General features: G+C 29.2%; 10 protein-coding genes across 15 annotated transcripts; all 10 read left to right on the top strand.

Annotated features, from left to right (window-relative positions):
* Positions 1 to 15,809: 15,809 nt before the first annotated feature.
* On the top strand, positions 15,810 to 74,744 carry LOC123297345. The gene is made up of 7 exons (XM_044878975.1): positions 15,810 to 16,367; positions 26,312 to 26,530; positions 28,237 to 30,722; positions 31,842 to 31,985; positions 71,414 to 71,644; positions 72,026 to 72,485; positions 72,723 to 74,744. The coding sequence occupies exons 1-7, from the start codon at positions 16,121 to 16,123 to the stop codon at positions 73,418 to 73,420; spliced, it is 4,485 nt and encodes a 1,494-aa protein (XP_044734910.1). The 5' UTR covers positions 15,810 to 16,120; the 3' UTR covers positions 73,421 to 74,744.
* A 4,684-nt stretch (positions 74,745 to 79,428) lies between these two features.
* Positions 79,429 to 81,893, top strand: LOC123294942. The gene is made up of 4 exons (XM_044876141.1): positions 79,429 to 79,615; positions 80,210 to 80,414; positions 80,724 to 80,837; positions 81,670 to 81,893. Exons 1-4 carry the CDS (start codon positions 79,478 to 79,480, stop codon positions 81,891 to 81,893), a joined length of 681 nt encoding a protein of 226 aa, XP_044732076.1. The 5' UTR covers positions 79,429 to 79,477.
* Positions 81,894 to 83,910: 2,017 nt separating this feature from the next.
* LOC123297413 lies at positions 83,911 to 88,829 on the top strand. 3 transcript variants are annotated; one of them, XM_044879081.1, is made up of 4 exons: positions 83,911 to 84,098; positions 84,175 to 84,379; positions 87,346 to 87,459; positions 88,570 to 88,829. In XM_044879081.1, the coding sequence occupies exons 1-4, from the start codon at positions 83,961 to 83,963 to the stop codon at positions 88,806 to 88,808; spliced, it is 696 nt and encodes a 231-aa protein (XP_044735016.1). In that variant the 5' UTR covers positions 83,911 to 83,960; the 3' UTR covers positions 88,809 to 88,829. The 3 variants fall into 3 exon arrangements, with proteins under 3 accessions (XP_044735016.1, XP_044735000.1, XP_044735008.1); XM_044879065.1 differs by lacking the exon at positions 84,175 to 84,379 and adding an exon at positions 86,951 to 87,155; XM_044879073.1 differs by lacking the exons at positions 83,911 to 84,098; positions 84,175 to 84,379 and adding exons at positions 86,699 to 86,874; positions 86,951 to 87,155.
* A 3,968-nt stretch (positions 88,830 to 92,797) lies between these two features.
* On the top strand, positions 92,798 to 95,350 carry LOC123297473. The gene is made up of 4 exons (XM_044879146.1): positions 92,798 to 92,939; positions 93,620 to 93,833; positions 94,916 to 95,029; positions 95,107 to 95,350. Exons 1-4 carry the CDS (start codon positions 92,802 to 92,804, stop codon positions 95,247 to 95,249), a joined length of 609 nt encoding a protein of 202 aa, XP_044735081.1. The 5' UTR covers positions 92,798 to 92,801; the 3' UTR covers positions 95,250 to 95,350.
* A 1,173-nt stretch (positions 95,351 to 96,523) lies between these two features.
* On the top strand, positions 96,524 to 97,742 carry LOC123297448. 2 transcript variants are annotated; one of them, XM_044879115.1, is made up of 4 exons: positions 96,524 to 96,677; positions 97,073 to 97,292; positions 97,382 to 97,495; positions 97,573 to 97,742. In XM_044879115.1, exons 1-4 carry the CDS (start codon positions 96,540 to 96,542, stop codon positions 97,713 to 97,715), a joined length of 615 nt encoding a protein of 204 aa, XP_044735050.1. In that variant the 5' UTR covers positions 96,524 to 96,539; the 3' UTR covers positions 97,716 to 97,742. The 2 variants fall into 2 exon arrangements, with proteins under 2 accessions (XP_044735050.1, XP_044735058.1); XM_044879123.1 differs by lacking the exon at positions 97,382 to 97,495.
* A 777-nt stretch (positions 97,743 to 98,519) lies between these two features.
* LOC123297482 lies at positions 98,520 to 99,691 on the top strand. Its single transcript, XM_044879158.1, has 4 exons — positions 98,520 to 98,712; positions 98,831 to 99,041; positions 99,260 to 99,373; positions 99,445 to 99,691. Exons 1-4 carry the CDS (start codon positions 98,578 to 98,580, stop codon positions 99,585 to 99,587), a joined length of 603 nt encoding a protein of 200 aa, XP_044735093.1. The 5' UTR covers positions 98,520 to 98,577; the 3' UTR covers positions 99,588 to 99,691.
* A 1,783-nt stretch (positions 99,692 to 101,474) lies between these two features.
* Positions 101,475 to 105,983, top strand: LOC123297433. Of its 2 annotated transcripts, none has more exons than XM_044879095.1 (4): positions 101,475 to 101,646; positions 101,859 to 102,093; positions 105,190 to 105,303; positions 105,740 to 105,983. In XM_044879095.1, the coding sequence occupies exons 1-4, from the start codon at positions 101,491 to 101,493 to the stop codon at positions 105,898 to 105,900; spliced, it is 666 nt and encodes a 221-aa protein (XP_044735030.1). In that variant the 5' UTR covers positions 101,475 to 101,490; the 3' UTR covers positions 105,901 to 105,983. The 2 variants fall into 2 exon arrangements, with proteins under 2 accessions (XP_044735030.1, XP_044735038.1); XM_044879103.1 differs by lacking the exons at positions 105,190 to 105,303; positions 105,740 to 105,983 and adding exons at positions 102,188 to 102,301; positions 102,698 to 102,860.
* A 425-nt stretch (positions 105,984 to 106,408) lies between these two features.
* Positions 106,409 to 108,219, top strand: LOC123297463. The gene is made up of 4 exons (XM_044879135.1): positions 106,409 to 106,574; positions 106,947 to 107,163; positions 107,268 to 107,381; positions 107,893 to 108,219. The coding sequence occupies exons 1-4, from the start codon at positions 106,437 to 106,439 to the stop codon at positions 108,030 to 108,032; spliced, it is 609 nt and encodes a 202-aa protein (XP_044735070.1). The 5' UTR covers positions 106,409 to 106,436; the 3' UTR covers positions 108,033 to 108,219.
* Positions 108,220 to 109,245: 1,026 nt separating this feature from the next.
* Positions 109,246 to 110,391, top strand: LOC123297493. Its single transcript, XM_044879170.1, has 4 exons — positions 109,246 to 109,324; positions 109,592 to 109,805; positions 109,961 to 110,074; positions 110,150 to 110,391. Exons 1-4 carry the CDS (start codon positions 109,295 to 109,297, stop codon positions 110,290 to 110,292), a joined length of 501 nt encoding a protein of 166 aa, XP_044735105.1. The 5' UTR covers positions 109,246 to 109,294; the 3' UTR covers positions 110,293 to 110,391.
* Positions 110,392 to 112,418: 2,027 nt separating this feature from the next.
* On the top strand, positions 112,419 to 113,439 carry LOC123297507 (transmembrane protein 234 homolog). 2 transcript variants are annotated; one of them, XM_044879203.1, is made up of 6 exons: positions 112,419 to 112,535; positions 112,604 to 112,715; positions 112,749 to 112,802; positions 112,869 to 113,011; positions 113,072 to 113,231; positions 113,295 to 113,439. In XM_044879203.1, exons 3-6 carry the CDS (start codon positions 112,787 to 112,789, stop codon positions 113,390 to 113,392), a joined length of 417 nt encoding a protein of 138 aa, XP_044735138.1. In that variant the 5' UTR covers positions 112,419 to 112,535; positions 112,604 to 112,715; positions 112,749 to 112,786; the 3' UTR covers positions 113,393 to 113,439. The 2 variants fall into 2 exon arrangements, with proteins under 2 accessions (XP_044735138.1, XP_044735129.1); XM_044879194.1 differs by having other exon boundaries at positions 112,604 to 112,802.
* The last annotated feature ends 30,740 nt before the right edge of the window (positions 113,440 to 144,179 follow it).

Here is a 144,179-nt window from a genome sequence, read left to right on the forward strand (position 1 = left end):
ATTAAAAGTAGTGTACTCAAAAATGACAGATTTTCGTACACACTTTCATCTCCTATTTTACCCCTTTATGGATACAATTTTGGAAAATCCTTATCGGATGTTTCCGTCATACAAAGAAAACACCGTCCAAGTTTCAGATCTCTATGATCAGTCAGTCATTCACGACAAAGTATTTTATATGTATAGATATAAATAAAAATCCAATTTTAGAAATTGATTTCCATTTGTTTCTCGTAATCATCTATCTGATCCTATTATGAAATTCGAAAGTATGCTATGACAGAAAAATTTGGTGGAAGCGCTGTTTAATTATCTTTTTATAACCCTAAAAGTATTGTAGGTATAATTGTATCGAACATTTCTTAGCTCCATTTTTTATGCACCCCAAATTGCGATATTTATAGTCTAAGTCAAGTCAATTGAACACAATTTAGTCATAATTGGTCAGTACTTATGAAAGGTACGGTACCTCTTTTTGATTCTAAATATTGCATTCCACAAACGGTGAAAATATTTCTTTTTTTTTTATTAAATACAGTACTTTTATAAATCTTATATTTCAATTTCTATGAAAATTCATTTCACGAGTAAACTGCCTTAAACGGACGTTCATTCACTAACATGTTTTGCTATGTGCGTTCATACGAAATCAGTTTATAAATTGTAAACAACTTTAAATTATCAGAAAAAAAATTTTTTTTTGTTGAAATTCTGTTAAAAGTTAAAATAATTATTAACAGATAAAAGTTTCAAGTATAGTAATCGATATTATTTTTGAGAAATATCGATTTACACTTTCTATTTATTCCCATGTTAAATCTTTCTTTTTGTCACTTTTTATACTTAAAATTCAACGAAATTGATTCGATAACAGTATTTTTTTTTGTCTATTAACAAGTAGTCCTGATTATCCGGGTTTGAACAACATTTTTCTATGTAATTTAATTTATAACATTTTATAAATTTAAATAAAAATTAAATTAATTTTAATTTTTATTTAAAAAAATATTAATATTTTTGGTAGACAATAATTACATACAACAAAATATGATTAAGTCGTTTAATTTTGATTTATTTATATTTCATATATTTTTTTTGTTAATATGAAATATAACATTTTAATTAAATCGAATTTAAATAATAATAATCTTTTGTTATTCATACATAATAAGTATTTTTTTTTCTTTAATAAAAAAATAAAAAATAAATTTTTTTAGAAGAGGAGGTAGTTCATTGAAAAAATTCCACATATTACATAGGTATCTGATAGATATATTATTTATTATTTAATTATCTATATACTTACTTCTTTATTTAAGGATGTACAAGCGTCAGGGCTTTGGTTTTGATAAAAGGCTTGATTATTCCTTTATATGAAGTTGCACTAAGTCGAAATTTTATAAATATTATTGGAGATTTCCCCATTATTTAATTAAATAAATGACTTCAGAAGTAGGCATATTTAACATTGGTCTTATGGGAAAACGATAGATGGATGATACGTTTTCATAGATTTCTCCAAAACTGGTCTGTGGAAATTAAAAAAAAAACTGTTTAAATTAAAGTTAAAACCTTAGAAAAATAAGGAAAATAAAAAAAAACCGTTGTGCTCGACTAATTAAGGGTGTATGACCATAACCGTGGGGGACATAAATTAAAAAATTATACATTTTCAACTTTGATGGTGAATTATGTTATAACTTGACAATATAAGACAAAAAGTAAGAATTACATTTATCGATAACTGGAGTAATTTTTCAAAATATCGAAAATTGAAAATTTTGTTTAATTATTTAGATTTCGTTATTTCGAAAACCAAGGAAGGTATCAACAAATTTTATACCTATTTCCCGTCTACATTCATGAAGTTATAACAAAATTAATCATCAAAGTTTAAAATAAGATACAAATAATTTCAACCATATGCATAAGTCTAAACTTGCCTTGGCGCTTATACTACCTTAATTTGCTTTATTCAAATTATTTATAATACTCATTAAATGACAATGAAGTTATTCAATAATAGAAATAGAAATAGTGATTATTACTAACTGCTATTATTAATATAAAAAATAAACATAATACTTGGGTGATACTTAAGATGATTCGATAACCTTCGAATATTTATTGCGATTTATTTTACATCATGTTCATTTTTATGAAAAATGAGTTTATATACTCCATTTATCTTAGGGTTTCACCTTAGAATCTAACGGAATAAGCTGAATTTATGCACAAACCTATATTTTGATAGTACAAATGTTGCCCCAAAAGTCACATTTGTTCTCGTATGCGCGTCCTTAGATATTCAAGGTCAAAGGTAGCTAAAATCAGTTTTTTTGATAATATCACCTTTAATAAAAGTTGTAGAGAGTAAAATTTTCTACAAATTTTGTCTGAAACTATTTTTTGTTCGTTGAACCGTTTTTGAAATAGAAGGCGCAGAAGATGGAGCGCTCAGCTTGACATACTTCAGTGCTGGGTCCATATTTATAAATATAAGGTATTAAATAGTATTTAATGAATAATTAAGTAAAAGAACCGTGTAAAAGACAGGATCAATCGTGAATCCCAGTCTATTATGCGATTTTTGTTACTTAATTAGTCATTAAATACTACTTAAATTACATATAGTTGAGCACTTCACCTTCTCTGCGCTCTATTTCAAAACCGTTCAACGATTAAAAAAAGGTTTCAGACGCAATTTGTAGAAAATTTTATCCCCTACAAGTTTTACTTAAATATAAAGGAAACGAGATATTCTCAAAAAAACTGATTTTCGCGACCTTTGACCTTGAATATCTAAGGACACGCAAACCATATATTAAAAATTCTCGAATAATTCGAAATTCGTGCGACATATTGAAGGAATTCCTATTGTACAACTGATATCGTATATACGGCTTATAAATCTTGTTTCGGTAGGTTTAAAGTAAAATTTTAGATAGAAATCAATCGTAAAATATACTTCTATGCTATTTAGTCAATAAAAGTTTTATAGTTTATATTCCAATATAATTTATCTCATATGTATAATCGAATAACCTTAAGCACTTATAATATACCTCAAACAATGAATGTAGTATAATATACTTGCATGTGTGATTACTTTATACGTTCGTGTTACCTACCATACCATAAGAATACTATTTGAAGTCTATTTCAAGGTTATTTATATTAAAAGTTTAAATATTATTTATTGTTCTATAACTTTTATTATAAACATTTATAATATTATTAAACGGTTTTTCATTTGAAATGATAGAAAAGACTCCGCAATATTAGATAGGAAATTGGCTTCCTGTGAAACTTTTTCTAACCCACCGTAAAATGTTCTTTGAACCATTCTGATCAAAAGCTCTCACGGCCACAAAACTTTTTAACTAGTAGTTTTCGAGTTACGGGTGATCAAAGCTACATATATATTATATTTATAGTATCTATATGACTAGGAAAATCTAACTATCAGAACTAACTAGAAAATAATTTCTATAAGTTAACAAAAAAAATAGAGTAAAAAAGCGTGTTACCACGCTGTTTTTTTGACCTTATAGAAGTTATTTTCTACTTTTTAGTTCTTCTAGCTATCTAAAAAAGCGTGTTTCTAAACTGTTATTTATTAATTTTATGGAATGTTATCTGCACTTCCACCATAATTATAAAAATTTTTAATATTATAAAATCGTTAATTTTGAATATACCGATCAGAATAATCGAACAAACCTATTAAATTATTGAATCTTCATCTGTCCTTGATAAGTGTGTGAAGTTTAATTTCAATTGGACATTTTGTAGTGAATAAAAAACACGTTCAAAGATTCCATTACACTGATACATAGATACATAGAAACATACCTAGCTAATTATAGCGTGTTAAAATATTCTAGAAACCCATTTGACATTTAGATGACTTTCATCCTTTTTTTTATACTTATTTTTAAATATTTTCTCCAGTGAAAACTTTGGGATGCCAAGCAAATATGTCTAAAATCTCTTGGGTATAAATACTTTTCGAGTTTTGTGGCTATGAACATACGTAAACTTATAAGACATGCAAAGGATATAAGAAACTATTATAAATTATAAAAAAGCAACAACACACAATGCTTTCAAGCAGTCTCACATCGAATTATAGACCATTGTACTAATTGCTTCTTAACTTCAGTTATCGGTCGCGAATCGGTGTTTTCATGTATGTGGTATTCATGTCTCATCTGAGGTGACGATTGAAACCAGAGTCAACGCGGTTAAAGAAGTTTTTACTCAAAAAAGTTCAATAACTTGCATGCAACATTGCATGTAACGTTACATAATGATTTTAGAATTATATCGTGCTGCCTAATGAAGCTACGGATTACATCTGACGGGTAACATATATCATAGAAAACCTATAAAATACTTGTATTTATTTTAAGCTTCTATCATTTTAAATGAAAAAATTGTTATTTATGAAAATAATAATAATAAAAATAATTATTAATAAATAAATAAAATGAACAAAATGATCTTTTTAGATATATCTATCAAAGCTGTCATCTGATTAAAAAATTTAATTTAATGTCACCAATATCTTTTTAATAATCACATTATATATTACACGAATTAAAAGGTTTTATTCCGGTCTGTTGGAATTAAAAAGTCGATTTGTTGATATGTATTGTACAATGTAGCCGGAATTATGTGAATATTTGAAAACAGAGATACAAATGTTTAAAAATTTTAAATTCTTTAAAAAAAAATTAGTTGCTTAACTTGCCCAAATGTCATGGCTTTAACTTTTGAAAAATGTATATTGTAATGAAATTTTATAGAAATATTTTTATTTTATGATGATTTTCTTGTAAGGAAAAAAGAGTTTAAAACGAATTCAATCAATAGTTCATTATCTAGACTAGCTTTTAATTTAAAACTTAATCGAAAAAATGCTGAGGATCCGATATACATAGACTCTTGCTTGGTAGCCTCGCCCGTTTTATTTCTCTTATCAAGAAATAAACGGCATCAAGATTCCATTTTGGGTAGCAAACGCAAAAAAAATCGATCGTTAACCCGTCAGCACTCGCGTCAACCGTTAGTTAAGTATTCTTTAACTTTTTAAATTATAACCTCTACATAATTTGCTATCAATTAAATTACTTATTTTTTAATGCACTATCTAATTAAAAATAGTTTGATTACGTGATGATTGAATGAAGTTTACAAGTGAAAATATTGAAGCAGTGAAATAACCTAAATAATTAAATTTATTTTAACAAATTTCGCCATATTTCTAACACAAGGTTTTTAATTTATTGAGTACGACTTTATTATTAAACTAACGTACACGAACAGGGCTGAAAATTTCTGAAGTTGATATTTTTTTGCTTATATCTTGACTCTGGTGATGAGAGGACTTCTCACAATTTCTGAAGAATTTGAAAAAAAATATATTTAAAAAAAAAACGTAGAAAGGTTAAAAAAATCTTAAAAATTCATATTTCGAAAATGGAAAAACTTAATGGAAATACTACGAAAAGATAAAAAAAAGTTTCTGAATGAGAATTATCGAGCTATAAAAAGTTTTTTGAGAGATTCAGATTAGAGTTCCGATACATTTTTCGAGCCAACTAATCTGTCTATGGTATAGTTTCACATTAAATTTTTTTTAAAATAAAATTTATAATTATATATGTTGGATTTGTCTTAAGTGGTTTGTCCATCCTTCTATATCTATCTGACAGATTATAAATATTTCTCTTTTGCTATGAATATAATATTTATCTTTTATGCGTTTTAAGATTACTAGAAGTACGAGAACTAGAAGTGATTAAGAAATTATGATGGCAATATTTACAAAATGGTAGTTAAAATAGTGATGAAATATTTTATATAAAATAATTTTCTTTTTATTATTCATAAAACACTTTTTAATGATTGGATACTTATAAATAAAAGAGCCTAGCTATTATTATTTACTAACGATTTGATAGAAAGTTTCTAGTTTTCAAAATCGAAAAATGCAATTTCTCAGTTCTATGTAAATTTGTAGAATCTAATAAATTTATTCCTGCTATAAATGTATACTCTAGCTAATATTTCTAGAGGTACTTGCAATTTTAATATTCTTATGCACAAAATTGAGAATGCTCAGGTAAAGTTGAGGGCTGAAACTCACTTAGGGAATTTAAATGTGGGTCAATCCTGGTGTCGAATTGATTATCTATTAAAATGTGAAACTTGACTTGATACCAAGACAAAATTTGAAAGTGAAATTGAAATTGATTAAAAAACGAATAAGTTATAAGCAATCAAAGATTGCATCTCAAAGGTTGTACGTTTAAAAGCGAGACTTTTAAACGTTAATCTTGCATACTAGTAAAGATTTTTAAAAGCCACATTCACTTTCTTATTCGTGAAGTGAGAATTCTGCATTGGATGTGATGAAGAATTTTTCATTTATCATTTTGAAAGCCTTATCTGTGTTGTAAGAATTTCAAGCGCCGGTTGTCAAGTATTGACATTGACTCATCCGATGTTCTATTGTCTCTTTTTCCTTATCACATCCAGTTCTTATTGGGAAAATCATTTTGCCCTGTGGCCACCTTTACCTTAAAATAGGATTGCGGTATTCTGCTTAAACTGCGTTTCAGCAAGAAACCATAGTAAAGTACAACAATACTGTTCAAAGGTATGAATATACTGTCTAATAACTACCCATTCGTTAAATTTTTTCTTCCTTTCATAGATCAATGCTATTTTTAAAAATTAAAGCCTTCTTATGCCATATTGATTGATTGACGCCAAAAGTGATTTTTCTAATACAAAGTAGGGTTGTTTAATGACTCAAATGTATCTTTTACGCCAATGATCTTGATTCGATCGTATCTCTGCTTGTTTTTTTTGTAATTTGTGTGTCTACTTTCATGTTTCTCTTTACATATCTGTGGCTAGAACCTTAGATTTTGCGTTGTAAAAGACAATGTCGTAGCAAAATCAGGAAAGTACTCTTGACAAATCATCAACATTCTCGATTTGGTACACCTTTGATGCTTTGCTTTTAATAGTGGTCAGCCTATCCGCGTAAGTAATGGCATCCCTAGGTAAAATAAAGTTATTAGTCGGACTTTTAAAGGTCATATCTGCAGCTTTGTATTTATATCTGATCTTTATATGCAAGTATATATAGTTAACTAATGACCCTGAACAAATTGTAAATACTCACATGTGATTGCCATTGGCTATATATCGTGGGTATCAGCCGATGCAGGATGCCTACTTATTTTTGCATCCTTTATTTTTTTTGTTTTAATTTTATTTACATTTTTATAATAAAGGTAGATAAATGGAAATTTATCCGACAATTTATTATCATGAAAAATTCTCTTAATTAATGAACTACATAAATATTTTCATCGTTCTCATTGAGGGCACTTCAGGCAAAAAACTGTTTATTTCATTCAAAATTATGGGCCATTATTGTTGAATTTATTGGACGAATTCTACGGTATTTGATTGGGTAAAATAATTTTGCATATTCTTATAATCATTAAGATATTTCTAACGACATGCAACTAAAAATACTATTGAACGAAAAATTTCAAAGATATCGTTTTAAAACGACTTAAAGCTGTTAAGAAAAGTTATGACCATTGATCTGTTAGCTACAATAAATTTTCAAAGCTATCGATATTTAATATGTAATGAATAGATATGAATTCATATTATTTAGAAGGCATTTTTGAACATTTTAAGTTCGAGATTTTGCTATAGAAAATAACTTAACTTAATAACTTGCAAACAAAACTAGAATTTTGTAAATAAACAAATTAGGGATGCTTTAAGTTTAAATAGAATGTAATTGTCCGTTTAGTTTACGAAAAAATAATAAACAAAGAAAAGTTTTTGACGAATATTTGTCGAATTTTTCAAGCGGAAACGTTGTTTCACTGTTACCATGACATACAAAACTTTCCTTCAAAAATGGTTCTCATCAGAGAGTCGATTTTAAAGATTCTATTATTGGTTCTCTCGAGTGGTAAGTCACTATGTAACACAGACTTACTAAGATTTCCACCTTTTGCTCAGATTTTCTGTAGCTTAAAAATATAAATCGAACATTAACATATACTTTTTATAAATTCGCCCTTGTTTTTATAAATTTTTATTAAAATTTTTTTATTTTATTATGCTTTTATTTTTTATTTTTTATGGTTGTAATAATTAAGATTATTTTCTTATTTTTTTGTTTAATTTTCAGTCAACATGTATAGTCCTTTTTGTTTTGATAATTTGTGCAATTTGTGTAGTTTATTTTGATTTATGTCAAATAAAGATATATATATATATATATATATATATATATATATATATATATATATATATATATATATATATACTTTTTTTCGTCGCATCCGCAATTTATTAGTCGTACTCGTACCTTGAACCATTTCTTCACATCTTCATTTCTTTCACCGCTTAAGACAGTTCGACCATTATTGTCCAAAGTCCAAAGTGCAAAAAAAAACATTAAAAAAAAAAAACATGATATAATACTACTTGTAGAAGTAAAATCTACATAATTTGGAAAATCCCCCTCACACTTTTCCGGGTACGGAACCCTAAACTCGCATTTGAAACATATCTAAGAACACTGTCTATTAAATTACCTTTCAAGCAAAACAAAAAAAATCAAAATTGGTTCATCCATTTAGGCCCTACGATGCCACTGGTAGACAGACAGACAGACACACACATTGAGGTCAAACTTATAACACTCGTATTTTGTTGGTTCGGTGGTTAAAAAACAGTGTGTACAATACTAAGACATTGTATCTAAACCTATTCCAATTATACACACATAGCTGCATATTTATAATTGGTTTTTTGTGTTTATCTTTTTAATAAAACGAACAATAACCGTTTTCTTGCTACCAAAACAGTTTACGAGGTATGTAGAAAAGTATCTATTTTTTTTAATACTTGGTATAACTCCAGCATGGTAATTATGCACATTTTGTTTGTTAATATCACAGACGGTGAACAAATTTCAATTATTTTATCAGAATACTTTTTATTAATCTTATATTATTCAATTTTATTGATTTCCTAATAGTAGAGTGAAATTACGCCTTGTGTATGGATTAAAAGTTCGAGCAACGAAACTTTGGGGTTTTTCTTTTCACATCAAAATAAGTATTTTTTGAAATTTTTTACTTTCCCGGAGTGGTGCAACATGTTGAAAAAACAAAATGGCGTCAAAAATGAAATTTTTTTCAGAAATTTTATCATTTTTATTTTATATTCGCAAAAGGAGGCATCGGTGCATATCCAAATTTGGTAGGTTTGTAGTCCATGTTAAGAACTACTCCTCATAATTTTTTGGTGGGGTTTCGTCCCTTCCCCTCCCAGTTATATATATATGTATACATACATATGGTAAAACAGTTCATTTGACTATAACTTGAAAAATATTCGATTGATTTTAATGAAACTAATATCAATAGTAGGTTTTATTACTTACAACTTTCGGTTAAAATTTTAGCGAAATCCGTTAAATAGTTCGGCCAAAATTTCCAATTTAGGAAATTGTTTAAAATGGCTGCCATTTTATGCCATTTTGTCCTACGAGGTTAAATTTTTTTTTAAATTGTAGCATTTTTAATTATCTTTCGATTTTATAATAAGTGGCTTACCCGTAAAATGACTCCTTGATCCATATTTTTGCGAAAAACGGAAAATTTAGCACTTTCTGGAAATAATTGTTTGGGGGGTGTATGGACTGGCTTTGGGGGGTGTTTTTTGCTTTGGCATGAGAAAACTATTTTTAAAAGAGGTCTATATGGTTTAAAGCAAAATTTTTAAGTTTTAACCCCCGCGCTGTAAGGGGGAAGGGGTGTATGAAATAAATGTGTCTTAAAAGATTTTAAAAAGAGGTCAAAATAGCTTAAAATGCTAAAGTAACCCAAAATTTTAGATGCTTTTATTAATATAGCACTTTTTACAACATCCACCCCTTCCCCACCCGCTTTCATATTTTTTGCAAATTCAAAATTTTTATGACGTATAAAGAGGTTTTGGGGGTTGCTGATCTCGAACTTTTGGCCCAAATAAGTACACCCCCTAAAAATATTACAATTGTTTTTGATAATCTATTGCAAAATTCGAGATCAGCGACCCCAAAAACCCCTTTATGCGTCCTAAAAATTTTGAATTTGCAAAAAATATGAAAGCGGGTGGGGAAGGGGTGGATGTTGTAAAAAGTGCTATATTAATAAAAGCATCTAAAATTTTGGGTTACTTTAGCATTTTAAGCTATTTTGACCTCTTTTTAAAATCTTTTAAGACACATTTATTTCATACACCCCTTCCCCCTTACAGCGCGGGGGTTAAAACTTAAAAATTTTGCTTTAAACCATATAGACCTCTTTTAAAAATAGTTTTCTCATGCCAAAGCAAAAAACACCCCCCAAAGCCAGTCCATACACCCCCCAAACAATTATTTCCAGAAAGTGCTAAATTTTCCGTTTTTCGCAAAAATATGGATCAAGGAGTCATTTTACGGGTAAGCCACTTATTATAAAATCGAAAGATAATTAAAAATGCTACAATTTAAAAAAAAATTTAACCTCGTAGGACAAAATGGCATAAAATGGCAGCCATTTTAAACAATTTCCTAAATTGGAAATTTTGGCCGAACTATTTAACGGATTTCGCTAAAATTTTAACCGAAAGTTGTAAGTAATAAAACCTACTATTGATATTAGTTTCATTAAAATCAATCGAATATTTTTCAAGTTATAGTCAAATGAACTGTTTTACCATATGTATGTATACATATATATATAACTGGGAGGGGAAGGGACGAAACCCCACCAAAAAATTATGAGGAGTAGTTCTTAACATGGACTACAAACCTACCAAATTTGGATATGCACCGATGCCTCCTTTTGCGAATATAAAATAAAAATGATAAAATTTCTGAAAAAAATTTCATTTTTGACGCCATTTTGTTTTTTCAACATGTTGCACCACTCCGGGAAAGTAAAAAATTTCAAAAAATACTTATTTTGATGTGAAAAGAAAAACCCCAAAGTTTCGTTGCTCGAACTTTTAATCCATATAACAGCCTTTTTTTGCTTAGATTTACTCCAGTATAAGAAAAGTCATTTCACAAATGAACTATACCTTTTATAGGTTAATTGACTTATTTCGAATGATTGTATTATATTATTTTTTCATTCGAAAATAAAACAATGAAAGGTCATAGACATAGAATTTAAATTATCGGCATTTTTTTTTGCAATAAAAGAATGTAAATATAAATCATGAGAAAATTTTCATCATGTGTTTCTTCTCTGATATATTTAACCGGAACATTTTATACACTTATTACATATAAATAATTTAAATTCATAATTATTATCATTTTGTACTTTGTGTGTGCAGTGTGTATTAATTTAAAAATAATCATATGCAATTTTAAAATATATATTAATATTTAATATTAATAATATAATAATTAACAATAGATCGTATACAGTTTTATTATATTGTACAAAAGAATTTAACCTAGTTTAATAATTATTAATCATAATTATAATTATTATATGTATTATAGATAGATATGTATATTAATTTGAATATTATTTATATTGAAAGGCATTAGAAGTGAAATTACAAGTTTATCGGGGGGAAAATCTCCTAGAGTAAATTCTTTTTTCCCCTAAGAAACCCTTTTCTACATCATACGATTTGAATCTCTTGAGAAATGTAGGATTAAGTAGTTTTACCATATTGCGAGAGAAACGACGTTGATACGAAAAACCAAGGTCAGATCGAAGACTTAATAAGTGTTGAAGCAGATGTGTAACAGCAACATTGATAGAATGACTTTTCTTTCTGAATGATGGGTTGATCAATTGCTGATTTGACTATACGTGATGCGTTTAATTGACGCAAATTTTTCAAAAAACCAGATACATTTTTAAACCACACAGTTTAATTTAAGAAGTTCAATAGTTTAATTCTGATTTGAAATAACATATATTTAGCAAAAATATAAATACGAATCAATTAAATTGTACTATTAGGCTTGAAAACACACTTTAAAGTTCAAAAAGTTGGCCTTGGTTCGCAGAAGTTCTCAGAATATTCTTATTTATGCTTCTTCCAAAATTATTGTTTGATTTTAAAGTACCTAAAGTAGTACGAGGGCCGAGGCATATTTAAAAAAATCAGTCCTTTTATCCAAAACTGCCGTGGCGCTCATACATCCTTAAGTGCTGTTGACTTTTTAAATGAAAAATAAGCTTCTTTTCTACGCTAATTTCAACCAATATTTCATTTCCTATACCTTTCAGTGTATACATATTATATTTTACATAATTTATCATTATATTTATAATTCACTTGTAAGAAAATCGATTAATATTACACAATACTAATTATTGAAAGCCATAATTAGGTTATTATTTCTAATAATTGTATTAAATAAAACTCATCAAGATATATTCTCATAAAATCTTGACACATCTATAGTAAATTTTTTTTCGAGGTTTACATATATCAGTTGGCAACACTAACTTTTTTGATAACCCATTTCATAGCAGAAAGTTGCTTTGTGTTTAGTTGGATTTCCCTAAAAGTTCAATAATTGTATACATTTTAGATTAAAAAGTAGAAATCTTTTTTCTAATATAAATTAAATATCGAAAATTAAGTCTGACAAATTGGCAAAGAGTTATCTTAATCAATAAGAAAAAAAAAATTAACGAAAATTTTCTGATTTATTAGTTTTAGTAATGAACCCGTCAGTATTCGCATCAACCGGTCGGTAATCTTCAGTCGCGTTAAATATTCTTTAACTTTGTAGATCGTAACCTCTACATAATTTTATATAAATTAATTTTTTGATTTATTATTGAATGATGTTTGAGAGTGGAAACATTAAAACAGAGAAACAATCAAAATAATTAAATTCATTTTAACTAACTTCCCCATAATTCTATCACAAATTTTTTTAATTTACTGAGTACGACTTATTTTAAACTAGCTAACGTAAACAAATACGATGGGTATGGGTATGGAGGTAAGTGGACCATGCTCGAGCATCGGGCCACGAAGCAATGGTTCAGAGCACCTAGCCAAATAGACCCTTGTACTCTATCCCCGCTACGCTTTTCAGTGGCTATTATAACCAACTGATGTACTGAAACCCAGGATCTGCCTAGCGCTGAGTTTCCTAATTTCTTTTGGTTCGACTATGGTCGGACCAAACCATTTCCTTCGCTGCTGTATGAGCGCCGGGCAGTAACAGAGAAAGTGGATCGATGTTTCTTCTGAATTTTCTCCCTGTCACACGCGGGAGATTGTCTTTTTCCAATCTGATGTTGGAACTTGTTCAGGTTATCATGCCATGTGAGTAACTCTACGAATAGGATGAATAAATCTAAAATTTCTTATATTTGCTGATGATTATTCCAAACTTTGAATAATATCTCATGCATCTTCTGAGAGATGTCGAAACAAAAATTCAATCTTAATCACTTACGATTAAATCACTTTCATTTTGAAATCTTTAATTACTGTGTATTTATTTGTAAAAGCCTGAAGGTATAAAATAGAAGAAGAATTAAATTTCATTTGCGCAATTATACCTTGAAGATATTTAAAAAGAAGATCAATTTAAATTTTTATTTTGACAAATTATTTAAACAATTTCAAAGATGTTACACATATGTTTTTCTTTAAATTCTAATAATTATTTAAATAATTTGTATTATACTTTTTATTATTATTAATATTATTTGTTATGCAAATTTAGAGTGAAATTCCATAAACGCCTCTAAACTTTATATAAATATTATATTCATATTATACAATTTAATAATTTATAATTTCCTGATGTACGCCCCAGGTGATTATTTTTTTATAAATAAATAAATAATATTGTAATTCTTTTTGATTATGAATTCGACAAAAAAAAATAAACAACTCAACATTTTTATAATTGAATAATTATTTATAATATTGAATTACTAACTTGTGTATTGGATCTCTGTGTGGGTCTTTTTAATACTATTGCACACATGTAGGATACTTTGATGAAGTAATTAATTCATTTGTTATTGGAAAATAAAATAAATCATAGGATAATAATTAAATAAATAATAATAATAATTGTTGCGTTTTTTCTTGTAATTGGAAAAATATCGATTTTAAACCTTCATTTTTTTAGTTGAATGGATAATATTGCTCCAAAATTACACTACGAATAAAAGTAATTTGAAATTTTTTTCGTTGTTAAAAATAATGGTGTTAGTTTTCTCTGTATAAAAAAATGATCAGCTAGCGTAGCCAAATCAAAATGAATCTATCCTTCGAACTAGGAAGCATTACGGTGATGTTCTTATCTTACGAGGCAGTTTTATCACAAGGACTTACTGTGTTCTACCATCTTCCAACTCTGAAAGTAAGATCCTAGCAAGATCCTGTTCTTTACCCTGGGCAAGCATGAAAGTATAGGATTAGGTTACCTGTGAAGTTTATTTTAAAAACCGAGAAATATTTTTCGGTTTATTGTGTTGTTAAGCGCAGCTTAGACACACTGGCGATGGGATAGATGAGACTAATTTAGAATTCCCTAATTTTCACTGAAATTATTCTTTAATTGATAATTTGCTATGAAATCCTTTTGCTCAGCCCAGATCTAAGAATATTTCTATTCTAATTAAGTCATTATTTCCAACACTGACGAAGTATCTATCTCAATGGATAAGATTGAATTCTGAATGAGATTCCACTCAAATAAGCTCAGCTTATTTCTAAAAACCGCCTATCTTTTCCAAATAAGTTATTGGAGGTAACTAGACTATTTTATATAGGCTGAGCAGCTTAAAATGACCTAAGTAGTGGTGTCAGTGGTAACCAACTTTGGGTGCTTCTGTCTTTAACGCAAAAAGCTGCAAAACTTACATATATGTTAATTCAAGGAAAATGTTGTCCGCAGATTAAAATACCTTTTGCAACAGGGCCAAAAGTAGAGCTGAAAAGGCCTCGGGACAAAACTGTTGTGGGATTTATTCGTAATATTTTGCAAGCGCGTATTTAAAACATTTCGTTAACTAAAACCTCTCTTTCCTAGATTTTACGGTAGACTGTATCGTAAATTTACCTTCCCCCAATGAGCTACTCAAAAAGTTTTTTATCAACTTTAATTTAGAGAAAATTCGCTCAGCTTTCGCAGTAGTGACAGATCCAGATAACTGGATAACAATGACGACATTTGAATGATCATATATCCCTTGCCAGAGGGCTTTGTCCGGTTGCTCTACTGTAGTTCGGCCTTAACCTTCTATATTAGTAGAAGATGGTTAGCTTCTATGGAATCTAACTTTAGTACCTGCATAATTTATAAAATGGGATTTTATATCTGAAATCCTTTGAAATTACCTGCCAAGACTAGAAAACTTTATCCACATCAGAAAATTGACCTTTTCAAAATACAGAATGATAAGTATTTAATTATTACCATTTTACTTTCAAAGTTATAAAAAAATTTTTCTAAGAATTAGTATTTAAGCTTCTAAGTCATAGAAGCATAAATTTACAGCAAAAATACGATGGAAAAATAATCAGTCATACTTTTGAGTCAATAAAAATGTACCACATATAATTACCTTGAATATATAGAAATATATATATTTGGTGCTTAATAGCACCAAAAATAGCTATTTCCTTTTACTAACATCCAATTTGTAGACTTAAGACAAATCTTTATTTACAAAAAAAAAAAATTATGAATGAATATTTTCTGCAATATAGGAGGGAGACACTAAAAAAAGACAGAGAACAAAAACATTTATCCAAAAAAAAAAATACACACAAGAGAGTGGTGATGACGTATAAGTGGATTCAACAAAACATCAAACTATTTTCAAATACGGCATGATATGCCATTCTTAAAAGAAAAAACACAAGTAAAAAAAAAGACAGATAATAGATTCCAATAAACAAACACACAAAGGAAAAACCATATCTTCTGATGCATCATAAATTATATGACAAAATAGTGTGGGACTATGTGATAGTGTGTAGGCGGCATTATAATATTTTAATTCGTTAATGTTCGCATTTATTCGGAATGTCCATGGATGATATTGGAGGTGTTACGTCATCATCATCACCAACAACAACAACAACAAAAATAAGTACAGCAGAAACGAATGGAGCAGCAAAACCACAAGAAAATGATACAAATGAAGAACAATTTGATATAATTAGTCCGTCTGTGAACAACAACAACGATATTGCTACAAGTACTACTGCTACGACAATTGTGAAACCACGAACAGTATCCTTCAATCGAGATGTCCACGTTAAACGAATTGGTAAACGAAAAAATTTGGTTTTTTATTGAAAACTTTATATAACACTGGATTTAACCAAATTTTCCATATTTTTTTAATAACGAAAATTTATTTGTGTGTGTGTGTGTTTTACTAAATATAATAACGATTTTCATCAATTAACTTTAACTATTTTTCTTGACATTTAACAATAATTTATTAATTTATCATTTCATGTTTCTAAAAATTACTAAGCGATATATGTTAATATGGAACACTCAATGCGTGAGTAGAACCGTAACCCATTGAAGACAATCGTTATGGTTGGTGTTTTATTTTGTTATATAACCATTAAGAAGAAAAGTAAAGCTGAAAACTTCTTTTTTGTTTTTTCCCGAACCTTGTATCAAATTGTAGTCATTTCAAAAGGGCGAAATCTTTTTTTATTTGTTGTGCTAGTGGTGAAAAATAATTAATTGATAATAATATATTCATAGTACTTAGATATTTTCATTTCGAAAGGAAACTAAAACTTTATATGTTCAAACTTTCAATATATTCTAAGAAAATAAATGTCCCATAATAGGAAATCTTGTATTTGCTAGAAATTTTGTAAATATTTGTGGGGAATGTTCGAAATATAGTTGTTACGATTTATTGAAAGCATTGGTACAAAATTATCGATGTTCAAGTCAATTATTTTTGTTTCCAAAAGTTCCTTTTTCCTAAGCTTACGTACAAGTTTTTTGGTTAATTTCATCGGAAAAATCGTTGCTTATAGTACGATTAATATAATCAGGACCGAGATTACGATAGTTACCGCAAAACTTGAAGTTAGGTTTAGAAATTGTTAAACAGAAATTGTTAAGCAGTTCGTGTAAACTTTTTCGGAACTATTTCTTGCTTAAAACAAGCAACACCCGTTTCCAGGTCAAAAGGAAGTGACTTTTTATAAACTAAACAATAGGAAAGATATGTAATATCGAAATACTTAACACTGGCAATAACGATATCGAATTTTTAAAATGTTTCAAACCAACGCATTTCAAGCTGTTAATACATTAATAACTAAATCGGTAAATAGTTTCCGTTTTATTTTTTAGTTTCCATTGTTTTCTATTATTCTTCACAGCGCTTCCACCAAAAATATTTTTTGTTGCGCGTTTCGGTTTCCTAAATCTGAACAGAAAAATGATGAATGAAAAATGAACTTTTAAATTTAGCAAACAGATAATAGTAAAGTCATAGGCAACAAAAAATTGGCCAATCATAATGATTGGACGATCATAACAAAATTCTAAAAGGTTCCTTAGTTTTTCGCAAACACTTCAATTTCACAAGTTTTATTCCGATAAAATAATTAATTGGCTGCTTAAAACTCCTTTTTCACCTTATACGCTTCTCGTCCTCAATATTTTAGCCACAATATTTAGCCACTATCCAAAAAAAAAAATAATTATGTAAATTTAATTTACAGACATGTAAAATTAATTTTATAAAATGACACTACAAAAATATCCCTTTCACTCTTTAAACACTTATCGATCGCCCACATTTAATTTACAAATCTAAATTTGCATAATTTATTTGGATAAAATCAGTAAATTAAATTAAAATTTTTAGTATAGTGCACTAAATACTAACATGAACGACATATTTTTGACATATTGATAATTTCACTTTTTGTAGTGTCATTTAGTGCTTAAAAATAAATTATGTGATTTTAAAGCCAAGGAAATTTTTTAAATACTCTTAATTTGCCAGAAATTTGTGCGTGTTTGATGATAAAAACGATGAGTTAATTTTTTTTGTTAAACATATGTTACCGATTTCGAGAAAAAATCAGGTGTCTTTTATTACTTGCACGTGTACGGAAAAGTGTTGAATAAAACAAAGTGTGAATCATTTGTTTAAAAATGGATAATTTTATGCAATAATCGCATAAATATTTTGTGAACTTAAGAGATGACAGTAATCTTTGATGCCATTTTTAAATTACACAGATGTTTACAGTTATTTCAAATCTAGGTAAATGACTATTTTGGGCATTAAAAATGATATCATTTTTTTGAATATTTATTCAATTATAAATGTTTAAACAATTACTATAATTGGTATGATCTTGTCGCGGGTTATTATACTATTCCTAGAAATATTACTCAGGAAAAAATATGAAAAATGTGTCAAACTTTTTACGCGTGATGGACATAAAAAGTTAATTCCTGGAATAACACTTAACTTTTAAGTTGTAAAAATTGTAGTAAATTCTGCAACAAGTTTATAAAATTAAAACAAACCTTCGAAAAAACACACAAAAACATTTATAACCGATTCTCCGATAGTTTAAAATCAAATTGCTTCGAAAAGTAACGATCATATTCCTTTTTTTTAACTCAAATTCAACCTTGACGCCCTTTATACTATCGATAAAAGATGCAAAACTCAAACAAAACTCATTGATTGCGTCAGGAAATTTATATATTTTTGGGCAAGGCCGAATATTAAGGTATTTCAATACCGAAAAAATGAAAATTATTGTGTGAAGAGTTCATGCCGATTCTCTGAACGATTTAGGAGAAATTGTTCGGAGAATCGACTTGAAATTTATACAGAAGGCGTATTAAATAAGTACTCGTTAATTGACACACAAAATTTCAGTTTTTTGGTTACACTTTCGTTTTGGTATCGAAACACCTTAGAAGATTATATGTTTCAAATTCTGAGAGCTTTTTCGAATCGATTTTTAATTCAGGCTATATAACTTTCCCATTTGTGATTTATTAAGTACTTTCCGTATGAAAATAATCGGATTATACGAATGTCAGGGACCCATATTTCGGGCTAGAAACTGGTCTAATATAAATAAAGTGAAATCTTGTTCGGCCAGAGTAAAGTTTTTTTATATTTTTGGCTTTCTTGAAGAATTCAGTAATGAGTTTGACATAATATTTAATTATTCATATGTATCCTCCTAATCGTTTTGTAAAACCAGCTACTGTTATCACCGGAGGATATTCTTGTTCTAGTAACCTATCTAACCTGTGTAACAGGTGTCATCACTTGATTATACTTTCCAAGGTAAAAATCAATAGCCTTCGGACTCAAGAAGTGTTAATAATAGATTATTTAGCTGTGAATGTCAAGGATACGATACACTGTTTATCAAGGCTGTGCAAGGACAAACTATATGACTTTTATGACTATATAACGTTTGGATCTAGGAAATCATGTTTGACAAGAGGATTAAATTGATTATAAAATTATCCAATTTCAGTTTCCTATGGTTGAAATTCTGTACATAAGAATCGTTTTATTAACGCTCAACGCTTAAATTCTACACTTATTCCATAGAAATAAGAACTCTGTAACAATTGTGTATAGACTTTTACGGGAAGATTTTGGCCAATTTAATCGCACTAGTGACCAACCAATTCGCATTTCTCTGTAAATTCGTGCATCGTTCTGCAAAGTATTGTATCGTGCGTTCCATCAAGCATACGAAAATGGATTCATTTTTGTAGGGCGAAGTAATACCCGAAACTTGGGAAAGAGGCGGCCATTTTCCTGACATCATTTTTAATATTAAATGGTTATCCGAAAAATAAAAATTTATCTAACATAATATTACATCTTGTACTTTACTTTTCAAAAGCTAAAGTTACGAAACTCATTTTGAATCAGCCTATATTCTCTAAAGTAAGAAGCCTTTGGACTCTAACAGCGTGTACGATAAATTACTCTTGATATCTCAATGTCAAGTATACCCGTGAAAAATGATAAAAATTATAATTTTTTTGCTTTTTTTTTACATAATCGTAAGAATATGAATATTTAAACAAATTTTTTAAATAATATCTATTTTTAAACACTTAATCATGAAGGCTATTTTAAATATATTATTACATAATTGAAAAAAATACATATTTTTCTTGCGTATTTTGTTGACAATAATTTTAAACAAACAGTGACAGGGCCGGATTTAGTACGAAGTGAGTTCTAGATAAAGTTAAGCTTCAATAATTTTTTTCAAGAAGTCGATCCATTCGTTTTGACGTTGACTGGGCGTTCAGTCATGAATTAAACTATTCTTTTTTGTTTTTGGATTATTTCTAAGTTTACCCAATCGATTAAATCTTTAAACAATCAAAATTTAGTATATGTATATACTGGGTGGGCCATTTTAATATTACACCAAAATATCTAGTTTTTTACTTCGTCAATCAAAAAATAACTTCCTCATAAAAACCCTACCAATTTCTTTTTTAAACATTTTTTCGAAAAACGTTACTTTTCGAAAGAAATTCGACTTAAAAATATATCATTATTGCATTTAATCGAAAGAAAATCCGCTTAAAGTTTATCGGTAATCCATGGACACAGATGAATGTCCTCCATTGCCCTTAACAACTTTTGCAGGCATATTTTTCGTGGTTAGCTTGTTTTCCCTCGATTAAATGCAATAATGACATATTTTTAAGTCGTATTTCCTCCGAAAGCTAACGTTTTTCGAGAAAATGTATCAAAAATTGCAAGTTTTTTTAATGAGTATCAACTTTCCAGTTTAAAGTGTTATTCTATCTCTTACCGTTTAGAATCTAAATTGGCTTTTGAAGGAACCCGGAAGAACTAGGTCCAATCTGATGTCAGAACAACTTCTATTAAAGTTATTTTTTGATTGGTAAACTACAAAACAAGATATTTAGGTATATAGATTAAAATGACCCACCCAGTATATATGTGATGATTCATCAGAGATCGGATGATCATTATTACATATCTTACACGTGATTTTACGCTGTTGTCAAAAATGCAGTTAAGGTAGTTCCTCCGCGACCGTCCAGTCAAAAAGTTTTGGACTAATACTATCATTCAGTGCATTAACTGTGCTATGACTATTATACATATACCATATATTATTTTCACAAGACTGTAGTTCCTCACTACTGTTTCTAGTATACATATAAACACACACACTATGGCATATGCCTTTAACATTAGTCTTCATATCTTTTCCACAAAAATCATCGCTAAAACGAGTTATTTATTTAAGTTTTTTATCGAAACTATATGGTAAATAATTTTTATTTTTATTTATATATTTTCTAAATATAGTATTCTACATTATATTAGTTTTTCATAGAGATGGTGGACGTCATTCATTGGTAAATAAATATAATATTTGTAAATTTGTGTATTTTTATACACTTCTCCCATGTACACGTACAAATTGCGTCACTTTTAATTGCTAATGTCTCATGTATGGCATGGTAAATCATCTTCTAATTTTAACAGCAAGTGTATTATGAATTAAATATTTTATATTCTGAGTTTTGAGAAATTCTTGGAATATCACTTTCGTGTAGGTACTACCTTAATACAGCCCTGTTAACACTGCTACTATAATGTATCTTGACACACTTAAGATTAAAAGAATGCAGAAAAATTACATATATTTTCATCTTTTGTATTTTGTTCTGTTAGCTTTTTTTTAAACGCAAAAAAAAACCAAATGTCAATTTATTTGCATATTTATTAAATTTGTTCTTATTTAATTAAAAAACAATGCAATATTATTATTTTCTGTGGGAATTGATAAAAAAACAGTATACTTAAATTTCAATGTCTACAATAATATTCTTTTAAATATGCATAATTGGCAACTTTGTCTTTTGTGGGAAAATAAATTAAAGGTTAATCTATCCTATATTTTTCAAAAGAAATGCACTATGGATATCTTAGTTTAGGAATCTTAAAATATGTTCTTGAAAATACATGAATAAGTTGAAATAATAAGGAACTGATGCAGTAAATCAATGATGGGTAGTTTTTCGGCGTCTAAAATATCAGAAAAAATGTATTACAAATTAGATTTGTATAACATACTATTATGTTCGTCTATTTCTATTTAGTCCATGAAAGTAATTATACCATGTATATATGAAATATACATAGTATATTAAGTTTAGTCCCAAGTTTGTAACGCTTAAAAATAATGAAGCTAGGAAAAAAATTTTGTCATAGGTGTTCATAAAATCACCTAATTAGTCCATTTCCGGTTGTCCGTCCGTCTGTGGATACGATAACGCAAAAACGAGAAAAGATATCGAGCTGAAATTTTACAGCGTACTCAAGACGTAAAAAGTGAGGTCAAGTTCGTAAATGAGCATCATAGGTCAATTGGGTCTTGGGTCTGTCGGACCCATCTTGTAAACCGTTAGAGATAGAACAAAAGTTTAAATGTAAAAAATGTTCCTTATCAAAAATTAAACAACTTTTGTTTGAAACATTTTTTCGTAAACATCACTGTTTACCCGTGAGGGCGCCAATTAGGCGGAAATTTTATAATATGTACTATACTTGATTATCAGTTATGTATGTGTCACATGTATGTATGTGTAATGTGATAAAGAAATCAACACTGACTATGCATGGTATTTCAACAATTAACTCAGTCAATTGTTTGTTTTCACTTGTTTAGAATTAAAATTTATTTTCTTTCAAAAAATGTGCGATTCTCACGAAAAGGTACACAGTTGACTTTGGTAAAGTTGATGGTATTTGATATAGTTAACAGTTACAATTTACATTTGCTGTAGACCTAAACTCTGTGTGCTATGGTTAAGTTAAATAAGTTTTTATCGCTTAAAACTTGTAATTCTTTCGGCATAACTTTTGTGACAACCTGTATACGAAATTCAATTATTCATAGTTGCGATAAGAACTTCAATCGATTAATAGAATATACAAGTAAAAATTGGTTTGAAAAACTGATATAAGCTTTTAGAAATCATACGTTAAAATTGCTACTATAATTTCAGAAAATACTGAATATTTCGAAAACCGTGTAGGTAAAGTGAGGTAAGCCTTGATGAAGAACACCTTTATTTTGATCTTAGAACTTGACAATGAAATAATAAACAGGTTGTTCTATTTAAGAAAATACAATACATTATGCGTTTCTGGTCACCCTGTTTATAACGAAAATACTTTTAAAATGTACAGCCAATAACGTTCCATCTATTCCTGAACGAAAATTTTGTTGAAATCAAGCCGTTTGGCCATAATTTCGTGAACAACCTGTATATTTTTGTAATCCCTTTTTAATTATCTTTATTTTAATACCCTACACGATAGGTTTAGTTAATTTTTGATCATTTTCATTTTTTCAAACATCTATCTAAGAACCTTTAGGTTTTTAAGGTGAATATAACGATGCCTTAATCGTGGAAATCCATCAAGCCGTTTGGAAGATACGAGGTAATAAAGAAATACAAACACACGCGCGATACACGTAATCACGCCTTGGCAGTCGGGTAATAAATAGTGTTGAGTTGAAAAGGAGTAAGCACTTCATTCCTGGCGGGTTTCCTGCTTTCGTAATCTTTTTAGATGCATCATTTTTGTCATTCTTGTTAATTTTACCACTCCAAATAATAATCCATCATAAAAAACTCAATAAAACTCAAATAAACCTAATTTTTATATGCTAAATACACAATAAAATTATTAATACAATAATAATTAAACGTAGTACATACTAAAAAGACACACTGAATGATAATTGTAGGTAGATCTCTTCTACATTTATAGTGAGACATGTTTTGAATTCAGTTCTCTTTGCAAATCCAATATACAAATACATTGTGTCAGGTTTCTTTATAAGGTAAAGGTCGTTGGTACATTAGGCTGAAAGCCTCCACATTATTAAACTACATTTATACATATACATCTGTATAGACTGTATATTCAATATTTAACGCCCGCATATATTTTTACAGAAAAAAAAAATGTTTGTAACAATTTTTTTAATCTCTCAGTAGGAAATTTTTTGTATTTACCCTGAAAATTGAAAAAAACAAACATACATATCTTCGTACCTTAGACCATTAAGCACATGGCCTGAGCATCGGCTATCTTTTCGTACAGTGAAAGGTGTACCAACATCTGAGGTAATTGCTGCGATCAGCTAGGGACGTTTATCAAAAGAATATAGGGACATTTATTAAAAAAATATACATATTGAATTTTAAATTTTCATATCACAATATGTTTTACATAAAACATCGTGATTTCACTGAAATTTTTCGCTTTTTGACTTAAAAAAATACTTACAACATATCACTTTACATTTATTCTTACGAATCTATAATGACAAGTATGACAACAACACTTTGTTTTGACATTTCTGCACCGCCGCCATGATGGTTTTGACCCAGGCAATTACCTCAGATGTTAGCACACTGTAAATTGTTTTTACGCAAAGTTCATGTACTTAATGGTCTAAGTTTCGTACGAGTCTAAAATATTTTAAGACCCTTTGGAAATATGTGTGCCTCCAGTCCCACAAGTTTTAAAATATTGCTATTTCATGAAATTTTCTGCAAAATTAAAGCTTAGAAAGGGGCGGTTACGATAAAAAGAAGGGAAAAATTTGGTATTCCTTAATTTTATCAACCCTAGAAAATCAGGGAATGTGCATAAAGGGGATTTAAGAAAAAATGTAGCGGAAAAAATATACCCGGAAACAAATATAGACCGGAACAATACAAATTTCTGTAATAGAGCACAAAATTCAAACTTTTTCGAATGTTTAAAAGTATGATATTTTAAAAGTAGGTACCGGACGCAGGTATCTTGTGCATTTTGGGAGAAATCCAAAGATTGGAAACTCACGTTTCGAATTTGTAAGAAATAGAAATACTTATTTATCATAAGCAAAGTTATAGAAAATAATTTTATCTTTGATCGTACCATGTTTTTTGTCTGTTCAAATTTTATAGTTATATATTTTCAACTAACAAAATCGAAGTTCTTAAACGAAAAATTTTTCTGTTCAGAAATTTATTGGTCTGGCTTCTTAGTATCTTACATACCAATCTTTGCTTTTCTCTAGTTTTAATCATTTCTACAAAATGATTGAAAAGATTCACCTTCAGAGTCCATTTTTCATATGTGTTTAATATTTTTATTTTTAGTTTTTGAGATATTTCCTAATAATTTATATAAAATAAGCGAAAGTTAGGTGTTTAAATAAATTGATATCAATTAACAATTTGTTATGAATTATTTGAAAATTATTTAAATTTAAGTTAAAAATACACCGCGCATTATTTCATAATATTTTGATGTTTTTGAAATCATTTTAGTTTATTAGATATTTTTTTTCTCACGTAATTATGCAAATTAGCATATTATGTGTAAAAAATTTGAAAAAAAAAGTTTATGGACTTAAAATCAATGAATGAGTGTATCAGATCCAACACACACTGTTTTGAAAGTTTTCCTAAGTTGCGCCCTCAAGGGTTACAGTGATGTTTACGAAAAAATGTTTCAAACAAAAGTTGTTTATTTTTTATAAGATTTTTTAGATTTAAACTTTTGTTCTATCCTTAACGGTTTACAAGATGGGTCCTACGGACCCAAAACCCAATTGACCTATGTTGCTCACTTACGAAATTGACCTCACTTTTTACGTCCTGAGTACGCTGTAAAAATTTCAGATTGATATCTTTTTTCGTTTTTGAGATATCGAGTTGACAGATGGACATCCGAAAATGGACTAATTAGGAGATATTTTTGATCACCTATACCAAAATTTTTTGCGTAACATCAATATTTTTAAGCGTTACAAACTTGGGACTAAACTTAGTATTACATATATGCATGGTATGTATAATAATCAAGAACTGGTAGAGTTCACAAAACTTGACTTTAAAAAAAATTAAATTAAAAATTTAAAATTACGAAAGATCGTGAGATTATTCATAATCAAAATTCGTTTTTGTTTTTGTAAATATTTGGGTTATATTAATAATATCATGTGCTAATCAAATAATTTGTTTAATCATTGCGTGTTAAATAATTTTTGATACCTAAATCATCATCTTAATTAAAACTAGTTAAAACTCGCCCATAAATTCATTTCCACAAAATTTTTTGAAAGTTTTTATGCATTTTTAACAATTTGTGATCTTTTTGTATTCCAGAATTACGTGAATCACCAGACGTAGTACCAGCATTAACAGGCGTTGTTGGACCAAGCCTTGGACAATCAAATGAAAAAGAAAATACAAGTGGCACACGATTATTTGCATTGCCAGTACGTCGAGAGAAATTAGGCCATTTATCGCGTAAGCAGTTAGCAGAGGAGGCTGCTAAAGTATTAAAACAAGCCGACAGTGTACATTGTGTGTCAAATCGAACTGGTTAGTATATTTTGTAATCTTTTATTTATAGATTTATGTACAGGATGTTTTAAGTTCAAATTTGATTTTTGTAAAAACATTTACTTTCTAACTGTGCCTATTCGTCTCACAGCTGCCGTGAATAATCTTTCAATCTAAAAGGTTCTACTGGGTTCAGTAGATTATTCGCTGCCAGATGGGGAGTTTCTAATGATTTTTCATTTTCTATTATTGTTTACCTACTTTACAGGACACTTTAGGTAGGCGATAGCCACGCTGAACGCTTGAGCCTGACAGTATATCATGACTACTGCAGGAATTGTCACAATGAGGAGAAGGGAGAAACGATATCTCATCTTCTCTCTCATTGCTCAGCACTAACCATAAAGAGGTGGGCCACTTGAGCCACCCTTTCTTTGACGAATTTTCTATGGTCTAAGTGTACCCTACCCCAGGACAGTCACTCTACCCTAACCTATCCTTAGCTACTTTAAAAAAAAACCTAATCTCGACATAAGCAGTTCGCCAATTTTTGTTTTTGTATGAAGGGACGGTGAACTGAAATATATACGGCATATTAAAGCCACACATTTTTGATAAGAATTATGCTTATATTAACCTTGGGTTAAGGGAAACCACAAAAATTTGACTGCTATTTTTTCTTTTTCTTTTTCAACAGTAGTTTAATCAATTTGCAAATTATTTATGATTAATATCTGGAATCGGAAATGCAGCCGGAACTCTCCCGAATGTAAGAAAGTAATAATCGTGCCTTTGGTTGATCATAAAGCTGCCTGATATTCACTTATGAACCCGTCAAAACAACACTACATGAATTATTTGAAAACTTGTTCTCAATTATCGGCAGGCGTAGTGGCAAACAGTTCTTTTTAAGGGGAGGGGAGATTCTGGCCTCGAAAAGGAATGGATCCTTTGGAAAAAAAGGTATTTTGTCGAAGAAGATATATCGAAAGTATATTGTATTTAGTACAAATTTTCTGAAACATTTTGTAAAATGAAATTTGAATAGCGCAACATTTAAAATTATATTGCATACCCTCGTCATGTCTATATATGTAAATATTCTAGAAATCAATTGTGGATGAATCATATACATATGATACTTGCTGAAAGAGTAAAAAGTTTATATGTAGGTAAAACATCTTTCTGTTTTATTTTACGAACGTTATAATGTGTTTTTATTGAGTTTATTGAGTACAAAATAATAAATATTGAGACATTGTTACCCTTAATTGGATTGTAATGTCTGTATATATCGATGTAATGTAGTCTAATTTTAAACGGCAATCGATACATTAAAATAAAATCGATCGACTTTGGAATGTTTGTAGAAAAAATTTGCAAAAACTATGCCAAGCGGTTTGTTTCTTTGATAAAATTGTTTGAAAACTTTTCAATAGATTATTTCAATTTCAATGAGTATTTTATAATAGAGCCCTAAATATCATTGTAAAGTCTATTTTAACTCAGACACAATAACTTAAATTATCCCGTAGTGCCCGTATTCGGACAAGAGAATTGTTAGAGATTAATTCTGCGTGAACAAAGTCCTAAGAAGTTTTGTGTTTGTTTATACCGTGGAGATAGATCCTTATACCCTTCAGTTTCTTGAAGCCGCGAAAACAGTTGGTTTCTTGCTTAAAGACTCCTTATTACCACCAAAAATTCGATAGAAAATACTATCTTAAAATGTATAATTATTTCAGGATCATTCCCAGAAAAATTCTATTCATTACCATCACGTAAAAAGAATAATCGTTATTACCAAAACGAATCACCAAATTCATCGACCGAACGAAAATTAACAAGACGACGTCGTAGTGAAGAATTAGGTTCAACAACATCAATTATCTTACCAGAAGCACCAAAAAAACCACCGCGAACATTTTTAACGCGTTCAGTGAGTGACGTTAGTGCTAAAAATTCCAATAAAAATAATCAAAAAGATCAACCCGCGCGTCCTAAACGTTCAAAAAAGAATCCGCTAAAAAATTTATTTAAAAAAACTACTAAAGTAAAACGTAGCAAAAGTGATGTTTCGGATGATAAAAATAAAAAACAAACGAATATAAATCGTAGTCATAGTGATGTTTCAGATAAAAAGCCAGTGTTACGAAAACGATCCGGGTCTTTAACAGATGAAAATTTAATATTATCATCGAAAAAATCACAGTTATCACCGATTATAGAAGCATCACCAAACGTAGAGCATTCATCGCTAAGATCTCCAGATTATTTTAGTGTTAAACCGGTAACCTCTACACCTGTTAGTTCTAGTGATAAAGAAAATCAAAAACCCGCTTCAAATAATATTGAATTAATTAAACCACCAGAACGTAAAAAATGGAAAAAACAATCACCAGAAATCAAATTAAATGATCCTCCCAGTTGGCAAAAGGATCAACCTCAATCGATTGTGATAATTGATGTTGATAATGCTGAAACATTAACCTCACGAAAAAATCCATTACGAAAATCATTCGAAGATCGTTTAAAATCGATCACGAAACGGAATAAGAAAAAAGAGGATATTGATGAAGTTGATAATAAGAATTCAATACAAAAATTAAAAGAGAAATTCGAGGAAGAAATTCTAAAACAATCATCACCAGAGATGATTCATAGTAGTCAAAAACCAGTGGATCGTTTACCATTAACCCGTGGTCACACGGTTGACCACATGGTGAAACGTTTAAGTCATGAACAAACACGTTTTTCACCGCCACCAAAAACACCAAATGTTCTAATCACACCAAAAATTGGTATCAATCATAATAATAATTTACCATTTAGCTATACGAAACCAAGTGTCAGTCCAATTTCGGACACAGAAATCAATAACCGTCGTAATTCTTTAAGTCCAGAACGAGAGTACCAAAGTTCGTATCGATATGAAACACGTAGTCCTGTATACAGTCCCAAAAATGATAAAACACCAAATGGACAAATTATTTACGCCCAAGTGGTTTGTGGAACACCAGAATCTAAGCAAACAATACATCGAACATACGATCAGAAAACAAAATTATTCACACCAAATTCGGATTCAGACGAAGGTTTAGGTTATGAAGAATATGGAAAAAATCGTTTAGAATCTAAAAATAATTCTTTTAACGATGATTTACCAATATCGCCCAAATATAATCAAAATGGTGGATTCACAACCACGAAACGGGAATATACTTCCAATTTTATGGATACGACAATCTTACGTGGACGAGCGGATGGTATGGATACCGTAAAACGACGTGAAAGTTTAACCGAGCTATTGAACAATGACAATTCAAAAATAAATGAACGAAATGATTTAAGCTCACGTCGAGAACTCTTAGAATCCCGAATTAATTCCCGAAATAAGTTGTTTGAAACAAAATCGAAATATTTGAAAAATGGAAGTTCACCTCCGCTTACAAATGGTACGGGATATGTGGAGAAATTTACCAGTGAGTCATATTTAGACGAACATGGTGATAGAGTTACGAATGAGACTCATACAACGGAGAAAATTATTGGAAATAATCGTTTTACGGAAAATTATCAAAATAATAAAATCATAAAGGAATTCCATAAATCAAATCCTGAGTTAATCGCCCAAAAACGTTATGAGGATGTTTTAGAGCGAAGAAATCATCGAACTGTTGAGAATTCAAGTTATCATGATTCACTGAAACGCAATAAAGCTAATAAATATGATGTACAAGTTACGAAAGATAAATTTGTTGATGATTCTGGCATTGAAAATGATTTTCGTCGTGATTCTGAACGTCGAAATCATCATAATCAACGTCATCGTAACGATTCCGAAGATGAAGGTTTCCAAAGTTCTTTATTAATTGCGGTCGAAAAACAACATACAGAAGACAATCATCGAAAGTATATTACAAATGAATATCACCATCAAAATTATCATCATAAAACCACAATTACTCCTTATACAAATGGTCGAAAAGATTATGATGATTCGGACATCGGTCTACGTGATTTAGATGATTCAGATCGTGATATTCCTAAATATAAAACAGAAACTTTACAACGGAATCATAAAAAACAAACAGAATATGTCCCTAGAGAACGAAGTATTGATGATGGTTCACATTATGATCCCCGAATTGATAAGGATTTGGATAAAAATGGAAAGAAAATTGATACGAAACCACCAAAGGGTGAAAAGAAAATTAGCAGTTTAGATAAGGTAAGTTTTATATTTTAGTTTTTGGTATTTTGTTCGACAGCTTCGATTGATGAAATCATAGACGTTTTAAGACCAATGTTTTTGTAAGCTTTTAGACTAGATTTACTTGAATCTCAGGGGGCGTCGTCTAAAGAATATATATACAAATTACAAACGCAAAAGTAATAAGTGAGTTGGTAATCATAGCATAACATGGTTTTGCTATGTTTCCTAAACGAGCTAAATACAAATTACAAACGCAAAAGTAATGAGTGAGGCTTATTGCTATGTTCCCTAAACGAGCTAAGATAAGCAGGCTACTGTAAGAGCTCATTTAGACTATGCTTTTTAAAAATGATTTCCAGAAAAATTTCTTTTTTAAATCATAGAATCATTGACAGTCACTATTAACGCAATCAAAAACAATAAATCTATCCAATAAACTTTCATGCCCTTGGAAGTTTATTAAAATGACCCACTATTATTTAGATTAAAATGACCCACGCGGTAATTCTGAAAAAATTCGGCAGTTAACTTGCGTACTGATTATTTTATCAACTGGAATACTCATGGTCCACGATTTTACCTTCAATTACTTGAAAAGTTTCTTCCCTATTTTAAGCAGTAAGGGCTATGTTAAATTAGTGATGGATGCTTGAGTTTGATATAGCTCAATATTATTTGATTTTAAATTTATCTGTTTCCAACGAAATCAATAGGAGTTTTATATGATCATATAAAAACTGTAGAGCCTCCTCCATTTTTTTCGCGAAGTAGCACAAAATCGAGAAACGAACGAGAATGTGGAGGTGATACTGTGGTGTCTCGTCTGTCTTTGCCTCAGTTGTCCGACTTCGATGAAAAGGTGATTTATTGTACAGGTTAGTAAAGGCGAGTTTCATCTTCAGCTAACTTTCACTTCGGCTAGTAGTGAAGCACTAAGCTCTAAGTGCTTCACTTAGAGATAATGAAGGCTGGAAAGTTTTGTTTCGTGACAATATAAACTCCAACCTATTTCTCAAGTAGAATTTTAATTCCATGGTTGTAAAACGTCAATCATCATCAAGCTCTCCAATTTATTACATTTAACATTTCTATTAATTAATTTTTTTTTCCGTTTCGTAAATATTTCAACCATAGGTGAAGAATTTATTTTCAAGTAAAAAAACAAAAGAAAAACGTGCCGCCAAAGCTGTAAACGATCAATTAATGGTTGATGAGCAAGAGATGCGTGCACGTTATAGTGAATATAAAGGCAGTAAAGAAAACCTCGATAATAAACAGGTAAGAATTCAGGTTTATATTTATTAATAATGTATACTTATGCGTTGTGTGTGTTCATGTACATTTTTTTTTTACATTTTGATTAATAAGCATTCAGTTTCCGACAAGGTGATGATAAATTTATTTTTTATATTTCTGTTTCGTCTTTTTTTCAAATATTTATAAACTTCGTTAAAATAGTCCAAGATTCAGCGATGTGCTACAAGCCTAACGAGAAAGAAGTTTAAGATGTTTCTAAAGAAAACTGTTAATTTCAAATGTGAAACACGACGATTTATAGTCTTTATATATTTGTGATGTTTCAAACTAAAAACTTGGTATTGACAACGTATCTCAATCGAAGAATTGAAAAACTCGTGGTAAAAAATTTATTAAAGTCAAAGTTTCGATTCTATTACCTCTATAGTTTACAGCTACATTCTTACTTAAAGGCCTGGTATTTCTCTTTTCGTATCCGACCAATTTATCAAATGTCATTGAAAGACAGCGGGAGTAGACAAGATTCCAAAAGTAATTAGCTACCTTAAATCTGCAATAGGGAAAAGTTTGGATAAAAATTGGTTTAAGGATAACTGATAACGAATCGAACGGATTAGCCTACTATTATGGATATGAATGCTGGTAGTTTCGTATAGGTTTTTGAGTCGAATATTTTTATTTTATATTTCGATAAAACAAACGTTGAATTGACGCGATTTCCGATATTTCGAAGTTTTTGAAAGTTTTGCTTATTCATTGGTCAAGCTATCTTTAGATTCGTCTCCAATAAATATGTAAATATTTTCTTGTGACAAGTCTGAAATAATGAGTCATCTTGAGCAATAACGAAACCTGGATTGATTAGTTAAGGATAAGTGTGGGTAGGGCCGGATTTAAAAGTGTGGACATCCTAGGACGACAGAGAAGTAGGAGGCCCCTAATTATTTTTCAAACTAGATAAGCAATTTTCATTTTTTAATTGTTTCAACTATTGATTGTATGACAAACACAAAGCCAATGGAATGCTGAGTACGAATAATTTTGACAAGCTCTTGTGGAGGTCCCTCTTTTGTGGAGGCGCTGATAAAATCCACATAAAAGGGATTGACTAGTCTCGTATCAATCTTCTTAGAGTGATTTATAATTGATCAAAAACAGTAGAAGGATTTTTCGTAATCATATCTTAAATCATATGGCTGAATTCATTCAAGTCAATTGCCCTGTGGTATCTACTCATATTTTACTCATACAAACAGGCTTCGAAGGGAGATTATATCCTAGCTGTCGGAGTACCACCGATTTTAGACCCCTGACCCCAATTGTCTTGCACACGAACTACTGCATATGCCAATGTTATATTGACCTTTTTCAAGATAAATTTATAATTGAATGTACAAAACTTGTAGACCAACATCATAATAAGGTTTACATTGAAAACTTTACGGTATGAGATATAACAGCCCCCAAGCTAAATCTTTCGAGACAAACACTGTGGAATCTCGTACTAAAACTACTCTTTGTCACTAATAAATTTAAGGTGGTGTAAATATTAAAAACAATGACGTTCTTTTTAACATTATTAGTGTAAATAAAATATCTTTAATTATAATAATTATTATAAAAACTTACGTCATCGTATTTATTTATTTATTTATTGAAAAAGCAGCCCAACCTGCAATCATAAATTTTAATGTATAGAAATATAAATATGTACTAAAATAGAATATTGTTTCATAGACTCTATACAGGATGATCCAAGTTAAAACAGCAAGATTTCAACCAATGATAAATAACATTAAAAAAACGATAATTTCTTAATACATTTATTTTATATCCGAAAAAGCCTCTTTTTATAGATATAGGGCGTATAAGTTTTAGGAAAAGTGGCATTTTTGAAGTTTTACCGAATCGGGTCCTTGGAAAAATTGAAATTTTGGCATGCAGTATGAAAATCAAATCTTTCTTTATTTGTGCCTTATCGACATAAATTACGAAAGTCAGTTTTAGAGGTTTGGGCGTACCCTAACCCTATTTTAAAACAATATTTTACGCCACTGACTTCATTGAAAATGAAAGAATACCTGACGTTATAGTATTTGCAACGAAGTCAGTCGCTTTGCAAGAGATTTTTTCGAAACTTGGTTATGGAAGAGGTACATCGTCATTACTGGTTTTTGTAATTCATGAACATAGCTTTAAATCATTAAGGGTGTTGATACTGTTTTTTTCCTTTCTTTCCACAATTTCATCGCTTTATATCTAGAAAAGGAAACCTGATCAGCTATAGATGTATAAGTTCTGTTGTTATATCTTGGACCCCTCTGTAGATACTACTGCCTAGATAAATTCATTCTAAGAAATTTTTAAGTGTGTAGGTTTTTATTTTAATACTTTGAAAAAAAAAATGTTTATTAATAAAATAGACACGAAATTGACACGAAAATATTCCAAAAATTGGCGATTCAAAAGATTATCAGGTAAAAATTTAACGGTACCATTTTAGGTAATTATTCAAAGTAAAGATTTAATGTATAAAGTCAGCGTACACTTTTTAGGAACTATTTTTAAAAAGTCATAAATTTGTATAGGCGCAGTATTTTGGTCGCTAAAAAACATTGGGCTGAGAGATTGAGCTATGGACAGAGCCTAGTTTTTGAACTCTTTATGTTTCCACAAAGTTTTGGCTTTCCAAAAAATGAATGTTTCGTTATATCTACAAATGGTGATTTCAATGCTTGTAGACACCTAAGCTTTTTAAACTGCGTACAACTCTTTCTACCGATCCAACATATTCAATGCTTCACCAAAGTATTTTTTTCAGGCGTCTGGTGTTTTTCATTTATTGACTTCTTTCAATGAGTAGAAGTAAAAGAAACCAGTGCTTTAGTTTGTTAACAAAGCAAAAGAATTCAGTTTTTTTTTTCAATTCTAAATAATTAAGATTAACTCCACAAATTATTTGTCTTTACAGTTTTACAATTTACGCCATTGTACCATAGAAAACATAAAATATAAACCAAAGACTTTGACGTTTAAATTTGCATACAAAATTTAGTAAACAAGCATAAATAATAATTAAATAAGTTAATGATTACTAACAGAATTGGTTCAGTTGAGAAAAATTACACATTATTCCTAGACACAAATGGCCAAGTGGGTTTAGCCGCTTGTATGAATCTCTGGGACGTGAGGGGCTCGAGTCTCAATATGTGTGCATTTTTTTCAATTCTTATAAATATTGAGATCCAGGTAAAAATGAGTTATTCAGCGTCCTTCGAATTTTTTTTTTTTTTGGTCAAATAAAACAATAAATGATTTTATCCAAATAAAGGACAAAACCATAAAATTGTTCACCCGCGCCACACCTACACATTTAACATAACAAAAGTAGGTAAATAATACTTGTTCCTTTTGGGCAGTGCCTGATTGTAAATAGAAAAGGATAATGCTATTATAGTTTCGTAAGACTATCTTCTTCTATTGATACTGAGTTAATACACTTTTGCAGTAGGTACAAAAATAATATAAAAAATAAAGTTGTTTTCAAAAAATTTTCCCATTTAAGTATCTAGTTTATTTTTCTCCAAAAACGATTATTTTACAGCATTAAAAACATAAATAAACAAATTGCAATATTGTAAAATTGTTGATAATTACCATAAAAATATCGTTAGATATAGTTTTTTTTAAATAGATTTTTAGCAGATTTCCTCTTCAAGGAATACGTGCTATTGTTTATGTTACATGAACGAAACTTTGTAAAATTTGGTTCAAATATTCACCGATCCTCGTTAGTAGAAGATAAAAATTATCCTTGTTAATCGATGGCGTCATTTTTCATATATATTTTGCCCTAAAGGTCCGTATTTACAGTCGTATTTATTATTCGACTGAATGAAAATTTAAAGATCTAGACTGTTTGGAGTATACAAAAGGCTGAAGGTCACAATTAGAGCGTTTTTTAGTAAAATTATAATACGTATCGAAGGTCAGGCCCATGGGTATGAAATTAGAATTAGGTACAAGGGGACTGGGGTTCGATCCTCAATCATACCTCTTAACTTTTTTTATTTTTTATTTTTTTTTATAACTTTCTATGGTTTACAAAACATTCAACAAAACTTGCGTTTCTCTTCTCCTATTTTCTATTTCTTAAAGTATATACTAGGTTCAAAAGAGTCGGCCGAAAAACACTTTAATCGAAGGTTGGGTCAAATAAATCGAAGGTTGTTAATCGACGTACATAATGGAAGGATAAAAATACGCTTGTAAACGTTGAAATCAATACCTCTCTTTAATTTTATTGTTAATTATATTCTTAAGACATAATTTGTTTAGCTCACGCAGATACTGTGTTACGAATTTTGTTAGATTTTTTTATTTTCAGTTCAAGGTTTTTTACATAGCTATTAATCTACTATAAATACTAATTTTATTAGCATTTTAATTTGTTTTAATTAGCTTCACACTGTAAAATTTCTTAAAAATAATAATAAATTGGATCCGTTTTCTGTTCAATATTATTATAATTTGTATCTATTGCATGAAATTATATTGAGAGTGAAACCTTTTTTAATTTTGAACGAATCGTATTTAATTAATTATTATTAAGTTAAATTCAAATAGAGATGGGATATTTATGATTAAATAGTTAATTATCGTAAAATTGTTAATAAATATCGGTCTTGGTAGTTAAAAATATGTTCTAATTACGATTATTTTTTTATGGTCTATGAAATGTTAACATTTTTACGCCATTCAGTTTCGAATCAATAATTATGTAATTACTATAATTATTATATAATTGGTCCACATAAAATACTCCCCATTAGCTCAAGAGGTTCACACGTACAAGCGTTTTTCATACACGACGCCCTGGGATCAAAATCCGGTACTTGCAAAATAATATATTTTAAATAATACAAAATAAAATTTGATATTCGTAAATATTTCGATAGATATTATTTTTATAGAAAAAAGTGAGGATAAACTTTACTAATTCTCAATATTTCCAGTTTTTTAAGGTGCATCAAGGCAATTTTAGATTTAGGGTTGAAATTATTTGTACCTTATTTGCAAATTTGATGATGCATTTTGTTCTAACTTCATGAATGTAGACGAAAAATAAGAATAAAATTTTTTTATATCTGCCTTGATTTTCGAACTATCCAAAGCTAAATAATTAAACAAAATTTTCAATTTTCGATATTTTGAAAATTACTCCCGTAATCGAAAAAATTTATTCTTACTTTTCGTCTTATATTGTCAAGTTATAACATAATTCAACATCAAAATTGAACAATATATATTTTTTGTTTGTCCCTACTGCCGTGCTCAATCATTCTTAATCAATAATTTGAAAACGTTAAATATTCCTACTTTTGAATTCATTTATTTATTTAAATAATCGGGTAACCCCCCTTAAAATTAGCAGAATGATGTAGACTTAGTCTAACTGCTTTAAAAAAATAAAATCACTTTGCTGCTGGTACATCCTTAATATTGATAGAAAGTTTGTTTTTCTCAATTTCCCCAAAGTTTCAACTTCTACGCGTTATAATTTAAACTATCTATCTATTTCTCAGTGTTTCGGAGTTGCATAAATGAATATTTACTATTATTCATAGAAAAACAATTAAATTGACGAGAACCTATAAAACGGATTAACATCAAGGCGTAACAAAATACAATAATAATTACCATTCATTGGTATAAATGCGTTTTCAATACCGCACAGTAATTCCTAGAAATGTGTAATATCCATCTCTATGTAAAACACTTTATTAATGCAAGAGATGGACTTACAAATCTCAAGGTATTTTATAAAAACATTAAAATACATAAAAAAAATTAAATAAAAGTAAAATAAAATAAAAAAAATTGATTGATGAGATGTTACATACCTTGCGGTAAATTAAATGAAAGTAAAAATATTTATGAATAAAACACCATAATTCTTATATCTATGGTATACAAAGAGTTTTATAAATATTCAAGGAAGATTATCTCTTATAAATGTAAGTCTTTCTTACTGAACCTTATAAATATTTTAGTACTATTTAAAACGCAGTTATACCTCGAGCTTTTATATTTTATATGGAATTAGAAAAATTTTATGTAGTCAATAAGTTTTATATTCACCTTTGTCCGTGAAAGTTGCTCAAAATAAGAGGTTAAGTGTGTTTTAAACAAAAGTGTAATATCAATAGTATTTTCAATGAGGCCATGGTCTTGTGGTTATAGTGCTCGCTCCTTATGCGTCTTCTACAGTGCTCACTCCTAAACATCCTAACCCATCCACAAAAAAAAATTTGATAAATTTGAATTTACATTATTTAAAGCGAAGTGTACATAGTTCCGACCGTATGTCCCACGACCCTCTCGATGTTTTTTAGTAGTGTTTTTATTACATTATAAAATTTAGAAAGTAATTAAATAATCAAATTTTATTAATAGCAAAAACGATAAAAAAAGTTTTTAATCCACACAAGAAAGTAAAATTGACAACTTTAATTAATTTAATACACGGATTATGTTAATAAATTTAACCTTTAAGTAAATGTATTAGTCATAAATTTGCATAACATATTTTTTTCAAAAACTTAAGCTAACACCGGTAAAATATAAAATTAGATGTTATCCTAATAATTTTAATCCTTGAAACATTTTTTTGTGATAAAATGACTGACAATATCGTAAAGATTGAATTAATTTTTGAATACCTACCAATTAAAAGTTTCAGTGATTGAATATGATTGAAATAACGCAATTTTCTAGGGAAAATAAAAAATTTATTCTAGTTGATATTCATAGCTAAATCGAATTAAATTTGATGTAATATTCCGGTTCGAATCCAATAGTTTGCATTATTTTCATTAAATTTCATCATTGGAGACTTTTTATTAATCGCTCTTTGAGCTCGGCAACTAAAGGCCTTGGGGGAAAATTATCGATACACTTATAATGTTTTACCCGTGTTGCTGAGCAACATCTCCACTTTCTCTTTTATTTGATACCCTACTTGAATATATTTGAAAAACTTTGATTCGATTATTTATCCTCACTTTCTCGCTTCACCTTTACACCCCCCGAAGGTTAAAAATAGATAATCTGGTTGTTTATCTTGTCAATATTTGAGCTTAATGAATGTAAAACTTTTTAAATTTTTAAAGCATCCCGTTCAACCCTTTACTCTACCATATTATGCATGTATTATACATAAAAACTTTCCTCTTGAATCACTATAATTATTAGAAAAAATCATAATCCGTTGCGTTGTTTTAAAGATCTAAGCATACAAAAGGATTAGGGACAGACAGACGAAAGCGACTTTGTTTTATGCTATGTATTGATACTTCAAAAGTAAACTAACATTTTTAAGTGATATAATTTTTGAAAATCGAATAAATAGGACAGGAACTGAACGTAAATTCTATGTGTAACTTTTTTTCTCTGATTTTTATAGAATTAACAAAAATTATTATATAGTTTCGGTGCATGCGTACCTACTATTTCTAGCTTGTCTCATTAAACTCATCGTTAGATTGCTAGATATAAAAGTTCCAAAATTAATTTTCTTGAATTTATTAAAATTCCACCTTCAATATTTCATAAATTCCGTTCATATAATCACTTACTCTTTTTTTAAATACCAAAACATTTAAAATAGTTTATTATTACTTTTTTTCTAAAACATTTAACAAAAAAATATAATATAGCACCATTTTTAGTTGAATACATACACATCAGTACATCGCGATTATCGTGCAGTATTATTATAGGTTAAGAGAATTTGCACAGAATTAGAAGAGTGTTACAATCATCAAATTATTATATTATAAAACTATGGGAAATAAATACATACCGCATAGGTACTAATTTATATTAGATGAAATACTTTTATGAACTTTTATACTTTTTATTTTTAATATGATTAATCGTTTTTTTATGAGAAAGATAATTTTATTAAATTTTGTTCATCCTTAATAAATTAATCATCGTTAAAATGAAACATTATCTTTCTTACAAATCATTAAAAATAAATAAAATCAAGATATAAAACTAGAAATCTGGTGACTCGTAGTAGATTCCATGTGGGGATACAAATGCAAGAAAGTTTTTACTTTTGATGAGTTTTTGACAACTTTTTTATTTTATTGCAAGTTTTTAACAATTTTGATTATATTTTTGTGGACAAGGTGGCATTAAGAAATTTTGCCTCGACCAGAAGATTGTAAAAATACCTTTAATTAAAGAAAAAAAATAGAAAAATTCATTGTGTTTGTTATATTTTAGCCACTTTTTGCACACATTGGCAAAACTTTACTTTAGATTTTGAACTATAGTTTTCATGAGCCAACATTTGTGGATTTATGATTAACAAGGAAACCCAACTCGCTCTTCTGAAAATATGAAATACAGTTCTTATAAAATAAATTATAACGGTAATTTGGCTTGTAAAATTCTGGGCCCTAGTTTGACGTTTCAAATCGATTTTGTACCTTATTTTTTACTTTTACCATGCAACATTTAGAAAATGTAAATCTCTTTTTATTAACCCTTGAACCAGAAACCAAAAGGGAGGCGTTATAAGTTTGACCGCTCTGCGTGTCTATCTGTCTGTCTGTAGGTAATTTAATAGGGAGTGTTCTTAACTATGTTTCAAGTGCGAGTATGGGTTCTGTACACTGAAATACTAAACGATCCTCAAAATCGGTTCAGTTTGGCTCTAAGGAAAAAGGTTATTTAATGGATAATGTTCTTAGATACGTTTCAAGAAAATATATACTTTTTTTAAAGAGGACAATGGCTGACCTTGCTATACATTTCATGAATGAAGATTTTAATCCAGAATATTTGGCAATGAATTGTGTGTTTTTTTTTTTAATAGGTTGGATTTGTTAAATTTGCAATTACAATGTGTGTATATGTATAAAAATAGTAAATAATCTTTTCAAATAAGCATGACTCATCATATTGACAATTGTATTTACAAAAACAGTTTTAAACGCCATATAAACACCATATTTATAAATAACCATAATGGCAAAACGAATAAATTGCATATACAGGTGGTTACATACATTTTTGGATACAATACTGACACAGAATATACCATTTCAATCGATTATGGCTAATATATCGTTTTTTTTGTTAACCAATCAAAAAAGTGGGCATCATATTCTGGCATCAAATTTGACCTAGTACTCCGAGTTGCTTTAATAGTCAATTTAGATCCTAAAAGGTTAGAGATAGAATAACACTCTAAAGTAGAAAGTTTATCCTTATAAAATCACTTACGTTTTTGGAGGAAAGGTTTTTAAATAATATGTCATTATTGCTTTTTATCAAAAAATACGGCTGGTTAGATAGGAATAACATACGTCTGGTTCCTGGGAGCCGTTGCGTTTATTGCATTTACTTCAATGTGCAATCGTGAATAAAGCTATGGAAATTGCTGATTTTAAAATCATTTGAAGACAATTTATAAAAATCATTTATTGTTCATGTCCTTTTAGCAATATAAAATTTAATTGCCGAATAGTTTTGCCTGGGTAATATTACACCAGATATTATTCAAATAATTAAAAGAAAAACGTTTCCAAATCATTTTAGAATGGCTGAAATTTTGATACGATACAGTTTGATAATTAAACTAGCGGACCCAACAGACGCTGCCCCGTGGAAACGTAACTCCAATTCATTAATACCTATACTATCCTTAGCCTGCCCGCTAAACCCATTCCCGCATAACACACCCGCTAGATCCATCTTGCTAAACTCAAATTTTACTCCTATCTATTGGACAGCCTCCCTTCGTCTCTTATAAATACCTATTCACAATACCTGAATAATAATAAATAATGCCTCAATAGTAATAAAAATACCAAGTACATAGTTAAGGATGTATGAGCATGACAACAATGTTTGATTTAAAGGCTCAAAATTTGTTTGTAGGTAGTCTTTTACTCAAAGAATATGTGGTTAAAATTTCAGCTTAGGTATCCGTGCAAATTTTTAAGAAAAAAGTCATTAAAAATCGATATAAAATACATTGGCTCTTATGGAGGAATCTCAAAAAACGACATATTTTGGAAGTTTTTGAGAATTTTCATTTGGAATGAATGAAAACAAATTTAAAAATAACTTTTTAATAGAAAGTAAACATATTAGCAATGAATTAGAAAAGAAAAAACTAAGTGTCATCGTCCATATAAGAGATGTAAGAGCAGGGTAGATTAAGGGTTGAAATTATTTTTATCTTATTTTCAACTTTGATGATGAATTTTGTTATAACTTCATGAATGTAGACGAAAAATAAGAATAAAATTTTTCGATATGTGTCTTGGTTTTCGAAATATCGAAAGCTAAATAATTAAACAAAATTTTCAATTTTCGATATTTTGAAAATTAAGCCAGATATCGAAAAATTTTATTCTTACTTTTCGTCTTATATTGTCAAGCAATAATATAAATTTATCATCAAAATTGAAAATATCTATTTTTAAATTTGTGCCCCCACTACCATGCTCATACATCCTTAAGTATGTTGTAATATAAAGTAATATATGATTTATATGCGCTTCCACCATTTAACGAAATTTATTTTTTTTGATGCGGAACCCTCAAAACAGTTGTAGGGGACCGCATGGATCCAAACGATCATTAGATCCACTTCAACACACACAACAAGTTTCATCGAGATCGGTCCCTCTGTTTAGGAGAAGTACAGTTACTTACATTCACATATTCTAAACATATATAATAGATAATATAACTTTAATTTCCCAGGCAGAAATTAGATTGCTTTACTAGCGATATTAAAGCGGTTACTTTAATATCCTGCGTTAATTAACGCAATTGAAAAATCCTTGGTTATACTAATCTTAGGAGGGAATAATATGGTCTACCAGGCTTTTCCCTCTTGGACACTGGTTTTTCACATTAATCTAGCAGCGTTGATTATGTTGATATAAAAATCGTCTATATAATAATATTATGGATAAAATGAGCTAAATATACGTTAAAACTACACAACTTGAGATAAGTTGATTTATAATTTCCAGCAAAACATGTTTTTACCATAAATGGAATTACGTTATAGTATTACCTACCTATATGTATGTATGTTGTTCATTGAATACTAAAATATATATTTTACACTTAACGTTTTTTTGTTTTTGTTGTTCAAAGTTATTTTTGTAAAAATTGTAATTTCTTGTTCACCATTTACTTGTAAATACAGACTGATTTTCATTAATTTTCCGTCGATTCTTCTCTGTTTTTAAGCTACAGTTATTTAAAATAGATTATTCCACGAAACTCTCACTTTTTGCATACAAAATAAAATATGGGAAACATGTAAAGTTTGATTAATAGATTCTCATAACCAAAGTTTATGTCTCTCAAGTGAATCCAACATAAATATGGATATTTTCTGTGCAGACCAATTGTGATTGCAAATGTCTTCAAAGCCATTTGAAAAAAAAATTATTGTATTGCCAATTTAAGGAACGTGAAATTCTTTATAAAAACATTATTAGACCCGAGAAAAACACGATAAAAAACTTGCATGTTTAAGGCGGTTTAGTTTTTATTGGTCAATAACCGTTTATAAATAAACATCTAGAAAACGAAAAAGATAGTCATTCTTAGAGAGCGACATAAATAACTGATATTCCCATATAGCACATACTTTATAATTTACGCCTAATTTGCACCGTCATGGGTTAACTTTGATGTTTGCGAAAAAATGTTTCAAACAAAAGTTATTATTATTTTTATTAAAGGCACATTTTTTATGTTTAAACTTTTATTGTATCTCTGACGGTTTACAATATGGATCCTACGAAACCAAGACCCAATTGGCGAGTGTTGCACATTACGAACTCGACCTCACTTTTTACGTCCTAAGCATGGTATAAAATTTCAACTTGGTATCTCTTTTCGTTCTTGAGCTATCGTATTTCGTTACGGACAGACAGAAAGACAGATAAACAACCGCAAATGGACTAACTAAGTGGTTTTATGAACACCTATAGCAAAATTTTGTTTTGCAAGATCAATATTTTTAGACGTTACAAACTTGGGACTAAACTTAGTATCCCTTGAAATATTTCATATATAAAAGGTATAAAAATAAGGCGTTCTTATTAGCTTAAGGCTCTCTTATTGCCCACAATAGTAAGTGGGCTGAAAATTTAACAGCGTGTATTACTATTGCCGCTACAACAACAAAGTAACGTACATATTACAATAACTATATATAGAGTAGCTTACTTACAATGCTTACTTGTAGTGTGTGTTGCATATGTAAACATATATATTACATTATATTAATAATTGTAAATTGTTATATTGCCTCTCTTGTTTCTTTTACAAAGGCTTAAGTGTTATATCTTTCGACTTGTATTGATAATACCGAATTCTGCGTGTGTGAGATCGATTCGTGCGTGAGATCCAGCATTTCTAACAAGTTCTTTTTGCAACTGTTCCAAATAAAATGGTTGATATATTAAGCTTATTTTAGGCAAGGTAGTAGCTAAATGAATAAAAATATTATCGGGAAATTTTACAATTATGAATTCCTAGTAATATTTTCAAATATAAATTCCTAGTATCATTTTTCTAGAAATACATCAAAGACTCAAACATCTTCAAATGTGACTGATTGTCTGATTCAAATTTTTTTTTGTCGGACGCTATTTCAAAATCAGCATGTATCAATGAATGATAAAGATATATTATTATTATATATTGATTGGTGGTAAAAGTACTGACTCATTTTATATTGATTAATAAATGATTTCATAGAAGTCATTAATAGCCATAGATACATTTTATTTATTTTTTCTTTGTTTTTATTATTATCTAATTAATTTACTTGTTTTTAATAATAATATATAAAGTAGTTTCATGGAGACAGGTAATAAATTTGATTACGAATTTTGTCAATATAATCTGTTGTTGTAATAAATTGCAGTTTTTTTTTTTGCGAAATCATTGTCTAAAAGAGTCAGTCCCCTGTGGCTCTTCAAATTGAAAACAATTTGAATTTTTTTGTTATTATTAAAAGAAGAACTTTGCTTATTTCAATGCGTAATTGTATAAGTTGGAAGTTGGAAAATACGTTTCAATTACTCTTAATCAATGTCTGAAAATTTCAAAGATGTTTAAGTTTTTTACAAAAAATATAAAAGGAAAACTAGCGGTACAATTTTCTACAGTCTTCCCCACTTTCGAGACCAAAAATCATAGTTATGGGCAAATCCAATTAATCTCCAAGAAAACACGAAATAATCTTTGTGCAAATTGATTTATTCTGCTAAACACCATTCCCTAAAATGGAGAAAAAAAATCTTTTTTTGGAAACGGAGCATGTCAAATAGAGAATTTTTTTTCTTTAAGGTATTTAAAAAAAGATAATATTTTTGATCAATGTTGAATAAATTTGGTTTTATATTCGCCAACTAGGTTGCTATTTTTAGTGGTTGTTTTTTACTTTCTACTCTTGTAAATAAAGTTTTTGCTACAAACACTTGTACAAAATTTGGGAAAAACCCATAATAGTATATTTTGTCACCTTTCTTCCGCATACACCGGTAAAAGTGTGCATCTTATTAAAATAAGATTACTGCATCTTTGATGCCAAATAAAAAATGGCATATTTATTTCACATAGGAATAGGTAACTTCTTGTGGTACGCCAGAATACGAAATTTTCAGCGTAAGATGTGCTTCTGGAATTAAGTCTTTTCGATTTGTTAACAAAATATGTCCAGTGTTTTAAACTTCCTATTTTAGGTGTATTTAATTGAAATGTTCCCTCCTCCCCACCTTTCCAGTAGGGAAAAGAGGTTGAATATGCAGAAAAATTATACATTAAAGGATCTTATGGGACTTGCCCTTAAATTTGGTATTGGGTGATCACTTATGTTTTTTTTAACCAAGAGAACCACTCCTTCCATTTATCCACCAGGATATGGTTTCGGCAGAATGTAATTCTTACTAATCAGTAACACTTACTCCGCAATGAGGTCATATGCCATTGAAAAAGTTGCAAGCGTTATTTTTCGAGTTAGACAATACATATGTAAGGGTGGAAAAATTCTACTAGTCCCCGCAAGGTAGGTATAATAAGTTTTCTGCGGCTGATTTACAGGATATCTTTGTCTCCCTGGAAAGGTGGTAGAATGTAAAAATTTAATTTGATACACCTAAAATTAGAAGCTTACAAAGTTTCAGCAATATCAAGATCCTCGCATAAACTTGTTCGCAAAACCATACCAATTCCAAATGTTAGCAATAGTTTCAATCTATTCGATAAAAAAACATCTTATTATAAGAGCAATTGCTCAAACCATTTTAAGTTAATGGTGTTTTTATTTCTTTAACGCCTTAACAACCTTAAATTCTATCTGTTTAAGATATTCAAAGTATTTCACAAAAATGCTTAAATGTCGGACAAGGAAAAAGAAGCATTTTAAAATGTCAACATTCACACATCTAAATGTCAACATTGAAACAGGTACCCAGTTCTGTAACTATTTCAACCTGTAAATAAAAGTGAATCAATCACATCAATCAATAAAAACATACTTCACCCGTGTAATAAAAAGACTCAAAAAAAAAAAAAGAAATCAAGTGTAGTTTAAAGTTAAACTATATAATGTGATATGTTTTTAAACAACAACCTTGGATTATAAAATGTTTAAGAAAGGTGTTTCTCTTACTAGATACACTCTGTTAAAGTTATTGTAACGGTATTTATATTGAGATATATTTAATATATACTTTAAACATAAAGTTTAAAAAAATTGCTAGGTCACCCAAGGTGAAATATTAGTTAGTTGATTAGAGTTTACTTAACTATTGATTATAAATACAATATTTTTTAATGATATTTTAAAAACATTCATTTGATTGTTTTATAGCAGAAAATATTAAAATTGTTTAGAATGGTAAGGTAGTTGCTTCGCAATTACAATATATTAAGAAAGATCTCTTTGTAACTTTTTCAAATCGAACCAAAAATGTTCTTTGGATCGTTCTGAACAAAAGCTCCCACGACCACAAAATTTTTTAACCAGCAGTTTTCGAGCTACGGGAGATGAAAGCTACACATATACTACAATTTTTATGTGACTAAACTCTGTGGTGAGCTTCAGCCGAATATCGTGCCCATTGAGACATTTATTTAGAATGACAAGAAGAATATTTTCCTAAAGTCTTTCGACATTTGACCATTTTCCATATGCAGAGGTCCGGGGTCCTAATGCATACAATGCCCCAATCATAGGTAAAGTAAATTTTGTTTGATATAACTTTAGGCAAAGTTTTTAAATAGAATAAATCAGAGATTAGTTTTGAAAATCTTAGAGAATATTTTTCATTTTATAAACACGTTTTTTCCAGTTCCTATATCTCTGTCTCTTCTGTTTAAAACTGTAATCTGTTAATTTTTATACTCTGGATATATGTAATATATATCAAGGTATGCTAAGTTTAATCTCAAGTTTGTAACGCTTACAAATATTGATGCTATGAACCAAATTTTAGTAAAGGTGTTCATAAAATCACCTAATTAGTCCATTTCCGATTGTCCGTCTGTCTGTCTGTCTGTCGGTCTGCCTGTTCGTCTGTGAATACAATACTAAAAAATAAAGAGAGATATCAAGTTGAAATTTTGATAGCGTGCTAAGTACGTAAAAAGTGAGGGTAAGTTCGTTGGATCCGTAGGGCGGGCGGTCCATCTTGTAAACCGTTAGAGATAGAACAAAAGTTTAAATCTAGAAAGTGTTCCTTATAAAGAAATAAACAACTTTTGTTTGAAACATATTTTCGTAATCGTCACTGTTTACCCATGAGGGTGCAAATTAGGACATTAGTATTGTCAAACATTCTGGAAAAACGAAAAATAATTCTAATTATTTTTTAAACTCTTCGAATTTATAAAAAAAAATAATGCAAGCACTGATATCCAACACTTTCTATACAAGGTATTTCATCAATTAACTCAGTCAATTGTTTGTTTTCATTTGTTTATATTAAATATGGTTAATTGATGCATATTTAACGGTAAATTATGACAGCTTTGTCTTACTTACTTCAAAAGATACAGAGTTCCAAATTCATTAATAAATTCAGTCATATACAAAAGACTTTATAAATATATTTCATTGAATGGCCACCTTAATCAATCTTAAAAGAATTATTGAATATTAATTTAATATTCTAATATACATATGTTTAAATATGAATACAGATTATTACGAATGATGAAATCATATTTATGAAAATGAATTAAATTATAATATGAAATTATAATAAGTTGCATTTGTAAAGACAAAAACCATATAATTTATTCAATTAATAAATTAATTTATTGATATTCAGTGTGGATATATTGAGGACCGACGACTGGAAAGGCTCATTCAGTGATTAAAAGGAACCATTGTCGAAAAAACAGTCAATAACTTTAATGGTCTGCTGCCGACTATGATTGTATATGACTTTCACTCGAAAAGTTTTCTTCCCCTTGAAAGAGGTGTGAAGTAATTCCCAAGGTCAGGATACCAACATGACCATCTTTAAAGAATTAAACGTCTCAGGCATTTCATGGGACCCCCATGTTATAGAGCATGTGGTGTAGCTCTTGGGATGCCTATGTATATAGTTATGATCTCTTTTTGAGTCACTCAATTTTCAATCTCCAGGAACCTTTTTTGGTAGAGATAATACTATATGTTTAACCTGAGCTTGCATTTTTACACGCAATCTATATTTGCCCACAGAGCCTAATGTGCAAGGTGAGCCTGGATACCAAATGAGCCTAGAAAAATCAAACCTTAACAGCTAGTGTTGTACAGGTTCCGTGTAAAACATTCATAAATTCTTATCATTTTCGCTGCCAGTGAAATCAGTAAGTGCATGTGAATCGGGGGAAATCTAAAATGTATCAAGGACGTTTCCAAAAACTGAGTGCATGAAAATATTTGAAATTTACGTGTCAAATTTTGAGTTTGGATTCTGTTAAAACTTGAGAAAATTAAACGGGAATTAAGAGTAAAATATTTCGATATTTACCACATTTTTTGAAATATTGATGCCGACAGATTTATCACATCACTTATAGAAGAAATAGCCCAAATGCCATCACTTTAAATTTATTTTATGGAAAAAACGAGTGTCGTTTGTTATAACTTTCTTTATAGGAAAAAATTTGTTTTAAACTATAAAATATTTGTTTTTCAAAGAAAATTAGCCTTGTTACATAAAAAACCTTGAAAGCAAACCTTGAAAAACTATTCAATATAGGATTTATATGTTATAAACGCAAATTCAATCAGCTAAAATCTATAAATTTTACACCGTAAGAGGCATTAAAAAGTTTACCTGCTTATAAAGAGCATTAAATTCGAATGCACATCTATACAAGATTTAATAAGTGAAAACAAACAATTGACTGAATTAATTGTTGAAATACCATGCATAGTCAGTGTTGATTTCTTTATCACATAACACATACATACATGTGAAACATATATAACTGATAGTCAAGTATATTACATACTAGAAAATGTCCGCCTAATTGGCGCCCTCACTGGTAAACAGTGATGTTTGCGAAAAAATGTTTCAAACAAAAGTTGTTTATTTTTTTATAAGGAATATTTTTTACATTTAAACTTGTTCTATCTCTAACCGTTTACAAGATGGGTCCTATGGACCCAAGACCCAATTGACCTATGAGACTCTTTTACGAACTCGACCTCACGTTTTACATCCTGAGCCCGCTGTAAAAATTTCAGCTCGATATCTTTTTTCGTTTTTGAGTTATCGTGTCCACAGACGGACGGACAACCGGAAATGGACTAATTAGGTGATTCTATGAACACCTATACCAAAATTTTGTGCGTAACATCAATGTTTTTAAGCGTTACAAACTTGGGACTAAACTTAGTATACCTTGCATATTACATATATGCATGGTATAAAACTGATTGTAAGAAAACGTGAATTTTTAGGAATGTAGGAATGCTTCTGAAACAAACAAATAGTATTTTGGATGAAGAATGTCGTTGACTAAACAATGAACGGGTCATGGGTGTTTGTTACACTCCATCAACAATTTCGGTCATCACTCTCAATATCTAAATGTATAAAGGTTAATCTTATGTATCTCTATATATGTAATTATATTGAAGAATTTTTTAAATTGATTGATCTGATTTGGACATTTTTATTGATTTTATACCTACTTTTTTTTTATTTTCTTTTTGTATATTTGTTATTTGATTTAGTGTTCATTAGAGTGATTGTGATTATTTGTTAGATCAAGGTCATTTATAAATCTATTTACATTTAATTAATTTATTAGTCATTAATTAATTATTATTTAATTTTATTGGTAAGTTTGATGATAATTAAAATTGACAAATAAAGTAAACAATTTATCATAATGAAAAATTATTTTAAAATATGAAAATTAATGGAACTCTAATGAAAAGTATAACATTTTAAACAGCTGCAATAACACATAAATTATTAATTTAAAGAAAACTGACGGCACAAAATCAGGTTTGATCCATTCGTCTGTGGCATCTTAGTTTCCAAGCGGATGAACCAATTTTGATCTTGGTTTTTATTTGAAAGATAATTTAACCGAGAAGGTTTTCAGTTATGTTTCAAGAAAATTTGTCAAGCCAATCTCGAAAAATAACATAACTAAGAACAATCTCCTTCAAATAACCTTTAAAAAATATTTAAATTGGTTCATCCGCCGCAGGCTTACGATGCTACAGACAGACATACAGATACACAGATACGTTAAACTTATAACACATATCTTTGTGGGTCGGGGGCTTAAAAACGAAAGACTTATTTGTGAAAAATATTCCCATACTGTAACATGAAAAAGAAGCTTCAATTCTTTTATGTCACTGTTTTTTTTTTAGTATTCCGTGTATAGACAAAGGCGAGCAGATATTTTCTGTTTGCGAACAGATATTTTGTTTAACCCCCTCATATTTGTGTATCTGTGTGTCTGTTCGTGGTATCGTAGCTGCTAAACGAATGAACCGATTTTTTTATTTTTTTGTTTTGTATAAGTAATTGGATCGAGAGTTGTCATAGCTATTTTTCCAGTGAGAGTAACTTTAAACGATAATCTATAAACAGCTAAGCGCAGTTTTTTGAAATATAGCTAAGGGCACTTTCGATCAAATTACCTTTCAAGCAAACAAAAAATCCGAATTGGTTGATTCGTTTAGGAGCTATAATGCTATAAACAAATCAATCAGACCTGATTTTATGTCGGAGGTTTCTTTAAATTTTTATTTAATGCTATTTAGTCTATTACATTTCATATTGCACGAGTATAAAAGTAGATTTGGAACATAGAGATAATATCATAGAGCTACAAAGTCTCCAACCAAACAGTTGATCGTAATAGAGAGAGATCAGATAAAGTGATAAGAGATAATATATGCGTATAGCTGAAGAGAAGCAGATAAAGAAGGCGCGTATAGCTGCCTTTTTCTCTCTTATACGCTCAAAATTTCTGTCACTTTCCACCACTCTCACTGCCGTCAATAATTCACTTATTGTGTTACCGATGTCTATACCATGCACGGCCGAGTTATTTTAAGTCGAAGTCACCATTGTTATAACTTTATTGTGTGTCTCTTAAGCCAAGTCTGCATTGCTCATAGAGGAGGAAGCGAGACGGGTATACGAATCTTCTATCTATTTCTGTTTCTCTAAAAGGTAGAAAAAAAATGTTGTCTCTCTGTCTAAAGCGTATTTTAGGTTGTCGCTGGTAAGGTTGTAACCTCCTTACTCGTATTTTAAGTGAGGAGTCCGATGGACTTCTCTAAGTCACATTTGCCCATGCCTAGTCTATACAACGCACGCTATGGTATTATCTCTATGAATTGAAATCAAGAATTTTAAGATATATAAAATGGTTATTATACATATATTTATTGTTTGTTATACATGTTATCTTGTTTAAAACAACAACAAGAACAAAAAACAAACATATACAACATAGTTGAAACAAAACTTTTATTTTTTGGTGACGTATGATATACCTACCTCTCTGGTGAACAGATGTTATGTATGACCATAATTGGTGAATGACGAAGAAGTTATTATAACACTTTATAGTTAACTCATATAAAATACTTACCTGTGAGATCAATAACAAAATATTTACATTAAAATTATAACAAAAAATAATGTATCAATACAAAAGAGTGTGCCACCAAAAACTTGTTTTTAGGCTAATGATGTAATCAAGTCCGAATTAAGTACACAGCGGTACCAAAACAAAATATAAATCGAATATTCTTTATACCTTCGATGTTTTTTCTCCTATGTTCTTAAAAAAACAAGTGAAAATAAACAACTGGCTGAGTTAGTTGTTGAAATACCATGTATTTACCATAGACCGAGTTGATTACGTCATGTAAGTAAAGAAAGATCAACAAACAAACACATACATAATATATGTAAACATACATAATATATGTAACAATAGGTACCTGTATGTACATACATGTTAAGCAATGCATCTAAGTAAGAGGTATTATTGGTGTTATATGAAATTTCAAAAAGGACTTGTATCGTGTCTTATCTGTTGTAGTTCATCTATTCAACTAAGAAACTCCCACTGTCCAAGCGTCTTACAACTATCTCAACGCATATCAATGCTTCAACACACGTATATAATACCTGTCACTTAGATGCATTGCTTAACGCATGTATTCTGTCATACTCGTGATATTTATATGCCTAGATGTAAATCGAACATTCTGTATAATATTTCTAAGCTAATTTGCGCTCTTACGGGTAAATAGTTTACGAAAAAATGTTTTAACCTATGTTGCTCATTTACGACTTCGACCTCACTTTTTATGTCCTAAGCACGCTATAAAAATTTCAGCTTGATATCTCTTTTCGTTTTTAAGTTATCGTGTCCACAGACAGATAGACGCATGGAAAACTGAAATTGGACTAATAAGGTGATTTTTTCAAGCGTTGCAAAGTTGGGACTAAAGTTGTTTCCAATTCAGTAGTTAAATGGTGTTTAAACAATTAACTCTGTTATAACTAGTAGTTACATTTCTTGTTTTTATATTTTAAAAATATTATAAATTACATTTTATATAATTATGCAGTCCTATAAACAACCAGTGTTGCCAACTTAGTAGTTTTACCACCAAAACTAGTGGTTTTTTTCTACTATTTTTCTACCTTTAGTGGGAAAATAATTTAAATAATTTAATATTTTAATATCATTTCTGACCATATTATTGCTCTCTAGTTGTTTTTTAGTGGTTTTTTATCGCCTGTTTAGTGGGCCTTAGAGTTGAAAGTTGGCAACACTGTAAACAACTTGTTGCAATTATAATTTTACACGCGGAATTAAAATAATTATTACGATAATATTTTTTGTACTTACAAAAAAATCCAAAATTTCTTCTCATAATTAAATAAAAGTAAAGTAATTTTAAAATTAAAAAACATTAAATATATATTTTTTAATAGTTTTAAATCATATTTTTATTAAATAATAACATGTTTTTTGTGTATAAATAAAGGGTTTTTCATTTAAAGTGATAGAACTTTACACCCAAATTAAACTGCTTGTGTTTGAGATATTATTATAAGTTTTTTTTTATATGATTTTTGGCTCTCATCCTCGCAGGGAAGCGCATTTGTGTTCAATACAATTTTCGATTACTCTATTACATTGATTAGGTTTAAACAGGTTTTAAACAAAAGTTTATAACAGTTTTCCTTTAGGTTTTAAACAAAAACTGAATAATATTCGTAGCTTTTTCCTTTATTTATAAGTTTTATGTAGGTTTAAGTCCGCTAGTGCATTATTTGTAGTCCTATAAGTAAGTGCCATCGCATGTGGAAAAAGAATTAAAACTGCTGTTTAATTTATAGATATAAAATTGACAATATGTGGCGTCACATCAAGGAGGAAGGAGTTTGTCAAATGTGACCACCTAAGACAAAGATGACAAAAAATTGTTAAAATTTGTGTGGCATAATTTATGAACGGCTCTTAATCATACAAATTTCATATCTCATATACCAGCTGTTTTAGGTTTAAAGGTCTATCATGCTAATTGAAAAACCTCGTATATAATATCTCTTAACAAATATTCATCATTATTGCAGCATTAAGAGGAGAAAGTGATATAATTTATAAAAAAAAAAAAACCATATCGTATCGTCTTTATATGGATGGAATCTGATGTAAAGAAGTATGTTAAGTTGTGTGTAGATCTGTGTAAATAAAGGTTACGAGATTTATATAATACAGGGAGTTTGTAAATTATTGAAAGTGTACTGTCCAATCATGTCAACTTTGAAGTACAATTTTAATACTTAACTTCTTCAATATGTCAAGGTCTTTATGAAAACCTACATAATTGGGTATATGCATGAAATTTTTTCGTAATATAATACGAAAATACCCTAAAAAATCAAACAAAAGTGAAATTAAAATTAAAATCTAAGATATTTAGACAGACAGAGAGATCAGACATAGTTTTGACATCATATAATGATAACATTGCGTTTTATACCTATCAGTTCACATAAAATGTTGATTGTTCTTTTACATTGGATAAACGATTAGTTTGAACACAAAACCGTCACATGATGGGGCATCATTTTACATATTAGAATTTTACACGCAAAATAGGGATCATTTCAATTTGTTTAAAGGGGAGCATTTTACCCGTAACGACATATTTGAATATCATCATATAAACTGGCCTTAATATTTATTATACGCCTATCGAAATGTGTTGTAATATTATTAAAATCCAACAGAAAAAAAACACAATCAGTCGGGGGAAATTAACAGAATAAAGGAAATTTTTTGCTGAAATATGTCTTACCGTAGATCAACAGCAGTAAAATTAGTTTTTTTTTTTTTTGCTATGAAACACCCAATAGCTTTTACATTGCCATAGTCTGTGCCAAGTTTTTGTTTAACGATTAGTATGATCATGTATAATCTATCAATAAATATACTAGATGATTTTAATGGTTCACCTAAACCAACGAAGGATCTCTTTACCGTGATCATTATGAAACATTTTCCCTTAATTTCCATTAAAAAAATACAAAAATCGGGTTTATTTAACTCACTTTAAAATTGGTCCTTCTCTAGGATAAATAATACTATGTTTTTTATATTTTACTTATCTTAGATAACTCAAAAGCTAATTATATTTCGACATTGTATTTTGGATAATTTTATCTTTAATAATATCTTTAATAAAGATATTAGATTATTATAAAGATATAATAATAACATCTTTAATAAAGATGACGATAAGCTGATAAAAAGATACCTTCAATATTTCTAAAACTTTTTATACACACCGGTCGGTATCTTACATAATATTTTTATGTATGCATACATAAAAGTCACTTTAGTATGATAAATATTACAAATTGAATTAAATGTAGATATAATACAATTTGATTTTTATTACTTCTGTACCATATATGACAAATAATATTTGTTAAGAATGCGTTTTTCTTGTAGTATGTTAAATGGTCATCGATTCCAATATTATATAATACCATAATACCATTTTATAGATAGATAGATGTTGCCATACACACCGCATAAGAACTTGTTTCTTATATCGGTTCTTTTTTTGCATATAGATGCTAATTTATTTATGTGATTTATGATAATTATTTGGGTTTCTATTGGACCGTATGGTAGTGATAGATTTGAGTGACACATTCTCTTGCAGTGTTTTCTAATATTGACTAGTTGTGCGGTACCTTCAAAACTCAAAAACATCCTTGGGTAAATGACGGACATACTCAGGGAAATATTGTGCGGAAGCATGGAAACTAAAACACACCCTTCGAAAAAGGACGGACATACTCAGGAAACGAGGGTTTGAATCTTTGACCAATTTTTATGACAATATTTTTGTGAGTTTTTCGGTATTCGCAGTATATTTTCGATTATAAGTCTTCTAAAATCCATAAGGTATTTTGATACCGTAAAATTGAAAATGATACTAAAATTTGCAATTTTATTTATCAATTAAACGTCTTTTGTGAAAAATTCATATCGATTCTCTAAACGGTTTATGAGAAATTAATTATTTAAGTCATTGTTTTTATCAAGAAAAAGGTTTTCTTTTTTGTGCACAGTTCTCAATTTTGCTATGATTTTAAAGCTTAAAACCTGAGGAATATTGATTTAAGTTTTTTATGTAAATGTTAAAACTTTTTTAAAAACACTTATTAACTAAAAAATCAACATTTATTACTTCTTCATATACCACCATGTAAAAAGGGCTGTTTTTAACCCCCGAACTAAAAAAAGGGGTTTTATAAGTTTGATTGATATGTGTGTGTCTGTCCGTCAGTCTGTCCGTGGCATCAGAGCTCCTAAACGGATGAATCAATTTTGATTTTGTTTCGTTTGAAAGGTAATTAAATTGGAAGTGGAAATATTTCGAAAAATAAAAAACTATTTTTTTGATATATTTGTTACACAGGTACCCCGGAACTGATTTAATTTTCTGGTCATACCTATGAGAAAGAAAGTAATTGAAGCCTGTCATCATCTTGCGGTCGAATAGAAATTAATTTTATTCATATGATTTATGATAATTATTTGGGTTTCAATCAATGTTTAAATTACTTTTTTATTATCTTTTAGTATTTCAAATGTTAAGTGATTTATGAGACATTTTTATTAAATGCTTGACTTAAATCAATGTAGTCAGTCTTAAAGTTAAGTAAAATTATTAATGTAAAAATGTGTGACATGAAGTTAAGCAACTAGTTTTGTATGATATGAAGTTAATCTTGATTCTTGACAATTTTACCAGTTATAATATACATAATAAAAATGTTAGATGAGAGTTAAACAAATCACAGAACTTTAGTCAACTGTAGTCAAGGATTTCGACAAAGAGGAGGAGGGAAGACCTTGCTATATTGTCCGAAAGATCAAATTTTGTAAGTCTGTGGAATTGCGCTTCGTTTTACGACTTCGCAAATCCCTGAATAAGATTTTTTTAATTTTAAGTATAAATCTTTGTCTCTTTACTCTTCTAAGCAGGGAGATATCGATGTCGAGAGGGCTACCTATGCCATATAAGAACATACAATAACTTTCATGGTATTACTTAAAAATTAAGAAGAAAAGCTAATTATTTTTGCCTACCTTTAAATTAAAGTTAAGTGCGTCTAATTTTTTCCCATTTTTTTGACACCTTGCCAATAAATTCAATTTCTTTCTGTTATAAATTATTACACTTCCAACGATGACCTAAATGTCTCTGATAGTAATCTTGCCTGCAATGACGTAAGCGGGGTTCTGTATGCTAAATAGCTTGGAGAAAAATAATATGAAAACTATTCTTTCTTTTTCGGCATAAATATTTAGTGGAACCGTACGAACTAAACAAATGAACCGATTTTCATTTTTTTTTTTGGGTATTGTTTGAAAGTTAATTTAAAGGAGAGTGTTCTTAGCTATGTTTCAAGTGCGAGCTTACGGTTCTGTACCGTGAACAACAAAAAAATATGCGATGATCTTCAAAATCGGTTCAGTTTAGAAAAGGCTCTTAGGAAAAAGGTAATTAATTCGAGAGTGTTCTTAAATATGTGTCAAGTGTGAGTTTGAGGTACTGTATCCGGAAAATTTGTCAGGGGTTTTTAAAATTTTGTAAATTTCACTTGTATCGAGCTAGTGTTGATAAGTCCGATAACATTTCTAGTCAATGTGAAATTTTAAGATATTTTTTAATCAATTTTAATTCAGAATATTCTTCTCTGAGGTGTTTGGAAGTTTCAGAGCGCTTAAAATCTTTTTGAATCGCTTAATATCCGATATATTACGTTATTGTGTATTTCAAAACCTATGAAACGCCAATAACTTCGACAGAAGACACTTTCTTAAAACAAAAACAGAGGTATAGTTACTATCCACATTTTCGACACTTGTATGTCTAATGTTCCGATCGGCAATAAAACTCAAATTATATAACGAAAGAAATGCATGGCGTTTACTTTAATGCTGGTATGGTATAGAGACAAATACATATAGTATCTATGTTAGCATAATTAATATAACAGTATTAAATAGGGCAATTAACAGGGAAGTTTTGTGGTTATCCCCAACCAGTTTGTACGTCACGTATTAACTCGTCCATTAACGTGGGGTATTAACTACTGCTAATGTTACTATTCCCTCAATACTGTATTCAGTATGGCGTTCACACCGATACTGACATAGTGATATCCACAAGAAATTTCTTACCGTGCAGGTATAATACCTTGAATTAATGGTCTAATCCAAATTCAAAATGACACATCAGTTTCACTTTTAATAAACAATCGATTAAATAACATAATAAAGATAGATATCTTGAAGACATCTTTATACTTGAAAATAATAAAACTATAAAATTTAGGACAAACTTTTTATTTATTTTAATTAACCATGATAAAAAAAATCAATTAATAGTAAATATTAAAAATAATAACACTCCTAAATTTCAGTGTTCATGTTTCTCTCACATAGTAATGAATTTATTTTTTAATATTTTTAAACTAGAAAAATAAAACCGTACTAATTATATTTATTTCTAGTATAATTAGCACATGTTAACTTGACTCTCAATACCATAATACTTTTAAAGTCAATTATTTATGAATTTTATGATAAGAAAATATGGTTTTCATCTTGAAAATCGAAATAAAATACATTCTTTTTAAATTCTAAGATATCTACACTAAATTCAATAGATTATGGTTCTTTTCGACACTTTAATCCTCAAAGATTTCCAGTTAAATGTTGAAGGAGATCAAATTTGGACACATTTCCAAACTTCTCTATCTCTTGAAGGACATCAATGATAGTAAGTTTCAGATCAGTGGTTTTAAGATCATTGAAGTAAAACTTTTCTTTCAAATAACTGCAAAGAAAAAAGTCCACAAGTTCACAACAAAATTATTTTTTTTGGTTTTCGAAAACTTCGAAAGTATTTTCTAGAATTAGTTATAGTTTTACACTAGAATTAGTTCTTTAATACTTCAGGAGAAAATTTACACCAAATTTTTGTCCAAATTGGCGTCCTCACGGGTACACGTAATACCCTCAAGGTATGTATACGAAAAAATGTTTCAAACATACGGAACATTTTTTACATTTATACTTTTGTTCTATGTCTAACGGTTTACAAAATGAATCCTCAAATAACCTATGCTGCTCATTCACTAACTCAAAGTCTCTTTTTACGTCCAGAGCACGCTATAGAAAATTCTGCTCGTTATCCCTTTTCGTTTTTGAGTTATCAAAACAGACGGACAAACGGAAGTGGGCTAATTAAAATATTTTGTGATTTTATGGACTAATGAACAGATTTTAGTATACCTTGGTATATATTTCATAAATACAGGGTATAAAAAGAATAGCGGTTTTTACCCTTCTTTCAAAAACAACATAGTGATTCATTAATTTTTGACGAATTTTTTTAAAAAAAATGTTTCTTGTCATATTTGTTGAAAAGATAAGCAAAAAAAACAACTTATAAATTTTCATTTGTATGCGTTTATCCAGTACTTGTATAGATGCAATGTCTTAGTATTATACACTATTGTTACAAATAGTGCTCGAATATAAGAGCATGCTTTAATGGACTTAACTGTAACCACTGTGAACCACTGTAAGGGTAATTATTCGATATTGAAATCGTAATCTATTAACATTTGCTTTACAAGAGATTCTTCGATTGCCAAACTGTTCAAACATCAAACTTTTCGTGATTTTCGTTAAACGGGATGTTCTAACTTGCCGCATGAAAAAAATAGAAGATATTCTAAAGTAAAACAATCGAAAATCGATCTAATTCGATAAAGTTATTAATCTGCTCTCTAAAGGTCCTAACTATAACGACTTATTTATATAAAATAATTTTGTTGTATGTTTATTAATAAAATATTAACCTATGTGGCAGGTTGATAATGGTCCGTATATTAACCATTACATACATATACATTATACATATTATAATAGATATTATAGCCTAAAGGTATAGATTAACAATATCATAAGTATAATAATCATTTTATATGAGAGATAAATATTATTTATAAAAAATAAAATATATATTTATTTATATCAGTGATTCTAAATCAGTTTCTGTATTTATTTTTAATAATTATATGACTTGTTTATTGTACAAGAACCAATTTTATTCCTTTTATTATTATAATTATTATCCTGTAAGTTGAATGTAAACGGTTTTATGCCATGTGTGTTTGTACCATCTAGGCATATACATATCTGTAGTATGACGGAATACATCCGTTTAGTAATGCATCTAAGCAAGAGGTATTATATACATGTGTTGTTAGACTACAGATACGATACGACAGATCTTCTGTTGTATGTATGCAGAGAGTGGGAGTTTTGTTGCATACTTACTAGTTATCTGTAACTAAAAAACTCCCACTCTCCAAGCGTCTTCCAACTAATGTTCAATACATGTATATAATACCTCTCGCTTAGATGCATTACTAAACGGATGTATTCTGTCATACTACAGATATGTATATGCCTAAATGGTACAAACACACATGGTATATGAGGGTGTGGCTTAGAAAATATGGCTGATTTTATCGCTGTAGGATTGTGTGTGATTGTAGTTTCAAAATCTTAATTCAGAGTAGACTTGAAACAGTAGAAATGAATTTATGTTTCACTTACAAAAATTACGAAAATAGTTTTAAAAATCAGAAAATAGTTCTTTATAAAACAAAAAACAGAAAATAATCCGTATAAAAAAACTGTTAAGAGGAGGTACCTTAATTATTCCGCTTTCGATATTACGAAAATCAAGGCAGATATCGAAAAATTTCATTCTTATTTTTCATCTACATTCTTGAAGTTTTAACAAAATTCACCATCAAAGTTGAAAATAAGATAAAAGTAATTTCAACCCTAAATCTACCCTGCTCGTACATCCCTTATATGGATGGAGAAACTTTATTTTTTCTTTTCTATGTCAATGGTAATATGTTTTCTTTCTATTATAAAGTTTGTTTTCATTAATTCCAAGGGAATATTATCAAAAAATTTCATAACATGTCGTTTTTTGAGATTTCATAAAAGCTCATATAATATTATATCGATTTTTTATAAATTTTTTCTTAAAATTTGCATTGATACATACCTAAAATTTTAACCACATATTCTTTGAGAAAAAGTATACCTTTGCCTAAAAAAAGATATAACTATATTCCTTTTGTACCTTGGTACATTATAAATGTAGCGCTTACTTTTTTTTATTTATTCGGATTTTCTGAAAATTTAAGGTATTAATTTTAGAACTTAAATACTTTGTTGATTCTTTAAAGAATTTTAGTTTTTACTGTATGAAATAATTGTAGTATTAATTTAAAAAAGACATACTTCTGATTTAGTAGTCAACCCAGTATATTGGTACATACGTATATACGTTTGGCTTAATTAGGATATTTGTTATGACATAACATAAAAAATTGTACGGTACTTACTTTAAATTATCCCTGTTTTCTTAAACTCCTGATAACTTCTACAACTCAATTTTTTCAAAGCTGTCTTATCTTAATAAAAAAAATCTTTAACTTTTGATAAATTTTATAAAAAAAATTTTGTATTTTCTCAAAATTCATGGCAACCTGAATCGATTGAAAAAGTTTTAGTTTCCTTGGTAACCTACATGTCGGTTTTTGGTGTCTGTTGTTTTTTTTTTTTTTTTTAACGTGCGATAAGGAAAATAGTTCCAAAAATGTTTGTTTTTTAAAGAAATTTAATTGAATCTATTGATTTTATGCTGATTTTATTTACAAATAAATGAGGAATACTGGGCTTAACAAATTTTTTAAAATAATTTTTGTGTTGAACCACTGATTTATATCATTTTTCAATTGGTCAGTGCACGACAAACATACCACATACCACCAATAATATATATTAATAATAAACATGGTATTAACCCATACATACATAAAAGAGAGGTCAAGAGGCCGTTTCTTTCATTTATAGTTTATTATAGATTTTATATAAACAACACTAAATTACACTTAATATACTGGTGTAGCACTCACTATAAGAGAAGTGAAAGTGATTTTAATTCTTTAATAATATTTTATACAGTAAATTATAATATTTATAATATTATTTGATTAATAAAAAAATATATTTATATACAAATATATAAACTTCAGTCAAGTGTGTAAATGAATGATGTGTTATCCATCTTATTAAAGGATTCGGTAGCCATAACATATGCAACTCCTTCATACTATAGATATATTATATTTTCATTTCAATTCTTACAGTATTGTAAAAAAAGTTTTGGTTTATTGCACGGTACATACATATAAACCAAATATATGCTTTATTGTCAAGTAATGAGATATTTTTGGCCTTAAAATACCACGCAACTACAAAAATGTATAATATATTGTGTGAAAGTGATGCTTATAAATGTGATAATATAGATATCCCTCTTCAATCATCAACACTCTAATTATAGTCGTCTCTGTTCATCAAATGATGGATATTCGATGAACTTAAAATTTTGTTTTTATAGCATCGACAGCCTTATATTTTTATGGTATTATTATAAACTACAAGATTGTTTAAATATTTTAGATAGTTTTTTTATCACACTCTCTAGATTTTTTGATATAGAAATATCCAATTGAAAAGGATAATCTATATGATTCATCCTTTTTTCAGCCAAATTTGAACGATAAAATAATAATAAAAAGCCCGATGATCTAGGAATCTTTGTGATTTTTGGAAACTTTGTTAAATAAAGTTTTATAATAAAGTTTTATTGAAATCCCTAGTATTATTCAATCCTTGCATATCTCCATAAAAGAAGGGCAAACAGGCTCATACAGACATTTCGGTTCATCCCTGAACGATATCCCATAGTTTCATTAACTTCCGATTTATTTCCATCAGGAACTACCTATCGATTGACCGATTATTTTTGCAAGTTGATCAAAGATTTACGACGACAGATCAAATAGTTTTTTTCAGAATCCAAGGAACCGTTTTGTAAAATCACATTTAAAGTATAAAGTTTTTTCGCGTTAACTTTTCTTAAGAATTTCTCAGAAGCCCAAAATTTATATGTGAAACAGTCTTTAGAACAGAATCAAATTTATAGTGAAAGGGATAAATTATGTTTTAAAATATTATAATTGTTATTTGATTTTTTTTCATTCTTTCAAATTATTTGTTCAAATGTTTTAGTGTGTGTTATTGATAATATTCTTTCAAAAATAATAAAAATTGTTATTATTATTATTATTATTATTATTTATCAATTGCTTTATTTTTAATAATATTTAAATATTAGTTTTTAAGAACTGTAGCTTTTTATTTTAAAACCTACAACAAATGACCCCTTTTACGAGTCACGAAAACATTTTATATATTTAAATTCGTTTTTAGTAAATGTTATACATTTTTTTTTTATGTTGTTCTTAAAAAAAAATTCAAAAACAATATAACGACTTTCAAATTCAAGTGTTTTAACTTTCAAATTCAGGGGTACCTATTTATTGATTTGTAATTCTTAGAGATTTTTTAATCGATTGTGCCAAAATCTTTAATCAGAGTCGATGCCAATGTAAAGACCAAAGAAAGATAAAAACTGGTATAATTTTACTTATGAATCTTTATCTTAAGACTGTTGGCATAACAGAAGTAAAAGCGCAAATACATTAAGGTTGTTCGAACATTCGCTCCAATTTTACGGTTTTTTATGTAAATGATTAATTGCTAAAAATATCTATCATCGCTTTTCGACTCTCGCATCATTTATATCCTGTATTGCAAATTTTATAAGATAAAAGTGCTGCGGTCGATTTAGCTGTCTCATCCAACTAGTTTACAATGAACTGAAAACTTAGTTCAAAACAAGTGAAAACAAACAATTGACTGAATTAAATGTTGAAATACCATGTATAGACAGTGTTGATTACTCTGTCAAATTACATATACAAACATGTCACACACATCTAACTGATATGCCCATATAATACTACAATTTGCGCATAATATACGCTCTCACGCGTAAACAATGATGTTAACGAAAAAATGTTTCAAACAAAAGTTATTTATTTTTTTATAAGGAACATTTTTTCTAACACTAACGGTTTACCAAATGGTTCCAACAGACCCAAGACTCAATTGAGCTATGTCGCTTATTTACGAACTCGACCTCACTTTTTACGTCCTCAGCACGCTATAAAAATTTCAGCTTGATATCTTTTTTCGTTTTTGAGTAATCGTGATGACAAACGGACAGACGGAAGATGACAGACGACAGACAGACAGACAACCAGAAATGGACTAATTAGGTGTTTTTATGAACACCTATACCAAAATTTTGTTCATGGCATCAATATTTTCAAGCGTTACAAACTTGGGACTAAATTTAGTATACTTTGGTATATTTCATAAACATGGTATAAAAATTAAACAATTATTTTTTCATAAATTATTCATAAATATAAAAATTTCTTGAATGAAAAGAAAAGCCTTCAAAATTGAATATAAATATGAATAAATTTTCTTCTATTAATTGACGTATAGTAAAATCGTGAAAGAATAATACTACAAGAATACCACTTTTATCTAAAATAAATCAATCTTTTTTTTTTCTTCAAATGTGATAAACAGGATAATATTTTCCGTGTGAAAAACCTTGACTAACTTAACTTTATTTCATACAGATAAATAGATTTCCGTTAAAATTAAAATATTAGCATAAAAAAATGTTATACATTTAATAATATAGGTAATAATTATTAAATATTATTGTAGACTATAACTGTGTTCTTGGTATAGGAACTCGATTTAAATATAATTATAATATCAAATTAATTAGCAAATAAATTATTCCATTGATTGCTATGTTAATCAATATCGTTTTTTTTTCATTCATGGCGGAATTACAGGGTGCTTTGAAACTTATGCAAGATTATTCTAAAAATTTCTGTCAGAAATTCTAAACGTCAGTTGACATTTGGCTCGTTGTGTTGACGCAAACAAGTCTCCACACTTTCGCGAAGTAGCATGATAATGTGGAGGTGATACTGTGATGTTTCGCCTGTCCTCGCCTTGCCTCTCCCGACTTCTCTAAAAATGCGTTTTTTTTGTACTCGAGTCAAAAGCAAAAAGAAGAATCCAGATGAGTACTCAGAGCATCATCTCCATATTCTCGTGATTAATTGTGTTGGTTAGTAAGACCATAATATGGTAGTATGTGCTTATTCGGTAAACTTTGAGGAGTATACCTTGTGAAAGTTCGGATGAGAGGTAAGTGAAAAATCCAACTCCAGTTGCTAGAATACGGGAGGAAGCCAGGTATTAACACAACAAATGATCTATTGTCCCTTCTACGTCATTGCATTTCCTACAATGGTTGCCGTTGCTGCGAGCCTCCTTATTTAGAGTTCTTTTTTCAACAGTGATTTCTTGTAAACTAATGTCTGGTAGTGACACGTTCTTTTTATAATTCAGTAGTTGCCAGGTCATGCTGGTGTGAATTCTTGACCATGACGTCCAAGGATGGCGTAAGCATCTCAATATTGTCATACCTTCCCATCTATTTTTTTTGAGGATATTATCACGTCTTTTAACAGGGTCTTTTCCTGCTTTCAGCTTGTCTAATCTGCGCGCCCAACTGTTTTCACTTACATTTCCGTACTAAATTCAGTTTTTGAAATATCGAAACCTTAAAATAAAAAATTTAATAATTTAGAAGAAATCATACGCAAAATATAATTTTTAGACAAAAAGCAAGAAATTCGTTAATACAAAAATGAATTCCTTTTCTATAGTTTTGGAGCTTTCCATATTCATTATAAGAAAACTATTGCAATTGCTAGCTACTAAGACATACTTTTGCTGAAATTGGTATCCAAGCCTTTCTGTCCAAATGTAGATTTTAACCGATAAAATTTATTTCTTCTATAAGTGATTTTCTCTAAATTTTTAGACATCAATATTTCAAAAACTATGGTATATATCGAAAAAATTTACTCTTAATTTTCGTCGAATGTTCCCAAGCTCTAACTGAATTCACTCTCAAAATTTGAAACATGGGTCTCAAAAATGTTCATGCATTCATTTTTTTGAGAACGCTTTTAAGTCAAAGCTTGGATATCAAAGGGCATTGCATGAAACAGGTCGTATGCAAAATTGTGATTTTATAGAATCAAATATGTGTCGAATTCCATGCTTATACTCATAACAACCTGTATACTTCTAATATTTGCTCTATTTTTAATTTTGTATAATTAATTTCATAAAAATACCAACATATATTTATTTAATATGACAAAACTATTAAAGTTAGCTCTAAGCTTGCTAGGTAAGTGGTATTCAAGAACAATTTTTTTTTTTTAAACAACAACCTTGCACAATGATAAATTGATTCTGATTGATAAATGATTTTTAGATATAGATCAAACAATATTTACGTTAAGATTTTAAAACAAAAAACACTTTATTTTTGTTTGATTCAAATGTTATTATTTATATTGATCAATATCTAATTTATGTTTCATGGTCGAATTGATAATGTAATAATATATTCCTGTTGTTCTCAAGTCAAGTGAGCATTATTCTATATTTATTGTTAATGGTTGTCATGAGCAGACACTATATGAAGATGAATTTTCCTTTGAATTTCCAAGGAAATGTAATTATTATTACTATTTATTCAACCATATATCGGACATCTTTGTTTAATTATTAATTTTACAATTATAATTCTAAAAGTAATCGAAAGTATGCAAAAAAAAATTAAGGGGGCACTAAGAAAAAGTTTGTGAACTACAACGGCTTGGTTTTGAGACATCAGACAATTGAATTTTTTTCAAACAAATTTTGTGTCATCAATTTTTAAAGTGAAAATTCTTTGCAAAAACACTCTTATTCCAAGCATTCTTAAAAATTAGTTTAAGGACCTTACCAAAAAATTACGTTTTCTTAGGTTCATCTTTAAATCCAGTTTGGCATTTCTGTTGAGCAAATAATTATTTATTTTATAAGTGATTTTCTCTAAATGTTTAGGCATCAATATTTCAAAAACATCGAAAAATTTTACTCCTAATTTTTGTCTAATTTTCCCAAGTTCTAACAGAATCCACACTCCAAATTTGAATCGTAAGTCTCAAATATTTTCATACACTCATTTTTTTGGAAAAATCCTAAACGGCACAGAACGTCCTTGGGAACGTCCGTTAAATTGACTTCTTTTATGTAGTAGGTAATTGCTAAAATAATACCGAAGCAAGGAAAAGTCTGATAAGCAAGCTGATGCTAGCGTTAATTCTTTGTTTTGTTCCAAACTTCGATTCAAAGTGACTTTACAGCTAATCTGAAGACTAACCACTCTTTTAGGAAACTTCACCAACGCTCGTAAAAGTTGCGGTGATTGATTTACACAGTGAAAAATCGAATAATTCTACTCTTCGTGTTCTTAAAGGCTGCTTTTCATTTCTCTTAGGGATTCACATTGATAATATTTACAGAGATAAAACTGTTATTTAATAGACATTTCTATCTCTTGCCCATTTCGCTTCTCGAGTCTATTTGCCAATCAAGATCTGGAACAGAAATAAAAATTATTTAAAAAAACTGGTAAATCGATTTATTTAAAACATTCCTGTTGCCCATTTCATTATCGATATGAAACGTTTGAAATAAATAATCAATAACTCAAGATATCAAATTTTTGTTATATTATTTGCGAAAAAATCATGATATATTGTTAAAAAATAGATTCAAATAATGAATGGAATATAAGTGACTTTATTGATGACATTCACTGTAAATAATTGCAGTTTGTTAGGACTTTGAATAATGTTATTAAATCAGATGACATTGTCATTTTTTTGTATTACTTATGCATTAAAATACAAATTAAAAATGTAACAAATGTACAGTTATTTAATTATAAAGTTTCTACTAATTAATATGTACCATTGAGGAAAATTATACAAAAATCCTAGAAATTTATTATAAATATGTGCAGAGAGATTAAAACAGATTAATTGTGTTGTTGTACGTTAAATGAATTTTAATTGTATATACATTAGAGTCTCGTTGATCCGAACATTCGATAAACCGAAACGTCTAAAAATCTATAAAATCTATACGATCCCAGTAATCAGCTTGCCACTTTAAAATCTATACGACCGCAGTAATCTGAACAAACCCAGTGGACCGACATATCCTGTTTTTAATGAAGTCCGAACTGTCGAGAGTCTACTGTATGAACAAAGCAAGTGGTATATACCGATTAGAAGGTATCTCGTTAACCATATAAAGTGTATGAAGTGAGAAGAGTTTTTATGGACGTTCTTATGTATAAAACAAAGTGGGAATGTGTTACTGTGTGTAATTGGTATTGTATGTGTACAATTTCAAGTGATGAGTCTGACCGGCTGGGTTCATGTATACACATATAAGTCCCTCTTTGTTTTATACATAAGAACGTCCATAAGAACTCTCCGTACTTCATATAATATAAATGGCTAACGATATGGTTTGCAAACAGTATACTTATCCCACTGGAAATTACAAATTATAAACGATGGTCTTACGAATTCCACTAACTTTTTGTGCTTAGTAAATGATGGTTTTCTTTCAGAACCTTTCGTATGTTCTAAGCTGGCCACATCAATCTAAACAGTAGTCAAAATATCCATTTGTGGAAAAAATGTATTTTTTATATCTTTCATTTATTATGATTTAAGATAAGGTGACCAATAATACTCTAAAGATACGATTTCTTCTATCGATTTTTCAGCGAATTGGTTTTGTTTTGTAAAATTCAAACCTACATCTGAAAAGTTCATAGAGATAAAAAAATTTTGTAGTTGTAAAATGAAGATTAAAATAATTTAGAAAAATCAAACAAATTTGAAGGATTTGTGACGGCGAAAAATTGATATGAAAATCCGTTGACCTTCGAAAATCGACCTTTCCGGTGGGAATTATATATCGAACAATATATGACCAGCATTTGGTTAAATTCTTTCGAGCTTTTAGAGATGAGGCAGCTGCACTTTATACCTTCGACGATGTCTTTGTTCAAAACTGTAATTTTATTTAAACTAGTTCAATTTTGACTGCAAGATTGTAAAATGACGTAAATTTTATCTTTCTTTTTATTTATACTATCTCGTTCATTTCTATGATTTTTGACGAATTTGTCATAAAAAATTACTCGCCATTGAAATAAGAAAGATAAATACCTACTGAAAGAATTTACCGAAAAAATTCATTTTCATTAAAATCAAAGTGAATGGGTTTTTAAACAATTTATTAAAATAGTTTCAATAAATGTTAATAAAAAAAAATTAATTTAAAATAAAAACATTCAATAAAAAAAAATTAATAAAACAGATTAAATACATTTTTATAAGTTATAATTTAAATAGTTTAATTATACATAAACAAGTTTTTTTTACAACTGCATCAATAGATTTTTTCTATCCATATATTTATAAAATAAATCTACATTTTTGAAATAGTTTAGATGAAAAATAAATAAAAAAAAACGCACAACCACACAGCGATGTTGTTAAATTATGCACTATAATAGGTCTAGAGTCAAATGTAGCAATTGACACTCAATTAAGAACGGTTGGAAAGGACTTCGCAATATTAGATAGGAAATTGGTTTTTTGTGAAACTTTTTCTAACCCTCCCTAAAATGTTCATTCTGATCCAAACCTCTCACAGCTACAAAAATTTTTAACGAGTAGTTTTCGAGCTACAGGCGATCAAAGCTACACTCTCTATCTCTATATATTATAAATGCGAAAGTAAGGATGTTTCTTTGTTTGTTTGTTTGTTGCGCTTTCATGCTAAAACTAGCGAACGGTTTTTAATGAAACTGTACAGAAATGTAGCTCATACATCAGAATAACACATGAGCTATAATTTATAAAGATATATTTAAAAAAAATAAAAAAGTAACATTTAATCTGACATTTACTATTTTAAATTTTTACAGAAATCTGTAATTTATGATTCAAAATGATGATTATAGATAGAGCAGATCTATAATCATCATTTTGAACCATAAATTAAAGTATTCTGTAAAAATTTAAAATAGTAAATTTCAAACCACCATGATTAGGAAAATAGCTTTTCAAACCACCGCCAAAATTTTCTTCAGATCGTTCTGATCAAAAGCTCTCACGGCCACAAAATTTTTGAACGGGTAGTTTTCGAGCGACGGATTGTAACTGCTACGGAGATTTTGATCAGAACGATCCGAAGAACATTTTGGAGATGGGTTGAAAAAGTTTCACAGAAAGCCATTTTGCTTGTCATATACTAAAATTATAATATATTCGCCCGTAGCTCGAAAACTACGTTGATCCTAGACTGGTAAGCAAAATAACATGCAATTGTGTGTTACAAGTTTTTACTCTATAAACACTACACGTTCATCGCCAATCGCCAGGAAGTGTAATAAATATTCTTTAAGATACAATCGATATATCTTTTATCGATTTTTTTTTTACTTATTGAATAAATTAATTAATTACTTATTATAGAATGACCATAAGTAAATAATATACAATGCATGCTAATTTTTTTACTTTATTTTCAAAAAAAATGGATAAACAAAGCAGCATTAGATATAACGGTCAGACATTGGAGCCGTACAAGCGTACTTTTGAATACTTAGCAAAAAATTATAATCATTGAGCCAAATGTGAATAAGCGAGCTTTAAGAGAACGCAGTTTTTTTTTGCTTATCGAGGCATGTCACTAAACCATGTTTCTTGTTCGCTATCCTACCAGTTTTCAGATCTGTAGTAAAAGGAAAAAAACATTAAATATATTTTAAGATTATATTTTTCTAAAATATGTCAATTACTTACGAAAAGTTCTTGTCTGATACTAAATTTGGAAGCGTGGAAGAAGGAACGTGGAATTTTATTTATTGAAAGTTAAATAGAGTATAATCCTGGCGTCGAATTTTCCATATTACTCATAAAAATGTCAGACTAGACTCGATACCATGACAAAATTTGAAAGTGAAATTAAAATTGATTAAATTGCATTCAAAGGTTGCCCATCTCATTTTAGGAAAACTAAGTTGTATGTGTAATCTCTATGGCGATACCCACGTATGACGTCACTACTGGATATAGTCCTTTTTATATAATTTGGAATTTTAAACGTTCATATCTTGCATACTAGTAAAGATTTTTAAAAACCAACTTCACTTTTCTATTCGTAAAGTGAGAATTCTTCATCTGAAGTGATAAAAAAATTTAGTCCCATTCCTTATTGTTAAATTTATTAGGAAGCTAATTATATTCATATTTTTGTTACAGGAAGTTGATTATAGCAAACGTAAAAAATTAACTACACCTCGTTCTAGTCGAAGTCCAACACCGGAACGTTTAACAAATACGTTAACACGTTCATCTAAGCATCAACAATTGAATAAGCAACAATCGCCTCCACCAGCATCAAACTCATCAAACAATTGGTTTAAATCGTTAGATCGAATTACACGAAAAAATAAAAAATCAAATTTGGTTGTGCAATCGGATATCTCAAAAGTAAGTAAAGTTTACCGAACTAGACAAATAAAAATCGAGGCAACAATTTTCTGGGATTAGTTTCGTAACAATTTTTTTTAAAGAAATCGATAAATTCACATAACTGATTTACTCGAAAATCGAAAAACCTTTGGATAGAATCGAAAACAAAAGTAGTCGGGATAAAAACCATTATTTCCATAACTTTTCTAGTCATTCGAATACCATCTTAGTGCTCACATAGTTTCTGAGATTTCGACATAATGGCACCAGCAAACAGAAAGAAATTATGGCCGCAGTTATTCGCCATAATCGCCACGATATGCGTTCTTGAACATATTTTTTTAACTTATGGAAAAATATAAAATAAACTTCTATAATTTAAATTTTTTACTTTCATAGATTTCTGAAACAGAAGTATCAGATCCAGATTCAACATCACCACAAAAACCACAAAAAAATTTACGATTTTTCGGTGACACCGATGCTGAATCCAATAACGATAGTATACGTCAAAAGGGCACTTCTTACAAACAGCGATCATCGTTAAATCATAACAATACGTCAACGCTAACGCGCACATCACCACATCGAAATTTAACTGATATCGATGAACAAATCGTTGATAGGAAGGATAAAACAAAGTTATCTGGTAAACCACCAGTATCACCATACGAGCCACGTATATTACGTGGTCATTCACGTAATGGTCATACATCAGATACATTGGATGGAAGACGACGTGCTGGAAGTGATTCAACGCTAAAACGTTTAAAACGTAACGATAGTTTACTGGAATCGAGTGAAGGCGATAGCAGTCAGCAGTCCCAACGAAGTGTAGTTTATTTACATGCAGCAACAGGTTAGTATTTCGGAAAACCATACAAAAACCTTCTAGTATGCAGAGGGGTCCTTTTAATTTATTACAGCTTATAGCTCGTATTGGATCTAGTTCTTCGGGTTGTTTTAACAGTCAATTTAGATTCTAAAAGATTGAAATATAATAAAACTTAATGAATACTCAACTTTCAAATAAGACTCCCTTTTTATGAAATCCTGTAGGTATAGAAAATATGTTCTAATCTATTTAATTTTACAGTTGGAGATATACCAGGACCTGGTGATTTTGCACGACGACGAGGAGCATCTCGCGAAGAACTAAGTTCAATAGCATCATCTCGCGTTGTAACACCCCAAGTAAAAACTCTATCACGTTCATTCTCCGTACTAGCACCATGGAAACCACGACATTATCGTGAAAGCTACAATATCGATTATTCCCAACAACCAGTTCAACCCCGTTCAAAATCATCCACATCAACAGTAAAATCTAAAATCGATGCAAAAAATTCACGTAATGGTACTTCATCAACTTTAAATCGACGCAGTAAATCAAAAGATAATGTCTCAACATTAAGTCGAAAATCTCAGTCACGTGATAATGTATCTAAGTCAAAGGATGACATTTCATCAAATCGTAGTACATCAACGTTGAATCGTAAATCCAAAAGTACTGAATTTAATGAACGAAAATCACGATCCAAAGATAATTTAGCATCATCCACACTAAATCGTCGTGCAAAAGATGGATCAGATGGTTCTATGTATAAGAAAAACGAGAAAACTGCTTCTTCACGTGACAATAAGAAAAGTATGTCCTTGGAATCTTTGGGAAGTAATAGACGAAATAGCAGCAGTGATAAGGAGAAAGAAAAACGTGATCGAGTATCACGATCTGTATCAATGCCAAAAGAAAAATCAGCTGGATGGTTTAGCAAGAAATCTTCCAAAAAATAAACTAACCTCTATAATAGAAAAAGTCTTTTAAGATGATTGCAAAAGTGTTGACGTTAGTGAGACCAAAAAAGATAACTTTTAATATATTTTCTATCTTCCTTTTTAACTCGCACTGTCGTTCTAAACGTCACGCTTAAGTAGTCTTTATTTTATTTGATAAGTTTTTAAGACATTTTTGGAGGAGGCTATTAAAATAAAGCTAATATTTCTTCTAGAAGAAAAAAAGTAGAATAAGCTCCGGTGATTGAAAACGATTATGATAAAATTGAATTTTTAGTTTCGGAAACTCAAAAAAGTCAGGGGGAGACCTTCCAATCAGACATGCTTCGGGACCAAATCTATGATGGAACACATTTTGCTTCTCCTAGACTCTCTTTCGATCCGGTTTGGACGATTCGTCTATACCACTAGAAAGAAGCCAGACGGAAAAAAAGTTTATAGCATTTTTGAATCACCTTTAGCTTAAGGATACTCAAACATGGTCCGGGCCAAGTCTATGATGAAATTTTGCCTCTCCTGGATGCTTTTTTGATCTGGATGGATCTTCACCACTCGTGTTTATTTTTGATTATCGATTTTTTCAAAACGAGTTACTGCGAGAAAAGAGAAAAAGTTATTTCTGCGTTTTTCTTTTAAATTAAAAATTCCTGGTAGTTTTCGGAAATTTAGAAAATAGATCAACATTATTTGCAAATCCTCTTGATTTATTTCAGAACTTGGACTAGATTGATCTAAGAATCGAAATTAAATTCGGTTTTGGAATTAAGGTAGGCCTCGTTATGGCAAAAACTTTCAAGCCATTCCGAAAAAATGTCTTAGCGTACACAAACACAGTGCCATTTACATTTGAAATTCTCTCTTTAAATTTTTTTAAATTTAAATTTAGAGACGAATGGAAAAAAAAACCTTAAAACAAAGGAAATGTTGTTCCTGGCAAAAAAAAAACTATCAAATAAATATATTTTTTAATAATTTTATCCCAAATAACAAAATAAAATCCAGTAGTCATGATAAATTTTCGTAAGTTCTATGTAAATAATGTAAAACCATTTTATCTTTTTAAAACGTTGAAAATTTATTTAACTTCGAATACTTTTCCACTTTCTTTTAATTAAACTAAATTTAGAAAATAAGATTCGATAATTATGTAGTCAAAATATAGAGTTATTAGATTGTTAATTAGCATTCCATTAAATAAAACAGAGATAAATGATCCAGAATTTTATGCTAAAACAATACAAAACGGTGCTAATTTTGTTTTCTGGTTTTGCCTTTTATTTCCAGTACTTAATATATATTTGTTTTATTCTTACCAATTAAAAACCTCCCAAAATAAATAGAAATATAAAAATATATATTGTATGCCATAACGAATTAATAATTTAAATAAAAAAAAATGTTATTATTTTTATAAATTCTCATGTAAAAATTTTGAACAGAAAAAATTGTACTAAACGATATTTTTGATTTAATAAATAATTTACATTTTAATTTGCTTGATCATATAATTTTTACCCGACTGTGAAGGAGTGGTTATGTTTTTGTATGTATGTATGCATGTATTTTTGTTTGTTTGTAAATTTCTTGATTACCTCGTATCTTCCAAACAGCTCGATGGATTTTGACAGCTATGGTATCGTTGTAATCGCCTTTAAAAGTCAAGTGACCTAAGATAGTGTGCTTAAAAGACAAAAATAAAATTTAGAGTGGATTATAAATATATAAGATGACAAATATAAGTTATATGTAGAAAAAAACTAAAAATAAAAATTAGGTTTTTCGTTGTCGAGAGTCCCGATGTCCACTAAAAAGTCTAAAAAATATATAATTATAAAAATAAAAAACCCAACTGCGTTATATAAAATTGGAAAAGAAAGTAACAAGTCCAATGGTTTACATAGCGTCTTCAACAATCGGGGTCTATTATTGGGAAGATTTGAGCTGGTATAGATTTTGATGGGCCCCGAATGATAAAAAATGATTTTTCACAAATTTTACTTGAAAAACGAAATTTTAAGAGGCAAATTTTAAAAAAAAAAAGGAACTTTTTTATTTTTTGTAGTGATAAGACGCTCACACTATCTCGTTCAGCTTGGTACTATCAGAATAGTTATAAAATAATCACACTATAAATATATATATATAAAAAGAGAGTGTTTGTTTGTATGTCCCCGATTTTTCCTAAAACTAACCATTGACCATCGGTAGGGGATTATGTCATTGGGTAGCCCTTAGGCTCCCATTGTGAATAAGGGAGGTTGGTGGGGGTGGAATTAAAAATGATCTAGGAATTCATAGAAAATAGATTAAAAAAATAGTTCTAATAGTACAATAGGCCCCACTGCCAATAGTACAATTTTCACTAGATGGCGCTACTGGCGCAAATGTCTTTCGATTTTTCTCGAAAATTCTGGAATGTTCCATGGATTTCTATCGAATTTTCTAGAATTTTCTCGAACATTCTGGAATATTCTATGGATTTCTATCGAATTTTCTAGAACTTTCTCGAATATTCTCGAATGTTGTATGGATTTTTATTGAATTTTATCAAACTTTCTCGAACAATCTGGAATGTTCCATGGGTTTCTGTCGAATTTTCTCGAACATTCTGGAATGTTCTATGGATTTCTATCGAATTTTCTCGAATATTCTGGAATGTTCCATGGGTTTCTATCGATCTTTCCCTTACTTTTCCGTACACACAAAGAGTGTAGACATAATATTGGGATCGGGCAAAAAAATCTTACTAATCCGTACACACAGAGGGAATTAAAAAAAAAGTCTTTCATTTAACAATTTTGATATTTAAATGTGCAAAAACAACCCAGCGAAGCGGGTTTAACAGCTAGTACTATTATAAAAACTTCGTGACATTGTCATTGATAATTTGATAATAAACTTGATAATGTCAATCAGTATAATAGGCCAATCAAATTAAGCATTGAACGCTGCATCAAATCAGGTTTTTTTTTGTGATATGTTGTTTGTAGTGTAATGGTAATGTTAAATCCAAGTTTTCGACTGGTTTCGAAGAACTGGTTTCTCATAAAAAATTGTATTATTCATTTTTAAGAAAGTTACATATGCAACAATTTTAGACCAAGCCAGTTCTTATACGACCGATATTTTCGGAGATACAGCTTTTCAAAGTTAGAAAGTTATAAGATTTTTCACAAAATTTCATCTTGTAAACCATTAAAGATAGAAGAAAAGTTAAATTAAAAAAAATGTTCCTTACAAAAAAAAATTTTTTTTTTTTGTATGAATAAAACATTTTTAGTGGAGTCATCCGAGAATCCGGGAATAAGATTGTCAGATAGATCTATAAATTTGAGGGGAGCAGATATTTTTAAATGAAGTGTTAGGCAGGAAAACAGTTATGATTGAAACTTTGCCACAATTCATGTTTGATGATTTTGAAAATAATAAAATGTTACATACTGCCGTTAAATAAATAATATCCCCTCCATTAGTTCGCAAACACTTTTCACGAAATGACCTTAGAATAATTTTTTTAGAATATTTTACTACAAATTATTAGCAAATTATTTATTGATTGTATCTATAAAGTAACATACGCTCAAACTTTTCAAAATTTTCGGTTAAATATATTAAAATAAATTAAATAATAAAAATTTTTATGGTTTTTTTATCAATATTGAAAATAAACAAACATAAAAAAAATCATGAATTCAATAAAATTATTTAATATCATTTTCGAATTGATTTCGATTTTGGCGGTAGTAACGGGAAACTTAATTACTTTGGATGGGCAATGTCCATTTTCTCAACTGAAACCTGCAAGCATTGCCATTGTTCCGCTTGTAAGTACATTTTTTTTAAATATTTTATTTGAAGAAGTCATATCGATTTTCTTTTTCATGAGAAAAAACTGTCTGAAAAAGTCCCAAAGAAAAACTAAGAAGAGGACTTATGAGAAAAGAACACCCGGAAATAAAATCGATTGAACAATAATTCCTGGAGACAAATTTGTGTTTTTTAAAATGAGTTATCACAAACTAATGAAACTGATAAATAAGCAGTACTTTCTTTATATTTAGTTACGGAGTCTCTTTTCAAGGCATTTTCAGTGTCAGTGATACAAAAGATAATCAACACGATTAGATTCGTCGCCTTGTCGCTTATATTCAGTCTGTTTAATTAATTAATGCTTTATTTTTATTCAATAGCTGAAGGGAAAATTCAATGCGATTGCTGAAACATCTATTGGTCCTATAAACCGAACTGATATAAGTGTGACATTGAAACAAACTGCAATAGATGGAGTTACAATTACAGATAGATTTCGATCAAAAGAAACTGGTCAGTGTAATGAGTTTTATCTAAACATCAAAGCTTTCGGCCGGCCTGGAGTCTACGATGCACTTTATCAGGGTAATTAAATAATTTCTCGAAAGTCGCAGTTCTTTTTAAATTTTTTCAACCCGTCAGCACTCGCGTCTCGTCTCGTCCGGTAATCCTTAGTCGCATGATGAGTGATTTGCTCAAGCGTTCTGCACATGCGTCAATATCATAAATTATTTGAAAAACAAAAGTTTTTTATGTTTTAAATCGAGCGTGAATAAAATGGTCATAACGCGAGTGCTGATGAGTTAAATATCTAAAACTAATAATTTTGATATTTTTCTAGTTGCACCCAATACGAACTTTGTTGAATATAAAGCATACTTCTTATCACTTGATCCATTAACTTTAAGGGCTGTTGCAATCATATGCCACGATCTACCAAATTATCAATATCAAGGTCAGATAACAAAACGCAATTTTTTAAATTATGAGTTAATCAATGTTATTAATAACTTTAAAAATTATTTTCAGTTGAAATAGCAGTCTTATCAGCTTTTACAATCGAATACGATAAAGTTACGCAAGCACAAGTTCGAAAATTATTAGAATATAATAATATTGGATATTTAAATCAATATCTTGTGGAAATTGAACAGAATCATCAATGTGATTTTTCAGCTCCAGAAATTATCGACTCCTTTATACCTTCATTAATCTAGCCTAGCATTACTAATCATGCTAGCATTATTGCCTGGTATTTGAAGCATAATGTCCGTTATAGTTAAGTTCATAAAAACCTGATACATACTACTGTGAATAGTGAATCGTTTTGTAGCCAAACAATTGAAAAAAAGTATTTTTTTTTAAAACTTTTTCTGTTAAAAACGCCCGATGTTCATTTTATTGATAATTATTTAAATATATTGAAACTAATATAATAATCTTTTCTCTTGTATTTATTTGAAAATTATTCATTTAATTATCTTGTTTTTTTGCTAATAATTATAATAAACAATTTTACTATTATTTTTTAATAATTATTATTAAAATTTTATGTACTTTTTTGGTCTGGGAGATGCACGGGAAAATCCGTATGACTGCTCGGAGATTTAAACACAAATCAAAAATGTTGCCTTAGATAATTTTGCCACAAAAGCTCGTTACCCCAGTCAGGGATAGTCCCAAAACTGAATTCCGAGGAAACTTTTTCGACATTGCATTTCAAAAAATGAACAGGTTAATATTGATGGATTTTTCTATTTACTATTCGCACCAAATTTTGCCCACACACAACTTCATTCTGTCGTAGAGAGAAAGGTGGATTTACATCCCCAAAGTTTTCCAAAAGTCATGAATTTAATTACTGTGAAATTTGGTTCAATGTATTTGATTGCGTGTCTGTCTACCTATCTGATGTTGATTGAAAAATCTCCCTGGCATTACTTTAATTTAGCGGGGTTTCAATTCCATCTGATTCTCGGTGCAAAACAGCACACTTTACGATATCTTGGCCTGGCTTTAAATTCTCGACGTAGGCGTCTCACACAAATTTTTTCCCGTTCACCTCCCAGACCAATTGTTATCTTATATTTTACATTTACAAAAGTAGCTTACAATACCCTTTTTGACAAATTTTTGACATTAACAATTAATTTTGCAAATATACGTCACATTAATTTATGTATAAAAAAGAGAAATTTTAGGGTGATAGGACGTAGTTTGCATCATTTCAAAAATAACAAAACAAAAATGAATTCAATAAAACTATTTAAAATAATCGTTGAGATTATATCGATTGTAGCTTTAGCAAATGCAAACTTAGTTACGTTAGATGGAGAATGTCCATTTTCTGGTATTAAACCTCCAGAAATTGCTGTTGTTCCATTAGTAAGTACTATTTTTAAATATTTTACCTAGCACAAGTGCAATACGATTTTTTAAACATATTCACATATCTATTTCATTCTGGAAAAATTCTTCATTGAGCCTGATTATTTTGGCTTGGAAAATTTTTTCAGGATCCCGTTTAAAACATGCTCCTGCACCAAAAAAAGCAGGTTGCGGGTGGGTTTAAACTAGTTTTAAACAAATAAGTGATATTGATCAAATCGCTACAGGAAAAATTTTATCATATAATTGGAGTCAAAATTAACAAAAAATGTTTAGTCATTTTTCTCTAACCCCCCAAAAACAACCCGGAAAATCACAAAAAAGTTTATCCAATTTTCCCGGGAGCTACGTTGTGAAAAATGAAATTTTTCGAAATTTCCTGTTAATTTGACTTTATTTTGAGACAATTGGTGAAAATCCCATCTTTCTAGCATGTATAGAACAGAAAATCGTTATTCAGAAAAAGTGAATCGTTACCAAACACTTTTATTAATGGGGAAACATTCAAATCTTGCGTTAATTATGAGACACATTTTTATTTATTTTGTTGCTCAGATTGAATTATTTTTGTTATAATTTTATTCAATATAGCTTAAAGGAAAATTTAATATAATTGCTGAAACATCCGATGGCCCTTTAAACCGAACTGATTTGCAAATGCTGTTGAAACAAACCTCAAAAGATTCAGTCTTACTTACAAAAAGATTTCAATTTCCGGAAAATGAACAATGCTATGATATTAAAATAGACATCAAAGCTACAGAACAGAATGGAGTCTATGATGCAATGTATCAAGGTAAGTAATATAATAAATTAATGGAGTTGTGTGGATGTCAGATTGAAGAAGGATGTTCTTTAAAAACATCCACATATATCGTATATAAGAGGCTTAAAAACACAGTTATTCCAAAGTTTAAAGTTTTCACTCTGTCAGGCTCCATGGCTGACTATCATTTATTGAAGCTCTAAGCTTAACGACATTAGAGATTTTCCCTTTGAATTGGGAGCATACACTTCAATCTAGCAACACTGCATTTAAGACGATTTCTAAAAAATTTATTACCAATAGTGAAGCTGAAACTGAAAATTATACATTATTTTTCAGTTGCACCTGATACGGAAGCTGTAGGTTACATGGGTTACTTTTTAGCTTTTGATCTACCCACTCTGTTTGCTGTTGGATTATTATGCCATACCTTACCAGATTCAAAATATCAGTGTAAGGGAACATAAATTTTTTATTTATTTATGAATTATTATTGACGAGTAGGTGCATGGTCAAAATTAACGTCAGAAAATTGATGATACAATTTTTTTGCCGGACGCACTGTTTCCTTAAAACATTTAAAAAAAAAAAATTGTTGCTAAAAAACATCATTTTTAACAATGAAGCCGTGGGTTCAAAATGGTTTTTGTCAGCATCGTGCTTAGTGCAATTTTAAAAATTGGCAGTACATAGTCGGTGTGGTATTGAAGTCGTGTGAGTACGACTCCTGTAGTCCACACGACTAACTTCCCAGAGGGGAAAAGACTGCCAATTACGTAAAAAAAGGTCTTGTTAACATTTATAGATTATGTTTCGAACATGTTTTGCAGCTTATGCTTTAACGATCATTATCTCCGTAGATAAATGATGATTTTTCCATTTTTTTATTACCATTAAAAAACGGCTAAACCAACTCTAAAACAGTTCTTAAATACGTGATTACGCGTCGATTAAGCCCAGTCACGTGTTAATGTCGTTATTGGTTCGCGAGATAATCGAGACGAAAGAAACCGAACGAACATACCTACGCACATACAAATATACGCACACACGTACACACACACAGGCATCACATTGAAAAGGCTTGGTTTGGATATTAAAGTCTTGAAACCGTGGAAATATGTAAAACTGGAGGTTTTCAAAATCGGCCCCATTGCATTAACTTCCTCTGGGAAGTTAATAAACAAGTAAACAGTAAATAAAATTGGATTATCAATTTATTCGCGTAAAAAAAGTTAACCAGACTGGACTATATAATATAATATTTGAAAAAATTATTTTTTAGTCGACATTGCAGTATTATCAGGAGCTACAGAGAAATATGATCAAGCTATGCAAGAAAGAGTTCAAAAAGTATTTAAAGATCAAAATATTGAGAATCTATATGAATATGTTGTTGAAGTTCCTCAGACCCATAAATGTGCCTTCACTCCACAAGAAATATTCAGTTCTTTAATGCCTTCATCAGATGCTTTAATGCCAAGCTTCCCAAATTTAAATAGATCCTAATAAAAAAATGTACAAAATAATTGAATTTTTGAAATAATTATATCTATATTTACCAATTTAAATCATGTTATTTATTTTTACTTTGTATTTTTAAGATCCAATTTTAGCAACTAAATGTGAAATTGTCTACTCATACATTTCCTACCTTATCCTCGACCAATACCGGTTCACCATAAGATTTGACCGGTCGGTTATTTAATTTAGGGGAATATTGGCTATAATGTTTTACCATTTGTAATCGTCTTATTTCTAGATTTTGGATAAAATTGGCTACGTTTCTTTTCAGGGTTACAGACATTAAAAACATATGGAGTCACATTTTGGCTGAATAAGTTGAGTTTTCAAGGAATTTATCAGAAAAAAATTTGTTTGTAAAGTTTCCAAATTTTCACTTTCTTATGTTTGGAACTCCGTAAATTAGAATGTTATGAATACTTTCGCTTGTCTCAAAAGTCAAATGTTAGTTTGAAACATTCCATTCACGATATGAATTGTTTAATTAACACTCAAATTGTTTTCTTGTTCTACAGAAATAACAGTTCTGTAAAAACTATGTAAAGGCTTTAAGGGGAAAATTATGGAAAATTTAATCGTTTTTGCGAGCGAATTGTACAACAGCTCGAGTAAGCTTTGGATCTGCGTGATATCATCGTTGCTTGAGTTCAGCCAAGAATATAGGCCTTTGGATTACCAATTTTGGGGTTTTCTTTAGAATCGGGTGTATGTCAATAAACCTGCAACTAAAATCACCTTAAAGCTAACATCCGCCAAGTTATAGCCTTAATAACATACGTTATAGAAAACTATATTGTTTTTCAGTTCAGTCCAAATCATTTGAAAATGAAGGCACTTACCAATAAGATGAACTTAATAAAAGCATGAAATAATTCTTATAACTTTAATGTAAAGTTAAATGTTAAAAAGCGTGAGGTGCCATTCTTATAAACTAATTGCAAGTCTACTCAATGGATGTCCGACACTTCATACTTTTTAACATTAAACTTTACATTGCAATTTTAATTATTTTATACTTTTTAGTCCGTTTTAATACACGTTTACATTACAATTATAATTATTTAATTATTTAATAATTATAGTCCAAATTTAAAACTTGCTATCTTTGCAAAAGTATTTGTTATTTAAATTTTTTTTTTATTATAATCGACCGATGTATTACATTTTATTTATAATTATTTAAATATATTTTGAATCTAATAATTAATTTATCTTTTATCTTGATTTATATTTATTTTATTTATTTTTTTGGGTAATTGTTATATTAAACGATTTTACTATTATTTTTTATTAAAATTTTATGCACCTATTTGGCCCGGGAGATGTCCAGAAAAAATTTGCATATTGTGACTGCGAGGAGTTTTTAGTACCAGCACAAAATATTGTCCTATTTGCGTTTTTTCATGGCAATTGAATCAATTCATACTCGTTACGAAAGTCAGGGATATCCTCTAAGCGGAAATATTTCTTAAAATATTTTTTAGACATGGTTGCATTTCGAAAAAAGTGTAAAAAAGTAATTAGAATTTTGGAATTTTTCTACTTTAACATTTTGAACAAAATTTCGTCCTATCGACTTTATTAACTAGTTGAGAAAGAGGGGGATTACACTCGCCAAGTTTCCCAACAGTTATTTCAAATTTGGTTCAAAGTATCTGAAAGAGCGATCATTACTACTACACATCTAATGTTTTGCGTTGCAACTATGGCAAAAACATTCCCCGACATTACTACAATTTAGAAAGATTTTATTTCCGCTTTGATTTTCGGTACAAAACGGCAGAATTAACCATATCCTTCCCTGGTTTTTAAATATCGACAGTGTCATGTCATACGAAGTTTTTCCCGTGCTCCTCCCAGCCAATTTGGCCATTTTGTTATCTATTTTTACATTTCGCAAACTGGTTTACTCTTTTTTTGCCTAATTTTTGGCATTAATTAGCATAGTCTAACGTCACGTTAATTTATGTATAAAAGAGAAAAATTTTAGTTAGAAGGATGTAGTTTGGAAACGTTTAAAGTTTTTGCATCATTTCCAAAAACAAAACAAAAATGAGTCCAATAAAACTATTTAAAATAATCGTCGAGATTTTATCGATTATAGCTCTAGCAAATGGAAACTTAGTTACGTTAGATGGAGAATGTCCATTTGCTCGACTTAAACCTCCACAAAATGCTGTTATTCCAATTGTAAGTACTTTTTTAACACATTATTTATTTTGCTGCTCAGATTGAATTATTTTGTTGCTTTATTTTTATTCAATAGCTTAAAGGAAAATTTAATGTAATTGCTGAAACATCCGATGGCCCTTTAAATCGAACAGATGTACAAATGCTGTTGAAACAATCATCAAAAGATTCAATTGTAATGACACAAAGATTTCTATTTCCCGAAAATGATCAATGCTATGATATTAAAATTCAGAGCAAAGCTTTAGAACGGAATGGAGTCTATGATGTCAAGTATCAGGGTAAGTCATATAAAGCATTATAATAGAGGCGTTATGATAATACCATATTGAAGAGACATTTTCCTTACGAAAAATTTCCATCCAGTACTTTCGTAAATTTTCGAAACCCAAATAAATGGTCAATACTTATACAACTCTTTTACTACAAAAAAAAACTACATCTTTGCACGATTTCCTGCAAAACTACTTTAAGTTTTATGTCGTTTGGCCAGTGCAATCAGTAGTTCAAATAGAATTGCGATAATAGACTTAAGCTAGATCAAAGCGTTATATAAATAGATCGATATAAGAAAACCATAGAAATTTTTAACAATACTGTTGAAATGAATGAATGAACATGGGACAGAAAGGATGTTTTGTTTAATGTTTAATACATACTTGAAACTTCGCAAGTGGCTTCCCTTTAGCGAGTCTACGAAATTTCTCTCTTCGACTTTTTTCGAAAATGCTGCGATTTCAACTGAGCATGATAACATCATATTTAAACTATCGACCTGGAAAAACGCAACAAGGAATTTTTCACGTTTGCTGAATTGTTTAATAATTATGTTATCAAGTGGTCATAGTGTCCGAAAAATTCCCTTTTTTAGACTGAAAACGCAGCACTTTCGTTTTCCGCCGTATAATATCTCAATTTGGGGGATTTAGCTCAAACTAGTACCACTGCTTTTCAGATGTTTAAAAAAAAGTTATTATGAATACATTTGTTTTTTCAGTTGCACCCGATACGTCTCCTGTAGGATTCACAGGTTATTTTATAGCTCTTGATCCATCTACTCTGTTTGGTATTGGTTTATTATGTCATAATTTACCAGATTCAAAGTATCATGTCGACATTGCAGTATTATCGGGGCTGACAGACAAATATGATCAAGCTATGCAAGAGAGAGTTCAAAAAGTATTTAAAGATCAAAATATTCCGGAATTATATGAATATGTGGTTCCTGTTACTCAGAATCATAAATGTGACTTCACACCACAAGAAATAATCGATTCTTACATCCCTCCACCAAATGCTTTGAACCCCTTTGAAAAACTTTGAAATTAATTGATAATAAATAAATATATTTAATATATTTACAAATGTCTACAAAGTTATTTTTATACCCTTTTCTATTCTTTCTTATTCTTACCCCATTTCCGTTTGTCCATCCGCCCATCTGCCGATTAAAAAAACGATACAACATTGGTCAACTGGGTTTTGGTTCCGTAGGACCCATCTTGTAAACTGTCAGAGATAGAACAAAAGTTTATCTATAAAAAATGTTCCTTATATAAAAATTAACAACTTTTGCTTAAAACATTTTATCATAAACAACATTCTTTATCCTTTAAAGCGCAAACCAGGCGCAAGTTATATAGTATACATTATAAGGGAATATCAGTTCTGTGTGGATATCAAAGAGTGGGTATCTTTCTTTACTTACATGTATGTCATAAAACAACAAACTATTCCGTAATCAACATTGTAATGGTATTTATATAATTAACTCAGTCAATTGTTTGTTTTCACATGTTAACATTAAACTTTACTTCGGAATTATAGTTATTTATTGATTTTAAACTTTTAAAATGCGTTTTAATATCGTGGTCTTATTTCTAGTTTACCCAACAAATGTCTAACTGCACTCACCCTTTTTAACATTAAATTTTACATTTCAATTATAATTATTTTATAAATTTGTAGTCAAAATTTAAAACTTAATCGATGTATTACATTTTATTTATAATTATTTAAATATTTTTTGAATCTAATAATTAATTTATCTTTTATCTTGATTTATTTATTTCAATATTATTTTTAATTAAAATTTTATGTACTTTTTTTATCCGGGAGATGCACCGAAAAAATCCGCATAATGTGATTGCGCGGACATTTTAGTGCCACTTAAATATCTTGTCCTATTGGCCGTTTTTCACAGTAGTAGAATCAATACACACAAAATTTATTTGAATTTTGGATCAGAGTAGCTAATTCCATCACTATATATCTAATGTTTTGCGATATGCAACTATGTCGAAAGAGTTTTCCCGATACGACTTTGGAAGGATTTTATTTCTGCTCTGATTCTCGGTACAAAACGACAGATTTTATGATATCTTTGCCTGGTTTTTAAATATCGATACAATCATATGACACGAATTTTTTCCCGTGTACCTCCCAGCCCACTTGATAGTTGTGTTATCTATTTTTACATTTCCCAAAACTAGTTAACACTTTTTTTGACAAATTTTTGGCATTAATTAACGTACTCTTACGTCACGTTAATTTGTGTATAAAAGAGAAAAAATGTTAGTTAGTTGGACGAAGTTTGGAAACGTTTAAAGTTTTTGCATCAGCCAAAAAAAAAACAGAAATGAATCCAATAAAACTATTTAAAATAATCGTCGAGATTGTATCGATTATAGCTTTAGCAAATGGAAACTTAGTTACGTTAGATGGAGAATGTCCATTTGCTGGACTTAAACCTCCACAAAATGCTGTTATACCAATTGTAAGTATTTATTTAAGCCCATTTTTTTATTTTGCGGTTCAGATTGAATTATTGTTGCTTTATTTTTATTACATAGCTTAAAGGAAAATATAATGTAATTGCTGAAACATCAAGTGGTCCTTTAAACCGAACTGATATACAAATGCTGTTGAAACAATCATCAAAAGATTCAATTGTAATGACTCAAAGATTTCTATACCCTGAAAATGATCAATGCTATGATATTAAAATTCATAGCAAAGCTTTAGAGCGGATTGGAGTCTTTGATGTCAAGTATCAGGGTAAGTCATATAAAGCATTATAATAGAGGCGTTATGATGATACCAGATTGAAGGGAAATCTTCCTTAAGAGCATCTAGAAAATATTAATAGAGAACTTGCATTAATTTTATTTATCAGAAATCTCGGAAACGACTCGGTAGCACTGATTTTCAGATGTTTGCGAATTATTATGAATAAATTTTTTTTTAGTTGCACCTGATACGTCTCCTGTAGGATTCACAGGTTATTATATAGCTCTTGAACCACGTACTTTGTTTGGTATTGGTTTATTATGTCATAATTTACCAAATTCCAAATATGATGGTAAGAAAATATAAACTTTTTATTTATTAATTAAAGAGAATTGAAAAAAATACACTCGAACCAGGACTCGAACCCGGACTTCTTGGATTCATGTCAAGCGCCCTACCAATTAGGCTATTCGAGTTCTAGACACGAATGCAATTTTTTCAACTCAATGAATTTTTTTACTTTGTTATCCACTTTATTTATTATTATTACTTATTATTGTTGTTCACATTTAATTATGCACACAATATTTACATCATGGTCTGTTTGACTAATTTTGATATATAATATGTTACATTCAATCGTAAACTAATTTGACAAATTCTTGTCTAGTAATCTTAATTAAAGAGAATCTTAATTCGAGTCCTGGTTCGAGTGTATTTTTTTCAATTCTCTTTAATTAAGATTACTAGACAAGAATTTGTCAAATTAGTTTACGATTGAATGTAACATATTATATATCAAAATTAGTCAAACAGACCATGATGTAAATATTGTGTGCATAATTAAATGTGAACAACAATAATAAGTAATTTTTATTTATTGTTTTACGTCGGAGATTTGATGGTGTAATATTAGTGAACACCACTCATAGTAACCAAAATTTATCAAACCACGCCTCATTGTTACAATGTATTTTTAGCTACAAGTTCCTTTTTTTTGCTTTTTTTTCGTATTTTTAACTAAAACGGTATGCCGGACATCTAAAAGTCAGACGACAGAAACTGAAGATTAGTACCTACGCCGCGTTAACTTGCCACGACCTTTTATCTTTGACCGTTTCCTACTAAACAAAAGGTCGTATATGGAAATATGGTCAAAATATTGTGTTTTGCTTTTAGTTATTTGTGTTTTTGTAAGAGTTATTTCACGTATTTTCCAAACGTTTAAAAAATTTTACCATAAGGAATTTGTTAAAAGTCGAAAAACTTTTTAAAAAAATAAAAGTGGCTAAAACTCATCAATTTTATCAATGAAGCTGTGGCTTTATAAGTTTTTTATTTGATCACTGTGTTCAGCGCAATTTTGTCTATGAAAATAATCAATAAAATTGTATAATTAATTTTCTGACCGAAAAAAGTTGATCCAACTGCTATTTTATAATATTTGAAAATTATTTTTTAGTCGACATTGCAGTCTTATCAGGACTTACAGACAAATATGATCAAGCTATGCAAGAGAGAGTTCAAAAAATATTTAAAGAACAAAATATTCCGCAATTATATCAATATATGGTTCCCGTTCCTCAGAATCATAAATGTGACTTCTCTATGGAAGAAATAGTCGATTCTTTCAGACCTTCACCAGATGCTTTACCAGATTCAACAGATTCTACAGTCCCAGACCTTCCTATTTATTTATAAGAACTTCCAATAAAAATTAAAACGAATAAATTTGTATTTTTGAAAAATTATATTTATATTCACTAATTTCTGTAAAGTTATTTTTATACCCTATATATGAAATATATCAGGGTATATTAAATTTAGCCCCAAGTTTGTAAAGCTTAGAATTATTGAAGCTACACACAAAAATTTTGGTGTTGATAAAATCACCTTATTGGTCCATTTGAAGAGACCTATTTCCTCTTTCCCATTCATCAGTTCGCCCATGAGCTTGATACCTCAAAATCGAAGAGTTATCGAGCTGAAATTTTTATAAGGTGTTCAGGACGTAAAAAGAGATTTGACTTCGTAAACGAGCAATATAGCTTAATTGGCTCATGGGTACGTTGTACTAAATTTTGGTTTTCGTTGCGTGCTTAGTATTTGGAGGGAACAACTGATTAGATCGCAGCGCTACCATCTTAGAAAATTTGCAATAAATTATTCGTAATTGTTTAAAATATGATTAATTATCAATTGTATCCATGTAAATGGTACGAGATACATATGAAATACCTACATATAAAACTTTGACTTGCTAAAAGGAGATGGGAAACAATCTTTGATCGCCTCTAGGCACATGCCAAGTTTGTCTTTCGGATAATCTACCTCTGTATACTCTGTAAACTCGATTTATATTGGTAGGGACAATCAAATCGACGCGACGCCAGCGCTTTCAGTGGATATAGGTTTGCTTATCAAGGAAGCTGTTATAATTTTCAATCGTTTTTATTAGTAAGTGTACAGCGATGCCAATTAACACGCCCTCCAATAGTTTGTAAACACTTTGTATGTTATGACCTTATAATAGTTTTTTTTTTTTTTACTACAAAGAGTTTCGAAATTATTTATTGCTTTAATCCATAAAGTAAGGTTGATAGTTTCGAAATTTTTGGTTAAATAGCGTAAACTTAATAAAAATTCATCGTATTTTTAATAAATTAAATTATAATTATGAACGCAAAAAGACTGTCTCTTTCCATCGTGCTTATTTCGATCTTAGTAGCTCTGGTAAATGGGAACTTAATAAAGTTGAACGGACAATGTCCATTTAATCAACTTAAACCAACACCGATTGCTGTTACTCCACTAGTAAGTAGTTTTTACATAATTTAAATTTTTTATTGATAGAACATGAACAGAAAAGATCGTTTTCTTTGGTTAAAGAACATTAAAAGGATAATGAAATTTTTTTAAGACAAGAAAATAATCAAGTAAATTTCGTCTAACTCCAAAAAGTTTGTTATTGTTCGCCGATTTCTCTGCCTATTGTGAACTGATTTTGGAAAATATTTGTTTGCTTGTTTGTTGTCTTTAACCTCACCTAAATTTTCGCATATCCAAGGGGCATATAGATTTAATTAGCGTAAAATTCCAAAACATAGAAAATTTTCTTTAGGTTTTCTTACAAAATCATTTCCCTAATCCATATTTCAACACTTTTCCACGTGCATTTCATCCCCATGCTTATCATTTACTGATAGCACGATCCTACATCATAGATTTCGTACAATGAACATACCAAAGTTATTTTAGTAATACTGAAATTTTTTGATTTTTCGTCTAGATTTAGCTATTTAGTTATGTTTGCATTATTTTGTGTTTCAATAGTTAAAAGGCAGATTTTTTTCGATTGCTGAAACATCTTTTGGTCCTATAAATCGAACGGATATAAGCGTAACTTTGAAACAAATCGAAGAAGATGCAGTTGCAGTAAAAGGTCGATTTAAAGATATAGAAACTGAACAATGCGCAGAGTTTAACATTAATCTCAAATCTTTAAGCCAAAATGGAGTCTTTGATGCACAGTATCAAGGTACGTGTTATTAAAAATTTTAGAAAATTGTCCTAAATTAAGATCAACTCGACAAGTCTTTATTATTTACGACATTGTATCCTAAAAAAAATCATCAATAAAAAAAAGAAAGACTCTGACGTTTAAGTTTGTAAACAAAATTTAGTAAGCAAACTGAAACATTAATATTCCCTATTCAAACTAATAACTTTTAATTTTTTCTAGTTGCACCCGACACGAACTTTGTAGGATATAGAGCGTACTTTCTAGCATTAGATCCATTGACCTTACGGGGTGTTGCATTCATATGCCATGACCTACCAAATGGCAAATATCAAGGTTAGATTTAAGGAATGAATAATTTTTCAATAACATTACAATACCTGTTTAATAATCGAAAATTATTTTTAGTTGAAATTGCAGTTATATCAGCTTTTACAAAAAATTACGATATAATTACGAAAGCTGAAGTTAAAGAAGTATTAGAATATAATAATATTGGATATTTAAATCAGTATCTTGTTGAAATTGAACAAAATAATCGCTGTGAATTTTCTGCAGCGGAAGTACTCGATTCCTTTATACCGACATCGAAAGTTTTCTTGCCTGGTGCTTGATTCAAATTTTGTAGTTTAAAAATTAATGGTAATGAAATTTTTAAGAAAATACTATTATATGTAATTAATTTATAATGATAAATAAAAATATAACTGCTAAAATAATTAATTGTTTAAATACCTTTAAATACCAGCCAATAGAAAATGTATGGGATCTTGCTGCGATGGGAGAGAGAGCAATAAATACACCATTTTTATTCTGGAAAATTTCAATAAGCAAACAGACAGAAAAAATTTTTCAGTACAGCAAAAGAATAGAAAATCAAAGTAAGAAATATATTTTTTTCACTTACATCGAAACTTTGAGATCAGTTTTTTTTTTCTATTGGAGTATTGATGATCAGTTTCGAGAAAAAGGAAGGAGGTCTTTTTTACAAAATTGGCGCAAGAAACTTGATTAAATCTGTCCTGAAAAAATTTCCCATAATCCAATGAAACTTCCCTGAACTTTGATTTAATGGAAACGCCTCCCCCCCACCTCTCATTTTTCGATGATTTGATAATACTTTCAGTTTTCGCTAGTTAGCACGCTAAATTTTGCATAAACTATGCTTATTATCAGCATATTAAATAAACCGAGGTAAAAAACTCATTAATCTTTTTTTATAATTGTCTAATACTACAGCATTTTGGTCTCCATTCTCCGTAAAAATTCATCCAAGAAGAAATGTTACATAGAATCCAAAAAATAAATTTTACCACGAATAAGAATTTATTTTGTCCAGAACAGATCGAGTACAAAGTGTTGGATTAAAACAGATTTGAGTACTGCTTACTACCTTGAACCTTTGATTTCAAGCATGAGATTAATATTTGTTTTAAATGCTCAACTTTTTTTTATAGGTTAGTTTTTCCTCAAAAAAATTAAAAAAAGTGTATAAAAGGATTATGTACTCCTACAAATTTTTAATAAAGACATCATTGAAAATTGATATAAAATTCATAACCTAGGAGAAATCTCAAAAAGATAGAACATTATCAAAGTTTTTGATAATTTTCACTTGGAACGAGTGAAAACAAATATAAGAAAAACTTTTTAAAATAAACTAAACATATTATTAATGACATAGAAAAGAAAAAAACCAAGTATCTGTTTCCATATAAGGGTGATACGAGAAGGGTAAATTCAGGGTTGAAATTATTTTTATCTTATTTTTAACTTTGATGATGAATTTTATTATAACTTCATGAATGTAGACAAAAAATAAGAATAAAATTTTTCGGCAACTGCCTTGTTTTTCGAAATATTGAATGCTGAATAATTAAAGAAAATTTAATATTTTGAAAATTACGCCAGATATCGAAAAATTTCGTCTTATCTCGTCAAGATACAACATAATTCACTATCAAAGCTAGTCACATTATTTTTATACGCTCTTTTATAAATCAACGTGGAAATATTTTCTAACAAGTGTTTCCAGAATAAACTGTTTAAAATGACTGTAGTAAATTTTATCTTCGGTTTATAGTGTAAAAGAATTTACATAATTTTTAGCTTAAATACTGTAAAAATTTTGTGCAAAATTATGTCATTTTTATTAAAACTACAAAGTAATAATTATGAATTCAAAAAAATTAGCACAACTTTTTGTTGAATTAATTTCGATTGTCGCTGTAACAAATGGAAACTTTATTACGTTCGACGGAGAGTGTCCATCAGCGGATCTGAAACCATCAATGATAAATGTCCTTCCATTTGTAAGTAATTAATTTTATAAAATTTTCTAAAATAAAATTCAGCCTTTAACGGTACAAATCAGAGATTTAAAAAAATTTCGGTTCGAGAATACTTCATGTGACTCATCATGGTGTCCTTTTGGCAGCATTTGTTTTGGAATTCGAAAGTATTTTTCAGAATTTTTTTTTAGAAAATTTTTCGCAAGACTATTAGTTGAAGCTACTAGTAAATTTTCAATTTTCTGTCTTTAAAGTTAGGGAGAAAATGGACACCAATTTTTTGCCTTAATTTGTAACTTCACGGGTAACCAGTGATGTTTACGAAAAATGTTTAAAACAAAAGTTGTTAATTTTTTTATAAGGAATATTTTTTTACAATTAAAATTTTGTTCTATCTCGAACGGTTTGCCAGATGAGTCCAACGTAGAATATAGAATTCAAACACAGTCTTTACGTCCCGAGTACGCTATAAAAAATTCAACTCTTTTCGTTTTTACTTTATCTTGTTGCCAGACAGACAGGTAGATGATGTTGTTCGTATCATCAATATTTCTAAGCGTTACAAACTTGGGACTTAAATTATTATACCCTCTTTTATATTTCAAACTCGCTACGATAGGCATATCGGATACGAAATTGATGGCAATTGTATAAAAGATACCATAAATTTATTTTAAATTTCTATAACTTTTTCTATATAGATTACAAACGTCGAGGTTAGTGCAATTGCTTTAACAGCTCCATTGTGTGGTATAAACCGGACCGACTATAATGCATTTTGGGAACACACCGATTCTGGTACAGCTAAAATTACAAATATTATTCGATCTACAGAAACTGGTGAATGTGCTACATATTTAGCTTATATTAAAGATATGGATCCTTTAACTGGAGCCTACGATTTACTTTATCAAGGTAATTCGAAATAAATTAGATTCTAGGGATTATATCTTACAGTATTATGTAAATTGAATTTCACTCGAAATTCTAGAAGCTGTAGATTCTTATATTTCTTGGTAAGTAGAGCAAAAGTCTTTATGGGGGTGCAAAATTTTGCCATGATTACAAAAATTTTGAGTGTTAAACAATTTATACAGAGTTATTCACGTTATTCGATACGAAATATTACGGCAAAACTGCTTGATATTAAGAAAATTTTTCTTCTGTGATAGATGGAGGCTTTACATTTTAAAATTGTTTTCGTAATGTACAAGCTGTGGGAAAATATATAAAGATACTAGCGACTCGCCCCGGCTTCGCAAGGGTGCAATGCTGATACTAAATACACTACAGAAAAACTGTGAACGTTGTATATAAAAACATAGCGGCCCGCTCTGGCTTCGCACGGGTATAAAATATATAGCCTATATGATTAAAATCGATCCAGTAGTTTTGATTTATTCATTACTGCCCGTGGCCCGCACGCGTTAAATTTGGAGTAAAACAATCCCCCTTTCCCTATACCATGAAGATTTCCTGCTTAAAATGTTAAAATTATTTACGACATCACATTAGAAACCTCAAAAATAGCAGTACTTCTCCACTATTTAATGGATGTTATTATACATATAAACCTTCCTCTTGAACCATTCTATCTATTAAAAAAAACCGCATTAAAATCCGTTGCGTAGTTTCAAAGATTTAAGCATACAAAGGGACATAGGGACAGAGAAAGCGACTTTGTTTTATACTATGTAGTGATTAAGACTTACCTTAGTTACTAAAAATGTAGTAGCAATTTTAACGTATACATTTTCAAAGTCTATTTCCGTTATTCAAACCAAATTCAACTTGGAGTTTACTAATCGAGTGAGTTTTCTGTCGCATTGTGAGTACATATCTTATCACAGAAAAAAAATTTCTTAAATCAAGCAGTTTAGCCTTATCTTTTGTGTTGAATAATGTGAATAACCTTGTATAATCACAACTCTCGGGTCATTTCATTCGAGTATTTGAAAAATTATTCTAAAATTAACCCTAAGTTGACTTTTTTTTAGTTGCACCTAACACAAACTTCGCCGGATATAAAGTACACTTTTTATCATTCAATCCATCAACGAAGACTGGCTCAGCACTTATTTGTCATAATTTACCAGATTCCCGGTACCAAGGTTAGTTATTTATGAAAATGATTGTAAAAAAATTTTTGAACAGAAATTAATAATTTACAAAAAAAATTTCTTTTTAGTTGAATTTACTCTATTGTCAGCATCATCATCAGAATACGATAAAGCTGCGCAGGATGAAGTGAAAACTGTATTAGAAACCAATAATTTAGGATATTTAAATCCATATATTTCTGGGATTGAGCATAGCAACAAATGTTATTAATATTTATTATTTTTATTGATCCACCGAAATTATTCATTGTTTTCTATCTTCAATTTCTCTTTTCTGAAAAGTCAAATCCAAAATATATTATTTATAATTTCTTTAGTTTGTTTTCGCCTGTCCCCTCGAGATCTTTCTTATTTCTTTATCAAATTCCACGATTTACCCCTCATTTTAAAGTTTATGGAGCTGACTTATGCCGAAAAATAGACTTACGATTTGAAAATGTACCGCTTAGAAAAAAACAGGCTAGAGAAATAATGTTTAGATATAATTTTGTTCATTATGAAATTTGTATATCATATCTGTAATAAATGTTGCCTATAAATAAAACGAAAGTAATTTACTCTTTTACATATTATTTATTTAATCTGTTTTTAGCCACGGATACCGTACCGCGGAATTCCGAACCTAGCTGAGCTATTAATTCCCATATTATTATATCCTGAACTGAAGTATAAATTTTTCAATTCTCTTAATATCATAAAAATTATTAATAATCGAAAGACTCTTAATGTTTATTGTATAAAGAAACAAAAATAATTAAGTTTTATTATACTTTAAGTGTAAAATTTAATATTTTTGTACCATGCATATATGAAATATACATAGTATATTAAGTTTAGTCCCAAGTTTGTAACGCTTAAAAATAATGATGCTAGGAAAAAAATTTTGTCATAGTGTCAAAAAAGATATCGAGCTGAAATTTTTACAGCGTACTCAGGACGTAAAAAGTGAGGTCAAGTTCGTAAATGAGCATCATAGGTCAATTGGGTCTTGGGTCCGTAGGACCCATCTTGTAAACCGTTAGAGATAGAACAAAAGTTTAAATGTTGTCAATTGTTTGTTTTCACTTGTTTGTATTTAAAATTTAGTATTTTTACACTTCAAGAATAAAATTTAGAACGTCTATATTTCCCTTGAAACTATAGACTTTTCCATTGAATCGGAGATCAAGAAATACTTAAATGGTTTTACCATTTGTTCAGCTTTTTCCTCTATACAGAGATAAAATCGTAATTATATATGAATTCTAAAAAAAATAGCTGGAGTTTTATGACCTATGTAGATATTTTTTTTGGCTGTTGAAGTATATATTTGGTTTTATATAATCCTCTAATAGCTTACGTCATTTTTATGTTTTCGAAAATATTATTAAGACCCTTTTTATAACTTCCTATAAGCTTCTAGTTGATATGATTTATCAGAAAAGACATAAATTTTTTGTTATCACAGTCAAAAATAATTATTATTTGAATATTTTTCATCTTTTTGTAAAAAATAACAATAATGTCATCATTATCGTTTATAAAAATTATTGTTGGGCTTATTTTCATTGGTACGGCAGCTAATGGAAACTTAATAACCTTGAAAGGACGTTGTCCATTTGTCAATGTTAAACCATCATTGGTTAATATTACTCCTTTCGTAAGTAGTTTCAAAAATTTTATTCATTATTATCTTGTTTTGTACCAACCTAGCTTTTGACTCTAGCAGGGGTGGATGATTTTCAGTCTAGAAAACACCAAATCAGAAATGTTTGGCTTAAATATTTCATTAATTCAACAGTATTTTGGCAAAAACACTTACTTAGCCAACTAAATCAATGATCAATCCCGATCCAAGTAGGGGATAGTTGCTCGGACATGCCGTCCCCTTGAAACTTCCTTGGAAATGCGATAGAATAATCCAAAACATGTGTTTGAGCAAAATACTCTACAAATTCATCGACTATTTCAATTTATCAATTTTTTTTTTTTTCAAAATATCAAATATTTAAGATTTTAAGAGCCAAAAATATATGTTATGGTTTTTTAAAATAGTTGAATGGAGTATCCAGTGTGACATTTAATTCAATTGCGGAAACAGCTCCTTTAAGTGGAATAAATCGAACGGATATAACTGTGACTATGGAACAACCCATACCAGGTATATTTAAATATACAAAACGATTTCGATCTAAGGAAACCGGCCAATGTGCGGAATTTTTAATTTTTATGAAAGCTGCTAATCAACCCGGATTTTACGATATGCTGTATCAAGGTTGGTTATCGCATTTCCTTTGTTCTTTTAAGGGATCTATCTTGTTTTTTAGAGAAAAATAATCAATTTTGGATTGTTTTTCTTTTTAGTTGCACCGAATACGAATTTTGTAAAATATTCCGGATACTTCTTAGCAATTGATCCAAAAAGTATAAAGAGTATTGGAATGGCCTGCCATAATTTACCGAATTCACAGTATCAAAGTAAGATAGATTAAAACTGATTTAACAAAAAATAATTAAACGTCATTAATATTTCCAAAAAAATATCTATTTTTTAGTTGAAGTTGCTGTATTGTCAACATCCACGTCAGAATACGATAAAGTTACACAAGAAGAAGTAAAAAACGCACTAGAATTCTATAATTTAGGATATTTATATCAATATATTGTCGGAATTGAGAATAATGATAAATGTAAATAAAAATTTATTCTCTTATTTCAGATTTCAGGCCAAACTGATTGAAAATTAAATAAACATAAAGATTTTTTAATTAATATAATAAATAATTTTTTACCAGAACCTTTTTTCACGATTCGTCAAATAAGACTTTTATGTGTTTAAGGTTCAAGTATGAATCTGTTCATTCCTAGGCTAACAGCTCATATAAAGCCTAAAAAAAATAAGATAATCATAAACATAAATCTCAAAATATTGGCAAATGATTTTCGGGTCTATTTTATGCGGGTCTGTTTCATTTGCGTATAGTTTTACCCAAACAGCTGAATGGATCTAATTATACAGATAAATAAACAACTATCTCTGTGGGTATTTTTGGTAATTTTTCCTTCTGGAAATATTTTTTATTATTATTATTTAAAAAATATTATTTATGCAATTTCGTCTCTTATTTTCACAATTTCTCAATTTCTAATACAGCAACTTTAATTAATAGTTATTTTTCAATTACTTCAATTTGACATTTACTATACCATTAACACGTCAAGAATTGAAAGCAAGTCGTATTCTAAATAAAACCGGCATTGTCAAGCAGATAATTCTATCGAAAATAAGCTAGTTCACGTGTGATTGAACATGGTGTGTAAGTCTAGTAAAGTGGAGTATATTCACTGCTTGAAAAACAAACCAGTAAATTTTTAGCCAACATAATCCCTTTTTTACAACTTTGTTTATTATAATTTTGTTCAATTTTATGACCAGATAAAAGTCAATGTACGTTAATTATAATTAAAATTTTTGCTTAAATATTGTGGAATTAATGCAAAATTTTGAAGTTCAGTTTTTATTCAAGGCTAAGAGAAACGCACATAATTAAATAATAATTATGAATTCATTTAAATTATTCAAAATTTTGGTTGCTTATATTTCAATTGTTGCTGTTGCAAATGGCAACTTAGTTACGCTGGACGGACAATGTCCACCTGCCAAACTGAATCCATCTAACTCGATTATTCCAGTGGTATGTATTTTTTTTAAACAATTTTCGATGTATGTTTATTATTTTTAGAAAAGGAAACATTCAAGGAAATTTGCATTTGTGTCAGTAGTTGAACAGATAAATTTACGTGTTTTTATAGATACCAAAGGCGATATTTACTCAACTTGCTGAAACAGCTCCAGAGAGTGGTATGAACCGAACTGATGCCGTTACAATTTGGCTGCAACGTCCCGAAGAAATAGAAATCAGAAATGTAGTTCGATCCAAAGAGACGGGAGATTGTGTTGTATATTCAGCATTTATGAAGGGTCCCGATCCAATGACTGGTGAATTTGATGCACTTTATCAAGGTAAAATCATAGTAGAAGTTGCTGGTTATACAGCTACTTGACTATTGATGCTATTATAGCAAGTAACTATTTCTTGAATGAACGATCTCAATAGGTACTCAATTCGAGAAAATAAGTTTTTGAATACATGCAAAATTTTCTTGAATCAAGAAAGTATATACTTGATACCATGTTAAAAACTGAAACTGAAAAAATCAAAATATTAACTTTTTTTTCAGTTGCACCTGATACAGGTTTTGTTGGGTATAAAGTACAGTTTTTGTGGTTTGATCCATCATCTCTCACTGGAATTGCACTTGCTTGTCATAATTTATCCGATTCACAATACCAAGGTTAGATAACATTGCTATAGAAAAAATAAACTTTAACTATTTAGTAATAATAATTGATTTTATTATTTTAGCTGAAATTTTTGTATTATCAGCAACTCAGACAGAATACAATGAAGTTATGCAAGAAATAGTTAAAGAAGTATTAGAAGAGAATAACATTGAAGTTTTAAATCAATACATGGTTAAAATCGACCACGAAAACAAATGCTTTTAAAGATGAACTTTTTCGATACTAATAAGGTTTATATCTTTTAATTTTAAAAATTGTGTTCAGTCAAAAAGTATTATACGTGTAGATATTACAAACTTTTTTCTCGATTTCTAATTATTTTCTTTCAACCTTTTGTTGCTAAGTAAAAAGTTTACAATTAAATTAAGATGGCTGTCTTTGTACAATATTGTAAAAATAGTGTACTAGATCATACAGCAGTGGTATAAACTCAAATAAGTATTAATTTTAACATGCTTTTAACTCAACTGTCCATTTATCACGTATTCTGTATGATAATAGCATGATAATGAACATCTGTAATTCTGCATATAATAGACATGTCTCTTAAACTACTTATACTTTAAATATAATTGTTTAGGTTAAACAAAAAATTTAAATAACTTTGAGTGATTAGGTATATCTCAAGAATGAAGCGATCAATAGTTTTGGTTTTTTTTTTAAACTCACATGTACAAATTCAAGAATGTTCAGTTAGTTTTTTGAAAATATCTTAAATCTATTTTTTTTCTAGAATTAAAAAACTTGTTAAAAACACAAAAAAACGCAACCTTTCCAATGCTCTCCATGTTCCGAACTTTAATTGAATTTAACTCGAGTTAGAGACGGTCAATCGACTTGAAATTTTTTTTGTTAATGTATTATAATATTCCTAATAAGTACACACCAATTTAGAATTTTCTGTCGATATGCCCATAGCAAGACAACAACCATAATAGAAGTATCAGATAATAAATCATTTTGGTTTAGTGAAACGTACACACAGGTGGTCGAAGCATATATGTTTGTTACCAATTAATCTTGTATGTAATAAACAATGCAAAAGTTATTTTTTTCCAAAAGTTTTATAAAACAATTTATATAATTTCAAATATGAAACAAAATAACAACTTTAGTTAAGGATGAACAAGCGCCTGGGCAATTTTGGATAAAGGGCTTGGTTTTTTTTTAAATGAAGTTGGACTAAGTCTTAATCAATTCTAAAAATTTAAGTGAGGTTGTCCAAAAGTAAGCATATTTAACATTGGTCGTATGGGAAAACCGTAGATGGATGATATGTTTTCATAGATTTCTCCAAAACTAGTCGGTGGAAATTAAAAAAAAAAACTACTTAAATTACCGTTAAAACCTTAATAAATTATTGAAAACAAAAATCCAGTTTCCCCGTATACCCGGGTTTTGAATTTTTCTACATTTTTTATGTTTTTTAGAGCTTTTGTGGGATGTTGTCGAGTAAGCTTTACACTACAAATAAAAATTGTATACATATAAAAATCTGATTTTTCATAGAACTTTTGATGAAAATCGTACAAATAACGTTTTCTTTTCCAAATTTTAAGAATTTTTACTCAAAAACTGAAGGGTTTAGAGAAAAATGGCTAAGAACATTTTTTGTTAATTTTAACCCAAATTATTTCGAAGCGATTCGGTTAATATTCCTTACTTGTTCAAAAAAAAATTTGTTTAAACAATATCCCTCCGGGCTACCCTCTGGCAACCTGCACTTTTACGTTCAGAAACATGTTTTAAACGGTATCCTGCAAAAATTTAATCATGCTCAATGACTGATTTTGCCTAAATACAATTATTTCGTTGATAGTGGTTTATTAGATTTTATATAAAGTGATAAATATATACCTATTTGTTTTGTTTAATTACACCTGCTAATAACAGGATATATAAACAATTAACTATGTCACCTTTGTTTTTTTTTTTATGTAATCATATCATAACTCCTTTCCTATATTTTAATTAATATAAAAATCCTCTAATATATCATCATTCATCATGCCCTTGAAATTTTGCTTAAATACTATGAAATTGACACAAAAATTATGTTTTATATCAATTTTCAAGTCAACAATCAAGTTCTAAATAAAAAATAAATATGAATTCAATAATATTAATAAAATTCATTGTTGTATTTATTTGTATTTTGGCGCTAGTGAAGGGAAACTTAATCACATTGGATGGACAATGTCCATTTGGTGATCTGAAACCTGCACCGGTGATTGCTGCAGCCCTTTTGGATAATGCCACATTTGTAAGTAGCCTATGCTATACTAACTCTTTGTCAAAATGCTTCCTGCTAAGAACATTTGCTTCGAATCTTCTTAAAGACGTGTTCCTTACGTCGTTAAATTTATTTTCATTTTATGGGAATCGTTAAAACCCATTTAAGATACAATTTGCCATAAATTATCGTTCAAGTTAGCAGAGAACTCAGTTTTATCTCTGATTTTTTTAATTTCATAGTTAACAAGACAGACAAGTTTGGTGTTTCATGCAGTTGCGGAAACAGCGCCTTTGAGTGGAAACAATCTTACTGACATAAGTTCAATTTTGGAACATACTAAATTGCCAGATAATCAATTGGGTGGCGTTAAATTTATAATACATTTTCGATCCAAGGAAACTAGCAAATGTGATCAGTATGAAATTATTTTCAAACCTACAATTCAACCTGGAGTCTATGATCTTCTTTACCAAGGTATAAGTTAACACGTTCAAATCGTCGTCCATTTCATTTCAAACTTTATTTGAAAAGTGAACAAAATATATCTAAATTAAATCTTCTGTTCTAGTTGCACCGAATGCAGACTTTGTAGACTTCAAAGGATATTTTCTGTCAATAAATCCGCAAACATTGACGGCTATTGGATTTATTTGCCGCAATTTACCAAACTCTCAGTATCAATGTAAGAAAATTCAGAATTTAAAGAACTTGGCGTAAATAAAATTGATCGTAAATTTGTTAAAAGTGTCAATGGGCTCAAAGATCTTATTGTCTGAGTTGAAACATTGGCAATTAAACTCGCCAACGGAAACATATATCTGACGTGAAATTTGTCTGGGGGAGAACGTACATTCAAAACTTTTTATTTTATTTTCAAAGGCCTATAAAAAAAACATTCTATAAAACATATCCCATTTCTGTAGACAAGATTCTTTCCCTAAAATTGACTACTGTAGGCGTGTATCTATTATTTCCAATGTTTCCAACTTTGGGCCGAAATTAAGAGCGAAAGATTTTTTCGATTTAATTTATGCAGCGTTGTCCATTAAATTTCTAATAATTAAATTTTTATTTTTAGTTGAGATTGCCGTATTGTCTGGATCAACTATAGAATATAACAGAGGCACCCAAGAAGAAGCTAAACAAATATTAGCCTTCAATAATTTAGGACATTTAGCTCAATATCTTAGTCCAATTGAGCGCAAGACTAATTGTTTGTAAATTTATTTTCTTCGGCAAATATAGTCTATTTTATTTGAATTTTTCTGCGTTGTTTTATTAATTTTGTATAATGAAAAATGTTAAAAAAAATAGCATAGCATTGTAAAAAAACTTGATTGATTTATTTTTTATCTTTCTTATTTCAAAGGCAATTTTCATTCAGTTTCCAACTTTTATTTTTAAGAGTTGTAGAATTAGTCAATCAGTAAGCGATTTCCGTTACTACATTTATTTATCATTATCACTATTTTGATAATATAGACACAGGTGGTCAAAACACATGCTACCAATAAAACTCTTGGAATTAGAAGGTTAAATAAGTTGTTTTGCTCATAAATTAAACAATGTATAAACAGTCAAAACCGTTTATAACGACGAACCAGTTATAATGGCGAAATTGAAAGGTCTCAAGAGACAATCAAGAATATCAGATGCATTTTTGACAAAACGTAAAGACAAGCAACATAAGCGTACCCAACTTTTTTGTCCAAGGAGAGAGCAAAATCTTGCAACTGAATTTTAAAACAGATATTTTCAATCGATTGTGCTAAAACCTTGCAAACACGTTTATAGTACAGTTAAAGATGTTCCAAATAAAGGTAAATAAAAGAAACCGCTTGCATAGTGGGGCAAATGTTTTTACTTGTTTATAAACAATAAATTGTTAATTCAATGGAACGGTTAATGTTAAAGTTGACTTACAAAATTAATAAATAGGCAACTTGAATTACGTATACGTTATACATGTATAATAGTTTTCGATTATTTGACAAACACTTAACATTTACGTCTTACAAGTTGCCTAATTATTAATTTTTTAAGTTAACTTAAAATTGATCGTTTCTTTGAATTAATAATTTATTGTTTATAAACAAATAGAAATATTTGCGTCACTAAGTCATTCGTTACTAATGATATTTGACACAAAAGGAACACATCCCTTGAGGTTTCAGCAAAATGTAAGCGTTTTCTTTCATTTTCCTGTATTAGTCGATTTTTGTAACATCTTGTACTGTACTATTAGTTTGAATGACAATGCATAGCTAGATAGGTGACTTATCCTAAGCATTTGCTGAAAAAATACGAATAAAATATGTAATTCGGATAACAATGAGTTTTTATGACAAAGCATGTTCTGATTTTCCTATCGCTTCCACCATATTTGATATCCATCTCTTTTTTACTTTGAAATAAACAGTTTAAATAAAAAATGCTTTTTTAAGGATTATTTTAAGATTTTATGGTAATAAAAAGTAGAAAATAATTATTTTGCATTCTTCCATTCCCAAATCATCTCCTTGATATTTTTAATTGAACACCTCCAGCTTTGGCAAATGTTCATGCGCAAAAAAAGCACACTAAAAGTCTGTCTTTAAAAAAGTATTTTTTATTTAAATTTTTATTTCTGCTATAGCATGACTACTTCCCTATATTGAATGAACAGAAAAAAAAACTTTAATATAATCGTACCCTTGAAGTTTTTGCTTAAATACTACAAATAATTTTTGTAATTTTCATTAAGTTAACATCAAATAAAAAATTATGAATATGAATTCAATAAAATTAATAAAATTCATTGTTGAATTTGTTTGTATTTTGACTCTAGCCAAGGGAAATTTAATTACTACATATTCTGGACAATGTCCATTTGGTGATCTAAAACCACCGGGAGTGACTATTTATGAGATTTTGGATAAAATCACAATTGTAAGTTAATTTTCAATTTCTTATACGAGATAAGTATATTCATCTCCTTTATTTTCGACAGCCAGGTGTGCTAATTCCTTTCAATTCCGTTGCGGAAACAGTTCCTTTGGGTAGTGGTAACAATCGTACAAACATTAGATCAATTTTGAAACGTGTTCCATTACCAAATTCTGCATCAGATGCCGTTATTATGATGAAAACTTTTAAATCTAAGGAAACTGATTTATGTGGTCAATATCAAATTATTTTTTATCCTACATCTCAGCCTGGAGTCTACGATCTTCTTTACCAAGGTAAGCTGATAAATTTTATGACATATCTAATTGTTATTTTGACCAACAGAAAATATTCTAGAATATAAAGTTGATTGGTAATTTATTATCAATCGAAGAAAAAGACACTTCTGAAAGACAATTTCTCAACGTTAGCTGCCTTCATAGCTACAACAAGCTAAAATCCAGGAAATTAAAGGCTTGATATCTTGAAGTACAGAGATCTAGAATCCTAATTTAGGTTGTCTTTCGCCATTTAAAATGAATTAAATATCGAAACAAAAAAAAAGAGGCGTTCAAAAAATCATAACACTTCCCGAAGTCGGGTAGAAATAGAAAATAACTTAATACTACGATCCTTCTGTTTTAGTTGCACCGGGAGCAGACTTTGTGAATTATAAAGGATATATTTTATCATATAAACCAGATATTTTCTTGTCTGTCTTGTTTATCTGCCATAATTTACCAAATTCTGAATATCAATGTAAGTAAACCAAAAGGACCTTATGAAAATCAAATGGTAAAAGCCTTTCAGTTAAAATGCTCTGAAAAGTACCCGAAATAATTTTTATGAAGAATGATTTAATGTGAAATTTTCTGAAACTTTGGGAAATGTTAGTTTCATGTAAAATATTCAACGGGAAGAAAACTTAAAAATTGATAGTTTTCGAGGTATTCGATCAAGAAGGTAAATATTTGAATGTCTCATATCTCTAAGAGATCTAAGACATTCTTTACTTCTTTTTGCACAGCGGGACGAAAGTTGAAATTTTCTGCAAGTAGATGAGAAAAAAGGATTTGATCGATTTACTCTCTTACCGAAATCTGACCCCTTTTACGGAATTTTCAGCTAATACTGACAGAAAGCCTTTTTCCATGTAATTTTTTCATGTGCCATTATAACAAATTGTTATTTTTAGTTGAGATTAGCGTCTTGTCAGCAAATTCATTAATATACAACAGTCAAATCCAACAAGAAACAAACAAAGTATTAGAAGAAAATAATTTACAATATTTTGCTCCATATGTTACTGCAATTAACCAACAGAATGGTCTAGATAAAAATTGTTTATTAGTTTAAAAATGTAATCTTTCCAACGGGAGTATCCATCCGTTGGTAAGAATTTTCTGTGTTTTTTTTAACTCCCAGTTTTAGTTTATTTAAACTTCCAGTGATGTTTTAAGTTTTACCAATTTTGTACATTGTAAACGAATTATCAATAAAGAAAGTTTTCTTTGTTTTATTTCCGAAAATTTTTACTGTTTTTACCAATAAGAAACACAAATAATTTTAGTTTTTGATAGAAAATTAGAGAATGTAAAACAATTATTGGACTTTTTTCCATGTGTAGAGGCGTTTGCTAGGTGTTTACTTAGCCCTCTAGCTAGGAAAAGACCACTACTATTTGGAAAGAAAACACAAGCATAAAATGTTAAGCCTACGTAAGCCTGTGTTAAATAACTATCGTTAAGCTTTTCCTCTATTTTATGATAGAAATAAAAGTACGTAATAAGACATACGTAATTGAAATTTTTGTTTAAATACCATGAAATTGATTAGAATAACAGTTAGTAAATTTATTGTGATTTTTTAAAAGTACTCCATAAAACAAAATTATGGCTTCATCAAGATTAGTACACACTATTTTTGAATTTATAACAATCGTAGCTATAGTAAATGGCAACTTAATAAAGTTTGATGGACAATGTCCATTTGATGATATGAAGCCACTATCAATAGATGCTGCTGAAATTGTACGTATCAAGTATTTGGATCGTTTTTAACTCAAGAAAAATTTGTATTAATTTTTTCTGAAATTGTTAACCAATAGCTACTTAAAGTAGTGTTTTGATGCCAGACAACCTGTTTCTCTAGTATTTTAAATGGTTATACAGTGCAATGGAACAAATAACGGGAAGAGAAAGTAAATTTCCCGATATAGACCAGAAAAGTCTTTCACGTACCATTTCATCGTCACTGATTAACAATTTCAGAAAAAAATAGCGTGTGCATTTCATAAAAAAAATACTCTCGGATTCCTATGGAACAAAATTCCATAGTTGTCCGGAAATATATTCCGTTTCCTACTAAATGCAACTATTTTTCGCTAATTTGTTTTTACCCAGTTGGGCGGAGCACCTTTAACAATGACGACAATTGCTGAAACAACTCCTTTAAGCGGTGCAAACCGGACCGATACAACTGAAATTTTGGAATTTATAAAGCCTGATATAGTTAAAGTTACACTGATTTGTCGATCGAAAGAAACTGGTCAATGTGGTAAATTTTTTCTTCTTATGAGACCTTCGCATCAATCTGGAATATATAAGGGTCTTTACCAAGGTAAGTATCTAGATTTTGTCTATTCAAACAAAAATTGAATCAACATATCCCATGAAAGGAATAAACTGCATGATTTTTTATTTATTTATGCACTTGTTTTCTAGTTGCCCCAAAGACAAACTTTGCAAAATTTAAAGCAGCATTTTTATCATTTGATCCCGTAACCATGAAGTCTGTTGGATTAGCATGCCATAATTTACCAAATTCCAAATTTCAAAGTAAGTAATTTATTTGTTACATTAGCTGGCAACGTTTTCGGGAGTTTATTTTATGACGGCATATAATTTCGAATATTTCCATTTTTATTGAATTTCGGAGTAGAAATGAAATATGAGAATATATATCTGAAACCATTGCATTAAACGCGCTAGATGCGCTTTAGTAAAGAAATCGAATTTCTTTCTGGCAAATTACAATAAACTTCTCCAATTATAAAATGATAACTTTTATTAAAATTATTAGAACAGCATCTGAAGTGATGTTAGCAACGGCTTTGCCTAGAAATTTAACTTATATTGCTAAAGACATGAAAAATTGTCTTAAAATGATTTTGAATTGAACGTTCTAGTAAACGCAAAAAACGTAACCGCTCTCAGGTACCGGACGAACTTCTTGCTTTTCTATTTCCAATAAGAAATATCCGAAATCCAGCCGTGTTGAAATCAACTTTTCAATACTATCTTTTGCTAAAATATGATATTTATTAAACTTGAAATAATCATTTTGTAGTTGAAATTGTCGTATTGTCAGCATACACATCAGTATACGATGAAGCCACTCAGGAAGAAGTGAATAAAGTATTAAAATTCAATAACCTTGAATTTGTAATTCCGTATGTTAAAGGAATTGAACAAAATAATGAATGCTAACTGTATGATACATTTTGGCATCAGAAAATATCAATCATCACTTGTTAATCACCTTTAATGCTCTGTCTAATATAGCCAGTAGTCAATAAGTCTAGAATTTTCGAACTCGAAAAACTGTTTTAGTTAAAGTATTGTTGGAATCAATTCCTTCCGTTCAAATATTTTTATATAAATACCTATTATATTAAAAGTCATAAATAAACATACACATTTAATTTTATTATGGGCCAATTTAATTTTTATAACCTAAAACAAATATAAAGACAAAGGGTATAAAATGTCGGCACGAAGGAACTGTATAGTCTTGGTAAATTTTCTACAGATAACAATTGAGATTATACTGCGACCACTACGTCTTTGTAAGTGAAAAACAAAATGAAACCAAATTTTTTTTCAGATAGTCACTCTGGGTAACATTGAACATCTTTTCACCTGTGTGTCCCTAATTTATAGAAATTAATGACAGGAATTGAGATTTAAGTGAGTTGTAAAGTATATAGATTATGTGAGAATCCGGAGATATAGCCCAAAAAATGCCATGGCCCAAAGTTACATATGGATCTTGGGGAATAAATTGTATTTTTTTCGGAAATTAAAATTGTAGGGATGGAAAAATGATGGGCGAACGAATCCAATCAAAATTTCATGGAAATTAGAATTTTGGGATTCTTTTTTTTAGTACAATCATAATAGATACATTTTCCTTCAGAAAATTTGCTACGAAGCATAATGAGGAAAAAATATATTCTTTTTTTATTAATTTATTACTTTTTAACAATATAATATGATATGAAAGCTGACAATGTTTTCGAAAATTTCTTTAATAGCGGCTGAATTAGTGAACAGAAAATATCCTATCATTTATCAGATACACAATGACGATATTCGATTGTATTATGTATTCATAAACTGGTGGTTACATCTCTAAAAGACAGATTAAGTCTATATATTTTATCGGTATTTTATTTCTGATTTTTAATAAATAAAATGAAATATCGTCATCACAAAGTATATTTCATGCATCACAATTCAAATATTGACTTTAGCTTCAACATAAATACATTAGACCTAGCAAAATCAAATCGACTTGAAATGTCAAGTTCGATTTATGAATATCGGCAAATAGTTTTTAAAAAAATTATCCATCTAATAAATTTAACATGAATTTAGTAACATTAGTACAAATTATTGTTGCATTTTCAATTGTTGTCACCGTGAATGGAAACTTACTTACGTTTGATGGACAGTGTCCATTTGCTGATATGAAGCCAGTAAAATACGTTGACAGATTTGTAAGTATTCTATTCATAAAATCATCTAAAGAGTCTATTTCCGATTGTCCGTCTGCGAACACGATAACTCAAAAACGAAAAAAGACATCAAGCTGAAATTTTTATAGAGTGCTCCGTACGTAAAAAGTGAGGTCGATGTTCGTAAATGAGCAACATTGGTCAAGGGCTTATAAGCCGTTAGAGATAGAACAAAAGTTTACATGATAAAATTTCCTTATAAAAAAAATAACTAATTTTGTTTGAAACAAATTAATTTTTTTTACACAGTTGAGAAAAGCTCCTTTAACAGTGAGAACAATCGCTGAGTCGGCTCCATTAAGTGGTACAAACCGGACCGATGCAATCGAGATTTTTCAAAAAGAGCTCGATAACATTATAGTTACACGTATAAGTCGATCGAAAGAAACAGGTCAATGTCACAGATTTTATCTTCTTATGAGACCTTCTGTTCCTCCTGGAATGTATGGTGCACTTTACCAAGGTAAGCTTTTTTATGTTGCTTGTTTAATGTCAGGCTTGAACAGAGCCTGACTAGTTAAAGACTTGTCCATAAATGTGGTAGAGTCTTTGATAAAGAATGAAATATAATCTATTATAATATTTAAACTACACTCGCAAATTGAATTTGTGTTCTAGCTGCGCCCCATGCAAATTTTGAATACTCCAGATCAGCATTTTTATCATTTGATCCAATAACCATGACTTCTGTTGGATTATCCTGCCGAAATCTACCAAATTCGAAATTTCAGAGTAAGATTTCATAAGTTAACACATAGAAAACAATTTTGTTTAGAGTGATGATGAATAGCTTCAATTATTTTTTAGTTGAAGTGGTTGTGTTGTCAACATTCAAATCAAGATATGATGAAGCAACTCAGGAAGCTGTTAGGAAAATTTTGGAATCGAATAATCTTGGATATATAAATATGGTTAGAATTGAACACAATAATAGATGTTTGGTACCATAACTTATCGGCGATTCTCTCACAAATGTATACATGTATATGTTGTGCCAAAATTACGATTTGTTTAAAATTCCGTCTAGGTCTCAACGAGGGAGTGCACACATCCTCCATTAATATTTTGTGTCTCCATTCTTCGATTATAATTCTTTTTGTTCTTTATTTATTTCGTTTGCTTATTTAAACTGTTTCGTAGATCTATATAACACTTTTGTTATTCTCCTTTGATATCCCTCTTTATCCTATCCAAAAACAATCTCTCTTTTCATATTCGTATTTCACAGACTATTAATAAATAATAGTTTAAAAAAACTAAAAAAACACGCTTTTATAGCAAATCGAACTAAAAACTTAAAAATAATTTTTAATAACAAAGAGTTTATATTACCGTAGCAGAAGGTTATACAATCAATCATAATTAATTACTTAAAAATAAAAATATAATAAAATTTAAGTTACAAACAGAATTATTAAATTCAGAGTGAAAAGTCGTGGGGTGCTTGACATATTAAAGGTTATACAATCATTCTATTGGCAACTATCTATGAGTGGAGAGTTATGGAAATGTAGTGAAATGCACCCCACGCTTTTCACTCTGAATTTAATAATTCTGTTTGTAACTTAAATTTTATTATATTTTTATTTTTAAGTAATTAATTATGATTGATTGTATAACCTTCTGCTACGGTAATATAAACTCTTTGTTATTAAAAATTATTTTTAAGTTTTTAGTTCGATTTGCTATAAAAGCGTGTTTTTTTAGTTATTTTAAACTATTATTTATTTTATACTTTTTAGTACGATTTATCAATTAGTTTTTTGTGGATATGTGGTATTAAAATGTATTACGAATCGTTTCGTAATCTATTCATCTCATTTAATGCATCACTATTGCACGGGGTTTTTCCTGTTAACTTAGAGCAATCAAGTTCTTCAATGCGAATACCGTCTAAGGTTCTTACACGACTAAGTGCCACATAAGCTTGTCCAGCAGCAAACAGTCGTGAGCCTAGATAAATGACTGCATGATCAACTGTACAACCTTGCATTTTGTGAACAGTCGAAGCCCAACTCAGGATTAGTGGCAACATTCGTCTTTCAGCAGTTCCATAGCTACGCCCTCGTGGGTAAACAGTGAAGTTTACAAAAAAAAATTTCAAACAAAAGTTGTTTATTTTTTTATAAAGAACATTTTTTACATTTGAACTTTTGTTCTATCTCTAACGGTTTACAAGATGGGTCCTACGGACCCAAGATCCAATTGACCCATATTGCTCATTTACGAACTTGACCTCAGTTTTTAGGTCCTGAGTACGCTATAAAAATTTCATCTTGATATCTCTTTTCGTTTATGAGTGATCGTGTTCACTCTCCTAGAGGATATATGAAAAGAATATATTTATCCTGGCGGCCCTAACAAGGATAATGGGAATTATTAACGAATTATTGCATTGTCACCGGTTCTTGAGACGTATGCAAAGTTTCAAGTTAATCAGATGTTAGGAACCGGTGAAAATCGTGCTCAAAGATTCCGTTACATAGTTACATACATACAAACAAACAAACATACAGCCCAAGCTTATAAAAGCGTGTTAAAAATGAGGTTTAGTTATTCAAATTAATTTTTTTGTTTAGATTTTAGATTCTACTTTATTTTTACTATTGAACATCGTTTTTATTTAATTTTTGTACTAGGATTTTTGAATCTATTTTTATTCAAATAAATAAAACATTTTGCTTATAAATGATGGCCAGAAGAAATAACCTTCAAAACTCCCTGATGTTTCTCAATTTACCTCTTTTTTTATACTACTTTATATTCTCAAACTGTTTAAGATGATATCTCAAAACTGTACGTTGAATGGCCTGTAAGCATGCTAACTTCAGGCCGTATTTTCTATTTTTCACTCCTTGACCCAAATGTCACAACCGTGTAAGTTAAATTTTGATAAATATTGCAGAAACGTTAAATTTGACCCAAAATTTGAAAAGTATGGCCCAAAATTAGTGTAAATACAAACTTAGTTTATTAAAATAGGATAAAATTTGGGTGTGATAGAGCGAAATTAATTTTTTGGATTTTAATTACGTTATTGAGTATAATAAAAAATCAAAATTTTTGGATATCTTGTCCAAATTTTGTTCGATTTAAATGAAATTGTTGTTGAAACATAATAACTTTGGGTCGCATTTTTCTTCTAAATAAGTCGCTTAAACCTCTCCTTGGGCCAAATGCGGAACGCTTGATTGTTAAATTTTATATATGTGAATATATATATGAAATAAATATATATGTCGCTGATTAGGCCATGCCTAGAAGTTGATTTTAAAGAATAAAGTCACAAACATGGAAGTTTCAACATTCACAAACATGAAAGTGCAGCGTCAACTACAAACCTAACCACACAAATGTCAAATTATATCACTAGGTACATGAAGGTTATAAAGACCTTCATGACTAGGTACTTCAAGATAGGCCAAATATGAAAATTCTTTCAAAATGATTTTCGAAACTTGTAAGAATTTAAATTATATTCACAGTAAAATTAAAAACACTTTACATTGCACAATTTTTTTTGCAGTTATATTAGTATTAGTTGCAGTATTATGGGGATGTACAAATCCATTTATTAAAAGTGGTACCGTTGGTATCGAAAAGATTAAAGGAAAAACAAAATTTTCACAAATTTTATTAGAATTAAAATTTTTATTTACTAATTGGAAGGTTAGTTGTTACTTTTATATTATTATATTAATTATATTAATTTTCGTTCTTGGTTTTTAGTATATTATACCATTTTTAATCAATCAATCTGGCTCGTTGGCTTATATATTTGCGTTACAAATAGCACCGATGTCATTAGTTGTACCAGTCACAAATTCTTTAACTTTTGTTTTTACTGATCTCACAGGAAAATTACTTGGTGAAAAATCACCTCCATTACGTTAGTATTTTAATAATAAACATTTCTGTTTTGTATAATAAATAAACCATCTTGTTATTACAGGTACCTACATTGGTATGTTATTCATTTTATGTGGAACAACGCTGTGTGTATTAGACAAAGTATATCCGATAGATGTCTCTAGTATACTAATGTTTTAAATCTTTTATGTTTATTTTTAAAATAAATAATTGTATGCATTATTTTTTATATAAATAAATAATTTTATTATTAATTAAAATATTTTTATAACTTTCAGTTGTTATAATTTATAAATTTTATCATCTAGAATCTAGATTAATAGCTTCCGAAATATCGTCCAAAATCTTTCTAAAAATTGGATTTAGCCGATATCACTGAAATTATTCGACCAAATGTTGTTAAATGCACTAAATGTTTGTAGTTTTGGGTCAATTTATTAAATTCTAAAACAAAAAGTTGTTTGTAATTACAAATTTTTTTCTCAAAAAGATAAAACTGAACAAGTTAGTATAGCAAGGTGAAATGCCATTTTGATGAAAATTGCAAGGATGAACGTCCCCAAGATCCCGAAAGTGAACATATTCTATTGATAACTGGGAATTGAAACCCCACCAATTGGAGATAATAATTCGTACTATCTATAGAATAGGAAGATAACTTAGATCATGTTTCCGTGAAATAAAGTAGATTGTTTCCATTTCTCTTTTAAAATTTATTGGAAAAAGTTTTAATATTTGTCGATTTATATCAAAAAGATCTCTCGTTTGCCAAAAAAAAAAATCTCGACCGATCCACTTTTTGAAATGAAATAGAAACGCCAACTTCTATAGAACTTGGTGATTTATTTTTTATAAAGTATCATTTGATTTCTTCAAGCTTTCCTTAAGTGCGCACTGCATTTCTGTTATTTTTAAACATTCCTGTGATTACCTTCTGCTAGTGCCAAGCGATTATTTTCAAAATTAAAATTGATAAAAATTCATCTAAGAAATTCTTTGTGGTAAGAAGGTTACGCAATTATTCTATCCATCGAACATTCAATTAAACGAAATTTAAATTTTGATGATGCCATTGACACTCTTACTGAACAGAAAGCCCGAAAAAAGTTATTTTATTAACAACCATTTTGTTCTAAAACAAAAATTATGATTTCAGTCCACGCTCTTCAAATTAAAAGTAAGAAAATGAACCAAATATGATAGCGTTTTGTATACCAAGTTTACGTAGGGATTTATATAAATAACAAACTTTAACGTTGGTTGAGCTTTTTTATTGTTGGTGGGTGAAGGAACCATCTGATTTATTTGCCACGGGCCTAGAGCGGTATAGTTACGCCACTGACATTATAGTGTTGCAATTTTTAATGACGTGCCATTGTGCTAATTAGAAAGGTCAACAAACAGATATTTTTACTTCGACAAAAGAAAACAGTAATAAAAATTGTTTATAATACAATTAACTTTTAAAAAAATATACATTTTTGAAAAATAAAAGTGTGGTAATTCTAGCCAGACACTTATACAATCACTTTTCAGGTGTGTAAACATATGTAAATTTTTATTCGAATTTCGTATGTTCATAAAAGTAAATTTAAACAAATTGAAAAAAAACAATCATATTAGTATCGGAAAAGTATTAAAATGTTATTGATAGATCTGAAATGAGGTAAGTGTGTAAGTTTATTTTGATTTTTCATTCATATTCGAATTACTACATCTTTCATTCAACTAGATGGTAATCCAACTTGATTTTCAAAATTTTGAAAAGTGATGACATGAAAAATGGTGTCAGCCAAATAGTCGCCTCTGAACGTTCTGCAGCCAGGTAATTTTCTATGACTTTTCGCAAGTTTCGGAGGGCTATTTCGAATAACATGAAGGATGTCATTTTTAACGTAGTCCCATTTTGCAGATTTGTTGAAATAGACGCGGCTTGTAAGAAAGTCCTACAAAACGAACTCCAATGAGATATTCTTGGCGGAGTCTTATCAAAGTTTGGTGTCTGTTACGACTTTCTCAATAAGCGGAAATATTTTATATTTTCCGTGAAAGGAATTTCACAATAAATTTTATTGCAAAAATAATAATTCACCTTATTTACAAGACATATAAAATATTGTTTAAAACAATTTAATTATTTTTTCCTTTTATATATAAAAATTTTTTTTAAAGCTTATAAAAAAAAAAAAAAAAAAAAAAAAAAACTTACATAAACGTGGACAAAATATGATTAAATTAATATTATGTCACAAGAGCTTAGTAGTTACTGGCTTTCATGACCAAATCCTATTTAAAAATTCGTTTGAAAACATGTCATCTATGGCCTTAGGATTATTGTGTAAACTGAAACGAAGATGAAAAAGCAGTGTTAGCATAGTTGGCCGACAGGATTATGTGTTCAGGGCTTAGATCATATATTTTTGAATTTTCAAAGGTTCAGGGCCGTAAAATTATCGTTTTTTTTTCAATTTATCGTACCAACAGAAAATTTTTTTAAAATTTTTTTTTTCAAGAAGTCGCCTTGTAACTGTAAGAGAGGGTTAAAGGGAAAAAAATTAAAACAAACACTTTTTTAATAACACTTTATTATTTGTAATTTTAAATCTCTATGTAAAATAAAAACACTTTACAAAAATAAACTTTAGGGTTTTAAGGAACATAATGGTTATTAAAAATTATTAATAATAAAGTAACATAAACGTAATTTTTTTTTTGTAATTTAATAAAATACTACATAATACGTATAAGTAAGAATGATACATAATATCACAAATATAAAATAATTATTTCAACAGATAAAATCTAATTTTCTTTTTTTTTCAGTAGCAAACTTATTAATTACCGAATCAATATTAATTTCAACATTTCGGTGTATGTATAAAAGAGCTAAACTTGAAATTCTTTCTTGGCCCATTGTTGCTCTCAGCCAATTTTTTATTATTTTAAGTGTTGAGAAGAGTTCCATGAACCTGGAACAGCCAAAGTAGCACAACCAGGTAAAATATACGGGGTTAATTAGTACTCGATTATTACTAATTAATTACCCAAAAATTGAATTTATTACTCCATTTTTTTAAAAATTAACACCAGTTGTGCTGGCTTCCACCTGAAGCTAGCACAACAGCTTCAAAAAACTTCGTATTGGTACAAAAAATTAGAACTCATTAATTACTAATTTATGACCATAAATTTTAATTTATTACCATTCTTCAACATGGTCCAAAATAGTGTTGAGACTGGCCATTCGAGAAAAACTTATCGACAGCGTACGGAAATCCTGCTGGATGTCTTAGAAACCATCCGAACCCTCGATGAAAAAAAACAACAAATCGGAAACACAAATACGTTTACCGTATCCACCGACATGTTCGTGACGGGGTTGGCTGAAGTTTTAATGAAGTCAACTCCTTCGAAAGTAGAAGTTACAACGTGCTCGAACGGTTGTCAAAAAGAAAATCATGTCGTTGTAATTCATTTTGATGACCGATTAATAAAGTCACAAATGAATAAAATATTTGAGAACGATTCAATGACTGCAGGGAATTGTATTACCAAAGGATGCACCGGGATTACTACAACAACAGTTCTATCATTCGGTATAATTTTAATTATAAACAATTTTTACAAAAACTCGACATTTTAATATACTTTGATTGTTTAACTGTCTTTTGAACGGCGATGTGAGTTTCTCTGAATGTTTTATTGCCGGACAATAATATTTTCAAATTTCAGTTTTTTACATTCAATTCTATTGCAAGTTCCATCTAGTTCCATCTGTTCGATAAAATTTTCCATCGAAGCTTTTTCTTGTACTTTTTTTAAGATTTAAGATATTTTTAAGATGTTCCATTGGGCCTGAACTTCGATGGAAATGGATGGAATTTTTAACGCGGGTTGATGTAATCTTTCTTATTTCACTGATCATTTTCAAATCGCAATTATAGGTGACTTGTTGCTGCTGGAACCATATCGTTATAAAAACGAGTTCGAAACCAGCCTTTCTACATTCAAATTAAAGGATATACCAATAAATATTACTAATTCAGAAAACGAACAGGACTACGTCTTTTCTGGGTTTGTTGCGTATCGCGGTTCGACAAACAACCTACGGACGTTCGAAAATTCCAAGTCGATAGGTCACCACTATGCTGTCTGCAAAAGGAGTCAAGAGTGGACATTGTACGATGATATGCTGCTAAAATCCAGTCGAGCGACGCAAAACAATTTCTATCCGGTATGCCTTCTCGTGTACAGAAAGATTGCTAAATAAAAAGTTATTTGGAACCAAAACACTGGAACCAAAAATGGCTACAACTTTTACCGACTAAGCTCCATGCAATACGCGATAATATTTTCGACAAGCTACCAACCCTTGACCGCCAAAAATATTGTACAATCGTTAGATTACGGATTGGACACACGAACATGAGCCACATTCATCTCATAACCAAGAGTAACCCAAACCGATGCCAACACTGCAACGCAATAATATCGGTGAATCATGTTCTTTCACAATGTCAGGGATACCAGCATCAAAGAAACAAAAATGGATTACCCTCGGAAGCCAAGGATATCCTCAATGATCCCAAATATTTCCCAAGTCTCTTCAAGTTTATTAAGGACAATGACTTAATTATATGAACCCATTTTGTATTAATAATAACACATGTAAATAATGTATAAGTCTCTGCGGTCGCTAATGACCTAGACGTTAAAAGCGACCTTAAATAAAAAAAAAAAAGAAAAAAAAAAAAAAGTTATCATAATTAAAGACAATGGGAATTTCTATTTAATTTAATCCTCTTAGTCAACATTACTGAATGTTTCCATCTTGCATAATTAAAAAAAAAAAAGAACTAGTTGTTACAGGTTTACGAGAAAACTAGGACAATTTTTATTTACTATAGAATTTTACAAGTAATACCTAAATTAAAATTTATGGTAATAAATTAGTAATTAATGAGTTCTAATTTTTTATACCAATAGGAAGTTTTTTGAAGCTGTTGTGCTAACTTTCGGTGGAAGCCAGCACAACTAGCATTAATTTTAAAAAAAAAAATGGAGTAATAAATTCAATTTTTCGGTAATTAATTAGTAATAAATTAAAATTTATGGTAATAAATTAGTAATAAATGAGTTTTTAATTTTTTGTACCAATACGAAGTTTTTTGAAGCTGTTGTGCTAGCTTCAGGTGGAAGCCAGCACAACTGGTTTTAATTTTTAAAAAAATGGAGTAAAAAATGGATAAATTCAATTTTTGGGTAATTAATTAGTAATAATCGAGTACTAATTAACCCCGTATATTTTACCTGGTTGTGCTACTTTGGCTGTTCCAGGTTCATGGAACTGTTGAGAAGCTACGTTCTGAAGACGCAACACTTACAGGCATTGTAGAAACTATGTGGAACGCTAGTTTGATGTGCGGAAAAATATCTGCATCGCAGATTGCAATGATATATATATATATATATATATATATATATATATATATATATATATATATATATATATATATATATATATATATATATATATATATATATCTGCACGTTTTTGAGTCAAAAAAACTTGCTTCCGGTATACCAAGTTCTCTGAATTTTGGAAAATTAAATGCGCGGAATGGGAAAGTCGGAATTCTCGTAACAGACTTAGAAGGATATTTAAATCTGATTTTCGATACAATAATTGAATTATGACTCTGGGAACTAACTACTACCGAAGATTTGATTTTGTTTTCTCTTTAAGATTCACCTATTCCATTGTTTTTGTCAAACTTCAAATTTTATTTGAGACCCGATTTTCGTTTTTGTTTCCTGATTTCTGTGGCGGGGGGGTAGTTACCGCTATTACCCCCCCCATAAATACGCCCTTGGCAAAATAGTAAATAAACAATATTTAATTACAAAACAATATTTATTTTTCTAAAATAATTTAATTTTTCAATAAATTAGAAAGGCAAAGGCGTCTCACTTTAAATCACAAATATCTAAAATGATACATTAAATTAAAATATCTTCTTAATAATTAAATTATTAGCACTGTTTTAAACTTTAAAAATATTATCACAACTTGTTTATAAATGAAAATATCTTATTAACTATACCTAATTATAACATTTTTAAATGTTTAAAAATGTACACGGAAAGAACAAGATGACACTGAATATTATCTCAGATTTCAGATAGTAGCTAGAAAAATCCAAATTATGCTGCGATGATTAGAAACTCAGAAAAGTTAATACGAGAGGGCAGCATAGTGAAATTTCAATTTTGGTGGGAACATTTGAACAGAAAAAAATTATCGCAAAATTATGTTGCATACGTTGGATTATCGTACAATTTGGTCACATAACGACACCTCTATGTTTTATCGTACGAAGGGTTAAATTATGTGATATGTACGATAATTATCGTACGAATGCTAACGCTGAAGTGAAAACAAACAATTGACTGAGTTAATTGTTGAAATACCCTGTATAGAAAGTGTTGAATATCAGTGCCTACATTTTATAATATTTTAAATAACCAACACAATTATGGAGGCCTTTCGGCCGTTATTTATTTGATTTTCGAAGATCTGGAAAGTATTTTCTAAAATTTTTTTTAGTTTTTCGACAATGATTTACAAGACCATTAGTTGAAGCTACCTGCAAATTTTCAACTTTCTACCTTTTATATTTTTGGAGAAAATGGACACCAAAGTTATGTTAATTTGCGCCCTCACGGATAAACAGTGACGTTTACGAAAAAATGTTTCAAACAAAACCTGTTTAGTTTTGTCTACGAACCCAAGGTCCTGAGCACGCTATAAAAATTTCAGCTTGATATTTCTTTTCGTTTTTGAACGGACAGACAGACAGACAGAGAGACATACAGACAACCAAAACAACCAAAAATAGACTAATTAGGTGATATTATGAACATCTATACCAAAATTTAGTTCGTAGAATCAGTATTTTTAGGCGTTACAAACTTGCGACTAAACATAACATACCTTGATATATATTACATATAAACACGGTATAATAAAAAAAAAAAATCGTATTTTCCGCATTTCGCATTAGAATCTGTCTCGAGTATACAAAAATCGCTCGATCTATTGGTCAAGTTTTTTTGTCATTATGGGACTCTCACACAATGGCGGAGCAAGCTTGAAGATGGATAATAAATTGAGATTTGTATGTTGGTTGCCTATAATGTAATGTTCGTTGCATATAGTCAACTTTTAATTACGCAAATATGTTTATCTGTCTCGAAGTTAGTAAACAGCATAGTTGATTACTATACATTAGTAGTGAGAGTGACTGTCTATGTTTGTTTATATTAGCTTCAGAGTACGATATACATAGCTGTGGCTGTGATGACTGACTAATAACATATGATAGGTAGTAAAGTTGTAAAAATATTTTTAATACAATAAGCCAGACTGCTGAGTTGGCCAGATGGGTTTGCTCAGCAAGCCGATCAGTCAATGTATGCGCAAGAGTAGTTATGCTTGTGGTCGAGTTCGTGGTTATTCAAGTTAAGTTGATTGATTTCATTACAACAGCTTTCCTTTGTTGATATTTTGAAAGAAAATGTTAATAGTAAGCTAAAATAAATCAACTATAAAAGTATTTTTATTAAAAATATAACATAGCACGTAAATTAAATAAAATTGTTATTATAAACATTAAATTGACATATTTTTAAAACATATAAACTCTTGAAATATAAATTTAATTTAAAAATAATAATTTCATTTATTAAATAAAATAATTTATGCAGAATGTGTTTGATGATTTTCTCTCAATTTAATGTATAAAATTGTTATTTTTTTTTTTAGTATATAAATTTTTCATTACAGTTTTCGCAAAATGTTGTGTTAAATTTAAAACATCAAACAAGAATTTATTGTTTTTTATTTTCTTTTCTTCTGTGATTGTAAAATCAAATCATTCATTCATTACGAGGCGACTTATTTGATTTTCTTATAAATTATGATTAAAAATAATTATTGCTTTTAAAAATAAATTTATATGTTTTTTAAGTTTTGATTATGAAGGTGATTTAATTCTTTTTAGTTAATTTGAACAAGCATGGACGTATTCAGTTTTTGACTCCAGGGAAAGCAAACCAAGAATTTTTAGTCTACAGAGAGAGAAAACAGAAAATTTGACCTAAGAATACGGTAAATTCAACAATATTTGGTATAAACACATACTTAGCCAATTAAATCAATGAAAAATCTAAGTCGGTACACCCATGAATGGTATAAGTTTCTGAGATATACGATTTACTTTTAGTCCTTATTTCAGAAATTGTTCGTCCAATCGTCAAAAGCATTTGTATTTTTTTTTGGTTAAAATGACTCAAAAAACGATTTTTATTCAATTCGGAAATAATTTTGTCAATTTTTAATTTTTTTTTTTCTGTGATGTGAGTTCATGGCCGACCGGTTACTCAAGCTTGGGAGTAATTGCTAGCGCTGCGAGCTGCGTGAATGAAGGCCGCTTGCCTTCTTGTCCTAGAGATGGAAGTACCTAAAGTTGTTGATTTGTCTGTAGTGGATTTGTTTTTAAACTTGGCATTTTCTATATTGCAAGTGGTAGGTATAGAAGAGATGAGATAAGTGAGATCTCGGTACGCTTTCTAAATGAATCAATGATTCTTTTAGTGAGTCAATTAGAACGAATCAGATTTCCGAGCGAAGTCGCAAGAAAATGCAAGTATGCTTTATATAACATTTTAATGATCTAGATAAATAACCTTTTAAACAAATTTAAACAAGAAATCAAATTTTTGAAAAAATTTGTAACACTTTTTTTGACGTCACTTTGTAACGTCATTGTCGGGATGTATATCTGTTTCATATTAATTTTCCTAGAATAATATTTTTTTTTGTGTAATCAAATATTTACATTTCATAATTTTAAAAATTCGGTGTGAATAATCGAATAACCTCTATGTATTAGTTTTAAAAACATTTTTGGAAATTCCTTTCAATATGCGACAGTATTTATACCATGTATATATGAAATATACATAGTATATTAAGTTTAGTCCCAAGTTGGTAACGCTTAAAAATAATGATGCTAGGAAAAAAATTTTGTCATAGGTGTTCATAAAATCACCTAATTAGTCCATTTCCGGTTGTCCGTCTGTCCGTCCGTCCGTCTGTGAACACGATAACTCAAAAACGAAAAAAGATATCGAGCTGAAATTTTTACAGCGTACTCAGGACGTAAAGAGTGATGTCAAGTTCGTAAATGAGCATCATAGGTCAATTGGGTCTTGGGTCCGTAGGACCCATCTTGTAAACCGTTAGAGATAGAACAAAAGTTTAAATGTAAAAAATGTTTCTTATCAAAAATTAAACAACTTTTGTTTGAAACATTTTTTCGTAAACATCACTGTTTACCTGTTAGGCGGAAATTTTATAATATGTACTATACTTGATTATCAAGATAGTTTCAGTAGTTTTTCAATTCTCTTTAACTAACATTAACTGAACAAGTTATTTGTTTTTATAGTTTACGCCATTGTATCATAAAAATATCAATAAGACTTTGACGTTTAAATTTCTATACAAAATTTAATAAACAAACTTAAATACCTAATTTAAAAAAAGTACTTTGTAGTGTCAATATAGAGGTCATATTGGTCAACATGAAAAACAGACGTACCTATACTATATTTAACCGACCAAAAAAACTAGGAGGTTATCAATTCGATTTTATGATTTTGTGAGAGTGTGTATATGTAACGCGATATCATCATTTATTATGCACTAAATTTTTGAATTAGGCAGAGTATGCTTCAGTGATGGTTTCATATTAAGTTACTTTGGAGTTTTTGGGATCGTTGGACACGAATATCGCGCCAGATTTTCCTCTAAGGTACCTGCAGCAGTGGAAACCCCTGTCACCAGGTACTGGTGCCCGAGTCTTTCGGGATATTCTTGTTCAGCGTTCAAAAACACCCGAGTAACAAGTTAATTGGAATCAATTTCATTCCTAGTGAATTTAGTGTTTACGGTCAATTTAAAATGCTATTTAAAATGTTCATTGTTTATGCAAGTTGAATATTTGTATTTCTTATAAATCAATCTAGTTGACAAAATTTCCTGAAACTTTAACGAATCGAATGCATTCAAATCCGTCTTACTGTTCAAATTTTTCGAACTTGGTCTGTTTTTAGTGTTTTGTTTCCGCGACTATTATTTAGGTACAAAATAATTTTTTTACTTTTGTGAATTTTTTTGATTCGGGTTCTATTTTTTCTAAGTTTTTTGTAATGTGTATATTATATCTACCTACCTTTAGGAGTGGGTTGTATCGATATGCATATTTTCAACATTGTACATACGTTATATGTAAAATATTTACATGCATAAAATTATCGAAATCTCTCTCTGTTATTTTAGATCGACAATGATATTCTCTTTAAAAGTGATTTATTTTTCTAGTTATTCATAATAAATAATAGTACAGACTTTGTGAGTGGCTTCGATTTGATGAGTTTGTCATACTTTTGTAACGATTCTCAGAAATTCTCCATTTCCGATATTGATTTTTTACGACCACAAGATTATGTTGACTAAATATTAAGATTATTTTTGTCCGACACATGTAATGCAGCATTGGTTGAATCCGACAGCACGTCCATTTAACAGGGACACATGACTAGTTTTCGTGGAAACGTTTAAGACGTTATATCCAGTGCAAAAAAAACACATTTTTTATGAGTTTTTTTTTTTTTTTTGGGAAGACATGTTTTTAAATAAATGTTAAACACGGTATACAAATGGAACATTTCTTTAATTTTAAGATCCCGTTGTTCGATATCAAAAATTTCATATGGTACTGCTCCTGCAGTAGGCGATCTTCTGGAGATGCCCGGAGGTGAGCACCATATGACTCGGATGATCTAAAAGTCCAGAAAATTGATTTAGTCGATATATGAATACAGGTATTATTCGAAGGAATAGAAGTAGAAAAATTATGATTTTGACTAAATGATCTTCCAATAAAAAAATTCAAAATTATTCCAAAAATTTTCAACTTCGATTAATATCTGAGCAAAATATCTTAGAAGTGTAAAAATTCAAAATCGATCGGTTGAGCCGCTTCGCAGAAATTTTGCTCATCGACTTTGAAAGAAAAACGCGTTTAAAGTTTCAAAAAACGTTTACACTCAGTTGAAATTTTTTGTTTTTGATGCTTTTCTTTATCTTCGTGAGTATTTCTCGGATCAATTTGAAATATTCAGAGAATATACTTAAATATCTATATGTAAATTCCCGAAATGCAAAAATCGATTCTTTGATAATTCTAACTGGATATAAACAACAAATTTGTCCGAAAAATTTTATTGCTCCGTTTATCCAGTCAGGCGTTCGAAACATGTCGGTTTAATGGGTTTATGTTTACTGCACAACCGTGTTTTTACCCGGCGTGTAGTATTCTGTTAAATTAAAACTATTAAAACCTCCTGTTCAATTGACAATTTATCCCCTCGTTGCACAACATTCTTAGATTATTCCCGCATGAATTCAGGGATACAAAAAATCATACAGGTTTCGATAATGTTGAGGCATATTAACATGTTCAAAATTATCTGAAAGATTTATTACGTTTGAGTCTCATTAAAAAAGATTCCTTACTTGAAGAATTTCTTAGATAGAGATTTTTTTGTATCCATATTACGTTGTTTATTTATTATTCGTTGCGTTTTTCAATCAGTCGTCAACTATTTCGCCATTTGAATGATAAAGTAAGTCTAATGATTAGTGTTTGATACACGCATATGTTTTATAACATTTATATACAATCTCAATTGAAATGTTTATTGATTGATATTGGCAATATGAAATTTGTCTTATGTCAATGACAAAACTGAAATGAATACATCGCAGATAATTTTATTCAAATAATTTACCATATAACATTTATTTAATGTTAAAACAAGTCAAGTGCCATTTAAAATGGAAAGGGCATATATGCTTTTTGGACGCGTAGTTCTCGAGAAAATCGATTTTTGCATGGGATTTTGGAACATATCTCGAAAAATATGAATCCAATGATGATATTAACCCGATTTTTGTTGTTTTTGGGTTGTAATTACCTTATAAACTGAGTTTTATTAAAATCGGAAACAAAAAAATTTTCTCGATTTTTCGATTTTTTTGAAGGGGTACGCCTTAAGAAAATTGCAAAAAATCTAAAAAAAAATTGTTTTTCCGATTTCGATCAAAGTCGGTTTATAAGGTAATTTCAACCCGAAATTTTCAAAAATTCGGGTTATTTGCTTTTTTGACGCGTTGTTTTCGAGAAAATCGATTTTTGCATGGGATTTTGGAAGATATCTCGAAAAATATGTATCCAATGATGATATTAACCCGATTTTCGTTGTTTTTGGGTTGAAATTACCTTATAAACTGAGTTTTATTAAAATCGGATCAAAAAATTGTTCGATTTTTTTGGAGAGTAACCCCTTAAGAAAATTGCAAAAAATCGAAAAAAAAATTTTTTTCCCGATTTCGATCAAAGTTGGTTTATAAGGTAACTACCTTATATACTGAGTTTTATTAAAATAGAAAACAACAAAATTTTCTCATCATTCTAATAGAATTAATCATCGTGAAAAAATACCGAGCCCAAAAATATATTTCTGTGGAAACTACCTTTAAAACTTTTAATGTTTTCCTGGTGAAATTAAGGGTAAAAATAAAACGTTTCTACATTTCAAAATGTCTTTGACATCTAATTTAGAATTTCTTTAACTTAAATTATACACATTTAAATTCCAATTGCTTTGAAACACTCCTTGATTTATTCAAACAACAAATACTTATCGAAATGACAGAAACAGAAATGAAAAATAAAGGTGGATAATAAAAAGGAAAAATTTCGATACATTACAAGATGTAGAAACACGTACCTACATATATATAACTATATAGATAGATATCAACACCTGAAGAGGGTGTAAATTATTTTAAACACGATGTTACACGATCATCAACGATGTGGTAGGTTTGACGCCAAGCGTCCTAAAGCGTCTGGAAAATTGTTCCAGTTCCATGTTGTTATTGTATATTCGTATATAGTATTCCACATGTGTTACAAGTAAGCACATCATTGAAAAATCTAACCGTCATATTCGCTCTCTATATATATACGTAAATATATATTTACAAACAGAAAACGTGCTTTGATATTTTTCTCCGGAGGAAATAAGTAATTTTCCAAAAAATTTTTCTGTCAAAGTGAATTTTAAAATTTGAAAATAAAATTTTTTTTATTGTGACTCATACATCTAAGTCGAATTTTACAAATTTTTGAAGGTAAGTTAAATTTAATAAATTTTTAAATCTCGAATTAGGATTTTTTTGGCATTTCAAAAAAAATATAAATTTTTGAAAATTATTACTGGTATAAAATTTAATACTTGACTTAATTAATGCCATTAATATTTATTTATTTTTGTATTAATTACCGATAAGAAAATATTATTTATTAAAGTTTTTATTTCGTAATTTGATATGGTAGACAAATTCGTAGAATTATAAAATTAGTTTTCAAATGTTCTCATAATGAAATTTAAAACCATTTTTATTTGTATTTGATTAATGTCAAGAAAGACGACTTTTAAAGTAGCGTTGATATTAATTACAAAAATAAACTTTTTGTAAAAATTCCACAAAGGTTTCATGGGTTTTTAATACGATATATAGATTTCTCACTTTTCAATTCGAACTGGCTGTTATCCGAAAAAAATAGATTTTCCCTTTCTTCTTTAACTTAGCAAAATAAATTTTGTCTACACAGTTACTTCGATCCACATTATTTGACAATGGTTTTTTGAATAGTACGAGTTCTTTATTTCAGCCACTTTTATCATTTCTATTTCCACCAAATTTGGGCAAAATTTCTTTCAAAAATCTTGCAAATAAATATAAAAACTTTGTTGGGAGAGTAACTTATTTTCTGGCTCGATTACAACCGTACATTATTGTTCGATCAGTTTCCGATCAAATTCAAAATGCGCAACATTTTCAGATTTTTAGTTTATTTTTCGAGATTTTATGTATCTGGATGTCGGATTACAAAATCATAAAGACGAAAATTTATGAAAGAGATTGAAAATCCGAAAACAATTTGACGATAAAGTTCTGTAATTAAAAACAAAAAATTTAAATAAACGTTAAAAATAAGACGCCATTTGCGAATGCGGACATCGTAGTACCTGACCTAGATCTGTATTCAAGTTAAGTGACGCCCAAGGTGCTAAATTTTGTGTTTAATAATGTGTGAAATGAAGTTTGCTTAAATGAAATAAATTTGGCTGAAATCTTTATTTTTCTTTCCTAAACTGCTTTATTTCTTCAAGTTGTTTACTGATTTTTCAACCCATTGTTTTCAAACTCACTTTTACAATTTTAGGAAGTTGTAATTATAATTATTGACCGCAAATTAAGTTTTTTTTCTGTTGGATTAGTAATTTTATGAAATGAAACTTTATTTGTTTTGTACCTAAATTATCAAAATTCTCAATCAAATTATGTTCGAATTCAATGATCAAATAAATATATTATTTGTGAACTTAGTCTGATTGATATATAAAGGATGATCCAATTCCAGTTTCCTATCTTTGCAACTCTGTAAACTAGATTTTTGTGAATACTTTCACTTTTTCCAAACGTCAAACGTTAGTTTGAGACATTTCATTTACGATTGGAATCGTTTAACTAATTCGCTCAACAGTGCTCAACGCTTAAATTTTCCACTTGTTCTACAGAAATAACAATTCTATAAGAACTGTGTATAGACATTTACGGGAAGGTTATGTCCAATTTAATCGTCTAACATCATTGGGCAAAATTTTGATGAACCTTTTAAGAATACGCCGTTGGATTTTTTTAAATTAGGCTTTCATTCTCTTCTTAAAAGTCGCTTCTGTATTAACAAACCTGCTACGTTAGAGCACCTAAAAGCTACTATCCACCAAGTTTTAGCCAAAGTAACCTCTCAAAACTTGCGAAAAGTCACAGAAAATAAAATCAAACTGCTGCAGAAGATTCATTGGCGGCAATTTGGCTTTCAGTATTTTTCATATTAAATGTATACTTAATATTAGATTAATAAATATATAACTAAGATAATATTACACTTTATTTTTTTTGATTTTTTAAAATAAAATTTGGGATCAATTGGAATCATTCTTTATACGTAATCTGAAAGGAAATTTTTTTAGAAAATTACGATACCATAAATAAATGTAGAGAAAATTGTCTTCTTTTTATAAAGCCACGCAAACAAACTTAAATTTGAGTAAAAAGCTTGTATTTTAATTGCATTTAATTATAACAGTTTTGACGTATACCATTCAAGGTAAGACGATGCAATGAATAAATCTATTTGGCAAAAAATTACTGCAGAAAAGTTTTCCCCTGTAGTTTTTCTACTTCGAAAACAAACAAGTGTAATACTTAGAAGATAAAATTTGAAAACTCTCCAGATGTGTCTTGTACAAAGAAAGGTATTCATTCATTCTAGTACGTGACTCAAGCAGGATATTACCATATACACTGTTTCAAAGGATCAAGACGTGTATTACTTATAGAAAAAGGATTTAATATTTTCTAGAAAAGTATCAATTGATAGGATTGTGAAGGAGAGTTTGTTATATATTGATACACAGATTATTGGGTTTTCTTTAATATCATACAAAACCATTCTTGACATGTATTTTTAAATATTCATTTTACGTCAAAAAGGTCTCCTTTCGATATGTTCACCGAGATTTTAACAATTTAATGTTTAGTAGGGTAAATCTGGCTGTTTTCTAAACAGTTTTCTCTCATTGTAAAAAACAGTGAACAAGAGTTTGCCGATTTCGGAACGTTTCGCACGACCTTCTGCACGCGGTTTCGGGCTAAATTATCTCTATATTGTTTTCTTGAATATCTCTATGCTTCAATTGTTCGGATTGAAGCGAATAAAAAATAGAATTGTTTGTTATGAATTTTTTGTATCGACCTTGCCTGCTATCGAACTCTGAACATAGCAAAATAATCTCAAAATCTAAAGAAAACCGCATTAACTTCATATTTTCGACTAAATCTGATAACTTTTCCAAAAACAAAGGAATTGAGTTGAAATTCTGGAAAAAGATGCAACTTATGATACATACCTCTAATCAATTGTCCCAAAACCGCGTGCAGAAGGTCGTGTGGAACGTTCCGGACTTGAAAAACTCCTTATATCTGTTTTTTACAACGAAATAAACATTAATTTCACATTGTCCAAAAATATAAAAGATAGAAGGTTGAATATTAATTCAAAAAAACTATTAATTCAAATTGCATACCAATCTTATCAAATAACATGAAGGAGAGCAATTAGAAATTATCTAGAAATTTCAAAAGTGCGCCAGATGATTATCATTTTATTTGACATAAATGTTTTTATTTTTACAAGCTTTTATTTAGTTTTGAAAGTCAAAGTTGATACACTTCCCGGTTTCCGATTGAGCTGAAAATTTGCATGCACATTTAGTTTGGATGACAATGCACGGTAAGGTTGTGGAGTCCTGATTTTTCGATCACTTCCACCATATTTGATATATATATATATATATATATATATATATATATATATATATATATATATATATATATATATATATATATATATACATTTTTTGTAGTCTTAAATTAAAATTTTAATAAACAAGTGAAAACAAACAATTGACTGAGTTAATTGTTGAAATACCATGCATAGTCAGTGTTGATTTCTTTATCCCATAACACATACAAACATGTGACACATACATAACTGCTAATCAAGTATAGTATATATTATAAAATTTCCGCCTAATAGGTGCTCTCACGGGTAAACAGTGATGTTTACGAAAAAATGTTTCAAACAAAAGTTATTTAATTTTTGATAAGGAACATTTTTTACATTTAAACTTTTGTTCTATCTCTAACGGTTTACAAGATGGGTCCTACGGACCCAAGACCCAATTGACCTATGATGCTCATTTACGAACTTGACCTCACTTTTTACGTCTTGAGTACGCTGTAAAAATTTCAGCTCGATATCTTTTTTCGTTTTTGAGTTATCGTGTCCACAGACGGACGGACGGACGGACGGACAACCGGAAATGGACTAATAAGGTGATTTTATGAACACCTATGACAAAATTTTTTTCCTAGCATCATTATTTTTAAGCGTTACAAACTTGGGACTAAACTTAATATACTATGTATATTTCATATATGCATGGTATAAAAATACTTTTTAAGTGACAAGCTTTCATTGTACTAAAAAGTAGAATATAAGTTTATCTATGAGTCACTCGTATCCGACTATTTGTAAATGCTTGAGGCACTTATTATCAAGAATGAATCGAAAAATGTATTCGGCATTGTCTATACAGAGTATTTCAACAAATTATTCAGTCAATTGGTTATTTTCACTTGTTCTAAATACCATTTTATAAGCACATAAGGTAGAAAATGATAAGATACTAACAGCATATATAATAAGGCCTAACATTTGTATTATAATATTCATATATGTTTTAAAAACTATTAGGTATAATTTAACTTCAAACAAAAAACTTTTAATCTCTTTTAATAATGACATTGAATTATGTATGAAACGATACTGCGGCTTAAAGTTTTATTTTACTAAATACTTAATATAAGGGGAGACTTTCCCTGCATATTTTTGTAAATATATATATATGCGAAATTATCTTATGTCTATTACCTAGATTTTGTCTTTATACCAAGAAAATTATTACTTTGTAATAAATATGAAAAGTTTTGGATAGTTAAAAATAAAATAGGAACACATAAATTTTGTCTGACGAACGGAGGTTATACAAGGTGTTCAAAAAGCTGGAGATCGTTTTAATACCTTCATTTGGTTCTAGATGCCTGTAATCCGAGTTTGCCCAATCACAGGAGGTGTGTATAACTTTTGGGAGCAAAGGAAGTTTTCGGTTATTTACAAATTACAAAAAATTATGCAAATATTGTTCGACTTTTTTGCTCAAAAATTTATCGAGGTATGCTATTTTAAAATGGTGCATTATTTGCTCATTCAATCAAATGAAAAGGGATCCATCTTGTAAACTGTTAGAGAAAGTTTCCTAAAACTTTTGCCTTGGTCACTTTTTTCAGTCATTATTTTCTTCAATTCAAGGGGCTCTGGAAACTTTTTGAATGTCCTGTTTGTTTAGTTTTACATGCCTGTGGCTTTTTAGTTAATTATTCCACTTGTAGATCAAAAACGGCTGAATTAAATTTAACGACTGTGATATCACTAACCTCGAGATAACAGCCCGATTAATACTGAATAGGTGATGTCAAGAAATACTAACATGGGATCCCGTCCCCTAGAACAAAATTGTTCATATTACACAAATTTTCTTGGCATTGCCTTACATAGTATATATTATTCATTTCTCTTTAATTAAGAAAATCTTGACAAGTTATTTGTCTTTTTATTTTGCGCCATTGTATCATAAATAAACATCAATTATAATCGAAAGACTTTGACGTTTAAATTAGTTTTAGTATTGCAAAATTCAGTAAACAAGCATAAAAGAATAAATGACATAATATATTTCAAAGACAGCCTTTCGCGGTGATTTCAAATTTGCTTACTTATATTCATGTGTATTTTCGTTTACCGCCTTTAGCTGATAAATAAGAAACAAGTCAATATTGCCATTTTCGTTGTTCCACGCACCTCAACTAATTTAGATATTGGAAGTAGGTACTGAGGTACTGCCAGGATCGTGGCAATTGGTTGCTGAACATAAGATAGGTTGGGTTAGGTTATGTTGGCTGTCCACTTAGGCTATATAGAGCCCATTGTGATACCATATATGCGTCTTACCACTATTCTGCTGATATTTTCATTTATCAGCTCCTTAATTTCAGTGGCTGAGTGCACCTCCTTCATGTATACTCAATGTCACAAAAATGCTCGTTTTAAAACATTCTAAGTGTTACTATTATAACATAACATATGATGAGTACGCTTAGAATGTTTTAACTGTGGCACCTTTTTTGACAGTGAGTGTATATACCATACACTACACCAGCCCATCACAACTATTAATTAAATTAATTTTGTTGCGACGGCGGGAATCGAATCCGCTTCCCGAATCATACTTCGGACGGAATTGCTTACGCCTTAACCAGCTGAGCTAATAGGGCGACATAAGATAAGTAATTCCCTAAATAAAACCATTACCGTTAGAAATGTGACATAGGGACATAAGCGACCATTTTGTATTTGATACTCAAAATATATCCAAGTAGCTGGATTAGGAATTCCATCCAACTTGTCAAATAATTAAATTAATTCAGACAGAACTATAAACAAACATATCAATATAAATTGACATAATTAATCAAGCACGTATTATTATTTACATCCTCAAATTATTGTTTATATAATATTCAAAACTATATGAGCATTAGCTGACTAAATATATTATCGATATTTAATATCTCTCTTCATTGAACCTTTTATTAATAATAATATCTTCATTATAGGAGTTAAATTTTAATACCAATATTATAGGTAATTGCGTTGGTATATTATATTGTATTTAATACAAGTGCTGCTAATTCTACAATTATTATTAATTACAGGTTAAATATTATAGCGTTGGACGAAACTGTACACTGTAAAAAATATTACTAGATTAAAGTGAAACACGTTTAGTTGACTATGTTGATATTCATATGATAAATGAAATTTACAAAATTTAAGAAACCCCCGACAAATTTTTTGGGTACGGAATCCTAAACTCGCACTTGAAACATATCTAAGAACACTCTAACACTCTCTATTAAATTACATTTTTACTTAGAGCCTTCTTCAAACTTAGCTCTCATGGATCTGGAGGATCATGGAACATTTTTAAGTTGTTCCGGGAACGAAACCTTAAACTCGCCCTTGAAATATAGTGAAGGACACTTTCCATTAAATTACCTTTCAAACAAAACAAAAAACATCAAAATCGGTTCATCCGTTTAGGCGCTTTGATACCACAGAGAGGCACACATAGCAGTCAAGCCTATAATACCCCTCTTCTTTGGTTCGGGGGCTAAAAATACAAGTTATGTCTTAAATCGAGCGTGAGCAAATTGCTCACTACGGGCGAGTCGAAGGATTAAATAAAACTATGTGCAAGTGAAATTTACATAATTTAAAAAATCTCCGGCAATTTATTCGGGTATGGAACCCATAACTCGAACTTGAAACATATCTAAGAACACTTTACATTAAATTACTTTTTTCTTAGAGCCTTCTCCAAACTATATCAATTTTGAGGACTTTGGTCTATGTTTTAGTTGTTCCGGGTACGAAACTCTCCCCATTAAATTACCTTTCAAATGAAATAAAAATGAAAATCGGTTTTCCCGTTTAGGCGCTACAATGCCACGAGGGTGATCTTGGCTGCGTTTCAAGAAAATCTGCTCAATCGTTAGAAGCTTATCTCCTTTTTTTCTAGTTGAGATCGCGTACAGAACCCTAAACTCGCACTTGAAACGACACAGACACGTTAAACTTATAACATACCCCTTTTCGGTCGGATTAAAAACGGATTTTGTGAATAATTTTGCTTTGCGAAGCAGATTTTGTGAACAATTTTGCTTTACAAAGGCCATGAGTTTACAAATCGGTGAAAATATTTATTATTTTCAAACATTGTCTCGTTTTGATTCAATATACTTATAAGTGCGATTAATCGCTATTCTTTCCACATTATTTTACAATACTATAATAAGACTCTATGGCACTTTTCGCACTTTGAACCAGTTTTCTTTTAAAAGCCTTTACGTTTCTTTCTTTTATCGATGAAAGAAAGAAACTTTCAATGATAAAATATATAGCTTTTATCTCTTCTTTATAAAAGCTATAAAGTGAAATAAAAATTGAACTGAAGTATTGTCAGAAATAGATTAAAATGATGTGTCATTGTCTCAAATATAATATACGAACTGTATTAAATAATATAAATACTTACAATATATCTGTTGAGTATTAATAATATAATTATTTGATTATATTATCTAATGTGAATGGTATATTATATTTTATTATAATATCATATATATTTATTGATATAAATAATAATATATATTTTTATAATTTGATATATTGATTATTGATTTAAATAAAATACTTTGTATATTTATATATATATTGTATACAAAAATGTTATAGTATATTAAACATTATTAGTGACCTGGTTTGGCAACAACACAGGGCATACAAAAGTTCTATTTAATTAGATACTAGCTGATTCATTTTTCTTATTAGAGAGAGCTTTGCTATGTGGAACTCTATTATGATAGTTGAAGAAATTTTCAGCTTCAGAAACAGGTGTTTGAAATGGTGATGCAAACAGAAACATGTCACAATGTTATACATATATTTTTAAAATATTAAATAATAAGTGGATTGTACAAATAAAAAAAAGTTAGCAGATTTCTTCAGCTATGACTAGCTGATTCGGTTACAAGTTGCTGTGATACTTGCTCTATAAAAAGACCTAAAAAGACCCCGTACACAATACATTGAGTTTTGGTTTCGGTAAAAATTTTTTAGAAAACTATCGATTAAGGTAAAATCTTCTTGAAAATGACACCATATTCAATAAATTTGTTGAAGTCTTAACAGAGCAAAAGAAAATACAAAAAAACAAAGAAGCACCTTTGAGAAATAATACATTGTGATGCTAGTGGTACAGAAAGTTTACCTAAGCAACTTTCTCCTATGTGTTACAAATACAAATTGTGATACAAATAATTTGATATGAAATTTTTGATCGTAGAAAATTATTACAGATTTGGCAGGCACAGACTATTTGGCTTAACAGCACATATGCAACAGCATATATGCACAGATGGCTTAACAGCACATATGCACAAATGTTTATAATAAACCTAGAAATTTTGTATACCCAGTGTAAACAGAAAACAAGTGAAATCAAACAATTGACTGAGTTCATTGTTGACATACTATGTATAGACTGTGTTGATAACTCAATCTTTTTGTTTTTACGGCGTATAAGTAAAGAAAAATAAGCACACATACATACATGTCACAATCACAGAAATTTTATTCCCATATAACACATACTATATAATTTGTGCTCTCACAGGTAGTCATGTTTACGAAAAAATGTTTGGAACAAAAGTTGTTTATTTTTTTATAAGAAACAGTTTTTACACTTTAATTTTTGTTCAAGCTCTAATGGTTTACAAGATGGGTTCTACGGATCCAAGATTCAATTGACCTATGTTGCTCATTTACGAACTCGACCTCACTTTTTTTTTCTGAGCACGCTGTAACAATTTCAGTTTGATATCTCTTTTCGTTTTTGAGTCATCATGCATACAGACAAACAGACGAGTAGACAACCGGAAATTGACTGATAAGGTGATTTTATTAATACCTATACCAAAATTTAGTTCATAACATCAATATTTTTAAGCTTTACAAACTTGGGATTAAACTTAATATACCTTGGTATATTTCATGTATACATGGTATAATTAGAGAATAACGAAAATATGAGAATGGTTTACGTTTGTACTCTTTTCCCTCGCTCCCCCAACTATGAATATTTTCGTAAAAGAAAAAAAGATTTTCTCATATTTTCTAAATTTATCAGACATTTTGAAATAGCTGTAAAATATTAAACACTTGGTGCTTGGCGCATAAAATGTCATTTGTGTAGTTTTATTTTGTTGATCTACAATTAATATAAATTTATTATCATTTTATTAAGCCATTGTCATTTAATTAACTTAATTTCTAGGCAATAATAAATAAAAAAAAGCTTATAATAAAAATTAATAGAAACAATTTAAATGAAACATGTTCTCTATAAATTAAAATTAAATGTAGTTTGTGAATCGATTAAAGAACGTGTTTCAAAAAGAAAAATTAATGTCCTGTCTCTATTAAAGAGTGGTTTTTTTTCTAGTATTTATCGATTAACTTTCTACCTTTCGATATTTATTTAATACCTACTGTTTGTAAGGAATATTAGTTTCATATAGCTGATTTGAAAATACCAACAGTATTACTTTAAACTATTACTATAAACTCTTATATGCTTACAATTTTAATAAAGGGTTCAATGAGTGCAGCCTTTATCGATTAATAAAAAAAATACGTGTATAAGCAAGCCTCCCAATTTTTGTCTGTATGATTCCTGCAAATCATATTTTATTTGTCAAAAATTATTATCTTCAGTTCACTCGTTATGGCCTAAAATCCTCTTTGGTATTTTACCTTTGATCAATTCAGGCCAAGGATAGTAAAATTTGACTTAGCTTGTCTCTATTATGGGAATGAATCGTTTTTGACCGACCTGAAGCAAACTAAACTTTATAAAAAGAGAGCAAAGTAAGGCTATGTTCTTTATTGTGAATCCTTCCGATTTGGTTGTGTATGGGTGATAAAGCAAAAAATAAAGTTGATTCACAGTGACTTTAATCAAGAAACATTATTACTATAAAACTTTAGAAAGATATCAAATTTCGTATCACACTCATGATCTCTTGATAGGTGGTTGATCGATGGATCAAAAGATTATCAAATTCACGAAATTTTTCTTGTTTTTGTAATATTTACCTACATTTCCGTAGGTGATAGTCGATGATAATGTTATTGCATATAAACTGGAGGCATTTTTGAATCAACTATAATGTATTTATCTATTGTACACAAAAAGTAAAGTTTACACAAAAAATTCGATTTATCAACATTAATTTATCAACTTGGCAACCGCCTTTTTTTGTATTTGACCCAACACATTATACCCTAATGTATTATATTTATACAATGATTTAGTGACAATCTAGATGCCAAGACGTGACTGGTGAATTTCTATAAAAAAAGGACTTTTTTTGTTTTTCTTTAATGAGTGATGTTTAGAGTTAGTTTATAATAATTAATTAAATGTTGATAAAATGGAAAAGTTGATATTTTTATTATGAAACTAAATTTTTATATTTATTTCATTAGTTTTATATGATAGTATCATATATGATACTTTGAATAGCTTTTTCTATCTCAACACATTATACCACTTAGCATACGAGGGTGAGACTATACACTTCAATGGATAACGCACATTACGTATTTTCATTTTAACAAATAGAAAGAATAGAAAAAATTACAGGGAAGCCGGGACTCGAACCCGGGTCCTTTAGAATAAGATGACCCATAAAGAATAGTAATTAGTAAAAATTGGTCAGCACAGTAAATATTTCCTGAGCTACCAATCTTAAGAAAATTAATTGAGATTGATTAAAATTTAAAATTAATTAAGTATTTTATTTTTTAACAAGTGAAATTTACAAAATTTAAAATACTTCGCGATATATTTTTCGGGTACGGAACCCTTAACACGCACTTGAAACATATCTACGAATACTCTCCCTTAAATAACCTTTTTCCTAAGAGCCTTTTCCATATTGAACCGATTTTGATCCTCAAAATCGCACATTTTTTAGTTGTTCCGGTAACGGAACTATATACTCGCACTTGAAACATAGTTTTCTCTCATCAGCAACACTCTATTTATCCATTTAATTACCTTTCGAACGAAACAAAAACAATCAAAATTGGTTCATCCGTTTTAATGCTACAATGCCACAGACAGACAAACAGACACACACACATAGCGGTTAAACTTACACCACTATATATATTTTCTTGCAACCTAACTTTTTTTACAGTGCAGAAAATGAAATAAGGCCTGTTACAAATTTTATGAATTGTCTTTCAATTACACCTCGACAACCAGCGCTACAATCAAAATTTTCTTTTCAATAATTATGTAATTCGACCTATTAACGTATCGCCATATTATAACATAAGCCTCGAAAATTCTGTGTCAACGTTTCTATTTTAGGTTATTTCTAAAATAATTTCACATAAAATATAATTTTTTCGTGCAAAAATATGCAAAAAAACCTTGAGTAAATAAGTTTATTTAGCAAAAAATAAATATTAAAAAAAGATTAATTACCGAAAATAAATATATTATTTTCTATTTTAAGTATCACATTAAATATTCATATTATTCATTGATTTTATTAATATTTTAGTGTATGAAAATCGAACATTCTTAAATGGTTTCAACTTATATTTAAATAGTTGATGTAAAATATATGTATTAGGGTTCCGTAGCTTGTAAATATAATATTTATCATATTAGAAGAGACAATAAACTAAGCACTTTTATTTTTGTTAAACCATGATTAAATTAGACATATTTGTGGCTGTAATGAAACTGAATTATATCCAATACAATTTATTAATAATATTATAATGGTGGAGGCACCGGGAAGCTTAAATGAAGTGAATCTCTTCTCTATATATTATAAATGCGAAAGTAAGCATGTTTGTTTGTTTGTTTGTTTGTTACGCTTTCACGCTTAAACTAGCGAATGGTTTTTAATAAAACTGTACAGCAATATAGCTGATATATCAGAACAATACATGAATTATATTTTACTAAGAGATATTAAAAAAAAAATAAAAAAATTTAATTTAATTTGACATTTGACATTACCATAAATTACAGATTTCTGTAAAAGTAGTTAATATAAAATATTTCACGGCCATCTTCTCTGATATACTCAATGAATAATTACTATCATACATTTAAAAAAATAGAAAACCATACATATATTTTACTGTGTAAAACAATCCTTACCATTATTTCGAGTGTTATAGAAAGGGGAAAAGCGAGAGCAATCTTTATCAATTTTTACTTTTAAATCCAGCGAAGCGGGTCGGTATCACTCTAGTAATAAAATAAAATTTCTAACAACTTGTGTATCATCGACATTGTGTATCATGATTCATGCTAACATTAGTTAACACTCATGCTAACATTGGTAATTATTAGTATTTCATGCTCACATGCGCTATGATCAGCAAAGTTGCTGGTCACATTGGGCTTATATCACGCATAACACAATTAGTCATAAAATTCTTGGCACATTTTTATGTATTATATGTTTCTAATTTTTAAAAAGGATTTTCGGGACCCGTACTTTCACAGCCCCCGTCAACTTGTACATATTTTTAGATATACATAGAAATTTGTATCGAATTTAGCTGATTTTTAGGATTTTGATGTTTATATTTTAAACTAGCTCGACCCGTTTGTAATTCTGTAGCGCGATACCCGTGGCTAAAAACAGGCTAGGGAAATAATATATATTTTTATTTATAGGCAATTTTATTACAGATATGATATAAAAATTGAATAATGAATCAAATTAAATCTTAATATTATCTATTTTTCTAGCGGTATAATTTGAGACCGCAAATCTATTTTTCGTCATTAGCCAGTACGATAAGCTTTCAGAAGGAATAGAGAAGTCAGTTTCTATTTGAATATAAATGAAAACTGTTTCCACTAATACTTTTCTCGAAGAAAGTAGATGTTTTTCATAGGTAAAAGGTAATCTTTTAACATAAAAGGAAGTTAGGCTAGGTTCTATTTTTCGAGTTGATCGAATAATTTTGTGTTTAATTCAAAACAATTATGACCTCAATTTGACTACTAAAATTTTTTTATTTTAACTTTTATTCGGATATGTTCATGTCTTCTTGAATAGATTATTTATGATATAATCGTTTGTAACAGATATTAGAAAACAATAAAATTTAGTAGGTATCGTGTTATTTAATATTTGATATATCATTATCTATCTATTTTCGATTTAGAAATGTAATACAATATTTTATTAGAAATAATATATTATCAATATTTATTTATTTTATATTTAAAAAAAAAATATTTTTAAATGTTTGTTTTAATAATTTATTGCCATGAAATGCAACACGCACTCACTGGAAGCAAAAAATCTAATTGTACTTATCTTATTTAAAATCATGCAGATGTCGTTACAACCATTTATCAATTAAATTTTTTTCTATTATTATTAGAAAATTTGACCTTAAGATCGGAAAAATGCCATTATTCGCACCGTGCACGAGTTTCGTTTCCATGACAACGATACACTACTTTAATTATAGTTTGTATAGATGCATATATAATTGTATGGATTGCAGTTATGACTGACATTGAAAATTTAATATTATTGTCTCACAAATTTAAATAAATAATTATGATAATTTATATTTAAAAAATAATATTTATGCAATTTGATTTCTTATTTTCAAGTTTAATTAATTAGTATTTTTCAATAAATTAATTTGACATTTTCTATAACATGAACATATAAAGATCTGCAAATTAGTCACATCAGCGTCCTTTAACGCCAAAATTTTTCATTGGAAGCGCTGGCATCGTTTTATTGTCCCTACCATTCGTCGACTGGTATAATCAAATTATCGGTATGAATGCCGGCATTATATATGATCAGTACCAAATTTGCCACGTAGCACGAACAGCGAGTACTAAGAGTTTTATGCACTTACGCCCACCATATCATCTGTATATACCGACGAGTCCTAGACTAAGATAGAAAGGGTATAAAACAGAACGTCAATCACAATAAATATACTTGGTACGTATCCATTAATGTACTACAGTATAAAGCTAATGTTTTGCAAAATTATAATCTGTTAAGTATTTAAGCTAATCATTCAATTTGTCATTTTATGTAAAAGCTTTTACATTAAATCTGTGCGAGAGAACAAAAACAAAAATTTATAATTTTATACCTAGGTATACCTAACGTGCAGTATGTTTCTATATAGAATGTTCCATTAATTTTCCAAAAAAATTTAAGTTAAATTGGGTTAGGGTGACTATCCTGGGCTGGTCAAACTTATTAACGTAAACTGACTTCAGTTCGGAGAGATCTCTTCATGGCAAGGCTGGACAGTGCCACGCCCCCTACCCACAATACCAGCTGCTTGTAATAGCTGGAACGATTGCTTGCTTAAAGAGGCTCTTTGAAGCTATATACGATTTTTAGTACTATAAGAGCATTTTTCTCTTCATCTAAGATTGGCCTTTCTTAAGATACATTCATTCAACAGCAACTAAGAATTCGCAAACGCATCTACCGAAAAAATTTAAGACGAGATTCTTTTCATGCAAATAAGAAAAAAAATTAAAATCATCAGGCAAAGACTTTTCGTTTATAACATCCAACGCAAAAAGAAAGGTGCTAAAAGAAGTGTTAAGTTTGATCGCTGTGTGTTTGTCTGCCTGTGTTTTAAAGCACCAAAGGATATGGAATGTTTGTTTGATTTACATTATTATTATTATTATTATTATTAAACAGGATTCCGATATTTAACTTTAGGAACTAATTCCGAAAAGGGAATTTTAAATATATTTATGGGAAAATAGCCTTAACTTCGTAGTAAATGACCACATTACAGTAATAACACTTTTGCTTATAGATTTTCTCCTGATAATTTGGCATTTGAATGGTAATGACATCTAGAATTCAAAACAAAATTATTTTTATGGGCCAACTAAAAATCGGCATGTTCTACAAATAAATTAGTGTCTAACACATTTTTCATGATATTCTAGATGAGACACTACCAGTAGAATTACAACATCATATATCTCGAAAATGAAAAGTCCCGGACTAAATGTTAATATCACTACATATTATAAAACAAAGTCGCTTTTTCTGTCCCTATGTTCCTATGTCCCTATGTCCCTATGCCCCTTTGTACGCTTAAATCTTTGAAACTACGCAACGGATTTTGATGCGTTTTTTTTTTTTTTTTTTTAGATTTTTTTTTTTATTTTTATTTTTTTTTTAATAGATAGAGTGATTCAAGAGGAAGGTTTTTATGTATAATACATCCATATTATAGTAGAGTAAGGGGTTGAAATAGGGGTTGAAAGGGATATGCTTCAAAAACTAAAAAAGTTGTGCATCGATTAAGCTCAAATATTGACACGATATACAACCAGCTTCAAAGATATATTGTTTTTATCAACTTTTAACCTTCGGAGGGTAGAAAGGTGAAGCGAGAAGGGAAGGAATTATCGAATATTTACAAATATACCTAAGTGGGGTATCAAATAAAAGAGCATGACGTGTACATTACAAAACTGTTATCCCACGGAAGGAAATGTGGAGGGAGGGGTGCAAGTGGGGATGTTGCCCAGCAAAGTGGGTAGTTCACAGCTAGTATTGAAGAAAATCTCATTTGAAATTCCTAGAAATTATTTTCAATATTTTTACAATTTTTTTTTCATACGTTCATCATTGTGAATATCGAAAATGCAAATTTCTTTCTCTAAACGTTTTTATGAACTTATTTTCTTGTTTTTCGCTCAAGAAATCTTACCTTAATATTTTTTCCCCAATATTTTTAATACACCCGATATATATAATCATTATTAATACATTTAATTATAAATCTGTTGTAGTAAAATGTAATTTAATTTTAATATATTATTATTATATTTAAATTGGAAAACTTTTTTTTATAAAATGAATAACAATCATTATATGTACATTTCATTATAAATTCTTTAATTATATTATCCATTTTATAATCTAGTCAGTATGTATATTTAAAAAAAAAACATGTATAACTTAATTCATGCGGAAGTGACACTATGTAAATTGAATTGTTGAATAAAAAATTATGATCAAATATTATTGAACTTCGAAAAGAAAATTTTATATAATTCAAAGAATATAAGTTAATTAAAGTTAATAAAATTTAAAAAAGAATTCACAGATTACCATGAATGGAAAAAAATATTACTTTTTATGATAGTAAAAATACTTTAGTATATGGTGCCAACACTGTAATACCTACTTTTAACTTTTAGTATCTTAAGTAGATAAATAAATAACACTTTTTCTTCGTTAAGTTTTCATTAAAATGTCGTTATTTATGCTTATAAGAACGGTAAAATTCTAATTATTTTAAATTTTATTAACGACTTTTTCGTTCTTATTAATTGTACCAAAAAATAACATTTTAGTACATTTTTATGTCTTGAAAATGGTTTTAAAGTTCCTATCTTATGTCCTGTAATATTAACTTCAAAGGTTTCTTTTAAAATACAGCTCAAAATATGACTATGTTGCAATCCAAAGTGACGGTATTGTCAGTCACGATTTATTTTTCTAGTAAATTTGTTTCTTAAAAACTGTTTATTTTACAATTTTCCAATGAATTGTTTTATATAATTTGGGCCCAGCTACATTTTAAAATCCTAAATTCTACATAGAGGAAGAACGAGACTTCCTTTTGCATGTAGCGTCAGTCACATTTGAATTTTGTTTAATAAACCATATATCAAAGTTTTATCAGCATATTTTTTACTACAGAGGGATAAATGTAGAATCAGCCATAAAACTATACTAAAATTAAAACGGTTAACATAAAAGTATCCAAAATCTGAGGCAAAATAAAACGCATTTTGGATCAGATGTAGTGTCAGTCACATGTGAAATCACCCCTATTTATAAAATTTGTTCAATTCTTGTTTTAAAAAGATTTTTTAAGTTGTATGTAACTCTCAAATTATTATACAACTTATATGTTATTTTTCCATTTTTGTGAAATAAATAACTTTCGAGAAGATAGGCTAGAAATTTTCATAGCAGTTCAAGAAACACAATACTTCAAAATCCAAAGTGAACTCAAAGAATAATTTATGTTACTTTGGAAAACAATACCCAATTTATCATGAAAAGTTTTGGAAAATACGCTTTCATTACAGCTAGCTTTAAATAAGACAGAATTGGATTTGCTTTGTTCATTTTTTTGTATCCGGATAGTGACTACATAGACTACAATTTTATCAACGTTAGAATAAATCCATATTTAATTAAATAACTTTTGAAACGACAGATTATAATTTATTATAAAATATTATTTATCTTAGTTTTTAAAAAACTCACATAGTTTTCACTCTTGTATTTAATATATTTATAGAAATGGTAGCATATATT

Source organism: Chrysoperla carnea, chromosome 1 (assembly GCF_905475395.1).
Source record: "Chrysoperla carnea chromosome 1, inChrCarn1.1, whole genome shotgun sequence".
NCBI classification, from domain to species: Eukaryota; Metazoa; Arthropoda; class Insecta; order Neuroptera; family Chrysopidae; genus Chrysoperla; species Chrysoperla carnea.

Excerpts from the sequence above, each read along its gene's own strand:
- LOC123297345 (XM_044878975.1), top strand. The coding sequence starts at position 16,121 with ATGTCCATGGATGATATTGGAGGTGTTACGTCATCATCATCACCAACA. Across the intron at positions 16,368-26,311 it reads TGTCCACGTTAAACGAATTG|AATTACGTGAATCACCAGAC; the intron begins GTAAACGAAAAA and ends TTTGTATTCCAG. Across the intron at positions 71,645-72,025 it reads TGCAATCGGATATCTCAAAA|ATTTCTGAAACAGAAGTATC; the intron begins GTAAGTAAAGTT and ends TTACTTTCATAG.
- LOC123294942 (XM_044876141.1), top strand. The coding sequence starts at position 79,478 with ATGAATTCAATAAAACTATTTAAAATAATCGTTGAGATTATATCGATT. Across the intron at positions 79,616-80,209 it reads AAATTGCTGTTGTTCCATTA|CTTAAAGGAAAATTTAATAT; the intron begins GTAAGTACTATT and ends TATTCAATATAG. Across the intron at positions 80,838-81,669 it reads ACCAGATTCAAAATATCAGT|TCGACATTGCAGTATTATCA; the intron begins GTAAGGGAACAT and ends ATTATTTTTTAG.
- LOC123297413 (XM_044879081.1), top strand. The coding sequence starts at position 83,961 with ATGAGTCCAATAAAACTATTTAAAATAATCGTCGAGATTTTATCGATT. Across the intron at positions 84,099-84,174 it reads AAAATGCTGTTATTCCAATT|CTTAAAGGAAAATTTAATGT; the intron begins GTAAGTACTTTT and ends TTTATTCAATAG. Across the intron at positions 87,460-88,569 it reads ACCAAATTCCAAATATGATG|TCGACATTGCAGTCTTATCA; the intron begins GTAAGAAAATAT and ends ATTATTTTTTAG.
- LOC123297473 (XM_044879146.1), top strand. The coding sequence starts at position 92,802 with ATGAATTCAAAAAAATTAGCACAACTTTTTGTTGAATTAATTTCGATT. Across the intron at positions 92,940-93,619 it reads TGATAAATGTCCTTCCATTT|ATTACAAACGTCGAGGTTAG; the intron begins GTAAGTAATTAA and ends TTTTCTATATAG. Across the intron at positions 95,030-95,106 it reads ACCAGATTCCCGGTACCAAG|TTGAATTTACTCTATTGTCA; the intron begins GTTAGTTATTTA and ends ATTTCTTTTTAG.
- LOC123297448 (XM_044879115.1), top strand. The coding sequence starts at position 96,540 with ATGTCATCATTATCGTTTATAAAAATTATTGTTGGGCTTATTTTCATT. Across the intron at positions 96,678-97,072 it reads TGGTTAATATTACTCCTTTC|TTGAATGGAGTATCCAGTGT; the intron begins GTAAGTAGTTTC and ends TTTTTAAAATAG. Across the intron at positions 97,496-97,572 it reads ACCGAATTCACAGTATCAAA|TTGAAGTTGCTGTATTGTCA; the intron begins GTAAGATAGATT and ends TCTATTTTTTAG.
- LOC123297482 (XM_044879158.1), top strand. The coding sequence starts at position 98,578 with ATGAATTCATTTAAATTATTCAAAATTTTGGTTGCTTATATTTCAATT. Across the intron at positions 98,713-98,830 it reads CTAACTCGATTATTCCAGTG|ATACCAAAGGCGATATTTAC; the intron begins GTATGTATTTTT and ends GTGTTTTTATAG. Across the intron at positions 99,374-99,444 it reads ATCCGATTCACAATACCAAG|CTGAAATTTTTGTATTATCA; the intron begins GTTAGATAACAT and ends TTATTATTTTAG.
- LOC123297433 (XM_044879095.1), top strand. The coding sequence starts at position 101,491 with ATGAATTCAATAATATTAATAAAATTCATTGTTGTATTTATTTGTATT. Across the intron at positions 102,094-105,189 it reads CTATGATCTTCTTTACCAAG|TTGCACCGGGAGCAGACTTT; the intron begins GTATAAGTTAAC and ends CTTCTGTTTTAG. Across the intron at positions 105,304-105,739 it reads ACCAAATTCTGAATATCAAT|TTGAGATTAGCGTCTTGTCA; the intron begins GTAAGTAAACCA and ends TGTTATTTTTAG.
- LOC123297463 (XM_044879135.1), top strand. The coding sequence starts at position 106,437 with ATGGCTTCATCAAGATTAGTACACACTATTTTTGAATTTATAACAATC. Across the intron at positions 106,575-106,946 it reads CAATAGATGCTGCTGAAATT|TTGGGCGGAGCACCTTTAAC; the intron begins GTACGTATCAAG and ends GTTTTTACCCAG. Across the intron at positions 107,382-107,892 it reads ACCAAATTCCAAATTTCAAA|TTGAAATTGTCGTATTGTCA; the intron begins GTAAGTAATTTA and ends ATCATTTTGTAG.
- LOC123297493 (XM_044879170.1), top strand. The coding sequence starts at position 109,295 with ATGAAGCCAGTAAAATACGTTGACAGATTT. Across the intron at positions 109,325-109,591 it reads TAAAATACGTTGACAGATTT|TTGAGAAAAGCTCCTTTAAC; the intron begins GTAAGTATTCTA and ends TTTTTTACACAG. Across the intron at positions 109,806-109,960 it reads GTATGGTGCACTTTACCAAG|CTGCGCCCCATGCAAATTTT; the intron begins GTAAGCTTTTTT and ends TTTGTGTTCTAG.
- LOC123297507 (XM_044879194.1), top strand. Across the intron at positions 113,012-113,071 it reads TTTTATTTACTAATTGGAAG|TATATTATACCATTTTTAAT; the intron begins GTTAGTTGTTAC and ends CTTGGTTTTTAG. Across the intron at positions 113,232-113,294 it reads TGAAAAATCACCTCCATTAC|GTACCTACATTGGTATGTTA; the intron begins GTTAGTATTTTA and ends TTGTTATTACAG.